This window comes from Ipomoea nil, unplaced genomic scaffold, assembly GCF_001879475.1.
Source record: "Ipomoea nil cultivar Tokyo-kokei standard unplaced genomic scaffold, Asagao_1.1 scaffold1101, whole genome shotgun sequence".
Classification (NCBI taxonomy): domain Eukaryota; kingdom Viridiplantae; phylum Streptophyta; class Magnoliopsida; order Solanales; family Convolvulaceae; genus Ipomoea; species Ipomoea nil.
In genome coordinates, this window is record NW_017617529.1 from 689,443 (window position 1) to 795,994 (window position 106,552).

The following is a 106,552-nucleotide window of genomic DNA, read 5'->3' on the forward strand; positions in this document are numbered from 1 at the left end:
TATGCGCTTGTGGCCGCAGGGTCGGCAGTCTTCGTCGACGATGACGCCGACGGGGTCGAATCGGACAGTCCTCTTCACCCCATTGTTCATCCTCGGAGTTTTGTTGAGACACGACCGCGACGCCGCCGACGACGAGGTGGACGGCTGCGGCGGCGGCGGCTTGGGGTCTTCCGGCGAGGGTTTAACGGCGGGTTTGGGCTTCCCGTTGGCGAACAGAGAGTTGAGGAAGTTGGTGAGGCGAGCCCCCGGCGAGATGGGCTGTTTCATCTTCTTCAGATTCGCGTACATCTTCACGGCGGCGGATTTGGACTTCACCAAATTCTCGGATTTCTCGACGGTGGTTCTGACCGGTTTGGGCCGGGAGGAACTGAAACAAGAGGTTCTCATCGACGCCGACGACTTCCGGGTGGACTCCAAGAACTCCGTGTCCGACAAGGAAGACGATGAGGAGAGAACACCGGAGCTGGAATCCGAGGAACTCGAGCTAAAGAACAAAGGATCACTGTCGAAATCCGACATTAACGGCGGCAGCGGAGGTTTGGTCCCCTTTGCTTTCTCACTAACTTTCTGTTCCATCCACTTCTCTATCAAACAAGCCCTCCTAAAACTCACGACATCCTCGTCCTCGTCGACATTGTGGTCGCCTATTCTAACGTTCTTGATCGTCACTTTCGGGCAACCATGTCGGCCGCCGCCGCCGCCGCTACTCCGGTTGTTGGTGGCGCAGTTTCTTTGTCTTCTTCTGTGCACCTCAAAATCCTCCTCCTCCGCCTGTTTCTCCTCGAATCCATCAATGGAACGATAGATTTCGTCAAGGAGGGTTGTGGAAAACGAAGGGGTTCTCTGCTTTTTCTGCAACTTTTCTCTCTCCCAGCTATACATTATTTCTCTCTCAAGTCTCAAATGCTAAGAGAAGAAGAAGAAGAAATGAAAGGAGTGTGAATGAGAAAGAAGAGGAGAGAGAGATGGGGGCTATATAAAGGAGGGAGATGCGCGTGCATGCTAACTCCCTCAATTTTATCCCAATTAATTTGCCAGTTTGGCACCTGATTATTTGGCTCCCATTTTTGCCCCTCGTTCTACGCCATATTTTCATTCACTTCACTTGTTTTATTCCACCTTTAAATTTTGAATTTCAAACACTACCATTTTGTCACAGCTATAGAGTCCGGCGCAACACATAACAACTGTGCAGCATCCCGGGACCCTTCATATCCCGCAAATCAGTCTTATTCTCATACGTGTCAAACTAGTTTCGCCCTACCATAGACTCATCAGGGAAACGATAATAGCTCCCGACCAGTTGTGCCCTTTGAATCGCGTCGATCCCCTTCATAGTAAAGTCTAAGAATAGTGACAGGCTCTCCAAACTTAACCGGGTCAACATTCTGACTCGGCCAGATCTTAGTGTCTAAGGCAAAACACCCATAACGCAATTGACACTCTCTTTACCCATTTAACAAGCTAACCAGTTGGCTCATTCTTTCCTTGGGTCTTAACAAGGTCACATAACACAAATCACGCACCTAAAGTTTTAGGCCCATGCACCTTAAGTACACAAATCACGCACATTAAGCAAAGAAACAAAGCACCTTAAGAACACAAACCACGCACCTAAGGTTTTAAAAGGGTGCACCTTAAGTTTCTACAACTAACACACCTTAAGCATACAAGTAACGCACATTAAGAAGGAAAACAACTCACATTAAGAAGGAAAATTGCGCACCTAAAACTTTAGGTTGACGCACCTTAAGTTTCAACACTGACGCACCTTAAACACAAAAACCACGCACCTTAAGAAGAAAAACCACACACCTAAGCAAAAACACCTGAAAAGACCAACCCCCCCCCCCCCCCCCCACACACACACACACACACACACACACATATATATATATATATATATATATATATATATATATATATATATATATATAATGGGACTAGGGTGTGGGGGGAGGCAACTACTCCATTACCCCCTCCCCCCAGCCTCGCCCATGACTGTGATATTGTCACATTAATTTTTTTTTTTATACCATTATATCTTTAATTTGTATTTTCTTGCCATAATTAGTTATTTTTAAAAATTTTGTCATTTCTTTACCAGAGAGGGAGATAAATTACAAGTAGAGGCAAGAGGTTTGAATGATAAAATTAAATGTTAGATCTCTTTATTAACGATGAAATGACAAAAATTTAGATCAGTGACTAATTGTGACAAGCAAATAGAAATCAATGATATAATAAGAGAAAATTAAAAGAGTAAGATTAAATATTACATTGTCAGAATAATTGATGATTAAAACTGAAATTCACTTTATTTTAGTAATGCCCATTATTACAACACATTTAACATTTATCAATGTTCTCAAAAGGTTGAATCTTCAACTCTAAGAGGTAACTCAGCTAAACATAAAGGCTAGCATCTGGGATGATATAATCATGGTAACTCAGCTAAACATAAAGGCGAGACATTTACTTACTATGCACAAAGAGCTCTCTCACTTTGAGAGATCACTTTTACGCTACTCCTAATGAGACTCGATCCCGAGTCATTTTTCTCAAATTTCATCTATGTGACCAACTGATTCAATCGCACATAGCATTAAATTTTTAGGAATAAGGTCCAAATTGACCTCTGAACGTAGCCTGAAAATGCAATTAGACCACTGAACGAAAAAAAAAAGGTGCAATTAGACCACTGAACACCCCAATTGTATGCAATTTCACCTAATAGCAGGTTACCACCCATTTCATCTGGTTGCCTGCTTTTATGTTGATAATGAGTTGTTATTTTTAATAATTTTTAATAATAAATTTTAAAAATAAAAATAAAAATTAAAAAATTAAAAAAAAAAAAAAAAGAAGAGAACACCGACGGCCACCCCTTCCCTGCCCCCTCCCCCTTCGTCTCCAACCGGCGACGAAGAGCCTGTCTTCGTCTCCAACCGGAGACGAAGGAAGGGGAAAGGGTTCGGTCTCACGCCACCCCCTTCCCCCCTTCCTTCGTCTCTGCCGGAGACAAAGGAGGAGGGGGGAAGGGGGTTGCCGCCGCCGAGGTTTTTTTTTTTTTTTTTTTTTTTTAAATTTTTAAATTTTTAAAATTTTTTAAAAATTTATATTTAAAAATAATTAAAAAGTCAACTCATCATCCACGTAAGCATGTAACCCGATAAAATGGATGATAACCTGCTATAGGTAAAATTGCATACATTTAGAGTGTTCAGTGATTTATTACATTTTTTTTTTGTTCAATAACGTAATTGCATTTTTATGTTATATTTAGTGACAAATTTGGACCTTATTGCAAATTTTTATTGTTCACCTTTGCAGTAAAAATTAGTGTCAAGTGTGGAAAAGTGCAACAAATTAAATGTATAAACTGTGCATAAATTGTTTGTCTTACCAATGTCAGAAGTGTCAGCATCTTGTTTGATGAAAATAAAGCAATGCTATTACAGTCTTAACTAGAGCTGCAAGAATGTATTGAAAAAGAAAAATACTTGTTTATTCCTATTTTATACTCCCTACTTTTACTCCCTTTCATATGTTTTTGATGTAGATATTTTTCTGTGGACTCATATGATAAAAATGATAGATCTTATTTTGTTACCTCAAAGAGTATAAATAAGATAATAGAACTCATTGAAAAATGCAACCAGCCTAGTCCTTTTTTTTTTTTTTTTTAATTAAATAAATCGTATTTGATTTATGTTATATGTTCTGAAATTTTACATTGTTCAAATAAATATTTCATTTGTCTCATCTTACACATAACATTTATTATTATTTATTTATTGTTCAAATAAATCATTTCTTTTTTACTTATTTCGTAATGTTCTTCTTTATTTTTAAATTCAATTTTTATTTTTGCAATTCAATAGTTGTAGAGAGGGAAAGAAGAAAAAAGAAATGACAAAAGTGCTATTGATTTTTTTTTTTTTAGTACTATTGATTCTATTAAAAGGTAATATCTATTCTATACTTTCTCAATCTATTGCTGCCCAAAGAGAGGTTCAATCTTGTGACCTTCCCTCAAAAAAAAGCCACAGAGGTGTCATCTAAGCACAAAGTGCTTGGTAGTACTATTGGTTATTATTATTATTATTATTATTATTATTATTATTATTATTATTATTATTATACAATGACGTTTTAATCTTGATACGACTTCTTTCTTTCTCATCCCCAATAATTCTATTCCTCCCTACTAAACAATGTAATTTGAATTCTTACTTTATTCCATCTTATTCTTTTCCCATCAGATTACCATTACTTTCCTCCCTAATTCCTTCTTCCCAAGCAAACGTCATATTAATGTTGCATATTGAATGAGTTACAAAACTTTTAATAAACTATAAATTTACCCCACCACATATTTCTTGGGTAGCAAGGGAATTCACACCCACTACTTAATGAGCAGTAAATGCGCATCATTCCTATGTAATAATATGCAAACCACATATGAAAGGTAAACTATATTAAAAAAATTCCGTGCAACAAACTCAACTGAAAAGGTGTTTTAAAAAATCAAACTTGTGAAATTCACAAATCAAACCCACTACACTTCATTTTATTAAGAATACAACATGTGTATGTATAGTGTTGAAAAAATTCCCAAATATGATAAGATTGATTTGGAAAGAAAAGTTGGGGAGTTTGAAGTGATCGAATATGGATGGTGCAGATCAGAGCAGTTTTCATATTTAAATGCTAGTAAAGTATGAAGAGATGGAATGAATGTACGTCGTTGAAATTTTCTGTTCTTGAAGTTAATTCCCCCTTAAAGTTGCTAACTACAAGTAGGGTATAGTAATAAAGAAAATATTAATTGTTTAATCAGAAAATTAAAACCTAGTGTCCGTTTATAAATTCTTTAGGGTCCGTTTATAAATTCCAAAAAAAAAAAAAAAAAAAAAAATCTAGTGTTTTGTTACAAAAGAAAATGAAGTAAAAATTATTTATTTTGTTCAAAGGTAAAATGACCAAATATGACAAAAAATTATCCATTTTGGCAGACTTCTCTCTCTAAGTGATTTTATAGGCAAATTAGTCGTGGACCATCTTGTAAGGTGGATTCGGGTCCAAAAACATAATTTACATATTGAATGTACACAATTTTTTAAAAGGTAAATTGTGAATATCAGTATGCAAATTGTGTATTTTGGATCGGGGTTCACCTTACAAGGTAGACCCTGATCCATTGTATAACAATTCGATTTTATATCGGCCAGCAATTACTGTGGACCATGGTCAAAAATGACTCAGTTTCTTTAAATAAAGAAATGACAGTCGTTACAGCTTAATGGAACGCGTATTTTTTGTGTGTTAATTACTAAATGAAACTACAGTATATCTAAACTAACACTGCCTCACGTATTATTTTTATATTATTAATTGAAACTGCAATTGAATTGAACTAAAACTGTAGTTGTGTTGAAATGAAACTATAGTGTATACAAAATGAAACTGAATAACATCACATATTTGAGTGTATATTGTCCAGCGAAACTGTAGTTATATCAAAATGATACTGTAGTTGTGTTAAAATGAAACTGCAGTGTATACAAAATGAAACTGAATAACAGAGTTTCTTTTTGCGGAACGCGGCAAAACGGGTGCCGTTTCTTTTCATTAAACAAAACAACGTCGTTTTGATGCCTGGACTACAATACATTGTGGACCACGGTCCACAGTAAAATTTGCCTATATGGGCATATTGGGGTAGTATACCAAATAATGTATCTTTTATATATATATATATATATATATATATATATATATATATATATATATATATATATATATATATATATATATTGGGTTTGTTTTGTAGTATACCAAATAATGTTTTTTTTTTTAAAGAAATAATGCATCGTTAGTACTCAAATAATATACTTTCAAAAAATGAACCTTTAATGTATTAAAACTATACATTCAATATAATAAAAATGTGCATTATATCAATGATTCATCTTACAAGATATACCATGGTCTATGATATAATGATTTAGTTAACATATGTGTGATGTTGGGCCGAGACAAACAATAAAAAAGTGGGTCTCTCCCGCCCACCAATCATTATTGCATAGATCATGGTCCATACAATTGTGTGGAGCATAAATAAAAATTACAATTTTAATATACTAAGGGTACATTATTTATGTACGTAAGGTACATTTTGTGAAAATACATTTGTAATATACTAAGGGTACATTATTTTATATAATGTAAAAAAATAATATATCTTTAGTATAAAAATAATGTACTTTTAATATATTAAAAATGGACTTGATATTCATGGTCCACACAATAATTTGCCTCCGCCACAATCCAAAAGATAAAAAAAAAAAAAATTGAAATTGTTTTCTCAATTTCTTTAATTTAGAGTTATTACATTTATTAATGCACAAGTTAAATATAGGTCGGGTTAGACTGGACCAACCAATAAAAATCCCAACCCACAACTCAAAAAATTTAAAATAATTTTTTATTCAATTTTTTAAAATTAAGAGTTTTTACATTTTATCAATACTTGATTAAATATGGGTCAAACCAGTACAAGGCTAATAATAATGATCTTAATTTGACCTGCCCAGGCTGTCCTAACCCACAACCAAAATTTTTTAAAAGGTAAGTTTTCTTTTTAATTCAATTTCTTTAGTTCATAGATATTTTATTTATCAATTTATATATTAATTATTATTATAAGTGAAAAATTATTTATTTACATCTTTTTATTAAAGTTACTGTGTATCTTTATAACTATTACAAATTTTAATTTATAATTTATTTTAATATAAATGATAATAATTATTATCATCGTTAAAATAATTAATATTATATAAAGATAAATAAATTTATTTGCAATAGATTTTTTTTATTTAAAAAAAATGAATGAAACAAAAAATATACAAATTTCCAATTTTAGCCAAACAGAGAATTAAAAAATCATTTCTGAATTTCAGCCAAACACCAAAATATAAACATGTTTAAAACATATGCCGACTTCTCGAAAAATTTACAATAAAACTTTCTACTTTAAATGAAGTGAACAAATTAAAACGTATACGTCGTATACATACATATATATATCCAAGAGAAATTGTTGATAAGATAAATCCATTCGAAATTATTTTAAATAAAGTGAACATATTACACCAACATCACTAATAAACCATTGGCTCTTTTGGCCATTAGTTGTATGGTTGAAGAAAAATGGATCTTTAAAAGGAATGATTTTGTGTAAGATTGTGTCTACAATTTGTGTAAATACAATGCATGCAGTGTTGAAAAGAATAATGTTGCATTATATTATTTGGGTTTTCCTTTTTTTTTTTTTTTTTTTTTTTTTTTTTCTAATTGTTTAATAATGTTGTGGACTGATCTGATGAGGTTGTTGCAAGAATGAATTGAATTATTTTACTGTAATAAGGCTGGGATATATAATTCAGTTTGTTAGCCTCCAGACTTCCATTTAGCTGGCACAACTATAATTTATCATATTTTTTTGGAAACCACCCTAAAAGCCATTTGAAATGTCAAAATTAAATCGCCATTCCAATAAATAATGTGTAGACTAAAACACAAAACAAGTATAGATAAGCTGAATTTGTTCATATACTTTATACATACATACACACACATACATACATACACACAGATACATACATATACATATATATACACACACATACATGCATATATCAACTCTATAAAGTTCATGTTTTTTTTTTTTTTTTTTTTTTTTTTTTTTGACAAAAACTAACTTTCATTAATAAGAAGAATCGAAGCTTAGAGCTTCATACACAAAAAGAGAAGGAATGCTAGACCATTCCTTTCAGTCTGACTTGGAAATGACGCTCTTAGCAAGTAAATGAGCCACCATATTTGTAGACCATTTAACATGTAAAAAGCGTACATTGGTGAATTGATTTGTTATTTCTTTAACATCCTGAATGATCATATCAAAACTAGATCAGAATTTAGAACAGGAGTGTTAATTCCATGAAATACTTCCATTTAAATTCCCTCCAACTAACCAAACAAAGGAATTTGCGCTCCGGATAATAGGTGATCAACAACATTGATTAAAAGTCAACATCGTAAATTCATGCGCTTAATTAACAATCCAATCCCCATCAATATCAATTAAGAGGCAAATCAGTCCAAGCAAAATTAACTTTCGTCCAAATAGGTAAGCCAACAATAAAATAGGAATTTCTATATTATTAAATCCTTTCATTTAAATAATAAATTATTGCTATTATTATTAATAAATATAAGAAAATCTAATTATTTTGTTAATGTTCGATACTTTAATTTAGTGAGACAAACATGTGGTGTTGTGTTGTGCTCTGGGCGACTGTTTGCACTCATGGACAACATTGTTTGCATTGTAGAATGCCACCAAAATCGTGTGCACACAAGCACAAGCTAGATGCCACACTCACCATTACACTGTGCACACTTTAGAATTGCATTGTGCACACGTTCATACTGAAATGCGCACATAAACACCATGCACTGCTACAAGCAAATGTGCACACATATGTAATATAGTGCACACACGCCAAGTTTACAATGCACATACACATCACATAAACACAAGGTGCGCATTAGGCCACGACGAAGTGCACACATACGACGAAAATCTAGTAACTTAACAAGGAACGACAATGCAAATGTGCACCTACGGAGGCTACAGTGCACACCAGTACATCGCCTGCAATAACTACACGTAGGTCAATCACAAATTTAGACAATATTATACTCAAGTGATAGACAATTAAAAATGCAAAAATGAACTTGAGTCCATGATTGAATAAAAGAAACGTAAAAAAAGAAAAATCTAAAACAACATGAAGAAAGAACTCAACACGAAGAATAGAGTATATCAACAAGGAAATCCCTACCTACTATAAATTCATTCCCTAAAATTGTGCATAACAACCCTATAACATACTATACATATTTAAAACAAGCGTAAATAAATCAAATTACCCCTATGAAAATTACTGAAATAAAAAAAAAAAAAAATCACAGTCACACACTTCCTCTTAATGGATAGTCTAAATTTGTCCATAGTTTTTATGTGGGTTGATATTATCATATCAACGCGAATATATAAATAAATAAACACACACACATGAGATAGAGAAACTCAGTTCGTGTAAAATGTACTATTTTAATTTTCGGCGGTATTGTTTTGTTCTTTGATCTCTTTTTATTTAGAATTGCTTTTGAAATAATATATATTTAATTCATGTGTTTTATTTTGAAGGGGGTATTTTGGTTATTTAAATGATATTCATTTTCTATTCTCTTGTCCAACCATATGCAATAATATGATTCCTTCTATAACTCATGTTTATTCTCATTGTGAACCAAACAATAGAATAGTATTCTTATTCTATTCACTTTTTATTCCATTCTTGTTAGAATTTTATTTTATCTCATATTTTTATTCTTTGAACCAAACATCACGTTATAGAGTCATAACTTATAAGATTTATTTAATTGTTTTGTAATCAAAATGTCTCTTTTTTCTTTTTCTTTTTTAAAGGAAATAACTTAATTCATTAAATCAACTTGCAACAAATCCATAACAAACTTAGGAAGATTGACATGCCAATCCTCACAACCTGATAAAGAAGCGGTCTCCCTAGCAATAGCATGGACGATGCGATTCATAGATCGCTTGACAAAACATAAGCGGATATTATCTAAAAGACTAGTAGCTTCTTAATATCACTGACAACTTAATCAAATAAAGAATTAAAATATTCAGAATAAATAGCTTGAAGAACTTGTAAAGCATCCATCTCCATATCCACATTATATTCATATCAAGACCACTCCAATTAAAATATAAAATAAATATAATTCATATAAAATAAAATATTAATATTTCAAATGCACACCGTCAAATATGAATATTAAATTAATTCCAGTTAATAACTTTTTTTTTTTCTTTCTGAATATCGCAAAACTCATAATAATAAAAAATATAAAATAATGCAAAGTGAATAATCATGCAGACATTTTTAAAATATTGATTAACCTAACACATATTACCTTTTAATTAAGTTTTGTCATCAGCCAATAAAAATGTATGATCATCCTGGTCAATTCAAAGGTAATTAGGAGCCTAAAAGGGCATTTTGTTTTTAACCATTGATTTTCAAAAGAGCCTCTTTGAATTTAAAACGGTTATAAAATCTTTTAACCACTAATTTATCTCTCCATCACCTCATGTGTGATTTGTGAGTTATTACATAAAATGAGATTTATTTAGTACACACCATAGTAAGGTTTATTCAGTACACACTCACTAGGTCGCCTTCTCACCGGAGAAGGCAACCCGGTGAAAAGGCGACCAAGTGGTTGTCTTCTCCAGTTGGAAGGCAACTGGGTTGCCTTCTCGTTCATTTCCTCTACGGTCGTCGGTCACTTTATTGTCGGAAATATCACCGGAGTTGGGCAAAATGTTGACCGAAATTAGGAATAAAGTGTTTATTACTTATGCCAAAGTATTATATTTTCCAGCAAAAGTACTCCCTCGTCCCATAAAAGTATTACATTTTTCCTTATAAGTAACAAACACTACTTACCAAGACTATGTGGTCTAATGGTACAAGGGTTGGATTTTTATTTTGAAGGTTGTGAGTTCGAACCTCAGTTGAGGCGTTATTGGTTCTTTGTGTTTCAATAGGTTGAGAAAGTATATTAACAGATACAATGTCTGCATGTTATTCCGATCCGTCCCAGTGACCCTTAATTATATATGCATTTAGGAATTATTGATCATGCTAAATAATTTGAGACAAAATTCGACCTAAAAATGGAGAAACTTTTTCAAAATTTAGATGACGTATATTTCAGATTTACTGTTAATTATATTGCATTTGAGTTTGAAAAATGTTAACTTTAACTAATCAAAAATGGTTAGAAAATTGTGTCAACACACATTCGGTCAAGCCCGTCGCATGTGATTTTTTAGTGTTGTTACTTCTACTATATAGCTCTCAAACCTACACAAATACAGAATTTACCTATATACACGTCTCCAGTTAATGATTTTTGAATTTTTCTCATCACTTAAAAAAAGAGTAAGAAAATTATTTTGAATGTATCATTTAAAGAGAAAAACAAAAATTAACTTAATGGAAGTCCGCGGTAATGATGGTAAATAGATTAAGGGAGCCTATAATGAACAATTCAAATTTACATGTAAAATGTTTGTTCTAAAACCGGCAAGTAATATTGTAATGATGAAGAACAGAGCGTACGGAGTAAAAATTATGGAATTGATGTGAAAATTACTGTGTAATAATAAAATCTAATATAGAACGAAAAAGGTAATGTTGTGCATGACTTGTGATTTTGACATTTAGCTTCGAATCTCATGATTAAGGTCTTAAAAAAGTAATAACCAAGGGTCATAAAGGAAGAATGATATTTCATTTTAAAAGCATATCCTGCCAATCATTCAGCACGGGTCTAGTCTCTGTGGTTCATATTCAGTTGAGTCACCGTGATTTACATCCTCCCAAATGCTTTGTCGGGCCGGGGTGTGGGGACCCTTAAAGTTGGGGTTCAACCTTTTGGAAGAATATAATGTATAGGGAGATTATGTTTAAAGTGGACAGTTTCCTTGTGTACATCAGCATTTGACATTGTCTGTTGAGTCTTTAATTTACAAGGTAATATATGTTCTATAACAAGGGAATATAACTTATGAAAAATAATTCTTACAGATTTCAATGAGATTTTACAAAATCAACCCAAGGTGTGCGCATATGATACTTACACTTTCTTTCAAATTTGATTTGCTTCCTCCCGATAGTGCTAGGAACATTGAAACTCCAATTTCTCGAAATATAATGGATTACAATGTTATATTTAAGTACTCAAATATAAACGAAATATAAACGGTCGGTAAACTTTTAACAAAAGGAACACTTCGTAATTTTGTGTGAAATGTTGGTAAAATTTTGTTGAAGAAAAAGTAGAAAGATTTCGTATGACTAGAAAACCAGTAGTTTTGGGGTGTTTAGAAAAGTGACTCAAATACACAAGATATTTATAGGACATGTGAAATTTATTAGCACTAACGGTATTCAAAAATGAATTTAAGATCTGAAAAAATTAATCAGATTAAATATTATGTTACATAGTTAATTCTCAACATAAAACTGGAATGTGCATTCGTGCAACACCTTAGCTTTTCTAGGTTGTCAATTTTCAAAAGAACATTCGATGTGCCTTGGTCACAGAGGATTTGATTTGCGCCTGGATGCATGAGAAAGAGTCTTTATGCTATACAATTTAAACTCCTTATAAAGTTTAACTGCATAGATGAAGGAATAATATTTTACACATTATATTCAGAAAGAATTACAACGTTATTTATACACAAAGACTAGCAGAAAAATAGAGAACAGCTACAGAATAAACTCTAACTAAACATAATTATCTAAATGCTTAATACTCCACCTCAAGCTGACGGGGGACATGGGACCACGCCCAGCTTGAAACGTAAATCACCAAAGCGAGTAGAGGAAAGTGGCTTGGTAAATATATCCGCGAGCTGGTCATGTGTGGAGACAAAGTTCACCTTCAACCCCCTGGACGACACATTGTCTTGAAGAAAGTGGTAATCCACCTCGACGTGTTTGGTCCTTGCGTGAAAAACCGAGTTAACACACAGGTATGTTTCCCCCAAGTTGTCGCACCACAGGACCGGGACCGTTGGTGGATGTAAACCAAGCTCACGCAAGAGAGACTGTATCCAGGTTACTTATGCTTCAGCATCGGCAAGGGCTTTGTACTCGGCTTCCATGGAGGAGCGGGCGACGTCCGTTGCTTTCTAGAGACCCAGAAAACAAGATTGGGGCCAAGAAACACCGCGTAACCCGCAATGGACTTTCGATCAATAGAGCAGTGATAAATATATTTTACACTCTTATTTTATGTAAATCTTTTTTTTTTTATTTGCATTAATTATTTATAATTATATAATAACTATTTCTTTTTAAACTTTAATAATCAATTAGGTAAATATGTGTTTTATTAAATGCCTAGTTAATAATTTAAGTATTGTTGTTTGGTCCAATTAATAGAATTATGACAAAAACAAATGAAACATTATATTTTGTTTTCTAATTCCTACGTACAGGCGCATGCAGCAGCGAGAATTGACTTCCTCAAATTCAAGCGCTATTTCGACGGCATTGTTTACAAGAATTGCGGAAGAATTCGTCGCTAGGCGCAAAAATAGGAAATGAGTGGTAGAAAATAATTTAAAAGGTATATAAATAGTTGAAGATTCCTTTTAAAAGAAAAAGTAGAAGATTCTCTTGTTGAGGGACTCCATATTCTTCTTCCTCTAGATTATCTTAATTCTTTTTTCTTTGAAGTTGTTATTAATAGTTCTGCGTGGCTAATTTTCTCTAGCTTGATTTAGTAAATTGAAGCCACAGAATTGATTATGTTGTGAGATTATTTATTTATTTATTTTATATAATTTTTATGCATTTGAGTATTAAATATTCTTCTAAATTTATTTTAATAGTTGTATAATTTAATTGCTAGGAATGCCTACTAGTTATTTATTTGATATAATTATTTGCTATATTAGTTAATTATTTGTGCTACAAGTTATTCTAATTTCAGTAGTGACTGAGATTAATTATTGACGGCGTTAGTGATAATTGGTCTCAGGTAAAATATTTTCCTAAATTAAATGCAACTGCTTGTGCTTGTGTTATTTAGTTTGTCGGTTTTCCTAATTTCTATTGCTGCTATTAAATTAAATCTATAGCGCTTGTCTAGATTATTTATTAGTTAGGGCCTAGGGGTAATTAAACCGTGTGTGCTTTAGTTACCTACAAGGGAAAACGGGAATGAAATAATTCAACGACAAATATTCAAGTGCATATTAATTATGTTTTGAATCAATGATCAGTGCTAAATTTCGGTGTTGGATATTTACTAACCAAGGTTTTCTATTCTAAGTGCTTTCAATACTTTGTTCTTCGTCGATTTTTCTTTTATTTAATTCTTTATTCTCGTTATAATCCAAATCCCCATCATTTTCTTAAGCACAAAAATTAAACTAGTTACTCATCGTGGGAACGATCCTTACTCTCACTACTACGTGTTTAAGATTTTAATTTGGGAGCCTACGACAGCTCCCCAAGCAGCCGACCTAGTCCGAGTCGGAGAAGGCATGCACAATTGGTGATGAGGAGGGGCTGAGACGAAGGCCCATATTCCGTGTTCCCTGCACATAGCATAACACTCGTTTGAGTGCCACCCAATAATCTTGCGTTGGCCTATGCATAAACTGGCATAGGCGGTTCACTGCAAATGACAAATCCGGACGAGTAATCAGGAGATACATCAAGGACCCAACAAGACTTCTGTAAGCCGTAGGATCATCAAATAGGGATGAACCAGTAGAGGTACTAGAGGTGACAAGAGACACTGGAGTGGACATCTGCTTGCAGGATTCGATGTCGGCTTTCCGAAGTAGTTCTGTCATGTAGCGTTGTTGTGAGAGCACCAAGGCATCCTTGACATAAGAAGCTTTAATTCCTAAAAAGAACCGATGCATGAGAAGGTCACGAATACGAAAGGATGAAGATAGCTGAGTCATAACGCTGTCAATCATGTCGGGGCTGTTGCCTAGCAAAAGAATGTCATCGACATAGACCAAGACATAAGTACGGACCTGTCATGAATCAAAAATAAACAAGGAAATATCCATCGTTGATGGACGAAACCCAATTTGCAACAAAAAATCGTGCAACCATTTAAACTATGCGTGAGGTGCCTGTTTGAGTCCGTTCAATGAGCACTAATGCGAATAACCCATTTGCAGCCGATTATGTTCATGACACGTTGTGCAGGCACCAGGCGCCAAGTTTGATTTTCAAAAGGGCGTTGAATTTAGTGTCCATTGCAGCTCGTCAATGTGGAGATTTAATAGCTTGCGTGTGACAGGACGGGTCATCATCATCTACAGAAACTACCATCGTGGTTGGTTGATGACGCCTTGCATGAGGTACGCAGCTGCATGGTGTGAGTTCGAACATTTGGCCTTATGCGACGTTGTCTGCCTTTGGTGGTCGATGAGGTTGACGGTTAGAAGGACATGGAGGACGCTTTTGCTGCCCAGGAAGACGTCGGCAGACTCGACGGTTGCGCAGCTGGTGGTTGTGGCTGGAGGGATTAACTCAAGGCCGGTGGTGGCGAGGGCGCTGGTGGAGACTGAACTGGAGGTGAAAGCTGGCAGATTTGAGTACACGCCCAAGGCAGCGAAGTCTCAATTCCAGACGTAGGAGTGGAGGTTGTGTGTCGCGTGCTTTGGAAGGGGAACACTTCTTCATTAAATCATACGTGCCTCGCAATATAGATACGCACTGAGTCTTTGTCTAAGCACCAGTAACCAAGAAGGCACAAACACAAGAAGTGGAACGGTAGTCCATTTTGTGTCTGTTATACTGACGAAGGCACGGTAAGCACTCGCACCCAAACACACGTAAAAGACTGTAATTAAGAGATTTGTGAAACAATCGGGAGTAGGGACTGACATTTTGGGAAACAGCGGACGGGAGGCGTTAATTAAATGAACCGCGGACTCGAACGCTTAAGACCAATATTTCTGTGGGACATAACTTTGGGCTAGTAAAGTTAGCCCGGTTTTGACCACATGACGATGTCTACGTTCCACACGGCCATTTTGTTCGTGTGTGTGTGTGAGGGGATGATTGTCCGTGTACAATCCATGCGGCGGTGAAAACCGAGTGGAGTTTGCAGTATTCACCGCTCATATAAGATTGAATACATTTAATAGTGGTTGAAAAATAATTTTATACGTAGGCACGAAACTTAGCAAAAACAGAATATATATCAGATTTTAGGGTTGGGATTCAACCTTTTGGGAGAAGAATATATATCAGACTTGAATTTCATTGGGTAGTACCAAATAAAACGTGAAAAATCATCGACAAAAAGCACGAAATATTTATAGCCATTTACTGACGGGACTGGGGATGGGCCCCAAATGTCCGTGAAAATTAAATCAAGTGCAAACTGACTAGATTGCTCGACTCGTGTGAGTGGGAAGCGCGCAGACTTACCCATCTGACACACAGTACACAAGTTATTTAGGGAACATAAAGAACCATTGACAGGACAACTAGAAAGAACTTGACGCAAGACACGAGTGTGGGGCTGCCCAAGGAGATTATGCCACACTTTTGGACACGCTTTGGCTGAGATTAAAGCAACTGGAGAAGACATGTGAGCGAGAACATCCCTCTGTGACTGGGACCTCTAAGAAGAACCTGCTGGGTGGTACGATCCTTCACAATAAAATGAGAAGGATGAAATTCAAAATAGACATCGTTGTCACGAGTAAACTTGTGTATAGATAATAAAGACGTACGTAATTTAGGTACATGTAAGACACTATTTAGAGACAGTGACCGGGACTTGGAGGGTAAAGTTAATGAACATGTGTTTAATATGGACAGACCTGAACCATCTCCAACTCGTAGTGTTTCGTCACCAACGTATTGTTCTACATTATTTAAGGTAGCAACGTTCAATGTCGCAAGGGCATTTGCTTCAGTGTCAGGAAACCAGACATTAGAGAACGGGGTGGTGTTGAAATCCTCCTGAGGCTGTGAGATGCCATGTGGGCTTGAGGAGATGTGGCCGCATGTTGCCCTGACTGTGACGACACTAGACGTTGGTCGGTGACATCAACAAATCGTCTGTAGCACGTTAGGGCGGTGTGTCCATGTGCATCACACAACTGGCAGCGAACTCTGCTGTGGCCTCGTTGACCATGACTCCGGCCTCTATTGCTGCGACCATGGCCTCAGCCGTTACTAGGAGAAGATGGAGAGTGCTGAGCCAACATAGCCGCCGAAAAAGGGAGAAGGGGCAGTGCAGGCTCCTCCGGAAATAATTATTGGTGAGTCGACAAGAGATCAGCCACTTTCGGGATCGTTAGCGGTGTGCTCTTCGTGGTGAGGGAGGCGACGAAGCTGCGGTATTCCAGTTGAAGGCTATAGAATACATGGAGATTCGGTTCGTTGAACTCGATGGGACGTCCGGCCTAAGCAAGCTGCTCGACCAACACTTGCGCTTTGCTGAGGTACTCTGCCGGTGAGGAGTCCCCTTGCCGGAGACTCTGGAGCTGAGTGAGGAGACTGGGTGATCGCGCAAAGGATGTGGAGCCGAGAGCAGTCTCAATCGTCACCCATACTGAATGCGACGTAGAATAACCGATAGCTAGGTAGAGGACTTCTTCCGCCATTGATGAAATCAACATGCTTAGAATTGATTGGTCTTGTTGGACCCAAACAGCGTGGAACAGGTTGATGGTCGGAGCTGCGGTTGACATGGAGTCGGTGAGAAACTCCGGTGGGCAAGCATGAGTACCATCAACGTATCTATAGAGGTTTTGTCCACGTAAGAAAGGCACCAGTTGAGCTATCTAGAAGAGATAGTTTGAAAAGGAGAGTTTAATGGACACATAATGGTGGACTTGTTGGAGCATGTTGGGAGGCCGATGCTCCGGGATGGTGACGGTGGCCGTCGATCCACCGGTCGAATCGGTAGCGGGAGGGGGAAGATGAGGGTTTTGATCAGTGGCCATAGGATCGATTTGGATAATCTGATACCAAATGAAGGAATAATATTTTGCACATTATATTCAGAGAGAATTACAACGTTATTTATACACAAAGACTAGCAGAAAAATAGATAATAGCTACAAAATAAACTCTAACTAAACATAATTATCTAACTGCTTAATAGCATATATACTAGTGCAGTTGCACACCCCTTCCCAGGACAAAGGCTATTTAAAATCTTCCCAACATTAATTTTCTCAACTTAAATAGGCACATTTTGACAATCAATTTCTCATTCACCCATTATTCATTTCGAACGTATAATATATCAAATTTGTCATCTCAATTAAGAGAATTTGAATCCATGTTGACCCGATCCAAATCGGAAGTGGACCCCACTGAAAATAAAACCACAGAATTGTCACTTAAATGTCATTTAAGCCAATTTTTTCAACAGGTTGATCATACCACAAGTTAAAAATGATATCCACTCAATTCCCTACGACAACAATATGATTTATTCATAGTCATATACTTGGGCTATAGCTTGTATTATTTATTCATTATTTGGACTGTCCTTTTGGGCTGGTATATTGGGCTTTGTACGCACTCTTTTGGGCCTAGCGCCCCTACGAATAATACTACTGTACTATTTTCCTACCTCTGTTATGTATTTCCATACCCAATTTGCGATAGACCCCATCCTGACAAAATTATCATTAGCTGTCTGTGGGGAACGATATGAAGAGCACATGTTCGTAGTTTCTACCCGTTCTACCCTTTCCCTATACGTGGTCAAACCTGAGATACACCAAAATGGTCGAGTCACAAAATGAACATTCCTCGTACTCGCAAGAAGACCATAGCCGATAAGGCGGGGGTCGGACCAATTCATTAGGGTAGTTCTTCACCTGGAAGACACAAGAGGTCTATCATACATTATAGCCATAAGAGGATAAGCTACTGTCGGCAAAACCAACCAAGGTCACCCGGAGGGTGGACCTAACGTTCAACCCTTAGCCAATGTCATCAGCAGAGGGTCTACCCAACAACAAAGGGGAATGCATCTCGACTCTATCTAGTCGACAGGACCAACCAGGTCCCCGAGGGTTGGACTTAGCTTCCAACCCTTAGCTTATGAGATATCTAATGTCATCAGCAAAGGTCTACCCAGCAACAAAAAGGGAATGCAGCCCGACCCTATCTAGCCACCAACAATCAATCTGATACCCTATTGAATCCTCCCCCGACCTTACTTAGCATTCCTTAAGCTAGGAGGATGGCACCACCGAGGGAAGGAAAAAGGATCCAAGCAATGAGACTCGAAGTCATGAATGGGTCAAAATGAGGGAACTTATCAAGGAGGGAGCCCGAAATCGTTCACTAGGACGCTATCAATGAGAATATCAATCGTACCGTGACCATGAAGAGCCCGCAGGCTGGGTGAACGGTGCTAGACCAAATAACAACACCTTGGCTAGACAACCAACACAAAAATAAATGAAAATAAAAAATTGAGCGCACTAGTGGACCCACACACAACATGAGTGATCTCGACAAGAATTGAAGGTTTCACAAGATGGATAGGTGATGTTGAAGCAAACAACAATACCCAAATGAGCTCGCAAGCAAAGTACTTAGCCCGAAGAGATAATAAAATAATTTTCAACTTCATTCTATACCTTGGGCTCGCAGAGCACATTAGGTGGTCTTGGAAAAAATTGCGATTGGATTCATTGGAAGCTCAAGAAGGTAATAAAAACACTTTTTTTTTCTTATTACTCTTCACCCCTTTTCCATATTGAGTCTATAACGTAGGTAGGTGGTCTGCGTATACAACTTACCGGGCCTACAGGCAGGGTAGGAGGCCCGCGTACCGTATAGGCAGCAATGCAGCAGGGCGACCTGTACACATAGCCATGTTGAGTTTGCAGTGCTCTAGAGGCAACCCACATACGCACACCATACTAGGCCTGTAGGGTAGGGTAGGCGACTCGTGTACCGTACAGGCTACAATGCAACGGGGCGACCTATACACATAGCCATGTTGGATTTGCAGTGCTCTGAAGGCAGCCCACATGCGGACACTATACTAGGCCTGCAGGGTAGGGTAAGCGGGCCACGTATACAACATATCAAGTCTGCAGGGTAGGGTAGGCGGCCCGTGTACTGTAATGCAACGGGGTGACCTGTACACATAGCCATGTTGGGTTTGCAGTGCTCTGGAGGCAACCCACATGTGCATACCATACTGGGCCTGGTATAAATTTTGAATTCTTCATTTTAAAAAATTATTTATGAAATTTATTTTTTAATACTTCTTAGTATATAATATTTTTGATGCATTGCACAAGTTTATATTTATTAATATATTTTTATTTAATTAATTTATAATAGAGAAAGTTAACTTGCATATAATTAATTAATACAAAAGATTGTGAATTGTGATACTCACTATATATAATTACCATCGATAAGTGTAAGCTTGTTTTTGAAAATAAAGAAGCTAATTCATTAATCATAAGTTGAAACATTTATAATAAAGATCGAGGGACTGGTAAAACATTCCTTACAGTTAGACATAGAAACAACTTCTCTAGCTATGCTACAGGAAACCTGATTCACAGACTGTTTCACAAATTTGAAGGTGAAGTCATTGGAGGATCTTAAAGCTTCTATGATGTCATTAATGATCTGGTCAAACGTAACCAAGACTGACTCTTCTTGAAAAGTTTTGCACACGAGCTGGGTATCTATTTGACTATTTCCATTCTTCTACCCATTGATAATATTTCAATCGAGCTGAACTACATATCATAGTTCAGAGGAGACGCTTTTTCATTGTCATCTTCGTCACCTAGGATGAGGTTCGTATATTTTGACAACCCAAAAAATAATTTTCTAAATTCTATTTTATAAAATTCCAAAATAGCTATTTTCACTCTTTCAAAAATTTTTATTCTGAAAATGGTGTTTGAATTAAATATTTTAAATTGAGTTTTTAAATAAATTCAACATCGAGAATATTCTATTTCGAAAATCCTAAGTTTCGTGTACATTTATGTTCTAAGTTTTGACTCAAAAAGTCAATCTAAGTGAAACCGGAAAAGGAACCTGTGAAATCTAAATCAAGTGTTTTAACTAGAAACTATTTTCTTAAAATCTATTTTTGACCCCAAGTTATCCAAAATTATTTTTGAGACCTTGGTCCATTATACAAGGTGAACCATGAGTTTTTTACAAACTTTGTCTGATCTTTAAGAAGCAAGCAAAAAATACCCTTTTGCCCTCAACCAATCATTGGTGATCAACCTTGGATTTTGCACCCATATAAATAGAATAGTAACTCCATTGTTTTATCCTAATCCCATTCTTTGCCTCTCCATCCCTTGAGGTCTCTGTAGAAGGAAGAAGAACAACACAGTAAGGTTTCCAAGCTTCATTCTCATCCATTCATTCATTTTCCTTTTAGTTTTCCACTCTTTTGCCTCCAATCTCTGAGGTTTCTATCCTTAAGCTTTGTATGTATTGTTTGTTTGAGGTGTATAGGTGGTGAAGGAGGTAGTAGTTGAGTAGAGAGGAAGAAGGGGTCCACACAAGAAGAATAAGAAGCTGAGGTATAAACCATGGACTCCCAAACTAGTTTTTGACTCTGTTAAATGCTAGAAATGAGATTTAGATGTTTAGAAATGCTAGATAATATTTGTGGTTGAGCTATTGGTGTGTTGTTGATGATCTGTGATTGATTTATTGAGGTTTGGAAGTGTTAGATTGCATCTCGTTTATTCTACAGGTGAAGAAGAAAGGGTCTGGTGCACACATATGGTGCACTAGTAAGCCTAACGGGGCTAGCCAACGGTCCATGGCAAGGTCCGTTGGCTAGGACTGTGAGACCTCGGACCATGGCAACGGATCATGGCTAGATCCGTTGCCAAGGGCCGCTACTTGGCGGAGCCAAGTGGCGTGGCTTCCCAAGCTCCGCCAGGCCAAAGAAGTTTCTGGCCTGGCCCTCTGTGGCTCACCTACGTGTCGTTCGGACTGAGACTCGTGGGCCTTTGAGGCTCGGACACTCGGGCTCGTTACGATGCACTAGTAGAAGTTAGTTTCGTTGGATTTGGAGTTAGAAAGCATGTTTTACAGCTAGAAATGTGAGAATCGAATGCTCTGTTGATGTTGTTGTCTGTGAACTCTATCAGCATATGAAATTATAGCTTTTGAATATTGCTATTGATTTGAGAAGCATGTCTAAGTACTTGATAGTATTTGTTGAGAATCTTTACTAAGAATTTGATAATTTGAGCATGATCAGTGCATGATTTCCCTTATTATACAGTGAGTGAAATAGCTAACATTTGAGTATGTTTTGAGTTGAGAAGCATGATCAATACTTGTTAAGTATTTATTGAGAAGATTTGCTAAGTGTTGAGATTTTAGCATGAAGTAGTGCATTATTTCTCTTGTTTCACAGTGAATGAGATTTTAAGCATATTATTTCACAGTAAAGAGCATGTTAGTAGATTTCATTGAGCAAAGTGCATTTTTGGCTCTAAGTAAGCCTAAGATCTATTTCAAAAACCTATATATATTTTGGAAAATCATTATCTATTTGCATTGAGAAGATTGCATGATATTTGATTTCCAAATTAGAGATGTTGCATGAGAAACAAGTTGCATGAGATATATCTATATGCTATCTATTGTGAGAAAATAGTATTTTTTGGAGGACCATTAGGACTATGTCCTTTCGAAAGAAAAGAGAAAGAAAGAAAGTTTGAGAAAGGAAAGAAACGGTCAATGAGAACCGACAGATTTTATGAAGTAACGAGGTCGATATTCCCGAGTTACTAGGTTGGATACTACCCGCAGGGCTTCGAATCCCGGTTAGGGAGTGTGCACACTGACAAGTACGATACCTGATTCTACAGAGATTGAGATAAGAACCAAGAGAGTGGTTCTGTGGGCGAGATGAGTATTAGGCTTGCTAGATGCGGAGCCCGGATAGGTTCGTTCATGATTCGTGAAGTCCTACCTCGCCCACGGGTACAGAAAGAAAGCAAGAAAGTAAAGAAGAGAAAAGCGAGTCAAGAGACTCAAGAAAGTAAAGAAGAGAAAACCGAGTCATGAGACTCAAGAGAAAGAAGTGAAAAGCGAGTCTGTGTGATTCAAAAGAAACCTCCACAGAAAAAGTATTTCTTTTACTTAAGAACGAGAGAATATGTATATCTATTTAAATATAAAGCATCATGATATTTATTGTCACGTGACTTGCATGATTTGCACTTAAGTATGATGAGAAGTATAGCTTTTGATGTTGCTTGAGTTGGCATGATTGTATGATTTTACTTATTGAGTTTAAGTTATCTCGTTATCTATCAGTTTGAACATAAGAATTGCATGATGAGCTATGATTAGAGATATCTGCTTAAAGCATGAGATTTGTGTTTGAGTTGAGTACTTGAGAAAACATGTTTATATGATGAATATGTTGCAAGCATAAAGAGTTGTTTATGAGCATGATGTGAGATTGTTGATTAAGTATTGAAAGTGCTTGAGTTTATGTGAGAATGCCAAATGATTTTCAAAATCTATATCTATCGTATTTTTTACAGGGTTGAGTGGCTTTATACTTAGCATTCGTGCTAACGGGTTTATTTTCTACTTGTTTTTATAACCCCTTTCAGGTGGGCCAGTGTTTGAGCGCGCACGAGTTAGATTAGTGCGTAGATTATGAGATAGTAGAATTCTAGATTAGATTCTATCTTGAACATTGATGTTTAGATTCCGTATGATCTTTTGTTGGTGCTACGACACCGGGGATTGTTCCTAATGTATTGAAGTAGTTTTTAATGTTTTTGATGAGCTTGATTCTAGTATTTATCCCTTTTTGTAGCCTGTGCAGTCACCATGAGTGGTGATTGTGGCGGTGACACCTGTATATTTTGGTTTGGTTGGCTTTAAGTTATCTAAACCTTGTTTAATTATCTTGTTTAAGCTCGTTTATTTGGGAATTAGATTTTAGAAAAGTAGGGTGTTACATATACGCTATGAATATTTTTATCGTTTCATGCTTTATGAAAAAAGAACTCGCCAAAGAAACGAGAGGAAAACAAAAAATTATAACAGTAAACAAGGCAAAAGGGAGACTGCAGTGCGAAATGGAGAGGAAGATGGAGGGGGAGGGGTAACGACCCGTGGCGGTGGAGATGGAGGAGGGGGAGGCGGAGAAGAAATAGAGAGAGAATACGAAGTAGGCGGTGGAGATGGCAGCATGGGAAAACGAGAAGGAAGACGATGTAGGCAGAGAAAGAGAGGAGGAGCAGAGGAATCGGACGCCGCCTCCGCTTGCTTTGCGGAGGCGGCGACCGTGTGGAGGCTGAAAGATGGCCCTAGACTAGAAGCCAGAGAGAACTCTGTAAATCAGTAAATACTCCGTAATTAATACAAAAGATTCTGAATTGTGATACTCACTATATATAAGGGAATGTTGATCGAAGAACACCTCCCCTGTAAAAAATATGGACGCATTTACATCGTCTATATTGAGAAATCAAAGGTTAAGAGCTTACAATTACTAAATTTTTAAGTTTGCAATAATTATAAAATAGAGAAAATTACACTTTTTGTCTTATGACTATTGGGGTCTTGTTAATTTCAGTCCACGACTTTAAAATCTAACAATTTAGTACACTAACTATGCAATTTTTAACACATTTGGTCCACCCGACCAAATATCACCAGAAAAATGTAATCCATTTTAAATTATATAATAATGGGGACAAATTGATCATTCTAGGTTTAAAAAACCCCATCACCAGTCGAAACCGAACTTCCATCATTCACGACCACTACCAAGCCAACATCTTGGTCACCGGAAAAAAAAACCCATCAAATCATTTAAAAGAAGTTTTTGATGGCTATATTTTATTCACGACCACCACCAAGCCAATATATTTTAATATGTCTGTATATTCGCCGGAAAAAACCCATCAATGCATATTAATATATTTAAAAAACCCATCAAATGACCAAATGACGTCGGAGATAAGAACTGGCAGTAAACAACAAAGAAAATGTTTCAGCCTTCAACCTGGCAGCGTGGAATGATTACACCCGATGTTCACCCTTCTCCCGTGACCTTTATCAATAAGAAATACTGAGCACAACCATTCTCTCCACCATCACTAGATATTTGAATCTTCCTAGCGTAGAAATCGGTAGCAAATGCTTCACAGCAGATACGAAGCGTTTGTGTGTTTAGGCTTCAATGTGATCGTCCCCATTGATCGAAGAGGTGATGGTCGAAGCACAACATCCCTCGATTCTTGAAATAATATGATAACGACGTCGGGAATAAGTTTGCCACCATGAGGGCTCGTTTCGAGAAGATGATTAAGCCTGGAGATCCAAGATGGAGGAGGGAGCTTCAAGGAGGACGTTTGGTCCTGCCCTGGCGGTGGCGACGGACATCCAAATCTCTCTCTTTTTTTAACCTAGAATGACCGATTTACCCCCATTTAAAATGGATTACAACTTTCTTGCGACATTTGGTCGATAATTTGGTCGTTAGGGTACTAATGGTTAGTTTTTAAAGTCATGGACTGAAATTAACAAGATCTTAATAGTCATAGGACCAAAAGTGTAATTTTCTCTTATAAAATAAATCTCACTGTTAAACGTTTTCAATAATTATAAAATTAACTCTGAGTTTTTTTTTTTTTTACTAAAACCATTAGCAATTGATGAACACTGATGGACGGCTGAAATCAGTCTTCACCCTGATATTAACAATTCAATGGCTATCTAATATTGGATTATAACACATATAACCCGTTTGGTTGGAAGGAAATAGAATTTCACTCCCACTTGATTTCAAAGGCAAACAAATTTCTTCATTTGGTGGGAGGGAATTGCAATTTTGCGAAATTAAAAATCACATATAGACCTGGCAATTCGTGTATACGGGTTCGTTAACGGGTCGACACGATAATGACACGAACACGATAAGGCTAAACACGAACACGACACGATAAGGTTAACGGGTTCAAATTTGTAACACGTACACGAACACGATTTGTTAACGGGTTAAACGGGTTGACACGATAAATATGTTTTGTTAATAGGTTTCGAGTCGAGTCGACACGATATGACACGAAACACGTTTAAACCCACTAAACCTATTAATATATTTTTTATAAAAAAAAACTAAAATTTAAAGTTAAGTTATATATAAAAGAAATAAAACCTACAATTCAATCCATCAAACAAACTAAAAAAATATTCAATTTATAACATTAATAAAATAATAAAATCCAAAAATCATAATTAAAGAAGTCCGTGCGAGTTTTAGAATAAAATTGAACACAATAAAAATTCAAACTTCATATTGTTGAACATTAATAGTTGGTGTAGGATTTCAGCCTAATGTAGTAAATTATCATTAGTCATGTACTCATGTTCATGATATCTTTAGTAATCTCATTCATGACAATGGTTCTTAGCGGGTTCTAAACAGGTTTGTGTAAACGGGTTCGTGTAATCGGGTTAACACGATAATATTAACGGGTTAGACGGGTTCTTAATAGGTTTAACAGGTTGACCCGTTAAGACACAAAACATAACGGGTCCTTAACAGGTCAACCCGTTAACGACCCGGGACATGTTAAGGCTAAACACTAACCCGTTATTTTCGTGTCCGGTTTCGTGTCGTGTTAACGGGTCGTGTCCATAATTGCCAGGTCTAATCACATACTCCCTGATATTTTAATTCTGCATTGGTTGGGAAGAAAGAAAGATACCATTTAGCAGTGGCGGAGCCACAGTGGGGGCAGCTGCCCCCACTCACTCACCCCATATATATATATATATATATATATATATATATATATATATATATATATATATATATATATATATATATATATATATATATATATATATATATATATATATATATATATATATATATATATATATATATATATATATATATATATATATATATATATATATATATATATATATATACACCAAAGGTTAGTTTGGCTTGGATGGTAACTCATTACTTTTATGTAATATGTAATGGTCATTTAGTTTGGTTTTCGATTTTTTAAAATATCAATATGTAATTGTGGATTTTTTATTTGTAACATTGTGATTTTTTTTTCATTTTTTAATATTAATAGTGAGATGAGTGAACTTTTATTTTTGGCCTTTTTAAAATTAAAAGTGAGAATTCTAATTGAATTTTTTATTTGTAATATTGTGACTTCTTCTCTTTTTTATTTTTCTTTTTTCTTTTTTAATATTAATAGTGAGATGAATGGTTTATAATGTGTTTTCCATTCAAACTATTTTATCTAATTAATTATGTTTTATATTTTATTTTAAATATTTTTTTCTTGATGTATTTTAATTTTTCATCTCTAGTCAACAATATTTATGAATCGGCCGGTCTCTAAGTGTTTCATTTTTTTAAAAAAAATATCTTGTTAGTTCTAATTTTTTGCCCCCAATGGAGAAGATTTTTGGATCCACCCTTCCCTTGAGACGAAATATCTTGTTAGTTCTAAAAAGATACCTCGAGACAAGATTACCCACCATTCTATGAATCCCTATGATATTTTTTGGATGTAAGCATTTAAAAATCTTAATATATATTTTATTATGGTTAATTAAGTTGTGTACTTTTAATTTTATGAAATTTTTTTTGGATGTGAGCTTATGAAGCTTAACGTTGCATGGTTAAGTAAATTTATAATAAATGCATTGCATTATAATTTTGACTACTACTACAATAATAAGTATGGTCATTGTGGTCTTTATATTACATATTCCCTTTCAATTGATCAAATTGATACTAAACATTGAAAACTTTTTTTTTTTTAATGCTACTGGCTCTATTACAATGTAATATCTGTTCATATATACTTTCTCAACCTACTGAAACACAAAGAACCAATAACACCTCCACTAAAGCTCGAACTCACAAACTTCTAAATAGAAGTCCAACTCAGATACCATTAAACTACATAGTCTTGGTATATTTTTTCAAACTAAACATTAGAGAATTTAAGTTCTGTATTATTTATTTATCATGAAATTACAATTTTTTTTTAATTATAATTCTCGTATTGCAATCAAAGCTATGATATTAGTGGATAGGCAGCCGGCAGGTGCATGCATAGTCGACATACCTGCCACGTGACAACGGGAAGAAGAAGACTATTCTTCCATGCCATCACGTGCATTAAAATCCTTTAATTTCTAGGTTTATTGCAATTGATTATTCTGAGTCCCATGAACCAGGCAGGTTACATCATAAATCTGTACATGTTCCTGAAAATGAAATCTTGGAGTCTATCAATTAATTTCGTACACAACCTAATTAACAATAACTCAACAATCGTAGAATCCAGTTGACATTCTATTATATATATTTTATCTAAGTTTGAGGAAATATATTTTATCTAAGTTAATTGAATCTCATCTCATATATTATATAAATCATATAAATTTATGTTAAACACACTATATAAGCTTCTTTATATTTTAAAAAATTTTTGCAAACAAATTATATGTTATACAATTATAGTCATATCACTAATTAAGGTCATAAATGAGAGCTCAATATCTAATCTTAGAAAAACGTTACACAACCTACAACAACGGGTTACTCACAACTCACAACAACGGGTTGCAAAATCCACAATAATGGATTGCACAACTAACATAGGCAAATGCACAACCATACCACCCAAAATGCATGCTCAAATACGAGGGCTTCAATATCTTAACACAAGAACATAAGCAATCGAAATGTTTTCTCAAAAAAAGAAGAAGAAGTTCAATAAAATAGGAAACATACCTCCAATTCAATAGCAGTTACAAATTAAAAATACATAAAATGGCACTACTACCCCCGCTTAAAAAAAAAAGGCTAGGATCGGTCCACAGTTTTCACATGAGAAATGATTTTCATTTGATCATATATGTGTGGGTTGGGGGGGGGGGGGGGATGGTGTTTGAGAAAGCTTTTAAGTAGCCTTTGCAAGTTAACATTGGAAAATGATATTGATTTGCAGTAATATATATAATTACAATTCAAATTTTTAAGTAGTTTGAATTATGTCGTATATATAAATGCCCTTTTCTCAAACATAGGGATATGCATATCAAATCTCAAAAACCCACCATATGAGATGAAAACCTCCTTATGGTAAAATTATGAGGAATAAAAATCATTTTTCTAATTTAATTATCCTAACAAAAAACACAAATGCATCACATCACATGCTTGGTTTTTTGGTTTGGAAATGTTTGTTCTTGATCAGACATGAACTAGGGTTTGTGAGTGATCAATCACTTTCTGTGCACCTTCACTTGTTAGATAAAGAGCCCCATATAGCAGAAAGCTTGGCAGTTTGGTCTGTTACCTCTAGGCAACTGTGTTGTCACTTATTCCCAAAGTACTAGACAAAGAGATGATCTCAAAGATACTATGTCCAGTCAGTATATTATTTGACATATATGGTGATGATTATGAGCAGGATTATGTGCTTTTGGTTCCAAAGTATTATATCATATTTAATTGGTATGTAGTTTAATTAACCCACAAATATTTAATTTAGGGTTTGATCAAATTCTCCGTGAGGCAGTTTGGTGCTTTAATTTCTACCAATTAAATTCTTTATAAAATAACTACAACAAATTATTTACTGGAAGGGAAAATTGCATTTTGGTTCTTCAGTTATACTAGTGGTATAGACTTAATTCTTTAGTTATATGCGTGATCATCTTTAACTCTTCAGTTATGCACGAAGTGGCCGGGGATTTTAGTTCCTCGGAGACTATTTCTATCACCAATATGTTTATTTAATAAAGTGACAGATTTGGTCATGCACAAACTAAACTTGCCACTTTGCACATAAAATAAGGGTTAAAAATGGTCACACATATAACTCAGTGACTAAGTTTGTACCACGGATATAACTGGAGTTGAGGACCAAAAATGTAATGTTTTCTTACTTGAAACAACTTTTCTTTGAAAAAAAAAAACCACATTTAATCTAGATTTACTTCTAGTGAACCCAAATTTCCTAGATCATAATAACTTTTCCACATTTTAAATTGATTGAAAAATTTGAACTTTCCTAATTATATATCAAATCGATCTCTTCTAAAAAGATACTCTTGACTTGGTATCTATAGTTACACGAATAGTTTGTTGATGACTCATAATTTTGTGGTTGAGGGGAGACTCTTTAATATTCAAGTTAAGAATCTGACTGCTAAAAAAAAAAAAAAAAAAAAACCTTTATTATAAAAAAAAATTTAGTCCAAGTAAATAAACATCATTGACAACAAAAATTCATCTTTAAATGACTAAAACATTATACACGTATCTTAACATAATATTTAAACACGTATCTCATACATTATATCGATTGATATATATCTTTAATTCAATAGCTTATAGTTGTCCCATTATACATGCATGCACAGTTGCACATGTCTTTTTACTAGTATTTATTAATACTATGATGTTGGACCACTTTAATTTTATCATCAACTACATACTTACCACAGGGTCACCATCTTGCATGCTGCTTAAATTGACTATTTTTTCCCTCCTTAATTAATCTGTCTCCCTCCAAAATAACATCTCTTAAGACATAACATTGACAATTTGGTTAGAGTATTCAATGGATTGTTCTTGAAGATTCATCAGAAAGCAAATAGATGCAACAATTGAATGCCATATCGGTCTGAGTTCTAAACGATTGGAATTTCAACTTTAAACGTTTTGTCTAAAGAGTTAAAGTACGTGTCTCAACTCCTTACCGAAGATATTAATTGATGTAACATTTTTTGTTTCTTTTAATTATTTCATCTCTATTGTATTAAATAAAAGTATCACATACACTCTGGTCGAGATGGCCACTAGACAGATAGTGCAATGGAAGGAGCTCTCAAGAACCCCAATAGGGGTTAGGAAGACAATTGAGAATCATCTTTCAAGCGCTGTTTGGACAAGACATGTTAGCGTGAGACAATTTTATCGGTCCACCGCTTTCGCTTTGATACTAAAAAAAAAAAAGATAAAAAAATCACATACACATTGTAATTTTATTTTAATATGCCAATCGATTAAATTGGCGTACAAATTAAAGTATATATTTATTTTATTATAATCTTTTTTTTTCTCCCTTTTAGATCTTTACATAATCGCCATAAGATCGAATTGGGAGAAAAGGAGAAAAAATAATAATAATCTCGTGAGAGTTAGGCTCTGATGCCATGTAAGATTGGAAAATGAACTGTGTTATTATTGAGAACAATGCAGCATATAAATACTGTAAACCAGAGAAGAAGTAGAGATAAGTTACAATCACTAGCTAGTCTACATGCAAGAATACATTTAGAACAACTAATTAACACAAAACAATATTAACTACATATATGCTTAACACACTATTGGAAATTATGTAATTTTCGATCACTTGAAAGTGATCTTAAATCAAATCGAAAGCAAAAAGTAGTCAGAAATAGCTATAAAGGTTTTTCCGGACACCAAAAGTGGTCGGAACAAGGCTTTCGACTTGATTTAAGATCATTTTCAGGTGGTCGGAAATTCCATAATTTTCAGCAGTGACATATTTATTCCATATTTAGTATTTGAAGTTTAAAAAGTTTTTCTACTAATACAAAATGTCTCAAATTAATTATAATAAAGGGAGGTTTGGTCAAAATGTGGACATTTTGGATATTTATAACTAAAGTTGAAATATTTTTAAAAGTAGGGGATTAAAAATGTAATTAACCAAGATTGAGAACCAAAAGTGAATTAAGTAATTATATATAGTTGAAGGGCTAAATCCTAAAGGTGAAATAAACTCTTCTTGGATGTATAATTAACTAATGAAAAATGCTTTTTACCTTCTAATTTTTTCTCCTGATATGCCTTATAATGGGCGTTAGTTATGAATTGGCTCAGCCTACCAAATTTTAATAAAAGACTAGAATATCTAATTAAATAATGTCATACCATGAGGAAAAAAACTAGAAGGGAAAATTTTTTGAACAAGTGAATAACATTACTCCTAACTAACTACTAGTGTTTGCACACCATTAATCAATGGACATTAGGGAAATTAAATAGAATTAAAAGGGAAAAAGTGTCAAATAAATCATTGAACTTGTATGATTCATGTAATTAGACCATTAAATAAAAAAAAGTATGCAATTAAAACATTAAACATGCAAAAAATGTGCAATTATTTTTTTTTATACCTATTGTTCTAGGTTACCAAATTTAAAATATTTTTTTAAAATTTTTATTTTAATAAATTTAAATAAAATAATTAATTTAAAAAAAAAAACCACCAGGTCCCCACCTTCTCCGGTGAGAAGGCAAACAAGTTGCCTTCTCCGGTTAGAAGGCAACCTCGCCTTCTCACCGGAGAAGGCGGGGACAATTATTTTTTTTAATTATTCTAATTAAATTTATTAAATTAAAAAAATTAAAAATGTATTTTTAAATTTGGTAACAGCAACTACAGGTTAACATGTCATTTTAGGTTGAATTGTATTATTTTTGCATTGTTAGAAGATTTAATTGTAGTTTTTATTAGTTTGATGCCTAATTGTAGTTTGTTGTGTAGTTGGATGGCTAATTTGACCCCTATTCTAAAATTATTTTAAATTTATTTAAATAAAAAATTAATATTATATTATATTTGTTAAATAATTAAAGAAAAAATTCATTTTATTTTCCATGTGGCATACTAAATCAAAAGTTTACCGGCAATTTGTTACTTACCTACTAATAATGCCAATTGCACATATTTTTAATGTTAAATGGTTTAATTGCAAATTTTTTTTTTTGTTGGATGGTCTAATTGCACAAACCATACAAGTTCGATGATCTATTTGACACATTTTCCAATTAAAATGTTGTGAAAAATTATTCACGGGTAAATAGTTTTTTTTTTTTTTTTTTTTTTTTGGAAAAAAGCTTTATTACTGTCAATGACATTATGGTCTAGTGGCATGAAGTGACTCTCCCAAATGAGAGATCATGGGTTCGAGCTTTAGTGGGGACGGTATTGACTCTTTGTGCTTTAATAGGTTGAGAAAGAAGATAAAAATATGAATAGATGCTACACCCTAATAGGTAGGGATGGCAACGGAGCGGGGACGATCCATAGTCATAATGTAAAACTAGTACAAGTTTTAAAAATAAAAAAGAAAAAAATTAAAATCCATAAGTCATAATAAGCTTATTTTAAAAACTATAATTCTTCAACAATTAACATTGAACTATTTTTAATAATAAACAGTAAATTACTGACTTCCTAACCTTTGGTGTTTTAATTTTAAAATTTAATAAAACTAATAATCTAATCTAATTCCTAATCCTTAAAACAGAGTATGTATATATATATATATATATATATATATATATATATATATATATATATATATATATATATATATATTCAGGGGCGGGGCGGGGAGGGGTATCCCTGTCCCTGCCGGGAAATTTCACAAATTTTCCATCCCCGTCCCTGATCCTTGATATTTTTTTTCGTCCCCGTCCCCGTCCCCATCCCTTACGGGGACGGGGCACATTACCATCCCTAGTAACAGGGTCAATAGGCTAGTTATTTTGTAAAAAGAGTTAATTTTATTTTTGGACTTAAATTTATAGGTGTTATTTAACTTTGTCCTTTTTTTTTTCAAAACATCTCATGTTGGTTATAGTATTATTGTGGCAAAATTATTTTTGGTCATCCATCAATAAATATGTTTAAATGACATTAAATACGAGGACATTTTAGTCTTTTTATATAAAGTGAATTGACTCGCTATATTTTTATTTTTATGTGTTTTTGAAAAATCCCAAATTCACGGCTAGAGTTTCCTGTCTTCTTCAATTGCAATCCGTGCCCCCGCATGAGAGCCTCTATATATACAACCTGAGCCTCTGCAGTAGTGGAATGACACATAAATCTATGACAAAAAAAAAAATTTAATACTTAGAATTGAATAGACTGAAATGCCATAATATTTAAAGACATTTAAATAAGTCTATTGTCGGATGACCAAAAATGATCATACCACAATAATAGTAGGACCAACAAGAATTGTTCTAAGAAAAAAAAAGACTAAAAGTAGAATGTCACCTATAAATTTAATACCAAAGATGAAATTAACTCTTGTAAAAATGACATTTAACTCTTTACCCAACTCTCATTAATTTGTGTGTGTGTATATATATTGAAATTTTACTAAATACTTTTAAAAGCAAATTCAACATTTATTAGTTCTTAACCCCTACATCATTGCCATATTTAGTTCTACTCATTTAATTTTGTTTTGTTACACTAAATAAATATGACAGTACTACAATAATCGAGAATTAAACTAAAATTCACTCTATTTTTTGTTTTGTTAGACCACTAGTTATCCTATATACTTTAAACTTGTTCCATATTCATATTAATTCTCATTCAAACTGGACCAACAAAAGAAAAAATTATGATCATATTGATTTTTTTATACAGAAAAAAATTTTAACTATATTTTTTATTTTTTTTAGTCCCACCTAACTCTTTCAATTAATTATACCAAAAAGAGGCCAAATATATAAATATTATTAATGAATATTAAATTAAATGTGTGGATAATTTTCACACACGACAACTTGATTATCATGTATATTTTTTGTCCAGAGCAATAATTTCTAACAAGTTGGAACAATTACGTTATGCTAATTATTGCTAAATAATTAAAATATTAAAATGATTTTTTAAAAATTAAATAATTAAATAGTATCAGACAACGGCAATGGAGAAGCTGCTATGTACGGAGCAGATTAAGCAGGGGTACAGATGATTAGTCAGCACACGTGGCGTACAGTCCAGGGTGGCAGGGGACTTGGGGCACGTGAACAAGTGATCCTTACACGTGTCAGCATGAATGGCCCCACCCATGTCTATGCTTTATTGAGCCTCTTGCATCTTGGACAAATGGACACTATGACTGCCCTGTTCGGAGACATGCAAGCTAATGGTTACTCGACACGTGTCGAGACAAGGAAACTTTGTCGGTGACGCGAACGTAAGGGGAACATACTCGACCTAAGTGTGCTTTTGGGATGCTTACAACTTCACTTTTCACTAATCACTAGTCACCCTTTCAAATTCCTTTTATAGTGATTGTGCTCTGAAACCGTCTCACGAATAAATCAAGATAAAAATGTATTTTTACCGTCTCATTTTATGTGTCTAATTCGGTTAATGAGGCTTAACTAAAATTATTTTTAATTCAATTTTTTATAATATTAAATTTAATATTAGTATAAAAAATTTAGATGAGTGAATATGTAGGAAAGGATTCTGTATTCAATGAGTGAAAAGAGAACTTTACAAGAGATATATATACACAGAGGAGAACACATAATAAGGTACCTAAACACCAGGGTTGCAGTAGGCGCTAGGCGCTAGTCGGGTGCCCGGGCAGCGCCTAGGTGGAATCTAAGCGGACGCCAAAAAAACAGTGGTAGACTTGCAATTTGACAATTTTAATGAGGTTATTTTCAATATTCAATCAAATAACACATCCAAATAAATGAAATAATGATAATTCATAAGTCATAACACCAAAAGAATATTAAAAATTAAAAATTAAAAATACTCAAATATAAAATACTCAAATACCTCAATCATCCAAAGATTCAAAGTATCAAACTTGTCTACGGGTGTATATATGTCATATTATATATATGTATACACATACACACACACACACATATTATATATATGTATGTATATATGTATATATATACACCTAGATTGATTTTTGCAACAGTGCTCACATAATACTCTAACCACCCTTATGACTCTAACTACTCAACACTCCCCCTCAAGCTGACGTTGGACACGGGACAACGCCCAGCTTGACGCGTAAATCATTAAACCGTGAAGCAGAAAGGGCCTTGGTGAAAATGTCTGCCAGCTGATCATTTGTTGAAACAAAGTTAACCATAAGAGCACATGTGGAGACCTTGTCACGGACAAAATGATAGTCCACTTCAACATGCTTCGTCCTTGCATGAAATACGGGGTTTGCACATAGATCCGTTGCCCCTAGATTGTCGCACCAGAGAATTGGAACCGAATGCTGCTATAGGCCGAGTTCATGAAGCAAGGACTTAATCCACACAACTTCCGTAGCAACATCGACTAAAGCTTTATATTCTGCTTCGATTGAGGAGCGTGCAACAGTGCGCTGTTTCCATGAAACCCAAGATATTAAATTCGAGCCAAGAAACACTGCGAAACCCACAATTGATTTCCAATCAAGCGGGCAGCCTGCCCAATCGGAGTCTGAAAACACATGCACTACCGGGGATTGAGAAATTGACAAGTGTAACCCATGAGTGAGGGTACCTTTTACATACCGTAGTACCCGTTTGAGAGCCGCCCCAATGATCCTGAGTTGGACTATGCATAAATTGACACAGGTTATTCATCGCAAAAGATAAATCTGGGCGTGTGATTAATAAATACATCAAAGATCCAACAAGTTGGCAATATGGCATGGGATCATCCAGCAGGACTGAACCGGTTGTGGCATTTGAGGTGGTCGAAGATATTGGCGTGGCAAGAAATTTGCAATAATCCTACCAGCTTTTCAATGTAGCTCCGTCATGTAACGACGTTGAGATAACACCACAACGTCAGCACTATATATCGCTTCAATGCCCAAGAAGAATCGTGGTCTGCCAAGATCATGAATCTTGAATGTTGTCGACAACTTAGACAGTAAATCATTAATCAAAGCAGTGCCATTGCCCAACAATAAGATATCATTGACATAAACAAGAATAAAAGCACAGGATTGTCCAGAATCATATATAACTAGTGAAACATCAATTTTAGAAGGACGAAACCCAACATGTACCAAAGAAGTATGTAGCCGTTTGAACCAGGCCCGAAAGGCCTGCTTGAGTTCATACAGAGAGCACTGCAGTTTACAAACATGATCTAGATATCCCGGATTTACGTAGCCAGGCGATTGCCGCATGTAAATATCCTTCGTAATTTGGCCATTCAAGAAGGCGTTATGGACATCAAGTTGGCGCATTATCCACTGATTCAAGACTACAAAGGATAGTAGAAGCCGCACAGTGGTCGGTTTGATCACCGGACTAAATGTTTCAAAATAGTCCTTTCCTGGAACCTGGTTGAATCATTTGGCTACTAGTCGAGCTTTGTAGCATTCCACGGTGCCATCAACTTTCCTCTTAATGCAAAAAAAAAAAAAAAAAAAAAAAAAAAAAAACCATTTACACCCTATGGTGTTCATATCACGTCGGACGGGAACCAGCTGCCAGATCTGATTATGTAGTAGAGCATTGAACTCTACATCCATCGCAGCACGCCATTGTGGAAGCTTGACTGCCTGCGAATAACACGTCGGACCGTTGGATCCGTCACTTGGCGGAGCCAAGTTGCGGGGCTTCACAAGCCCCGTCACCAAGCTCCGCCAGACCAAAGTTTGTTCTAGCGGGGCCCTCTGTGGCTCAGCTATGTGTTGTTCAGACCGGGACTCGTGGGCCCTTGAGACTCAAACACTCAGGCTAGTTACAACGCGCTAGTAGAAGTTGATTTCGTTTGGTTTGGAGTTAGGAAGCATGTGTAGCAGTTGAAAGAAGTGAAGATTAAATGCTCTGTAAATTGGTTGTCTTTGAACTTGCATCAGTAAATGAAATTTATAGCATTTGAGTATTTAAATGATTTGAGAAGCATGTTTAATACTTGATGAGCATTTGTTGAGAAGATTTGCTCAGTTGTTGAGATTTTGGCATAAAATAGTGCATTTATCTATGTTCACAGTGAATGAGTTTTGTTAGCATATTTCAAAGTTAAAGCGCATTATTGGCTCTAAGTAAAGCCTAAGTTCTATTTCAAAAACCTATATCTATTTTGAAAAATCACTATCTATTTTCATTGAGAAGATTTCATGATATTTGACTTCCAAAATGTGAGAAAGAGAAGTTGTTGAGATTTATGTGCATTGCAAAGCTTGTATATGGTAAGAGTTTATTGCATGAGAAAAGAAGTTGCATGAGATATATCTATATGCTATCTATTGTGAGGAAAATAGTATTTTGGAGGACCGTTAGGACTATGTCCTTTCGGAAGAAAAGAGATAACATCGAAATAGAAATCGACAAAACAATAAAAAGATCCAGCAATTAAGATCCCCGGCAAGAAAGAAACGGTCACAGAGGGCCGAAAGATATTTTAGAAGTAACTTGGTCGATATTCCCGAGTTGCTAGGTTGGAGACTACCCGCTGGGTTTGGAATCCTGGTTAGGGGGTGTACACACTGAAAGTACGATACCTGATTCCACAGAGAAAGAAAGAAAGAAAGATTAAAGAACCACCAGTACCGGTTCTGTGGGCGAGTTGAGTACTAAGCCGGCTAGATTGCCGAGCCCGGATAGGTCCATTCACGATTTGTGAAGTTCCTACCTCCCCCACGAGTTTGAGGTTCCGTTGATACGGATGTTGCGGTTGCAAGAGTTGCACCGTTCGCTATGGCGGAGTATCTGCCTTGCATAAAGAAAAAGATTGAGAAAGAAGAGCAAAGAGAATCATGAGAAAGATTGAGAAAGAAGAAAAAAGAGAATCATGAGAAAGATTGAGAAAGAAGAGAAAAACAAGTCAAGTGACTCAATAGAAACCTCCACAGAAAATGTTCTTTATATATATATATATATATATATATATATATATATATATATATATATATATATATATATATATATATAAAGAGTGAGAGTATATCTATATATATAAAGCATCATGTCATATCCTGTTGCATGACATAGCGCGAGTTGCATTTAAAGTTTTTTGAGAAGTAAAGTCTTATTGTTGTTTAAGAGTTGGCATAATAGCACGATCTAGCTTGTTGAGTTTCAGTTATCTCTTATCTATCTGTTGGAGTTTGAGTATTATAATGAGCTATGTTTGGAGATATCTGTTTATAGCATGAGAATGTGTTTAAGTTGAGTATTTGAGGAAAGCACGTTGATATGAGTTATAGGTTGCGAGCATATAGAAGTAATTATAAAGTTATATATTCATAATTTTTGAACTTCATATTCATAATTATTGAACTCTATATTCACAATTACAGAACTCTATGTTCATAAATTTTTATTTTCATATTCCCAGTTGTTGAACTCTGTATTCACAAATCACAGAAATATATGTCCATAATTTGATAACTATACTGTTTAGAAATGATGAATCTACAGTACAGAAATTATGAATCTACAGTATAGAAATTATTAATCTACAGTATAGAAATTATGAATCTATAGTATTGAAATTATGAATCCAATTTGGTTTCACAGCATAACGATCCTTGTTGATCTATTTTAGATTCAAATATGTTCTTTTTGAAAACTAACACTAGTAACCCAATTACACATAAGACACTACCAAAAAAAAAAAAAAACGGACAAACAATGAAAAAAAAGACAATGATAAACTTATCCAAAAGCGAGTTAACAAAACTTAGAGTAATTTCTACCAAAAGTAGTATCTACTACATAATACCATACCAACTACAATAAGTATTTCGATAATTATTTTTAGAAAAGTACATACATTAATTTTAATACTAATTATAATGAACGTCTCATATATAATTTTGTATTAATATACTTCGAATTACTTATTTAAATACAAATATTGAGTATTAAATCAGCATAATGCATGTGTAAAAACTAGTTGTTATGTATATTGATGGAATATAAGGAATTGGGCCTGGGCCCAAGAGCATAGGGAAGGGGGGGGGGGGGCAGGCCCAATAGGGTTGGTGGGCGGGCCCATGGGCGTAAGCGAAGAGCGAGCAGGGCCGCATGCATGCGAGGGTGGCGGCCCGACTGAGGATACATGCATGCGGCGGCGGTTAGAGTGCTGTGCGACCGCATAGCATGCGTATGCATGCGGGATGGTGGCGGCATGCATGCGTGTACGGGGGATCGGCCGCGCAACCCGCTCGCGCGCCCGAGCAAGCAGGGAAGTAGTCGCCATCTCACGAGGCGTGGCTGAGGTGGCGTCGGACGCATGGATGGGAATGCGCGCACGACACGGGGTGTGCGCAAGGTGGGCGCGGAACGTGCGGCGTGGGCGGCACGCGTGTGGCTCGAGAAGGAAAAGTTGGCGCCGTCCACGTGGTTGGCTTGGAGGGATCCGTATCCAGTATAAATGGAGGGGGTCGTAATCCAAAGGGGACGAGGTGTGTGAAGTGGCGGGAGTGGCAAGAATTAGTGAGTGAGAGGCAAGCGATCGCAGGATCGATTCTGGATAACGGCAGTCACTGATCGACAATCAGGGCTTACGGTTGGGCTTGATAGTGGGCCGGGGAATCTGGGCTTGGTGTCTTAGCATAGTATATTCATCACAATCTTCTTCTATCCATTTTGTTCGGTTTATGGTGGACCCATTTTCATTAAAACCATCATTGGCACCGTCTGTAGGGCTCGCGACAAAGAGCCGTGTTCGCAAACCCGTTACCTTGTCATACTGTGTTATACGCCTAGTTCCCTGCGACGATCATGGGATCACAGAGTCGATTCCTGAGGGCGCCAGCCTCCGATGCGGGACAGCGGATCCCGCCCCCCAGCGAAGGTCGAGCCGCTCCTATTGGCGTCCGGCGGGCCCACTCAACTCCGCCCACGCAGAAGGTCGTCCGCGCTGATCTCGGGGCCAACAACGCAAAGCCCGTGGATCCCGAAGCCCGCGTCCCTCATCGCGGCCCGGGGCGGCGCGAGAAGCCCGTTGCCGATGCAAGCGTGGGCAACAGGAATACCGCGCCCCAGGACCAAGGATCAGAGTGGGTCTGGATAGGTGATGCAGGCAGGCATGCGTGCGACGACGAGTCCGAGGGAGAGAGTACCCACTAAGCCGTGGCAGATGCCCGACCCGCCCTACGGCCACCGGGGGGTGGGCGAAAGGCATGGAGGCTAAGGTAGCCGAGTTACTCAAATGGAAAGAAGGGGGCGGGGTACCTATCCCGAAGATTGAGGTTACCCCACCCTTCACTCGGGATCATGAGGGAGCCCATTCCCTCCACCTTCAAGCCGCCCAGCATCACACGCTTCGACGGCCGGGGTGACCCACAAGAGCACATAATGGCCTATCAGGCTACCATGATGCTAATGGGATCGTCAGAAGCCATGATGTGCAGAGCCTTCTTTTCCACCCTTATCGACCAGGCGCAGCGTTGGTTCACGAGCCCCGAAGGAAGGAGTGTGGACTCTTTCCATGACCTGGCTGTAAAGTTCATCACCCACTTTATGAGGGGAAGGAAGATCATAAAGCATTTCACTCATCTCACCACGGTGAAGCAGGGAGTTGGAGAATCGCTGACCGACTTTCTGGTCCGTTGGCGGGCGGAAGAAGCGAACGTAGAAGACATCGACGACAAATCGGGCGTGGTCATGTTCGTCGACGCCCTAAGGGCGGGGGACCTGTACAAAAGCCTGCGACGCAAAACCCCCGACACCTATGTAGCGCTGATGGCGAATGCTGACAGGTATGCCGAAGCGGAGGAGGCAAATCGTTTGAAGGGCCACGAAGAAGAAACCCCCGGTAAAAGGTCCCGACCCGCCGAGGAGCCTGTTAGGCCGGGAAAGAGGGGGACAAACCCCGCGACAGAAAGGGCCATCGGGGGGAAGGGAAAAGCAGACGCTGGTGATATGACGATGACATATAGGGCGCCTCCACTGTGGTCGCCCCGCCCGCCGATGAGGAATCTTCTAACGGCACCCCTCACGCCTATCAACGCCCGGCCCAGTGAGGTGTTAGCCTACGCCGAGCAATGTCAAATGGTTAAAGTTCCCGAGCCTCGAGCACCGGGCATCCCCGCCGAAGGCCGGGGGCGGTACTGTCGCTTCCACCGCCGATCCGGGCATAGTACGGACGAGTGTCAGGCCTGGAGGAAGGAGATAGAGGCCCTTATCCAGTCAGGCCACTTGGGTAATTTCATCGATTGGAACAAGATGTACTATGGGAACGTATGGAAGAGGGAGACAGCCGAGGTTGGCCCTGAGAGTCTCAACCCCCCGAGGGGAAGGTCAGGCGGGGGCACAAGCGACAAGGGTAAACGCCCCGTGATTAACGTAATCTTCGGCGGATGGTCAGCAGGCAAGGGGGAGGAGGAATACGTGGGGTCCGTCGAAAGAGCACCTGCAATGAAGAGACAACGCAAGGAACCAATCACTTTCACTGATACCGACCTCCCACATGGGGGAGCTTCATCCAAGGAAGCCATGGTTATCGCAATGGAGATCAACGGCACTGTAGTCAGGCGAGTACTGCTCGACACTGGGAGCAGCGTAAATGTGATGTATCACGATATCTTCGTCAAGCTGGGGTTTGCCCAAGACCAGCTGAAACCGATCAAAACTCCGCTGGCCGGATTCACCGGAGACACAGTTGAAACAGAAGGCATGATTCGACTGCCGGTGGAAATCGGCGACCCGCCGCACGCACTAAAGGCAGAAATGGACTTCGTGGTGGTCAGGATAACCTCCGCCCACAACATCATATTGGGCAGGCCAGGGTTGGTTGAGATAGGGGGGATCTTATCCATGGAACATTTGTGCTTGAAGTTCCACACCCCCCGCGGGGTAGGGATAGTGCGCGGCGATCAGCAGTCCGCGCGAGAGTGTTACGAGAAGGCCTGCCGAAACATCGATCGGCTCCCCGTTTACACGGTCGAAAAGCAGGAAGGAACAGAACCGGAAAAGATGCCCGAACCGGCAGTGGAATTAGAGGAAATACAGCTAGACCCGTCTCAACCCGGCAAGACAGTGAAAATAGGGAGAGGGCTCGAGGGCGGCTTGCGGGAGGAGATCGTCCAAGTCCTCAGGCGATACGCGGGCGTATTTGCGTGGGGACCGGAGGATATGCCAGGCGTGGATCGATCGGTGATTACGCACCGCCTGGCAGTGGACCCCACACATCTACCCGTCAAGCAGAAGCGCTGCCACCTATCCGCTGAGCGGAGGGCGTTCATGAAAAAAGAAGTAGACACGTTGTTAGCTATAGGGCACATCCGGGAAACCATGTATCCCGAGTGGTTATCCAACGTAGTGTTGGCACCAAAACCGCCTACGTGGCGGATGTGCGTCGACTATACGGATTTGAGCAAAGCTTGCCCCCAGGATCCCTTCCCGTTGCCCCGTACAGATCAGCTAGTGGATGAAACAGCTGGATGCGAACTGCTGAGTTTCATAGATGCGTTCAAGGGATACCACCAGATCTTCATGGCAGAAGAAAATGAGGAGAAAATCGCATTCGTCACCCCGGATGGAATATACTGCTACAAGGTAATGGCCTTCGGTCTAAAAAACTCGGGGGCCACGTTCACACGAATGGTGGCAGAGGTCTTCAAAGGCCTGTTAGGAGACATTATGGAGGCCTACGTCGACGACATGCTCGTTAAGATCAAGAAGGCCGAATCTCATCCACAGTATCTGACGCGGTGTTTCGAGGTCATGGAGCAACATCACCTCTGCCTTAACCCGAAGAAGTGTGCATTCGCCGTGAAAGGGGGAAAGTTCCTGGGTTTCATGGTGACTCACAGGGGGATAGAAGTTAATCCGGAAAAAGCAAAGAGCATCCTCGACATGCTACCCCCCAGGTCCATAAAGGATATTCAGTGCCTGAACGGTAAGTTGGCGGCCTTGAGTCGCTTCATGTCCAAGCTGGCGGAACGATCACTGCCTTTCTTCCAAGTCATGAAGAGGAGGGATGGATTCGCATGGAACAACGACTGTCAGGAGGCATTCGATCACTTTAAAGCTTACTTGGCCTCCGCGCCTGTCCTCTCGAAATCAGATTGTGGGGAGGTTCTGTACGTCTACCTCGGGGTGGCCCCGGCAGCCGTCGGCTCGGTGCTCCTACGAGAAAACAACGGAGTCCAGAGACCTGTCTATTACGTGAGCAGGGCCTTGCATGATGCGGAATTGCGATATACCCCCCTCGAGAAAACCATATACGCATTAATACGCATGACCCGGAAGTTGGTGTACTACTTCCAAGCCCACCCCGTAATGGTATTGACGAACCAGCCGCTGGGCTCGGTGATGAGAAATCCGATCTCCTCAGGAAGAATGATGAAATGGGCTATTGAGCTGACCCAGTACGACATCGAGTACAGACCTCGGGTGGCCATAAAGGGGCAAGCATTGGCCGACTTCATAGTGCAATGCACAGCCCAGGAAAACGGAGTAGAGGGCCAGGCCACCACCGAACCCGAATGGGAGATGTATACGGACGGGGCTTCCAGCCGGAAGGGTTGCGGAGGCGGCATGGTTCTAATATCCCCCGAGGGGTTCAAAGCGTACCGAGCGTTCCGTTTCAACTTCCAGCTATCTAACAACGACGCAGAGTACGAAGCTCTAATCGGGGGGCTACGGTTGGCCCGAATCATCCCGGCCCGACGCATTAAAATCAGATCGGACTCCCGCCTGGTAGTGGGACAGGTAAATGGCGTCTTCGAGACCAAAGAGAACAGGATGTGGCAGTATAAAGAGGTGGTGAAGCAGTTACTAGCAGTGCTGGAGCGATGGGAGTTACAGCAAATCCCGAGAGCGGAGAATGGGGAAGCCGACCTACTGTCATGCTTAACACAAGGAGTCGAGGATCACCTCGAATACATATCACGGATCGCCCAAATCACAGACATAGATAGCCCAAGTATAGAGAGAGATGAGATCCTCACTATCTCACCCGCCCAAGACGAGTGGATACGCGAAATGATATTGTACAAAACCGAAAGCGTCGCTCTGGGGGACCCCGCACGGGCGCTGAAGGTAGCATTGATGGCCCCCACCTACCAAATCCACGAAAATAAATTTTTCAAACGATCTTTCGGAGGACCACTGCTGCGATGCCTCACGAAAGCTGAATCCGAGCGAGTGATGTCAGAACTCCATGAAGGTATGTGCGCCGCGCACCAAGGCGCTAACACGCTCGCACGAAAAGTGATCTTACAAGAATACTACTGGCCGAGGGTTAGGACCGACTGTTTGGAATACGTAAAAAGGTGCGAAACCTGCCAACATTTTGCGATCTTGCCCGGCCGTCCCGCGTCGTATTATACCCCGGTTACTTCGGCCATCCCGTTTGCGAGGTGGGGCATCGATCTGTTGGGCCCATTCCCAAAGGGCGTCGGTGGCCTGAGATTCGTAATGGTGGCTGTAGATTATTTCACCAAGTGGGTGGAAGCAGAAGCCCTGGCATCAATCACCGAACACCAATGCCGCAAGTTTGTCTGGAAGAATATATTCACAAGGTTCGGGTTACCGTTGCAAATCGTGTCGGATAATGGAAAACAGTTCGATAGTGCGGGTTTTGGACAGTTTTGCGCATAATACGGGGTTGAACACGCCAAAGTGGCGGTGGCGTATCCGCAGGCGAATGGGCAGGTAGAAAACACGAACAGAACCATCCTGGACGGCCTAAGAAAAAAGGTCAGCGCAACAGGGGTAACTTGGCACGAAGAACTGCCGTCGGTACTGTGGGCTTATCGGAGAACACCACGGAGGGCAACCGGGGAAACGCCATTCGCCCTTGCATACGGTTGCGAAGCACGGTTACCCGTAGAAGGGCGCATACAGTCCGAAAGAATGCTACAATTCGAGCATGACCAAAACGACGACGACAGGAGGGTGGAGCTGAATTTGTTAGAAGAAAGGCGAGAACATGCGCGTAAGCACATGGCAGAATACCAACGAGTTGTCAAGCGAGACCATGATGTCCGTGCGCGCCCAAGGCATTTCCAAACTGGGGACCTAGTGCTCTGACGCAGGGAGGCCAGCAAACCTTTGCAAGGAGGTAAACTGGCCAAAAATTGGGAAGGACCCTACAAGATAGCCGCCCTCGTGCGGGAGGGTACATATAAGCTGGAGACTATCCAAGGCTATCTGATAGATCGGCTATGGAATGCGCATCACCTGAAGTGTTTTTTCCAATGATCCAGGCTACGAGGATGGACACGAATAATCTTCTAAGGTGCCCCTTAGAACCTACACATTACATACTTCGCTTTTAAAGTTTACCTGCATTTTCATTCTGCTAGCGCACACGCGCGTCCACACCTGGTCCTGCAGAACTAAGTACGTAACCAGCGTGACACCCCCCCCCCCCCCCCCCCCCAAAAAAAAAAAAAAAAAAAAAGGTATAGTGTGTGGTGCCAGCATGAGGCAGCAGGCGGCCCCCACACTAGTATGCCATCCACGATGAGCATACATCCACCTGGGCCTGCTAGGAAAGGTACGCAGCCCAGCGTGCAAGCCATAAAAAAAAAAAAAAAAAAAAAAAAAAAAAAAGGGCTACCACGGGAAAACGTGGCACAGTCCCACAAAAAACCCGTATCTAATTTTTCAGGCAATAACAGCAGAGGAGCACACAACGCAAGCATGAAAAACAAAAGAACTATATTATTCTGGAGGATAATGTCAAAAACGAGAACAGGATAATGTCAAAAACGAGAACAGGATAATATCAGAAATGGAGACAAAAAAAAAAAAAGAGAAATGCAGCAAGTGACCGAGACAAGCCCTCGGCTCACTCGCGCGGCGGGGAGGGTGAATAAGGCGTGGACGGGGCGAATGTTGCGGTGACGGGCGGTGCGAGAGGTTGGAGCGGTGGGAGCCGCGGTTGATTGAGGCATAGTGGCAGCGGTGGTCGAAGGGGGTGCTATAGAAGGATTAAGCGGTAATGTCGACGGTGGGTTGAGCACAGTCTCGGGGAAAGGCGTAGTAGAATCGATATCCATAATAAAAATAGCGAGAGGTAGTATAGTTCTTGGCGAGGAAGGTGGCGCAGAAGGGGGGTGGTTGCGCGTAAAGGGGGGTGGACGCGGTATTCTAGTTATGGAGGGGGGTTTAAATACATGAGTTCTGATTGTCATTTGTCTCTTTCCTTTTCAGACTAGGATTCTATCAAGGTTTTCTTCCTTTTCAGATTAGGACTCTACTTCTTTAGAATCATTTATTAATTATTAAAAGAAGTGGGGGACTTATGATGGAATATAAGGAATTGGGCCTGGGTCCAAGAGCATAGGGGGGGGGGGGGGGGGGGGGGGGGGGGGGGGGGGGGGGGGGGGGGGGGGGGGAAAGCCCAAGAGGGTTGGTGGGCGAGCCCATGGGTGTAAGCGAAGAGCGAGCAGGGCCGCATGCATGCGAGGGTGGCGGCCCGACTGCGGATGCATGCAGGCGGCGGCGGCGGTTAGAGTGCTGTGCGACCGCATAGCATGCGCATGCATGCGGGATGGTGGCGGCATGCATGCGTGTACGAGGGATCGACCGCGCAACCCGCTCGCGCGCCCGGGCGTGCAGGGAAGTAGGCCATCTCACGAGGCGTGGCTGAGGTGGCGTCGGACGCATGGACGGGAATGCGCGCACGACACGGGGTGTGCGCAAGGTGGGCACGGAACGTGCGGCGTGGCCGGCACACGTGTGGCTCGAGAAGGAAAAGTTGGCGCCGTCCACGTGGTTGGCTTGGAGGGATCCGTATCCAGTATAAAAGGAGGGGGTCATAATCCAAAGGGGACGAGGTGTGTGAAGTGGCGGGAGTGGTAAGAATTAGTGAGTGAGAGGCAAGCGATCGTAGGATCGATTTTGGATAACGGCAATCACTGATGGATAGTTATGTTGTGCATGGTGCATACGGATGCCAAAACGACGTCGTTTTATTAAAAAACGCACGTCCCCCCTTTTAAAAAAAATTCAGGTTCGATTCCCAGCAACAACATTATATTGTTCATTCATTCTGGAATTTTAGTTCATAGATTATGGAATTATAGTTCAATGATTATGGAATTATAGTTCATCGATTATGGAATTGTAGTTCATCGATTCTGAAATTTTAGTTTATAGATTATGGAATTTTAGTTCATTCATTCTTGAATTTTTAGTTCATAGATTAGATTATGGAATTATAGTTCATCGATTATGGAATTATAGTTCATCGATTATGGAATTTTAGTTCATATGTTGTTGCTGGGAATCGAACCTGATTTTTTTTTTAAGGGAAGACGCGCGTTTTATTAAAACGACGTCGTTTTTGCATCCGTATGCACCATGCATAGTGCATACGGATGCACAGCATAATTTGCCCAATCGACAATCAGGGCTTACGTTTGGGCTTGATAGTGGGCCAGGGAATCTGAGCCTGGTGTCTTAGCATAGTATATTCATCACAATCTTCTTTTATCCATTTTGTTCGGTTTATGGTGGACCCGTTTTCATTAATACCATCATATATAAATTTCAAAGGTTTAGGAAGTTGAAAGCAGTCAAGTTCCCTTTTCCAAGTGTTCCTTCTGCATATGCCCTATGTAACTTTAATATTAATAATAATAATTTAACACAGTGCAACAGTATACATATATATAGCTATGTAGGCAACTTTTGTAGGCATAAGCTAGAAGTTTTTAAAAATATATTTTGTGGATTTGAGGGTTTAGAATGAAAGTGAAAGTGAAATGTGAGAAAAAATAAAATAAAGTGGAAGTCAGATCCCGAGACCAGAAAAAGAGGACAGACGAAGGGAATGGATACGATCAAAGTGGAACTGAGATGAATAGATTTATAGATGATCATTCATTGTTTTTTTTTTTTTTTCTTTTTTCTTTTTCTTTTTCTTTATCTTCCCAGGTAGGATCAAAGGCATGCAGCTCTTTCCTCCCAAAAGCCCATTCTACTGATCATCACCTTCTTCTACCATTCCCTGACACCAAATTCTTCTTCTTCTTTAAAGCTTAGCTTCACGTGCACCTCTGTCAGAGTGGGTCCCACTTCCCCCCTGTCATCACGTGCCCTCCATATCCCCCTTCTTCCCTTCACATTTCTTCTTCATCAACACATGTCTCATTAAATGCTGAATGTCGTCTCCATCCTCAAATGCTTCAGATTCAGTCGGACATTATGGATATGTGGAAAATGACCCCCCACCCCACCCCACCCCATTACTTTGTTCAGTCTTGTATGCATATGAAGACTAAAATTTAATTGGTAAATTAATTGTGCAACTCGCAATTTACCTCAACAATCAAGAGTTATTACAGGGACCATGGTCCGTTTACACAACTGTATGGATGATCACAGTCTAAAAAGGACATCGTTTTACTCAATTTTTTTTACACAACCCACTACAACATACATTTTTATAACTCATACTGTACATTATTCTAAAGCATAATGCATATTATCCTTACCCCAGAAATTTCATTATTCTAACATATAATGTACATTATTTATAATTCATAAAATTCAACAACGTCGTTTTAGACCGTAGTCCACAACTGTGTAGACGGTCCACATAATAATTTACCCTCTGCAGTGACTCCAGGGACGTGGTCCTGTGGGCTTAGAATTAGTCCAACAAAAGTTGGATCACCTAAGTTTAAAAAAAAAAAAAAAAACACATCATTTTCAAACCTTAATGGCTTAATGACCAGATTACCAAGAGTTTCGGTTGTCCATACATGCCAAACCGACGGTTTTGAGAGGCTCAATACAACTTGAAAAATAAAATTCATTATTATCAGCAGATACAATGATAGGATCTCCGGGTGAAGAATAAACAATATTCTTCTGCAGCAGATATAGCTATTCTGGACTTACATTATTCTAATGGGAGAATTTTATAGACAGTAATCCAAAGGATTAATACTAAGAGCTTCACCGCCAAATATCTTGCACAAAACTTTCCTACATTTTGCATAATTGAGGATTATACCAACCAAGCATGCTTCACTGAGAATTCAATCTCTGGACATCTACCAACTGGTAAAGATCACCTCGCCTTTGCTTCTCCAATGGCAGATTTGTCCTGTATATATGTATGTATGTATAGCCCACATATCAGCAAATGGAAGAGGTTCAGAAAGTACGCAACAACGCACAAAATCACAAAGGAAAGGGTATGCTGCATGCAATGCAACACAAAATCACCTCCTAAGTTCAATTTGGGAATAGTCAATCTCCGAGATGATTATTGCCTCATCATGCTCGGTGGTAGCCAGTATTTCCCCAAACTGCCAATCAATTTCACACAATTAATTAATTATAAATGATAATTATACACTCTAAAGTTCTTGGACGAGCCTTAAAAAACTATGGTTTACTAATTGTAGAAGGAAAAGATCAAATCCCTTCTTTTTCTCTTCTTTATTCTCATCTTGTGGAGAGACTACTTGGCTACTTGCAGAATGCAGTAAGCATACAATAGCAACTAACCAACAGATCAAATGACCTTTCAAGAAAATAACACAGGATCGAACCCCGATGGTGAGGAGCATTGATTCTTTGGGCTGAGAAGATCGAGAAAGTATAGAACAGATACTACTTTGTAAAGAAACATGAGTGTTTCAAAAAAGAAAAAAAAAAAACATAAAAAGGAATCAACTTACTGGTCCAACAAGTGTGGAATGGCCCCAAGCCACATATCCTGCACCAGCATCTCGAGCAGGTGAACATGTTGCTACAAACAGCTGCAAAAGATAATCATAAACATGTTGTCTATATATGTTATGCCTCATAAGTGCAGTCACATATATGTATAAATATATCTTTCCCATTTATGCATTGAGTTGGAGATTTGTTTTTTGCGTTCTCCAATCAAGACACAACAGCCATTTCACATCAAATTTTCCCATCAATAGTTTTGCTTTTTCAATTTGAGGCCAGCCTCATTATTCCAACCAGATAATTAATGGGATGGAGGGAATTCAGATCAAGTTTATCTTAGATGGTAAAATGAAGACACATAAAAATGTATATGAGATACCTGATTATCTACAGCCCTGCAATAGGAATTAAAAAAACAGTCAGCAAGAAAATATATGTAATACCACCGAGTAGAGGGGTTGTATGAATGGCATAAAACAACTAACAGCACAATATATTATGCGTTGCAAAACAAAGGACTTGGCAATGTGCAATAGTACAATTGCAATTAAGAAGTGAACATCTTTAAATGAAAAATGTCATATTTACCTTGCTCTCTGCAGTAACTCCCAGTGGAGTGGTCCAGTAGTCATGTTAAACGCACCAGGATAGCAGATCAAGTGAACACCTGATGATCAAATGTCACTCTCAGTTGGTTGGCAAGATAAAAGAAGATAATGCAACAAAAAAAAAATTAGCACCAACCACTAATTGTCAACCAGACTACCAGAGTATTGCATTCAAGTTATATTAGGATGTAAAGTCAGAAATTTAAAGAGGAAAGGTGAAATTGGAGAAGACAGGCCAATAAATATATTTGCAGTAAATGAAGTTTGCTTGTTAGAATATTTATTATACAGGGGAAGTAAGACAAGCACCAGCATGTTATTGGACAAACTTATGCAGAAAGTATGAACAAAGCATTTAAATGGTATTATGATAAACTTATGTGGAAAAATATTAAAAGTTTTGATATATATATATATATATATATATATATATATATATATATATATATATAACAAGAGAAGTCCGTTGGTCATGGTATCAGAACATTTATCTCAAAAACAAACAAATAAATAAATAAAAAGTTCACAAAATGATGAACTAGCTTTCTAAAACAAAATGAAAGGCAGTTAGAATGATTAGCTATCACAAGGAGTTGGACTGTAAAAGTTAATATTTTCTTGTTTTGGGTGAGTAGACCTACAGAAATTAAACACCACCCAGTGTGTAACAAACAACCTGTTAATACTTCCTGCTAATATGAAACATTAAGGCCAATGGTAAAGGCATACACCATCCAATGACACTATGGATCAAGTTTATTCTTCTTTTTCTGTGTAACTCAATGCTACTAATTTTTTCCAGATAAAAAGAAGCAGTGGGCAATCTGTTAAGAGGTGTGTTGAGAATAACATATCGATATGCATGAAGCATAGAGTATTCTAACTAAAACAAAGTAATAAATACAGTTATATGATTATCAAAGTGGAAAAGCATAAATATATGTGATATTACTAGAAACTATATGTTTGGTTATTAATAAAGCAAGTATGAGCAGAATGGCTTTAAAGGAAAAAAGAACTGACCTCTTGATGCATATAACGTAGCTAACTCCTGAAAGCGAATATCATAACAAATGCCTATACCAATTCGTCCAACCTCTACAAAATATAATAATGAGAATTAAATAAAATTATCTTTCATACCTAAGGAGAATCTTTTTGGAGTAATAACTAATAACAAGTTCAAATCTATAACTAAATAATAAAGTATGAGAATTACCAGTGTCCACAACGGTAGGAGTCTGCCCGGCAGTGAGGGTCTTAGATTCCATAAAAGTTATTTTACCAGGAATATCAATATCAAAGAGGTGTATCTGTGAAGGAGAGATGTGTTAGTTAGAATTTTGATTCAATCAAGTTTCACACAGTCCAAACACAGTTAAAGATAAAATACAAAGTTTGTTAAGGAGAGGAAAAGAGACTGAACTTACTAAGTCGAAACACAATAATTTGAAAACAATTTAAATTTTTATACCAACAGAATCCCCCAGCATAGGAAGAAGAAAAGGAAAGGAGAAACTTAGAAAGACATCAATAACCTCAATTATAACCATGCTGAGGATTGTAGAATTAGCGTGTACAGAGTCATTGATGACTCAACCTGATCAGTCATTCAGAACAGAATTGAGAGGTACTTATGCTCACATATTCAGATAAATGTACAGTATTATTATCACTTAAGAACCACAGATTAATGGACAGAAAATTACCTTTCTATGTTTTGCTTTCAACTTTCCTTCACTGTCAAAGACACAGCATGTGTTATATAACTTATCCCCACTTCGTTCTGGAATTGAACCACCTATAATGGTGACCTTTAGAAGACGAGCAACTTCAGAAAGCATGGCCGTTGAAGGAGATGCTTCAGTACCAGCATCGATGTCCTCAGCATAAATTGGGAAACTATCATTTGAATATGGACTATTCCATATTTCCTATCAAAAGCAAATAACTTAATACAGACACAAATTCTCAATCAAGTCTTTTTTTTTTTAAATGTATTTTGTCAATTTCTTTTATCTTTTTAAGCCAGGATTTTTGTGACTATCACTGTAAACCAGGCTACCAAAATCAGTTACACTGTTGCACTTTAATGACCCTAAATTTTATGTTGCCATGTATAATGTACTTATTACCTAACAACCCAAACCAGAAATGTAGTTGCTGCAAAGTAATTTTAATTTTCAACACTGAATTTTGTATCACAACATACACAGTAATGAAAAGAATGGTGGAATGAAGGCAAGGCCTTTGCAATCTGTGGACAAAGGGCATTTTATTTTGAGAAAGTAATCTAAACAGTCGCACGATAAGGGTTGAACAATTAAGTAAAAGTGGGAAAAGCAGAAAAGTGGTAGAAATTCAATTCAAAATGTAATATTTAGACAACTTTCAAACTTTTCAATGGTCTATGAACATAAAAAACTATTTGGAAAAATACAATTATGTCTATTTTCTTTTCTACCATCTTTCATTCTGCAAATCTGTTAACTAAACAAGTTCTACTAATGAAAATGATCATCATCTATCAGAATCATAAAAATGAATATTAAGACAATTAAAAATAAAAATTAAAAAAAAAAAAAAAAAAAAAAAAAAAAAAAAAAAAACTCACAGGCAAAACTATGAGCTTAGCTCCCTTTTCAGCAGCCTCCTCAATAGCGGTTCTAGCATGAGCAATGTTTCTTTCCTTATCCGCCGTTACAGACAATTGGCACAGACCAATCTTAAACTGCTCACCAGATACAGATTAACAATAAATAAATTCATTCATTCACAATAAAAATTTATAGTAAAAAAAAAAATTGCAATTCACAATTGAGAGAGGGACCTTAGTGACGGGAGGAGTGGGCAACTGGATAGCAGGAGGAACCCTAGCCTGTTCCGGTTTGAAAGAGGCGGCCATGGATGAAGCTGAAGCAGAAACAGCGAGGGTTATACCTATACGCGCAGGGCTGTGGAGCTTCGAGAATAGGCTGTTGTGAACACTGGTTGTAATAACTTTATAGAGTAGAAACGATGGATGACGTTGCAACAGCAATGGCGTAAATCTTACGGTGGCGCGCGGCACACAGGATCGTATGGAAGCTAGATTCACGGATGAAGACAAGAAGAAGAACCCCAAATTTGCTCTCATTTCTCACTTCATTTTCTCGCCACTGCCGCTGCAAAGCCAAAGGTATCCCAGGCTTCCAACTACCAACAAGCCTATACGTCCCGTGCCTCTCAAGACGACGTCGTTTTGGAATGCGCGGTAGGAAGTTGACATAATTATGTATATTTGTTTATATAATTATGTATATTTTTTATTATGTATATTTTTTATACAATTATGTACATCCGAATCAGGAAATTTTTGTGTATTATGTTAAGAGTTGATGTGTATTATGTTAAAAGTTTATGTTTATTATGTATTATGTTAGATTATGTGTATTATCTTTTAAAAAAGAGTGTGTATTTTGTTATATAATTATGTACATTCATGTATACAATTATGTGTATTCCAGGGTTGCAAAACTCTCGCCTAGGCACCGAGTAATCGGCGCCTAGGCGCTAAGCGCCCCTAGGCCGTGGCGATTTCCCGCCTAGGAGACTGGCCGCCTAGGCGCCCGCCTAGCGCCTAATTCGACCGCCTAGCGCCTAACTCGGCCGATTACACCGAGTTAACTCGTCAATTTCTGTCGAGTTAGCCGAATTAACCCGGCCAACTCGATCTTGCTAATTTTTTTCATTTATATATACCGCCCGACTAGCGCCTAGCGCCTATTGCAACCATGGTGTATTCTAGTATAACATTATGTACATTTTTGAACATGAGATTTTTTTTAAGGAAAATTAACTGCCAAACACTGGGTAGCGAAATTTCAAAAAAAAAAAATAAAAATAAAAACGACGTCGTTTTGCATCTGAGCGCACAATGCAACGCACGCCGTAGTGCAGGACATAAATTGCCGTCTATCTATCTATCTATCTTCTATCTACTATAAGAGCCAATACATACTCATCAACAAAAATAAGAGTCAATAAAGTGATAAAATACTCATCAACAAAAATAAGTCAATGAAGTGAAGTGATAAAATTAGGCCTATATCAGTAACTAAAAAGAATGTCAGTTCGCCAAGACCTTGTGGTTTAATGACATCTGTGTTGAATTTCCATATGTGAGGTTGTGAGTTCGAGCCTCAGTGAAGGCGTTATTGGCTCATTGTGCTTTATAGTCGTTATTATTTGATAAAATGACTCATTGTGCTTTATAGTCGTTATTATTTGATAAAATGACTTGTTCAGATTATTTTGATTTTAGTTTTTCTTTTTATAATTTTCCTTCTTTACCCTTTATTATATTATTTTCTCCCTTAAATAACTAGGTATTCCGTTTTTTAAAACAAAAATCAAGGGTAGATTTATAAAGGAACTGAAATAAAATCAGGATGAACAGAATCTCAGTATAGATTGTTAACTTGAGAATAGGTTGTTGTACCTAACGAATAAGCTAGAGAATTAGAATAATGACATATAAAATGATAGAGCAAATACTAAACAAAAACATAAGGTTCCTACATTCACTATTAATGATGCCAATATAAGACCTAAGATTAGCTAAAGAAAACGCCATGTTGTGGCAAAGATTGGAGTAGTCTGAATAGATGCACGTCGTAGACAAGCCTCAATCCTTTAGTCAAGTTAGAGCTTCTTTGCATGTCATGGTTTCAGCCAACGGTGGAGAAGAGCAATTCTGAAGAGGACCATTTGCTGCAACCATAAACCCACCTATCGGCAAGAGAAGGATATCACCAAAGGAGGCTTTGCCCGTCCATTGATTGAAGCATGCGTCCATGAAGCAAGTGGCTCCAGTCTATTAGGAACACTTTGTGTTAGATTTTAATGGATACCAAACTTAGGAGTTTAGACCCCCTAATCTTTCTATTTCCTAGACTTAGGATAAGTCAGCTCAACATCATCGGCAACCAAGGATCACCCCAAACAAAAGTGTTAGCCCCGTCACCAACCCTACGTCTCACTCCATTGCAAATCAGCCCATGGGCAGCCATAATACTCTTACAGAAACTAGGGCAGTTACCAAGAGTGTCATCAATAAAATAAGTCTTAGGGAAATACCTTGCCTTATAAACCTGTGCGGCTAAAGATTGTGGCTCGGTGAGAAAACAACAATCTTGCTTACCCAACATTCAAATTAAAAGCATGCAATTCCTTGAACCCCAAGCCACCAAATTTCTTAGGAACACACAAACGGTTCCAAGCCAACCAATGAATCCCTTTGCCATTGGAACCACCTAAACCCCACCAATAGCGATTCATAATGCGCTCCAGTGCCAAACATAAAGAATCTAGAAGCAAAAACACACTCATAGAAAATGTAGGCATTGCCTGAGCTACACTTTTGAGAAGAATTTCCTTACCTGCCTTCGTGAGTAACTTCTTATTCCAGGCACCAATTCTCTACTTAATCTTTTCCTCAATGTAAGAGAAAACAATTTGTTTATTCCTTCCTATGAAGGAAGGCAAACCTAAGTACTTACCAAAATTGTCCACCTTAGCCACACCAAGAAGGCCTGCAACAAGATCATGTGTGTCCTCTATGGTATTTCTACTAAAGCAGATGTTGGATTTATGGAAGTTAACTGCTTGGCCAGACAGACTTTCATATGTGTGAAGGCAATGCTTAATCACTTCGGCTTCTTGAACATTGGCTTTGAAAAATTGTAGGTTGTCATCTGCAAAAAAACAAATGTGAGATAGAAGGAGCACCTCTAGCTACCCTACAACCATGAATGGAGTTTATCCTCCGAGCTTGCTGCAATAACAGGGAAAGTCCCTCAGTACAAATAATAAAAAGATAGGGTGAAAGTGGATCCCCTCGTCTCAGTCCACGCGTGGAAATCACCTGGCCCCCACTGCTGCCATTAATCAGAATATTATAAGAAACAGTAGTAACATACTTCATTACCAAATTCACTCATTCCTGACTAAAAGCCCAATGCCACCATCATATTTCTCAAAAAAAAAAAAAAAAAAAAAAAAAAGTCACTACATTCTATCATAAGCTTTAGTCATGTCCAACTTCAAAGCCTCACACCCTACCTTACCCAGATGTTTCCTATTCAAATAATGCCATATCTCTCATGCGATAAGAATATTATCTGTAATGAGCCTGTTAAGAACAAACGCACTCTGCGACTCAGAAATCACATCACACAACAAAGGTTTCATCCTATTTGCAATCATCTTAGTCATAATCTTATACACCACGTTACACAGAGCTATTGGTCTTAGATCAAACACCACTTCATGATCCTTTTTCTTAGGGATTAGCACAATATTAGTATCATTGAGTCCATCAGGCCGTGATCCCGAGTTCAGACAATCCAAAACAAACCTCGTTACATCTTCACCTACCACATCCTAAAGTGCTGATAAAACTCCAGATTCATCCCATTAGGACTAGGAGCTTTATCAAGAAACATAAAAGAAAAGAGTTGCGTTGATCTCCTCCTTCTTAAAAGGGGATCCAAGCATACTATTTTGGCTTTGAGATAGACGGGGTGAAATAGATGAAAAAAAATCGGTACCAGTATCAGTAGGCACGCTAGCATCGAAAATATCCTCATAATAATTGGGTTAACAAATTCCCCTTCAACCCAATTTCCCACACAGTCCCTGAGCTGTAAAAGTTTTTTTTTTTTTTCGTTTACGGGCAGAGGCATACCTGTGTGATAAAAGTGTGTGTTGGCATCAGCACCCTACAGCCAATGCTACTTAGCACGTTGCTTCCAAAAGGCATCCTCCTGAGCCTCAAGACAAGACAACTCCGTCTCTAACCTGCGAAATTCAGACAAAGAAAAGGGATCAGTGTGCCCACGCCACTTCATCAGCTCTCTACGCAGGCTCCCAATTCTTTTGCCAAACTTATGAAGCTGATCCTTTCCCCAACTCATCAGTCTATCACCACAGCCCCGTACACAATCCATCAGACCATTATCCCGCCCTTCAGACCAAGCATTCTCTAAAATACCACGACACTCCTCATCCAAAAACCATGCCATCTTAAAACAAAACTTACGACTACCTCTACCGCATCGGCTCCCTAACTCTTAAATGTCAAGGAAAATAGCTAAGTGATCCGATGTTCTAGTGAGGATATTCAGTACATTTGCAACTTCTTCCTACACCACTCTCCATTAGCTACCACTCTATCCAATCTCTCCTCCATCCAAGCCTCCATGTCTCTACCCTTTCCCAAGTGAAAGGATACCCCCCTCAGTCAGGACTTGCAACAAGCCACAGTCATCTAAAGCTTCTCCAAACCCACGAAGGAGGCCCTCAGGTTGTGGAATAGGCCCCGGTTTCTCATGCTTATATACAAGATCATTAAAATCCCCTATAACCATCCATGGTAGCGAAGAACGAGGACCGAGGTTCCTAATTAGTTCCCACAAGTCCCCAAGTCTTCTACGCTCTAGGAAGCTATAAAAGTAAGTCATCCTCTATGGAAGGTAGCCAGAGATGTTTACCACTACATTCACATGATTTTTAGAGAAGCTTAAAAGACTAGTTTATTATTCCTCCTCCATAATAGTGCAAACCACCGCTTAATCATGTCATATCATTCTATCAACATAAACCAAACCTTCAAAACCAATCTTAACCCTTAACCGCTCTACATGTTCCCTTCCTACTTTAGTTTCTATTAGAAAGACGAAATCTGGCATCTTACTAGACATAAAGTCCACCACTTCACAAACTGTACGTGGATTGTGTCAGATATGAAGAGTCTATGTATGTGAAGAGTCATAGGTATATGAAGAGTCATAGGGATGTGAAGAGGCATGATAACAGTAGCCTAGCATGTATATATATGGCAGTGTGGTTGTGTAGTTAAAATGGAGAAGTAAGATAAATATATAGAGTTTTATTTCTTAACATGGTATCAGAGCCCGGTGGGCATTGATCGACGCAAGGAGACGACGCCACCGGAGGAAGTAGAGCAGTCAACGGAGCCTCCACGCGCCGCCGCTTACCGGAGCTCCGGTGACCACGCGCCGGCGCGTGAGGCCTTTCCTGGTGACCTTTCTGGCAGAAATTTGTCTCCCTCGTCTCGTCTTGATGAGCCCGTTCCATCATGGTGTCATTGGTGCTTGTCTTCATCACTTTCGCGACTTCGTCTCTCTCTCACTTTCGACGCAGCAGAAGCAATGGTTGGCGATGCTGTAGTACCACCAGCAGCGGCAACCGGCGGTGACCAACAGCAAAGATAGCGGCGACGAGCAAGGGTGGCCAGCGAGGCTTCCCAGCAGTGGTTGGTGATGGCCGGCGGCGGCTGGGGTTGTGAATGGTGAAGTGACGGTGTTGTTAATGTTGAAATGTTGAGGATGAAGGATGAAGCTGATAAGAGAATAATTGGCCAGTATGCTTTTAGGTTATTTGTGTCGTTTGCTTTATTTTGTGGGCTTATTATTAAGTTTAGTTTATATATTCTTTGGGCTATGGGTCATAGGATTAGTCTCATATTTCGGTATGAGTTGAGTCAGTGCAGCTTGTTCAATGTGTATCAATCTGGGGTGCTGCAGTGATGGGCAGCACGGGTGCCAGGAGGGATGCGGACCTGGCATATGCCATGGCAGTTATGGGAGGCCGATGGCTGAAGAAGAATTGGTTCGGGATGAACCAATTTGTGAGTATGCACCAGGAAAACACTGGAGTTGGGCAGCGCTAATAATAGTTTGTGGTAGGGCTGGGCAAATCGGTTCGGATTACCCGAACCGAACCGAACCGGTTCGGTTTGGTTTGGTTTCTACCCGAAAGACCGATCGGTCCTAGTTTAGGTGAAACCGATCGGTTCGGTTCGGTTAAAAACCGAACCGATAACCCGATCGGTTTTCTGTTTTTTTTTTTTTAATATATTAATAGATATATATTATATTAAATGTTTAAGGTGAGGTTTAAACCCTTACTCATTTGATTATAAACTAAGAGCTTTACCCACTAAACTATACCCACATTCATGTCTATATTCACATTTGTATGCTAATAACGGTATACATTTTTCATTAAATATTGCACACTTCAAATATAATGAATAAAATTATCCGTACTACATTCTTGTTAGACTAAAATACCATTATACCGTTATTACACCGTTGCTATTTAATTCTAAAGTTTCATAATTCTATCATTATTATCACACACACACACACACACACACACACACACACACACACACACACACACACACACACACACACACACACACACACATATATATATATATATATATATATATATATATATATATATATATATATATATATAATTAACTATGATACCTGTTTCCTATTCTTTAATTATCATTTTATTAAAATCATTATATAATTACTTTAATTGTTGATTATATTTTAATTAAATTTTTATGTATATAAATATTATAACAATTAATAATTTTAACTCCTCAAGTCCTCAAATCCCAACTCCAAGTTGTAAGTCCAAACATTTGGTGTTTTAGTAATTTTTATTTTTCAAATATTAACTATAGATGAATGATTTTTCATTTTGTCATCAACAAAACACTTCAAGTGGCACTTCAAGTGAGTCAACTGAACAACCGGTCAGGCAACAAAAGAAACGTTCAAATAGTAAACTTTCACCTAAACCGAACCGAATACCGAACCGAAACTGAAACCGAACCGAACCGAACTTTTCAAACCGAAACCGAACTCTATTTTAAACCGAATGGTTTAATTTTTTTAAAACCGAAAAACCGAAACCGAAACCGAAACCGAAAAAAACCGAACTGAAACTCGAAGTGCCCAGCCCTAGTTTGTGGTGTGAAAGGCAGGAGCACTGCAGTGTTAGGCAGTGTTGATAACGGTGTGGGGTGTGAGTGGCAGGTGCGCTGTGGTGTTTGGCCTGATTTTGGCTTCGTGGAAGCTTTGTTGGTGCAACAAGTTGAGTTGTGGACTGATTTGGCACAGCGTGGTTTGAAGATTGTTCAAGTGGTTCGAGACATGAGTGTTGGTCTCGAAGGTTATAACTTTAGATGTGAAGTCCTATGGCTCATGTGATATGTATGTAACAAGTTGGGCATGATTCTGTGCTCCAACTTGAGGGGGAGTGTTAGATATGAAGAGTCTATGTATGTGAAGAATCATAGGTATATGAAGAGTCATAGGGATGTGAAGAGGCATGATAACAGTAGCCTAGCATGTATATATATGGCAGTGTGGTTGTGTAGTTAAAATGGAGAAGTAAGAGAAATATATAGAGTTTTATTTCTTAACAGATTGCACAAGCCACGACTGTTCCAACTCAAGGTACTCATTGCGTCGAGCAGGTCTAGGAGCTAGAACTCGCAAAAACAAGTTTTTTTTTAGACATCGGACATCGCTACATCACTCCCACTCAGCCCACTGCCGAACTCAGCCGCGACTCCCTCCAACTCATGGCGTCATTTAAGCACAAGACTGTCTGTGAAGAATACCCAACTAAACAAGATGGGAATGTAATTTTTTGTACGCTCCCCCTAAATCGGATTGAATAGACTGAATTTTGCATGAAAAAGAATGTTCTACCATCACACGAAAATGCTCAAAAATAGCATACATATCGGACTTTTGACGCATAGGAAAGAACCAAGTAAAACGCGAAAAATCATCCACAAAAATTACGAAATAACGAGAACAATTGTTAGATAGCAAAGACGCAGGGCCCCAAAATCAATATATAATAATTCAAGAACACAAGAGCTAGAAGAACTAACACGAGAAAGAGAAAAACGAGACGACTTCCTCAATTGACATGTTAAACATACTGACTCACTAACACTAGACGAAGTAGTTGGACAAGAATTCCAAATATGACCCAGGACGCAACGATGGGGATGACCCAATCGGTTGTGCCAAACTGAAGGAGAAGCGTGAGTAGACAACAACAAGCAAATAGAGACCCCCTGAACTGCTCTCTTTAAACAGAACCTCCTTGGTAATGAGATCCTTCACAAAAAAAGCAAGTGGGGTGAAACTCAAAGAAAACGCGATTGTCAGTTGCAAATCGCTAGACACAACAAAGAGACAAATAACTCAGGAACAATCAAGACATCAGACAATTTAAAAGAATGAGACGAAGTGGAAAAAGATGCATGACCAACACTATTAATAGGCAAACCTAAATTGTTTCCAACACGCAACATGTCAGAACCTGTATATTCAGCAGGAGTAGACAACAAGGTGGAGTCTGGCGTAGCATAATTTGTAGCACCAGTGTCCGGGAGCCAGTTTTGAGACCTTATGGAAGAAGAATCCTCACTAGAATAAACCATATGAGCCTAAGGTCCAAAATTGGTAGAATATCTCTAGTGACAAGAAACAACAGTATGCCCATGACCACTACAAATCTGACATCGCGGTGTGTACGAACGAGAGTTACGACCTCGACCACAGCCACCTCGCTGCCAACGGCCACGACCTCCACGTGCAGCACCACCACAGCCAGACCTGCATCCACCACGTTGTACCACCATAGCTGCAGGAACTACCGAGGGACCAGCCAAGACACCTCTAACGCCATAATCATCTCCGCAGATAAACTCATTGGCAACCAAAAAGTTAGATAGCTCAGTCAGTGTCACCAGTTCGCCCTTTGCCGTCAAGGTCGCTACGAGAGGTCAGAACTCCGGACGAAACCCCCTGAATATATATAGGTTTTGATCATCTATATTAACAGGACGACCGGCCAAGGTTAAATCTTCTACCAAAACCTGTGCACAACCGAGATAATCCGCAACAGATTCATCGCCCTGACGGAGACCTTGAAGCTGACCGAGCAACCGGAGCGTACAAGCATGTGTCGTCGAGCCAAGAGCTTGTTCAATGGAGAACCAAACCTGGCAAGAGGTAGTCTTGTTGACGGCGAGGTACCTCGCCTCTTCTGAAAGTGAGGAAATCAGCATGGATAAAATAGTTTGGTCTTGCTAGAACCAAGCAGCCACGGAGAGAGTTGCAGAAGCCACCAACGCCGGAGAGGAGGTTGTAGAGGTCGCCACCGGCGACGGATCAGGGACGGTAGCAGACGAGCACAAAATGGTTCAATCAACAAAGCCTAACAAATTTTGGCATCTCAAGAATGGAACTAATTGAGTTCATCAGAACAAATTGTTACAAGCCGTTAATTTGATTGAAATAAAATGATGAGCTCTGGATAAGAGTTATTAGAAATCACAGGCAGCGAAACAACGGCAAATAGTCCGCTCAGAAAATACTCCGGCAGAATTGTCATTGTCACCGGCCATAAAAAAAATCTAGCGACTAATACCAGATGAGAACATGTTTCTAAATATTATTAAAAATAGGAACGTGCAAAACATATATACATCAAATAAAATGATGAGCACGGGATAAAGAGTTATTAGAAATCACACACACCGAAACAACGACATCAGAAACAGTCCGCTCAGAAGAAATTTCGGCAGAACTGTCATTGTCACCCGCCATAAGAAAAATCTAGCGACTGATACCAGATGAGAAACAGGTTTCTAAATATTATTGAGAATAGAAACGTACAAAACATATATACAAGACTAGAGTCCTATACTGAATATACAAGCCTAGAGTCCTACAGCAAACATAATACAAAGCAGTAGTAGATTCCTAATAATACCAACAAAGCATGCTTCACTGAGAATTCAATCTCCGGACATCTACCAACTGGTAAAGAATAATACAAACCAAGCATGGTTCACTGAGAATTCAATCTCTGGACATCTACCAACTGGTAAAGATCACCTCGCCTTTGCTTCTCCAATGGCAGATTTCTCCTGTATGTATGTATGTATAGCCCACATATCAGCAAATGGAAGAGGTTCAGAAAGTACGCAACAACACACAAAATCACAAAGGAAAGGGTATGTTGCATGCAACACAAAATCACCTCCTAAGTTCAATTTGTGAATAGTCAATCTCCGAGATGATTATTGCCTCATCATGCTCGGTGGTAGCCAGTATTTCCCCAAACTGCCAATCAATTTCACACAATTAATTAATTAATTAATTAATAATAAATGATAATTATACACTCTAATCCCTATAATGATAATTGTAGAAGGAAAGGATCAAATCCCTTCTTTATTCTCATCTTGTGGAGAGACTACATGGCTACTTGCGGAATGCAGTAAGCATACAATAGCTACTAACCAACAGATCAAAATGACCTTTCAAGAAAATAACACAAAAGGAATCAACTTACTGGTTCAACAAGTGTGGAATGGCCCCAAGCCACATATCCTGCACCAGCATCTCGAGCAGGTGAACATGTTGCTACAAACAGCTGCAAAAGATAATCATAAACGTATTGTCTATATGTGTTATGCCTCATAAGTGTAGTCATATATATGTATAAATATATCTTTCCCATTTATGCAGAGAGTTGAACATTTGTTTCTTGGGTTCTCCAATCAAGAGCCATTTTACATCAAATTTTCCCATGATGGTAAAATGAAGACGCATAAAAATGTTTATGAGATACCTGATTATCTACAGCCCTGCAATAGGAATTAAAAAAACAGTCAGCAAGAAAATATATGTAATACCACTGAGTAAAGGGGTTGTATGAATGGCATAAAACAACTAACAGCACAATAGATTATGCATTGCGAAACAAAGGTCTTGGCAATATGCAATAGTACAATTGCAATTAAGAGGGGAACATCTTGAAATGAAAAATGTCATATTTACCTTGCTCTCTGCAGTAACTCCCAGTGGAGTGGTCCAGAGGTCATGTTAAACGCACCAGGATAGCAGATCAAGTGAACACCTGATGATCAAATGTCACCCTTAGTTGGTTGGCAAGAAAAAAGAAGATAATGCACGAAAAAAAAAATAATAATAATAAATAAATAAAATAAAAAACACCAACCACTTATTGTCAACCAGAGTATTGTATTCAAGTTATATTGGGATGAAAAGTCAGAAAATTTAAGAGAAAAGGAGAAATTGGAGAAGACGGGCCAATAAATATATTTGCAGTAAAAGAAGTTTGCTTGTTAGAATATTTATTATACGGGAAGTAAGACAAAAGCAGTAGCATGTTATTGGACAAACTTATGCAAGAAAGTATGAACAGAGCACTTAAATGGTATTATGATAAACTTATGTGGAAAAATATAAGAAGTTTTCATACATATATATATATATATATATATATATATATATATATATATATATATATATATATATATATATATATATATATATATATATATTATAATAATAATAATAATAATAATAATAATAATAATAACAAGAGAAGTCCGTTGGTCATGGTATCAGAACATATATCTCAAAAACAAAAAATAAATAAATAAAAAGTTCACAGAATGATGAACTAGCTTTCTAAAACATAATGAAAGGCAGTTCGAATGATTAGCTATCACAAGGAGTTGAACTCTAAAAGTTAATATATTCTTGTTTTGGGTGAGTAGACCTACAGAAATTAAACACAGTGCAGTGTGTAACAAACAACCTGTTAATACTTCCTGCTAATATGAAACATTAAGGCCAATGGTAGAGGCATAGGAATATATGTGATATTACTAGAAACTATATGTTTGGTTATTAATAAAGCAAGTATGAGCATAATGGCTTTAAAGGAAAAGAACTGACCTCTTGCTGCATATAACATAGGTAGCTCCTGAAAGCACATATCATGACAAATGCCTATACCAATTCGTCCAACCTCTGCAAAATAGAATAATGAGAATTAAATAAAATTATCTTTCATACCTAAGGAGAATCTTTTTTGAGTAATAACAAGTTCAAATCTATAACTAAATAATGAAGTATGAGAATTACCTGTGTCCAAAATGGTAGGAATCTGCCCGGCAGTGAGGGTCTTAGATTCCATAAAAGTTATTTTACCAGGAATATCAATATCAAAGAGGTGTATCTGTAAACGAGAGATGTATTAGTTAGAATTTTGATTCAATCAAGTTTCACACAGTCCAAACTCCAAACACAGTTAAAGATAAATACAAACTTTGTTAAGGAGAGGAAAAGAGACGGAACTTACTAAGTCAAAACACAATAATTTGAAAATAATTTAAACTTCTATACCAACAGCATCCCCCAGCATAGGAAGAAGAAAAGGAAAGGAGAAACTTAGAAAGACATCAGTAACCTCAATGATAACCATGCTGAGGATTGTAGAATTAGAGTGTACAGGGTCATTGATGACTCAACCTGATCAATCATTTGGAACAGAATTGAGAGGTAATTGTGATCACATATTCAGATAAATGTACAGTATTATCACTTAAGAGCTTGTGATGGAAACACTTCCAGTGAGTCACTAATCATTACAGATGAATGGACAGAAAATTACCTTTCTGTGTTTTGCTTTCAACTTTCCTTCAGTGTCAAAGACACAGCATGTGTTATATAACTTATCCCCACTTCGTTCTGTAATTGAACCACCTATAATGGTGACCTTTAGAAGACGAGCAACTTCAGAAAGCATGGCCGTTGAAGGAGATGCTTCAGGACCAGCATCGATGTCCTCAGCATAAATTGGGAAGCTATCATTCGAATATGGACTATTCCAAATTTCCTAGCAAAAGCAAATAACTAAATACAGACACAAATTCTCAATCAAGTCTTCTTCTTCTTCTTTTTTTGGTGTTTATGTATTTTTTCAATTTCTTGTATCGTTTTAAGCCAGGACTTTTGTGACTATCGCTGCAAACAAGGCTACCAAAATCAGTTACACTGATGCGCTTTAATGACCCTAAATTTTTTGTTGTCATGTATAATGTATTTATTACCTAACAACCCAAACCAGAAATGTAATTGCTGCAAAGTAATTTTATTTTTCAACACTGAATTTTGTATCACAACACAACAGTAATTAAAAGAATGGTAGAATGAGGGCAAGGCCTTTGCAATCTGTGGACAAAGGGCATTTTATTTTGAGAAAGTAATCTAAACAGACGCACGATAAGGGTTGAACAATTAAGTAAAAGAGGGAAAAGCAGAAAAGTGGTAGAAATTCAATTCAAAATGTAATATTTAGACAACTTTCAAACTTTTCAATGGTCTATGAACCATAAAAAACTATATGAAAAAATACATTGGCCCTGTTTGGTAACATAGTTAGCTTATCAACAAATTTTTTGCTTGTTTAACCACTATTAGCAGTTTATAACTTGGTTAAACAATCAATATAAGTGTTTGATTAATTAACTTTTTGTAATAGCTTATTGCTCCAAAACACTAAAATTCAAAAAACTGCTCAAAGGAGCTTTTTCAATTAGCTTTTTGAGAAAGTCATTTTGCATATAATCAGCTATCAGCTAAAAGCTAATTTACCAAACATCTTTCTACAATCGGCTAATGATATCAACTAGTCAAACTCACTACCCAGCTAATAGCTATTTACCAAACACTCCCAATGTCTATTTTCTTTTCTACCATCTTTCATCCTGCAAATCTGTTAACTAAACAAGTTCTAATAATGAAAATGATCATCATCTATCACAATCATAAAAATGAATAACAAGACAATTGAAAAAAAAAAAAAAAAAAAAAAAAATCTCACAGGCAAAACTATGAGCTTAGCTCCCCTTTCAGCAGCTTCCTCAATAGCGGTTCTAGCATGAGCAATGTTTCTTTCCTTATCCGCCGTTACAGACAATTGGCACAGACCAATCTTAAACTGCTCACCGGATACAGATTAACAATAAATAAATTCATTCATTCACAATAATAATTTTAAAAAAAAAAAAAATTGCAATTCACAATTGAGAGAGGGACCTTAGTGACGGGAGGAGTGGGCAACTGGATAGCAGGAGGAACCCTAGCCTGTTCCGGTGTGAAAGAGGCGGCCATGGATGAAGCTGAAGCTGAAGCTGAAGCAGAAGCAGTGAGGGTTATACCTATACGCGCAGGGTTGTGGAGCTTCGAGAGTAGGCTGTTGTGAACACTGGTTGTAACTTTATGGAGTAGAAAAGATCGATGACGTCGCAACAGCAATGGCGTAAATCTTACGGTGGCGCGCGGCGCACAGGATAGTATGGAAGCTAGATTCACGGATGAAGACAAGAACCCCAAATTTGCTCTCATTTCTCACTTCATTTTCTCGCCACAGCCGCCGCAAAGCCGAAGGTATCCCAGGCTTCCATTCCTTCCAAGTTCCAACCACCAACAGGCCTATACGCTGTCGTATCACCATTTTGCTCTTCTACTTTGTCCTATTTTATATTACTAGTATTTGTCCCGTGTGATGCACGAAAAATATGTTATAAAAAGGTTTATTCATATATCAATTTTTTGTTATTTAATAATTATCACTCGCGCTATGCACGGGAAAAAATTATGTTATTATAAAAAAATAATAAAAAAAATATTTTAAATTACTTAATATAATAATATTTTTGAGCTTTCATTGGTCAAATATTTATTATTTTTATAGAATACAAAATTACAATTAAAATTAAAATTAAAATTTTGTATGGTTAATATAATCTCTAATTATGTACATATTCAAATAAACTTATAGAGAGAATTTACATAATTACATTGATTTATTCTTAATTATATTTAGAAAGCAAATTTCAAATTTTGTATGAGTAAATTTAAACTCTAATTGAACATATTTTTCTTATATGATTATATAATATATTCTCTATGCACGTGTCATTCCGTAAACCCAAATGTCATTCTATTAGTCCAAGACCACTTTTTGTGGAGATAATTCAAATGTATTTTTTTTCTTTTAAAAGTCCTAAGTTTAGAAATCCAGAAAAACATTAAAACTCATACGATATATACATTTATATATATTTAAATTTTTATTTATGGCTCAAATGATTTTTTTATTTATTCTGAAGTCCAATAATTGACCCACGGCTCCCAACATTTGCTTTCTTCATCCATTCTCGCTTCTGCCATTTCTTTGAAGCATTTGAGAGTGAGAAAAATTATATGTAGAGGCTTGCATTAATTGCACTGTTTCAGATATCGAATAAGCTTTCATCAAAAATTTAATTAATATTGTAATCCCAAGAAGCACCATAAATAACAAAAGCATATCAAATAAACTTTCATTGTAAAGCTAGAGATTTAATTGATAATGCATCGTTTCATATTTTCTATTAATCGGGAATCGGAATCCTTAATCCTAATATCATAACATTTAATAACTCCATTAATTCAATAAATGTAATCCTTTGTTATGGGCGAGAAAAAAATAGCTATTTTATTTTTCAAATGTTGTGTTTTTTTTTTTTTTTTATAGTAAAGGATGTTGTGGCTATTTTATATTTATAGCTAGTAATAATAATAATGTTGGTAATTAATTGTAACATTAATTTTAACTATATGGTTTGGGAAGAAACATTAATTGTAACATTAATTACTTCCCAAACCATATAGCTTTATTATAGTTTAGATTGGAATAAGGGTCGAATAAGCCACTGAATTGTACACCAAGTTGCAATTAGGCCATCGAACTTAAGAAAAGTACAATTAGGTCCCTAGACTACACAAATTCATGCAATTAGGTCTAAAATGACCTGTTTACCTAATACTTTGCTGACGTGGAGGTTGCGGATTTTAAAAATAATTTTTAAAATAATTTTAAACAAAAAAATTAATTTAAAAAAAAAAAAAAAACAGAACGGCCGTTCTGGTTTTTTTTTTTTTTTTTTTTTTTTTTTTGGTTTAAAATTAGTTTAAAAATTATTTTTAAAATCTGCAACTTACATGGCAGGTAAACAGGTCATTTTAGATCTAATTGCATAAATTTGTATAGTTTAGGGACCTAATTGCATCTTTTTTTAATTCGATGGCCTAATTATAGTTTGGTGTGCAGTTCAGTGACTTATTTGATCCTTATTCTTATATTATTTATTGAAAAAAAATAAAATATACCTTCAACTATTGATGAAACAACATTGAAACTTTTAAAGCCTCAATTAAACATGCAAAATTAGTAAAATTGTTCATTTAGACCCTATTTGTCATTTTTTTTTTCAATTAACCTTGCATTGGGTCACTTGCAACCACATCATATTTAAATTGTACATTTAGGGTCCGTTTGGAAAGCAGGAAAATGACTTATGGAAAATGAGTCATTTTTCAGAAAACATTTTCCATTTCGTGTGTTTGGCAGCACGACAGAAAACAGTCTTTGTGTGTTTGGTTCATTTTCGAAAAATGAGATAAAATTATATAATTAACCATTTTATATAATTAGTTATTTTATTTAAAATAAAAAATTATAATAAAATTTATTTTTTAAAAGCAAATAATATTAATTATTAAAAAAAAAAACGGTTCCGGCGAGGGAAACCAGAGAGAATGACTTCTCTTTGGTTTCCCAGACTTTTCTCTGGTTTCTTCTGGCGAAACCAGAGAGAAGGTTCCGGCGAGGGAAACCAAAGAGAAGTTCTCTCTGGTTTCCCTCGCCGGAAGGAACCAGAGAGAACTGTTTTTTGTTTCCCTTCCCCTTCCTCACTGTTTTTTGTTTGTTTGTTTTTTTTTTTTTTTTTTTTAAGATTTCCGGCGGAAACCAGTGGTCTGGTTTCTGCCGGAAACCACAGCTTTGGTTTCAGGCGGAAACCAGAACACTGGTTTCCGCCGGAAACATTATTGGTCATTGGCGGAAAATGACTTCCGCCAAAATTTGGCGGAAGTCATTTTCCGCCAAATTGGCTTGGTTTTCTCCAGTCAACGGAAAATGTTTTTCGTTGACTGGGTTTTCCAAGCCTTGCCAAACATGGGAAACCCGGAAAATGACTTTCATTTTCCGGGTTTCCAAACACAACCTTAGCATTATATTCCTATTAAATATTATTTTTATAATATTTTATTTTATATTCTTCAACATTAGTTCCTTCTGTCCCTATTGTCGTCACCACCTTGTCATCACCACTCAATCGTTGTTGGGGACAACATTGTGCCAACAGTTGCATTGCCTTCTTCCATCAAAGAAGGCCATAGTCTTCTTTGATTGGAGAAGGCAATGTGGCGATCATCTTATTCAGATTTGGAGAAGGCAAGATGGCAAGTTGGACAATGATATCGTACAATTGTCAGATAAAAAATGACATGTAAGCAAAAGTTTGCTACATCATCATTTTAAAGGTTATTGGTAAAGTTTAGATAGACGATTTTACTTAGTTTAAGCGTTTATTAGTTGTAATTTTTTAAAATTTGAGGGTTTAATTTAATTATTATTTAATCAATAATTGGATAACATATTACACTCTTTTCCAAAATTTATTTGTTAAAAAAATCAAAGAATATACACCTGAAAGGTCTTCGTCTCCTGCCACGGAGACGAAGAAATCGTCTCCGGCCGTTATGTTTTTTTATTTAGTTATTTTAAATTTTTTGTTTAAACTTATTTTTAAAATTCACAACCTCCACGTCAGCAAAGTATTAGGTAAACGGGTCATTTTAGATCTAATTGCATAAATTTGTGTAATTTTAGGGACCCAATTATATATTTTTTTAAATTCGATAACCTAATTATAACTTGGTATGCAGTTTAGTGACATATTTGACCCTTATTCCTTTCTATTTTTAGCTTTACAAGCTCTAAGTTGCTTTGAGCCCTTTCTTCTTCAAATATTCACTATTACATTGCATTCGATCCATTCAAATAAAGTTGAAATCCAACCAATTATCTCATGTTAGGGCCATAGCGTTCTAATAATCTAAGCCATTCTTGGATCTAAAACCCAACACATGTCAAAATAATACTAGCCCCCACACAATTATTTACTAATAAAATGGTAATTCAAACTTTTCAAAAGCAACTCCAAGATTGTGATCAAGGGTAAAGGTCATGACAACATCCCATAAGAAGTGGGGCACAAAAATACATTAACCTAGTTGGTTTATAATCAACTAAATAAATGGAGTCATAAAAAAAATGGAATCACAAGCTTATGATAAAAATGAACTGTTTCCGTAAAAACTTATAGTATATATATATGAATATTAGATTGATGTTTTTTTTTTTCAAATAAAACTCAAATTTTATTCACACATATATACGCTAGACTGTTAGAGTGATGCTACACACGTACTCCTCCAAAAATTTCTTTCTTAATTTTTCATTCTTATGTGATACTCAATAAATATAAGTCACATAATGAGAGAAAACATTAAGAAAACTTTAGGGCGGAGGGAATATCATTTTCCTTTATGGGGTGTTTGATTTGATGGAAAAAAAATTCCAAAGAAATTTTTTTTTTTTTTTTTAATTTGACCGTTTGGTTCACTGAAAAAAAAAAAGATTCTTTAGTTATGAGAGCCAGTTTTTCAAGAGGGTTGAAATTTTATTTTCCATACAAATTGAAAACAAAAAGTGAACCGACATGATTATGTTACCCTTATGATTCATTCTTAATTTTATTATCATTATTATATTGTAGAAGCTATATGTCTTAATACTCATTATATTCCTTACAATTTCAAATGCAACCAAACAATGAAATAATCAATATTCCTTGTAATTTATTTTCTGCCAACTAAACAATGGAATAAATCTTTCTAGTAATTGTTTTTCCATGAAATTTCAATTCCTTTTCCTCTCAAATATTTTTCGCGAACCAAACAGACCATTACATTATTATTATTATTATTATTATTATTATTATTATTATTTATCTTTGTTTTCATCATGTGAGTTAAACTAACATACAACGCAACGCAAAAATAATTTGGTTCCCAAACACGGCTTAATGCTAAAACTCAAATTTAAACTCGAATACTTTGATTGAACTAACGGTTATTAACCGCCGCCTTCTTCCCGCCTCATTCATCACTTTGTTTCCATTTCCAAACTCTCATAATTTCATTCAGTCTGACGCTGATTAACCCTGGCCTGCCCTCCGCCGTCTCGATCTGCCGCCAACTCAGCTTAGTCTTCTCGCCCCAACGGGGCCGGAAAAATGGCAGACCCTTCCACCACTCTTGGCTCTGCCTTTTTCCCCTGCTACGATCACCACAAACACCACCCTTTTGATCCCCATCATCATCATTTGCCCTTCGATCAATCCGGTGAAATCCCCTCCTTCTTCTCCCCGCAATCTGATTTCGATTTTCCATTCGACGGTGGCGATTACGCCGCCGAAGATAATATTGCATACCCCTCCCATCCCCTAGTGGATCCTGCTGTTCTTTCTTCTACAACGTTTGGAGAAGTTAAGGATGTTCCACAAGTCTGGTCGGAGGACGTGGAAAATCCTACGCCGATCTCCGCTTGGCCGCCGGCAATGGCATCTATATGTAATAATTCTTGTCAAGTTCTCCGAGAAATCACTCATACCAATGGTGCGTGTACTGGAATGAAGTTCTTGAATTTGTTAAGTTTCTGCAGAATCTCATTTTGTATTTTGTGATCGATCGCTTTGTTAGGTTTGTATATGCTGAGGCTTGAGATTCATGGAGGCCTCGGGATGATCGCTCATGCAGTACTAGAGAAATGCTGTTTGGATTTTTTGTCTCAAAATCCCGAGTACCAGACCTTTGAGTAAGGAGATTATTGATCCTAAATTTGTAACTTAAATGAGTTCTTAATGTTTTGAGTTCCAGTTTTTCCCAGGAAAGCATGAGTGCAGTGAAGCAATTCTTAGTTGGGTATTTTGAGGATCGCAAACAGGAGGGATACGTTGTGCTTGAAGATCCACTCTGGGAATTCTATGAAGCTTTGAGTGTTGGTCATGGAGGGGGTGAAGATATGGACATTGACAACTTCTTCCAACTTCCCCCTACTACACATTCAGGTGTCTATACTTTTTCTTCTCAATTTGTAAACCCAATCAATTGTCTGTTGATTAATCTTAAACCTCCAAAATTCCTGTCCAAGGACACTAGAGAAGGTAAACCCAATCAATTGTCAATTGACTAATCCTAAACCTCCAAAATTCCTAGCCGAGGACACTAGAGAAGATAAAGCCAATCAGTTGTTAATTGACTAATCCTGAATCTCCAAAACTCCTGCCTAAGGGCGCAGGAGGAAGTAAACCCAATCAGTTGTCAATTGACTAATCATGAACCTCCAAAACTTCCAATTTATATTTACATCTCTGATTTGATTTGATGAACCTCCAAAACTTCTGCCCAAGGGCGCAGGAGGAAGTAAACCCAATCAGTTGTCAATTGACTAATCCTAAACCTCCAAAACTCTAGAGGAGATAAACTCAATCAAAACTATTAGTTTCCATCCTTGCCTAAACTCCTGGCCAAGGGCACTGGAGGAGGTAATCCCAATCAGTTGTCAATTTTAATTCCCATCTATATACTCTGTGCATAAGGAGTCTTCATCACCTCTAATTAGGTTTTTTGAGTTTGGGTCTCCCAATAACCCCCGTATCTTAAGTGGGAATCAAACCAAGCCCACCTTGCTCTGCTAAAACAAGATTTCTAAGATGACTCTTGGACTATTCAACTCAGCCCCATAGGGCTTCTTCTCAATTCTTGTTGACCAAACTCCATTATATTAGAGAAAGGTATTTGCATTGCAGCCAAAGTGATAGATGCCCGTGCATTATATATATTCTTGACAAACTAAACTAAACAGGGAATAATCATAATGAAAAGAATGAAGAAGCAGAAGTTAAAGCCCAGAAGATCCCCCTCTCAGCTCAGAGGGAAAGAACAGGGAAGCTGAGACTCAAAGACTTCGCAGGGTACCTTCATCTGCCCATAGAGGAAGCGGCGAGAAGAATGAACATATGCCCAACAGTTATGAAGAAGATTTGCAGGAGAGATGGGCTGTTGCGATGGCCTTACAGGAAGATAAGGAGCATTCACAGAAAAATCTCCAACAGATCAAAGAGCTTATCTGCAGGGAACGTCGACGCCCAAGAAAGGGAGCGAGCCCGCGCAGATATCCTCGAACTTCAACAAGAACTCGCCAGGATTTCTGAAGCTTTCTTTGATTGAATCATTTCTTTATGTTTTTTAAAAGTATTGTTTTTGGCGGCAAAATCGATTGTCATTTACATAAATAAAAAACAAAAAGGAAAAAGGGGGAATTCATTTTTTAATTAGTAGTTTGAAATTAACAAAAATAACAATATTATACGGAGTATATATGTTATTTTTGTAGCAATACTCTCGGGAGGGTGGGTGATTGTGACTTGACTGAGAGTCCGAGACTCAGTTAGAGCAATGACAACAGTGATTTGTGCTAAGTTTTTGAGAAGATTTTGGATGGAGTGGAAGAGAGAGAATGAGAAGATAGGATGCCCTGCAAAAACCTGATTTTTGTTTGTGGAGTGGGCCAACTTAATTTTGAGTTATCCATGTTTAAAATTGTATAATATATATATTTACAGAGTCCATTCAAAGTGTGTTAATATTTATTTGATCGTATACTTGTGCAATATATTGTTAGGTGCCGATAGCAATGTAAAATAAATAAATAAATAAATAAATAAATATTTGGACTATTATATATTTGAATGTAACGATACTATTGAGATTGATGTCGATCAATAATACTGTATTACACGATCAAATGGACAAAAAATGCCGTTCAATGTAATAAATCAAAGAAGAAAATCTAGTAAATAAACTCTTGAATATTAGTTTAATTTGGGTACATATACTATGCATGACAAAAGGCTAATAAAGATTTTTTTACCACATACATTTGTACATTATATTGTTTGATTATTGTAGAATAAAAATTGATCTAGAAATAAATAAATAAAAATCATGTGGCATGACGACGAAAATGTAAATTATTGTTGGATTATGTTGGAGATTTATATAGTAATGGAGATTAATGTTTCAGATGAACGACCATGAGTCGAGCGAAACACTCTTTCCTTAAAACCTTATTTGCTACCTCTCACAAGTGCTAAGAGCGTTGTAGCCTAGGTTTCCCAAGATAAAACGTACTATGGTTCAACGTTTGAGCACCCAAAGGAATGAACCCGACGAATTAGAGCAAAGTAAGAACACAATTGGCGAGAAAGGAATAGAAGCAGAATTTGAAAAATATGATTTCATTATGTTAAAAATTCGCTGCTCTACCACTCCTTATATAGGGTTATAGGAGTTCAATAGCCTTCAATGCATGAGATTTAAACTGATATAAAAACAAGTTTGTAACATCTGAAACAGTAGGCCACTACCTGAGATTAAATTAGAAATTCAAAATTGGAAACTGATCTAGCTCCTGAAATATAGAACATTCTTGATCCTTCTTCTTTTTTTTTTTTCTCGGTAAATGCGACTTTTTGATGATGAGGCTCCATCTTCCAATCTTTCCTTGATGCATTAATTGAGTAACTGATGAATTTAATCTTAGAACAGTGAGAAAAATTACTGGCTGCAGGCCGAGCCGACATAATTCGGCCCATCAGTTCGGTATGCAAGGCCGAACTCATCAGGCTAGTGCTCAAAATGACTACTCATATGCGAAATTTCCAACATGCATACTATTCTCTTTCTACTATTTTAGCAATACTTGCATGTTCACAAGCATTCTCTAATTATTTATATATTTAAGGGAAAATGATTAAATACACCCTCAAACTTTATACAAGAAGTTAATTAGATATCTGAAATTTTAAAAGTTGCAATTAAGCACATCAATATGTAAATTTACTGCATTGAAGCATAAAAATTAGAAAGTGACCTATAATAGTAGGTCGCTAGGGTTCCGATGATGTTTCGACAACCTCCAGGAAAAAAAAAATCGGCGATTGATGATCAACGAATAATCATTAGTTTTCCCCTGAAGGTTGCCAACTAAATTGACACGTTGATGTGCTTAAATGCTTAATTACAACTTTTAAAAGTTCAGAGGTCTAATTCACTTCTCGTATAATGTTCGGGTGTACTACACATTTTCCCTATATTTAATTTAATTTGTTTTGCCTATATTACTTATTTAGTCTTTAAATACAGAACTAATTCAACGAAAGGAATTCAACCAAAGGAATTCAAGTTTCACCAAATAGGGTTATAGATTTGAGGGGAATCCAAGATTCACCAAGGCGTAGAAAATAACATTTGTCCAAATCAATAGTTAAAAAAAAATCAAAATATCACAATACTTATAAGATAAAAAGAAAAAAAAAAGAATTTTAAAAGTTGAAACTTGAAAGTATCCGGCATCAAACCAGAAATTAGAAATCGATTACCAGTAAAAATTTACTATAATTTGAAATTTTATTGCGATTCAACTAAGGGTGTGTTTGAAAATTCGAAAAATGATTTATGAAAATCATTTTCGGGGGTTTCTGGTGTTTGGCTAGATAGGAAAATGAAAAGTTAAAGGAAAATCAACTATGATCAATGAAAAATAATATCATTTTTCTAGAAAATGACTTTCCTTTTTTTTTTGGGGGGGGGGGGGGGGGGGGGGGGGGGGTGAAGTCATTTTCCAGAAGGCTTCTTTGGTCGACAATCACTGCCTCTGGTTTCTGGTCGGGCACCAGAGAGAACGGTAAAAACCAGATAGTTTTGTACTCTATGGTTTTCGTCATTTTTTTGTTTTGTTTTGTTTTTTTTTTTTTAAATAATATTATTTGATTTAAACAAATAAATATTATTATTTATAATATTATTATAAATTTTTTATATTTTAAACAAAATAATTAATGATATAAAATGTTTAATTATACAATTTTACATTATTTTTCAGAAAATGAATCAAACGCATAAAGACAGTTTTATGCTGTGCAGCCAAACACGAGAAAGAAAAATATTTTATGAAAAATTATCAATTTTTCAGAAAATATTTTCATGCATTCCAAACGAGCTCTCCCAAATGGGAGCTCACAAGTTCGAACTTCAGTGAGGTCATTGACTCTTTGTGCTTAAGTAAGTTGAGAAAATATGTATAGACAAATAATACATTATAACATAGTTAATAGTACTAAAAAGAGAAAATTTCAATTTTGGTCATACGACTATAGTGGCTTTATTAATTTCAGCACCTAACTTTCAAAAGTGTCAATTTAGTACATTGAGTATGTAATTTTTGTCAATTTTGGTCACTCGGGCCAAATTGCCGGCCAAATTTGGCCAAAAAGTTTTAATCCAACATTTAGTCTAAAATCTGAGGGGTAAAATGGTCTTTTCTATCCTTTCTCCTAATTGGTGTTGACCGTAGAATCTCTCCAGACGGTAATGGTTCAAGTTCTCACCGTAAAGCCACGCCCGGTGGGTGGAGTTTCCGGTCACGCTATTCACCACCGACACGATCACCGTGCTCAGATAGTACCCCATGGCCAGCGACCTCATGCTCACCGGCGCCTCGGAGAAGAAGAACTCCATTAACCCGGTGAGCGTGAATAGATCCACCGATCCAGACTTCCCGACGGTTCTTGCCCAGATTCGACGACGTCTTTGGTGGTAAATGTGTCTGAATTGAACCTGGTCAACAACTTCATTCGGTCAACACCAATTAGGAGAAAGGATGGAAAAGATCATTTTGCCCCTCAAATTTTAGACTAAATATTGGATTAAAATTTTCCGGCCAAATTTGGCCGGAGTGACCAAAATTGACAAAAATTACATACTCAAGGTACTAAATTGACACTTTTGAAAGTTAGATGCTGAAATTAGCAAAGCCCTTATAGTCATGTGACCAAAATTAAAATTTTCTCTACTAAAAAAAGAGTAATTCTACGTGAATTCTTAAATCCTACCCCCATTTTTTACTCTATAAAGGGCATAATAATTTAGTAGGGACTAGGCAGTCATGATGTTTATTATTTTTTTGTTTTTTTTTTTTCAATAAAAAAGTTAGAAGTGTTTTTTGAGAGATTTTCCTTTAAAAAAAAAAAAAAAAAACCCAAAACGGGCCGTCACAGACGCGACCCGGTCACAGCCTGGTCCGCACGCTCACCTTCTTCCGGCCGGACCAGTCAACTTTCACCCCCTTATTAACGGCAAACGAACTAACCAAATCTATTAATATGCAAATAAATTGCAAAAAATAAAATAAAATTGTTTCAGTTGTTTTCAGACCATCGCCGTCGGCCGCCGTATCCTATATGGCAATTTGGTCTGTTCTAAACAAAAAATAATTAAATTTTGATATTTATCACTTTAGGCAGTTCAATATTGCTAATTTTTAAAATTGAAATTCATTAATTATATAATATATACATAAATACAAAAATGGTAATCAAATTATTGTGTAAAACCTCCATGCTCTGTACCGCCGGCAGAGCCGTCTCTTCTCATTCTAGTCGTTCATTCTTCACCCTTCGAACGCCTAAACTACCCTTCAGAGCTCAAGGTTGATTTTGCTTTATTTATTTTATAGAACATTGAGTTTTCGGTTCTAATTTGGGTAAATCTTTTCTGGGTTTTTCTTGTTTCAGGGAGATTGAAGAAGGGTAGAATTGGGACTTACCTGAGTACGCGGTGTTCATCGATGAGTTCGTCGGCGGCGTCGTTGCCGGAGAAACAGGCGGAACAAGTGGACAGGATATTGGCGGGGAGAAATGATGATCATGGAGGGGTGATTGTTGAGATGACGAGTGAACCCATGGATCCTTCTCTCTTCGTTACTTTGCTTCGGGCCTCAATTTCTCAATGGAGACAGCAGGTAATCATTATCCCTTTCATTTTCATTTCTAGGAATTTTTTTATTTTTTTATTTTTTAATTTTATTGTTGTGTGGGTGGTTTTTTTTTGTTGATGTAGAAAATTTTCTGTAGTTTTATTGCTTTATTAATGGAATTAGTGGCTAAAGTTAGCCTCTTTTACATCTATTATTCCTTTACTCTTAGTCTTAGTCAAGGGCTAGTATGGGCACTTTGCTTGGCCTTTCTGTAGAATTGGTATATATTCTATGGGAGAAAGAGAGAAATTTATGAGTTTTAACCTGTGTACTTTAAAATTGAAGTGCAAATTCCACTCGGGGCCTCGGTATAGTTCAGATAGAGTTCTGGAGTTGAGATAGAGCTAAAGAATGAAGATTGCGATATTTAGTTGGTATTGCCTTGGGGAAATGATTAATTGGAAATTATAACTGAATTTGAGTTGTGATGAAAGTTTTCATGACGTGGGAGCTTTGTTTCCAAGTCATCCTTTTTTGTAAACAATTTTAAATAGTTGAAATTATGATATCTGGATTTTAAAGACAGTTGTCTCAGTTCTTGAATCTTATAACAAATATTTCTACAATATTTTCCTATTTTCAGCATCTGAATTGTGCTTTTTTCCCCTATTTCAGCATCTGAATTGTGCTTTAAGCGGGTCATTTTTGTTTTATTCGAACATAAGTTGATATGTCTGCAGGGTAAGAGAGGTGTTTGGATCAAGTTGCCTATTGAGCTTGCTAACCTTGTTGAACCTGCAGTAAAGGTAGCTTTGCACTTTTCTTTCCATGTATTCTGGAAAAGTTGTCTTTTTTTTTTTTTTTTTTTTTTGGGTAGTTTTAGCAATTTCTGCTATTTTGCAGGAAGGGTTCTATTACCATCATGCTGAACCAAATTACTTGATGCTCGTGCATTGGCTTCCTACAACTGCAAGCACTATTCCGGCGAATGCCACCCACAGAGTTGGTATTGGTGCATTTGTTATGAATGAAAAGAATGAGGTAATAGGTTAAATTAGTGTCTCCTTTTTCTTTTAATACAAGACAAGATTTCAAGGTATTATTATTTTTCTTCTATCTCGAAACTATGGGTGAATATAGTGTTTTAAGGAATCTAGCTAGTTTCTCAAAATCTTTCCTAACCAGAGTGATTACGATGTCCTTTTTTATCCAAATGACAATTTATTATTTGAAGGTTATACTTGTTTGCTTAGGATGCATGCTTGATTTCATAGTCCAATACTCCAAGTATTTTTGTTTCTGAAGTTTTGCTGTCTTACAGAAGTTACTCTAATTGTCTTTCTATCCTGTATTTAAATCATCCAATGAAGTACGTAATTATCAACCAAGTTAGACTGCACCCTTTGCCCTAGCTTAGGGTCACGCACGTTTATTGCAAGTATCATAAGAGTTAAATTCGAATCTAGCATAAGTAAAACAAAAGAAAGAAAGGATGAAAGAAAAAAAACTCTATAAATTGTCTTGAATCCTAGATCCTATTGCTTTTCTCTTGGTGTGAACTCCAAACCTGGCTCTCTTCTTCCTTCCATCCATTTTCCCCCGTTTACTTCTCGGTGGTTCCTTCTCTTTGTTTTTGGTTTTGGTATCTGTTAAGAGTCTTACATTGATAAAATAAGAGAAAATATATTGGTTTAAAAGGCCATGGGTTAGACTAGCTAATTGGTTGGATTCAATCTTTTAGTATGGTTTGGCCTATCTGCATTATAGCCTAGCTTAGTTTCTAACATGGTATCAGAACATGTTCGGTTGAGTGACCGTAGCCCAATCTTAGTTTCTAACAGTATCCATTTGTTTTTGCGATCTTCTATCTAGATACTGGTTGTCAAGGAAAAGAGTGGAAAATTCCGTGGAACTGGTCTTTGGAAGTTCCCTACAGGAGTTGTTGATGAGGTATGTGAAATTGGGTAGTTGTACACTTTTTAAGGGGAGCTAAAATGGAAAAAAAAAAAAAAAAAAAAAAAGAGGACAGCTTGAGCTGGTATAAAAGGGAAAATGTAAAGCTGGGTCGTTGGCATTGAAGTTTTCTGTTTCTTTATTCCCAGGGTGAAGATATATGTAATGCAGCTGTCCGAGAAGTAAAAGAAGAGACCGGGGTGAGTAATTAGTCCGAAGCGCATTCTTTTAATAATCTTGGTCAATTACAAATTTAACGTTACATCTGACCTAACTTTTATATTCAATATTGTGTTTCTTGCTTCAGATAGACGCAAAATTTGTGGAGATACTAGCTTTCAGGTATCTGTTTACCTTCATGCCGATCCTCATTTTATCACATTCTTAACACCGGGCTGTTCATATAGTCACAAGTTAGGGTGTGTTTGGTTCATGGGGTTAGACACAATGAATGTGAATGAAAGTCAGACACATTGTTTGAATGTTTGGTTTGGTTGACAACTTTTTTAAACACAGGTATAGGATTTGATTACCTCTATAATTAAAAAACTCATTACCTAATTAAAATCAGGTATCATTCCATTAATTCAGCCTTGTCCATCCTCATTTCATCGCCTCCTCACTACATAGGATTAGTGCTTTTAGATTTTTGTTTTGATTTTTTGTTCATATTTTTAAAACCTTTATTCCAATTATAGGGTCATGTATAATCAAATAACAATATTGGTAATCATTCCACTTCCAACCTACTACCAAACATGCAAAATACTTTCACCAAAACTCATTCCAATTATCAAGTATTTGATTCCAATTCCGATTCCGATTCCTTGTACTAACTAAACACAAGTCAATTTTGGAACTTGCAAATTCTCCATTCCTTAAAAATATATATTTTTCTTTCAAATTTCAGACAGAGTCACAAGTCGTTTTTTGAGAAGTCAGATCTATTCTTTGTGTGCATGCTGCAACCACTATCCTTCAATATTAGAATTCAGGAACAAGAGATAGAGGCAGCCCAGGTATGTCTAAAATAAAATGTTCTTTCTGGTTAATCAGTTGTCAAGTTATTCATGTCTAATGTGCTCATTGAATTCAGTTTCTTTGGCTAGATTTAGTCCTCGACTAGGATTGAATCTGGCAATGTGGTCAAATTAAAATGGTAGGATACTAGGATTAAATGCGAAAATATCACCATTGTCTATGACAATTATCTGAAGTAACCCTTTCAGATTGTTAATTATCTTGCATTTATAAAGTAATAGGAAAAATGGCCAAATAGGCCACTGAACCAGATACCAAAGCCCAATTGAGCCACTGAACCAGATACCAAAGCCCAATTGAGCCACTGATTCAAAAATGAGTTAAATTAAACCACTCAACATTCACTGATTCACATGGTTGGCGTGGTGGTTCAGCACCTCGTCCCTTAAGCATGAGGTTGGGGGTTCGATCCCCACCCATGTGAATGGAGCAAACCATTTGGCCAGTCCCCTACCACTTAGTGCCCTGACAGTAGGGACGGGGATTAGTCTTCTGGCTACTGGCTGGAGGGATACCTTTGGGCATTCAGAAGTCATCCAATTTTACCATATAACTGGTTGTTCCAGGTTCATGCAGCTAATTCTTGAGTGGTTCATGAAAAGTTAATTTTTGGGGGTAACCTTAGTCAAGATGGCAAGAGATCCACGCTTGTAACTACAAGGTCACAAGTTCGAATCCTTGTCCCCTTGGTTTGAGGCGGTTAGCTAGGGTCACAAGGCGGGATTTACTCATGCTCAAAAGGGTTGTGGGGTTCCCCTCGTTATCCAAGAAAGTATTTCTACATCATATGCCAACAACTCTTATTTAACTTGCATGAACCTAAAACAATCGGTTATATGGAAAAAATTGGATGACTTTTGAATGTTGAGTGGTTTAACTGAACTTTTTTTTTTTTTTTGATTCAGTGGCTCAATTGGGCTTTGGTCTCTGATTCAGTGGCCTATTTGGCCCTTTTTTCTAAGTAATATATTGTATCGTATAGTCGTATTATCGAGAAAAAAGAAGGTTGGTGTGAGTGGACTTAAGAATTGTTCCATAATGCAGTGGATTCCATATGAAGAATATGCATCTCAGCCATTCATCCAAAAACATGAGCTGCTCAAGTACATTGCTAATATATGCTCAGCAAAGATACAGGGCAAGTATTCTGGGTTCTCGGCTGTCTCCACAGTAACCGGATTTTCTCAGAAGGAAAGCTACTTGTACTTGAACAAGGAGCCCCATGGTGACTTTCCATGGGAAGTTTTGAGTTAAGTCATTTTTTTGGTAACAAAAGAACATATGGAGGAATGATTTTATTAGGGTTTTCTTATCCCTATTTTTTGAAGAATGGTTTATTTACTGAATTAATATTTGATATACTATCTGTGTATAAGAGCATCCCCAATAGTTGTAGTTTTTGAGGAGTTTTTGCAAGTGTGATTAGGAAAGAGAAGATTGGAGGGAAGAGAGAAAGGAAAAAAAAAAAAAGCAAAACAAAGCTGAAAAAAGAGAGGAGAAAAGCGTCATTAACGTGCCCAGCGGGCTCGTGACAACCTGTTTTTCTTGGTGGGTCTTACAATTCTGATAAAAACCAATGCTTTGTAGGGATTTTTTTTTTTTTTTTTTTTTTTAAACTTTCTCCTCACCCTCTCTCCTCCACATAAATCTTGTTCTGTCAAAATCTACATCAAAAACTTCTATTGGGGAGGATTGCCTAACAACAAATAAATAATATATTCTTTAATTAAATGTATTTATTTAACGAACAAACTTAATGTCACCTGGGTATTTTTCATGAATGTTGACCAGTTTATTTTGGAGGTGAATTAGTTGTGTTTTCTTCTGTATTTTCAGTTTTTATTAGTCAAAAATATAAAATAGTGGGAAATGTGTTGTAAATGTATGCATGTTAAGTTTCAATAAAATTCTTCTTTTCTTTCTTCATTTTCTCTCTCAAAGTTCTTCATCCCTCTTTGATTCTCTGCTACTCCACATGTTCTTCTATTATTCCTGTTTTTTTGAATTTCTAAATCTTCTTTCTGTTCTTAGCTCAATATTTGAGAATTGTTAAATCTATTCTGGTGCTTTTCATAAATGAGTCTTAGGTTTCTCATTCATTACTCTGGTTTTTAAGAGGAGAGAGGGAGGTGATATATATATATATATATATATATATATATATATATATATATATATATATATAATTTTCATATATTGTCCGGATATACGATTATTGATTAAGTTACTGCAGAGCTTACGAAAGAATTTTACGTATTTAAAAATCTGAAGTTACTCACTTGATGAATTTGTCATAAAAGTAACCTGAGAAATTTGATATCTTCTTGTATTTCAAAAGTTATGGTTTGATTACTACGGAGTATTATGTTTAGTAAGGGAAATCAGAAACTTTTAGGATGACATGTTTTACATGCTTGAAGACAATGATTAATGTTTTCTTGTTTGTACTGAGTCACAGGTTCCTTATACGAGACTCCGGTTATTAACAAGTCATACCAATATTATTGAATTGCTTTTGAAATTGAAGAACATTAAATAGAATGCTAGGAAGTTGAAAATAATGTTGCAAAAGTGGTTTCAATATAAGAAAGGGAATAAAATGTGAATTTCCTACTTTACCCCTAAAATTTTAAATATTTTTAAAAATTTTCATCAGTTTTAACGGACGGGGATCAAATGCGCCACTTCGCTGAGGAACTAAAAATAGATACGGTCATAACTCAGGAACTGAGTCGTCACTACCATTATAACTCAGGGACCAAACTCGCCATTTTCCCTAATAAATATTAATATTTTGTTCAATACTTTCACATGATAACCTACGACATACATCTTATAACGCTTGAAACATGTAGATGAAAAACTATCATTACCAAATATCAATAGGTGCTTGTAAGATAAAAAGTTAATAGTACAACTAAGATCCCATCATATACACAACAAGGCAAATTTAAAGATTCCTACACCATAATCTCATTGCACAATGAATCCATCTATGATACCACTATTAACCCAATTGCACATGACACACTACCCATTAAAAAAAGAGGATATGTGCTGAAGATGAAGAGAATGACAATGCTTTCGAAAAGAGAATTAAGAAGAATTATAGAAATTTAAACCAAAGGTAGTATTTATTTAGATTATCGTTTTTAGACTAGCGTTATTACAAAGTTGCAAACATTTATTTTAGTGACAATATAATCAATTTCTCATATATTATCTTGCATTTTATATACTTTAAATTACCGATTTAAATAAACAAATTCAATATTTATTTACCTATACATAAACATCTCCGATATAATATTGCATTGATATAATTTAAAATATTTATTTAAAATAATCATTAGACATTATTATATTCAGGCAAAGCCCCTAAAAGAACTAGTATTATATATAAAATTGGTTATGACTCATTTTTATTATATCAAGAATTGAGTCCATTGAAAGGTTGAGACAGATAGTTATAATAGATTTTCCATACTACTACCAACCCCGCACATACCCAAGGCCCTCTCCCTATACTGTCTCCTTGTAGATGCTTTGTTATAAGGTCAAATTGTGTATTTCCCTCCCAAAACACTTCTTGTCTTTCTTCAATCTCTAATCTTTTACTCCTCAGCTCGCTTCTTTAACTGTGCGTCTCTCTCTCATCAGCATTCAGCAGTAGGGGGCAATGGAGAATTTCAATCCAAAAAGCGTGAACGAGGTTTTCTTACAATTCAAGGGTCGAAGGACGGCCTTACTCAGCGCTCTCACTAAGGGTACGTATTACTAAATCTAAAGAAACCATTATTACTTCATTTATTTCTACCACTTAATAAAGGAATGAATGGGGTTTTTCTTTATGCGTTTTTCCAGATTTTGATGAAGTTTATAGGCAGTGTGACCCAGGTAAACCTTTCTTTTTTCTCTTCTTGTGCTTCTTTGAAATAATCTTTTCTTTGAAACAGTCCAAATTAAGCCTTGATGAACAAACATTCACGTTCTTGATTATATTTTTTTAGTAATTAGGCTCTTCAGATTTGCATATATTTTGATATGCATGATAATTCCTTGAATATATATATATATATATATATATATATATAATGCATGCATGGAAATTAAGAATTGAAATGTGTTAAGTTTGGGGTTGTAATTGCAGCTCAGAATTGGAAGCTTTGCCTTATTGGACATCCGGGTGAACGATGGGAAGTGAATATTGCAGAAGAAGAAATGCATGTAGTGCTTCCTCAACCCCTTAGGGGCATTAACTTTGGTCGAGATAGAATGGACAAAAGGGAGTGGCTTACTATGCTTGCACTTCACAGTGACACATGGCTACTTCGTGTTGCATTCAATTTTAGTTCAAGATTTCGCCATGACAAGGCTGATAGGTATGTTTTTTTTTTTTTTTGATATATATATTGAAAAGGGGAAGGATTGAATGAACTAATTTGATAAATTTTCACTATTACAGGAGTCGGCTTTTCGATATGATAAATGAACTCCCTACCATTTTAGAAGTTGTGTCTGGGAAAGCTGTGGAACCACCAAAACACAACCCAAAACTGCGCAATGATGACAGCAATAAGCCAAAGGTATATATTAGATTGAGGGGTATTTGGTAAATGGTTTTTAGCTGATTGTGTTAGTAGGTTTAACTAGTTGATGATAGCATTAGCTGATCGTAGAAAAGTGTTTGGAAATTAGCTTTTAACTGTTAGCTGATTATATAAAACTGTCTTTTTTAAAAAGCTGATTGAAAAAGATACTTTGAGTAGATTTTTTAATTTTAGCATTTTGGAGCAATAAGTTGTTACAAAAAGCTAATTAATCAAACAATCATATTGATTGTTTAACCAAGTCAAACAGCTAATAGTGGTCAAATAAGTCAAAATTGACTGATAGGGCTAACTATTTTACCAAATAGGGTTGAGTGTGGGTGTAGTGCCCAATAATCGGGTTCAAATTTCAATGGGATACGATCTTAGCTTGGAAAAAGAAGCAAAGTCTAAGGCACATTTCGAGATTTATCTCTTCTCATAATAGGGGGTGAGGGGTCATTTGGTTTAGGGTTTAAATTTATATTAGTGATGAAATGTTTTTGTTTATATGTTTGTTTTGGATTTCAGAGAAAGTGGCCAACACCACCGCCAGTAAATGTGTGTGGAAAATGCAATGAGGGGTATATAGTAGGTGAGTTGTGGAAACAGTGTTTCGTATGCGAAGGCTCTTTCCATTTGATGAAATGCCTCAAATTCACCAAGGACCAGCATCGTCACCTGTTTGTATGTTCTTCATGTGCACTCCAACCAGAAATATTTACACAAAAATAGGAGAATATTATTATATTGTAGGTATTATATATATCCAATTCAAACAAGTATAGAATTTTTCAAAGATGAACAAAAATAAGGAAAAAAAAAAACGATTTTATTTGATGCCTTTCGAGTGTCCAGTTTGATTGGATATGTTTACTATGGGTCGTTATATTGTGGACCGCGGTGCACATGCACCGGGGTCAAGACGGCACCGTTTCTTTACTTAAAGAAACGGCGCGCCGTTAGTGTTAACGGAGCGCACATATTTTTTTTTTAATGTTAATTACCAACTGACACTACAGTATATCTAAATCGACACTGGCCTCACGTATTATTTTTATATTATCAAATGAAACTGCAGTTATATCAAAATGATACTGTAGTTGTGGTGAAATGAAACTGCAGTGTATATAAAACGAAACTGGATAACATTTTACATATTTGAGTGTATATTGTACAATGAAGCTGTAATTATATCAAAATGATGATGTAGTTGTGTTTTAATAAAACTATAGTGTATATAAAATAAAATTAAATAACTAACATTTTCACATATTTGAGTCTATAAATATCGAATGAAACTGTAGTTATATCGAAATGAAACTGCAGTGTATACAAAATGAAACTGAATAACAGAGTTACTTTTTGCGGAGGGGTGCGGAACGACGGGAAACGGATGCCGTTTCTTTTCATTAAACAAAACGACGTCATTTTCATTAAACCGCGGAACGATTATGCACCGCGGTGCACGATATAATTTTCCGTTTACTATTCATTGTCAAATTAACTCTTATTTTTTTTTTTTACTAAAAATGGACATATAACAAACTGAGGCCTTTCTCTTCAAGATACCCATTTGCTTAAGAAATGGATTTGAATATCCAATGTTATACTAGGTTCTATATGGTCTGCAACCATATACAGCCAGTCCATCTTTTGCATCTCATCTCTAAGATCTGCAGACTCATACTCAACTGGTAACTTGACTTGCCATTGTTCACTGGGATGCTTAAAGATATGGAAGAAAATAATATTGATTGGAAAATGAAAATACAAATCTGAAAAGTTAATTAAATCACAAGTAAAGTACTGCAGAGATAAATCGTGAGTTACTTAACTGGTCAGACCGTAGTCTTCGGCAAATTATGCTGTGCATCCGTATGCACCATACATGGTGCATACGGATGCAAAAACGACGTCGTTTTATTAAAAAAGCGCGTCTCCCCTTAAAAAAAAAAATCAGGTTCGATTCTCAGCAACAACATATGAACTAAAATTCCAGAATCGATGAACTATAATTCCAGAATCTATGAACTAAAATTCCAGAATCTAATCTATGAACTAAAAATTCCAGAATGAATGAACTAAAATTCCAGAATCTATGAACTAAAATTTCAGAATCGATGAACTACAATTCCAGAATCGATGAACTATAATTCCATAATCTATGAACTAAAATTTCATAATCTATGAACTAAAATTCCATAATGAATGAACAACATAATGCTGTTGTTGAGAATCAAACCTGATTTTTTTTTTTTTAAGGGGAGACGCGCGTTTTTAATAAAACGACGTCGTTTTTGCATCCGTATGCACCATGCATGGTGCATACGGATGCACAGCATAACTACTCGTAGTCTTCATGCACACAAAAATATTTTAAGTTTATTAATTAATTTGACCTTTGATAGAGAGAATTTGACTTTTGAGGCAGATTATGTACCTTCAGTAAAATTATGTTGTTGCAGTTAATATATTATGTATCTTTAGTTTATATATATAGATAAATAATCAGTTAATTGGTACATAATAGTTAGGTTAATTTCAGCTACATAATCTGGATTACAACCTACAATGCTCGTACTGGATCTTAGTCTACAATATAATTTGCGAAGGTGTACCGGGTTGGTCTAGTTGGAGGTGATTGAACTATTATATTGAAATATTTAATAATGGAAAAATGATAAGATTCTTGATTTTATTGGGGAAAGAAAAAAATAAATTAATAAAACACGTGGTTCACTTTTGTTAGAATGAATCAAATTAAAGTATGCTAAGTAAATTAATAGAGAGAAGAAAATGAACTAAAAAATGGAGTATGTGTATTATACCACTCTTAATGCGGAAATGATAATGTGAAATGAAATTAAGTGTAAACATTAATTAAAATATGTAATATATTTATAAATATTTTTGTAAACATCTATAAATATTAATTCTCTACTAATATCATAATTAAAATGTTGCATTAATAAATAATTAAATAATACAAAATACATTTAAAACAAGAAATTATTCAACATCCAAATATTTTTAAACTTGAATATTTTACTTAATTAAGCTGTCCACATATTCAATAGCACAATCATGGAACATATAGGGTAAAAGAAAAACAAAGATCAGAAGAACAAAGTAAACTGATTAAAGTTAGTGCTCCAAATTAGGAAAAAAAAACATAGTAGTAACTAATTGCATTTTTAGGTTACTTTCAGTGGCCAATTTGAACCTTATTCCATATTATTATATTCGTGTCATCAAATTCATATTCCAAATAATAAAGTAGATAGGGTTGCAAAATTTAAAAAAATGGTTTGAAATAGTGACGTGATAATTGGATAAGCTATTGGACCTAATTCAAAACAATTTTGGTCTACCTCAAAACAATTAAAAATAACTAACACGGTCAAATAGTAACGATTAGGAACCGAGCAGCGCATGTGAAATGGTGCACTTAATGCAGAGCCAATGCACTTATAAAACACCACATTATTAAGGAGCAACACTCATAGATAGGCAGTGCACTTATGAAGGAGAGCCCAACAATTATTATTGTAGCCGGTATACTTAGTAGCTATATATATACTATAAAAGCTAGACCCTGTAATAGGTGGGGGACACACTCAATCTTGTAGTTTGAACAATTAAGCAAATAACCATTGTTTCCGGCAATATTCTTATCGTCATTAGTGCTCTCGTTGAGAGTATGGGATCAACTCTCTCAAGCAAGCTACAACATACGTTCTTCTTTCTCATCAACAAGCTTTAAGCAATGACATGATCTGGATTAGGCAACTCCCATGGTTTCCATAGCATGCATGAACCCCAATGGCAAACGTAGTGCAAAAGCGCCCGATCGGGAAACTCACGTGATCTCTACGACCAGCTCAATAACAGCCGTGGCAGAGGGCAACATGGACCCGAAGCACTAGCTCCACCTATGGACCTCCAGGCAAGTGTACAAGCTATTCAACATGTAGTAGCGGCACTGACTCACTTGGTGGTAGGGGTGCTAAATCAATTATTGGTTCCCACTGCCGGGCTAGGAATAAGTTGAGGTGATGTCACTACGACAAGAGAGAACCCAATAGTGGGAAGCGACGCGAGTAGTAGATAGCCGACCTCACTCATGAGGAGGAGGGACAGAGGGCTCAAGCCAAGTGCGGGAGGAGGGTGTTCAACGTGGTGGGTTGACTAGATGACCCCCAGCTCCGAGTCAATCCTGGAGCAATTGGGCAAAAGGGCACATGTTTGGGAGAGGTTAGGGCCACAGCTAAGGGCCGATGGGTCATCAACCAAGGAACTAGACTAGAACCATGCTAGAGCAATGGCAGATAGGGGTGAACATTCCAAACACTCAGAGAAAGGTTGAGGATATTCAACGGACAAGTTTGTCGATCTCTATACTAAGTGTAGATAGAGAAAGAGCACCAAGTTTTGAGAAAACATTATGAAGCTAGGCCTGATCGAGCAAGCAATCTAGCTTTGTGATCAAAGTACACATCTTGCTCTCATGTGTAAATTGTTGAAAGAACAAGTTTACTAGTGAGGTCCTTCATGGACGTTAGGAGAAGAAGGGAATAGGCGAGGGATTACACACCACCCTCAAGCCACTAGAAATTAATTCTATGTTCTTAAGTTTAAGCTCTTTACTTACATTATTGGCATATTTCACTGTTAATCACTTACTAATTTTTGAAAATCAAATTAATGCTATGCACTTAAATTCTCATAACCTTGACTATCTAGTTAAGTGTTCAATGTAACCAAATTTGGTAGTGTTGAAAAGTTAACTTACCTAATCAACTTTTCAAATGTCTTTTAAACAAATTTTTAAAATTTTAAGTTTATTCACCCCCTAAACTTTTACATTTCAACCTAGACCATCATTTCGTTTGATTACTCATAGGGATTCAGAGAATGGAGGGGATAAGTACAACATAACTTTAGGAAAATATTCCCTGAATTGAAAATTTCCAAGAAAAATGTTATAGGTATTTAAGACTTTGACGATGTCATGCACTCAAAAGGCATCTATCAAATAAAGTGGTTTTTGTTCAACTTTTAAAAACTGTATACTTTTTTGGGCATACTATATATACTACAACTTCCGCATATAATTTTTTGAGTATACTAAAATATTCTCCTATATGCCAAACACTTTGTGCTCAGATGTCATGTAGTGACCTCTCCTGTGCGGGAGGTCATAAGATCAAGTCTCGGTAGAGACGTTGAATAGATACTATTATATGTAATAGAGTCGGTAGCATTCAAAAAATAATATTCTCATATATATATATAAATTTATGTGTATATACTTCAAAATTTTCCCATTTTTGTGGATGCCCCTGCGGCGAATGGTTTGAGTCCACATGAACAACATACAAATCGCTGATGACGAGGATGCTGATCCTTGTTGAATTTGAGGCATTTCATCAAATGGAAAGAGCTTTTGCATTCCAAACACTGTTTCCACAAGTCACCTACTATATACCCCTCATTGCATCTTCCACACACTACTTGTATTGCCATTTCTTTCCAATCTCTTGCCGGTGGTGTTGGCCACTTTCTCTGAAATCCAAACCAAACATACATACATATATACTCGTATTAAAACAAAAAGATTTCATCACTAATATAAATTTAAATTCTATACCTAACCCCTTATCCTGGGGATTATGAGAAAAGGTAAATCTCAAAATGTGCCTTAATGCAGAATCGGAAGGCTTTGCTTCTTTCCCAAGCTAAGATCCTTTTACCCTACCCCACACTTAATCTAATACATACCTTTAGCTTGTTGTCATCATTGCGCACTTTAGGCTTGTGTCTTGGTGGTTCAACAGCTTTCCCTGACACAACTTCTAAAATGGTAGGAAGTTCATTTATCATATTGAAAAGCCGACTCCTGTAACAGCAGATAGAGCAGTGAAAATTTATCAAATTACTTCATTCAATTCTTTCCCCTTTCAATATATCAAAAACATACCTATCAGCTTTGTCATGGCAAAATCTTGAACTAAAATTGAATGCAACACGAAGTAGCCATGTGTCACTGTGAAGTGCAAGCATAGTGAGCCACTCCCTTTTCTCCATTTTATCTCGACCAAAGTTAATGCCCCTAAGGGGTTGAGGAAGAACTTCATGCATTTCTTCTTCTGCTAAATTCACTTCCCATCGTTCACCCGGATGTCCAATAAGGCAAAGCTTCCAATTCCTTTCTGCCCAAACTTAACACATTTTAGTTGTTTCCATGCATGCATTATATATATATATATATATATATATATATATATATATATATATATATATATATATATATATATATATATTCAAGGAATTATCATATGCAAATCCGAAGAGCCTAAGTACTAAAAAATGTAATCAAGAACGTGAATCTTTATTCATCAAGACTTAATTTGGAATATTGCAAAAGAAAAGATTATTTCAAAGAAGCACAAGAAGAGAAAAAAGAAAGCTTTACCTGGGTCACACTGCCTATAAACTTCATCAAAATCTGGAAAAACGCATAAAGAACAACCCCATTCAATTCCCTTTTATTAAGTGGTAGAAAGAAATGAGGGAAGTAATAATGGTTTGTTTTGATTTAAGTAATACGTACCCTTAGTGAGAGCTGTGAGTAAGGCAGTCCTTCTACCCTTGAATTGTAAGAAAACCTGTTCCACGCTTCTTGGATTGAAAGGCTCCATTGCCCCCTACCGCTGTTTTGCCCCACTGATCTGTTTGGGTGTTTATATATAGTGTTGGTTTTATGACTTTTGAGCGGTCAAGCCAAAACTAGCGTTAGAATAACGAGAAAATATGAAAAATATAAGAGGAATATATGAACTTTGTATTGATGAATATTGCTTTGTGAATATTGAAAGTTGTCCCCTACTCCTCCCACGGATGGAGGGCCTATTTAAGAATCATAGATTGTCTCAGTCTTTGTTACATTGGGAATCATAAGACCTAATTCTATTATACAAGAAATAATGAGTCCAATTCTGATTATATTGGGAATAATAAGTCCAATCCTTAACGAACTCTTTAGTTGTTCCGATACCCAGTCCAATCCTTAACGAACTCTTTAGTTGTTCCGTATTGGGTATCCTTCTTGGACTTCCTTGATCCAGTTGCTTTCATGGGCCGATCCATATGACCTAGACCTATATATTATTCATCATTCAGTCCTCCACATTCTTGAGATTTCGAGAAAGTCGATATCTCATGAAAGTATTTTGAATTATTCTCTGGTCTAATAATAATAATAATAATAATAATAATCTATTCTATATATAATAACAAAATCCTAAAAGTTTAACTTCCCGACCAATTCCTAAAAAATCTCTCTTCCTAATAAAATATATTGATTTCTACTTTCCCATTCGTACAATAATTCTGCGTTAAAATTCTATTCTAATATCATTCAATCTATACTATATATAATAACAAAATCCTGAAATTTTAACTTCCTGCCCAATTCCTAAAAAATCTCACTTCCTAATAAAATATATTGATTTCTACTTTCCCATTCGTACAATAATTCTGCGTTAAAATTCTATTCTAATATTATAAAATAGTGCAATACAATTCTTATTCTAATCATTCAATCTATACTATACATAATAACAAAATCATGAAATTTTAACTTCCCGCCCAATTCTAAAAAAATCTCTCTTCCTAATAAAATATGTTGATTTCTACTTTCCCATTCGTACAATAATTCTGCGTTAAAATTGTATTTTAATATTATAAAATAGTGCAATACAATTCCTATTCTAATCAATCAATCTATATCTATACTATATACTATATATAATAACAAAATCCTGAAATTTTAACTTTCCGCCCATTTCTTAAAAAATCTCTCTTCCTAATAAAATATATTGATTTCTACTTTTCCATTCGTACAATAATTCTGCGTTAAAATTCTATTCTAATAGTATAAAATAATGCAATACAATTCCTAATCTAATCAATCAATCTATTATTCTATATATAATAACAAAATCCTAAAATTTTAATTTCCCGCCATTTTCTTAAAAAATCTCTCTTCCTAATAAAATATATTGATTTCTACTTTCCCATTCGTACAATAATTCTGCGTTAAAATTCTATTATAATATTATAAAATAGTGCAATACAATTCCTAATCTAATCAATCAATCTATTCTATCTATTCTATATATAATAACAAAATCCCGAAAGTTTAACTTCCCGACCAATTCCTAAAAAATCTCTCTTCCTAATAAAATATATTGATTTCTACTCCATTCGTACAATAATTCTGCGTTAAAATTCTATTCTAATATTATAAAATAGTGCAATACAATTCCTATTCTAATCAATCAATCTATATCTATACTATATATAATAACAAAATCCTGAAATTTTAACTTCCCGCCCAATTTCTAAAAAATCTCACTTCCTAATAAAATATATTGATTTCTACTTTCCCATTCGTACAATAATTCTGCGTTAAAATTCTATTCTAATATTATAAAATAGTGCAATACAATTCCTATTCTAATCAATCAATCTATACTATATATAATAACAAAATCCTGAAATTTTAACTTCTCGCCCAATTCCTAAAAAAATCTCTTCCTAATAAAATATATTGTTTTCTATTTCCCATTCGTATAATAATTCTGCGTTAAAATTCTATTTTAATATTATAATATTGTGTAATACTATTCCTATTCTAATCTATATCTATACTATATTTCAGTGTTGCATAAATCGCGCCGCTGGTCGCGGTGATGAAGGCCGGAATCGACCTCTTCAGCAGCCACCTCGCTGGGTGAACCGGCGATTAATTTTTTTTTTGTTTTAATAATTATATATCGATTTAAATATTCTTAATATATTACAATAATTCAATTCCGTGCATCGCAGGAGTGAAAATACTAGTAGTAATAATAATAATAATAATAATAATAATAATAATAATAATAATAATAATAATAATAATAATAATAATAATAATAATAATAATAATAATAATAATAATAATAATAATAATCTATACTATCTATCTATATATATATTTTTTTGAATGCTACTATCTATCTATATACTATACTATATATTAACAAAATCTTGGAATTTTAACTTCCCGCCCAATTCCTAAAAAATCTCTATTCCCAATAAAATATATTGATTTCTACTTTCCCATTCGTACAATAATTCTGGATAAAATTTCTATTCTAAAATAGTGTAATACAATTCCCTTTGTACATCTATACTTCTATCTATACTTCTATACTATATATATATATATATAATAATAATAATAACAAAATCCTGGAATTTTAACTTCCCGCCCAATTCCTAAAAAATCTCTCTTCCCAATAAAATATATTGATTTCTACTATACTTCTATACTATATATATATAATAATAACAAAATCCTGGAATTTTAACTTCCCGCCCAATTCCTAAAAAATCTCTCTTCCCAATAAAATATATTGATTTCTACTTTCCCATTCGTACAATAATTCTGGTTAAAAATTCTATTCTAAAATTTTAAAATAGTGTAATACAGTTCTTTTTGTACATCTATATCTATACTATATATAATAACAAAATCTTGGAATTTTAACTTCCTGCCCAATTCCTAAAAAATCTCTCTTCCCAATAAAATATATTGATTTCTACTTTCCCATTCGTACAATAATTCTGGATAAAATTTCTATTCTAAAATAGTGTAATACAATTCCCTTTGTACATCTATATCTATACTATATATAATAACAAAATCCTGGAATTTTAACTTCCTGCTAAATTCCTAAAAAATCTCTATTCTCAATAAAATATATTAATTTCTACTTCCCATTCGTACAATAATTCTAGGTCAAAGTTGTGATGTGTCAAAAGTTCGGCAAGGCATAACTTTTGACTCGGTTGTCCGTTTTGGACAAATGCTTTTTTGAAATCGCGTATTTTTTCGAGATCTATCCACCGCAAACAGCGGTAAGCGGTTTGGCCCACCAATTTTTTAAAAAAAGTTCTTTATTAAATAGTTTCTAAAAAAAACTATGAGAACCTTATGTTTTATTAATGAATTTTTAAAATTTTTAATTAAAAAATTGTCTCGTGCATTATTTGATAATCTCTCTTTATAATTGGTCAAATTATTTAATTATGTTAAATTAGGGAATAATTAATGATGGTACTAGAAATCTTAGAAGAATATTTAATTATTGTTATATTATTATTGTGACTCACGGAATACAATACAAGAATATTTAATTATGGTTATATTATTATTGTGTGCCTCACGGTCATTGTATGTTAACAAAACTTGAAAAGAAACTAATAATAATAATAACAATATAATAATAATATAAGTGGTAAAAATAATATTTAAAAGTAATTAAGTGTTAATAATATTAGTAAGAATATTAACGTAAGAATTATAACATAGAATAAATCGTAATAATTAATAACTATAGTCTAAGATTAAATTTGGAATTGTCAGGAAAGATAAGCGACCTCTGGTGAAATTAACTCTTTATCGATTTAAATATTCTTAATATATTACAACAATTCAATTCCGTACATCGCACGGGTGAAAATACTAGTAGTAATAATAATAATAATAATAATAATAATAATAATAATAATAATAATAATAATAATAATAATAAAAACAACAACAACAACAACAACAATAATAATAATAATAATAATAATAATAATAATAATAATAATAATAATAATGCTAAAGATATTTGTATTTCTTTGCTCGCCAAAAAGGGATTTCCCGCTTACGGATTGAACGTAGGTTACCGAAGGTCTGTAAATCTCGTACGTATGATGACTATGATCTGCTGGTCAAGTGTGGGAACTCACAAAACGACAATATCAAACAAAACAAATGCCAAGTATGATGTTTCTTAAGCCATTTTCCTTCTTGTCAGTGAAATCTTGTCAAGTCTTCAAGTATCATAGATAGTAAACTCTGTGTTTCTCAAGCTATTTTTCTCCAAGAGGTTCTCGCATGGCGCTACCTCCTTGATACAGAACAAGCACAGTTTGATGTTATTGCTAATCTAAGCGTTATACCGTGTAAGCTAAGTATCTCCACCATCCACGGGATTCTTTTTTTTTTTTTTTTTTTTTTTGAGTGAAAGAAACCGGTCGTCGTCGCTGCATCCGACCAGCCGGCACAGGGCTAGTTGGTCGATCGCAGCGACAAATCAGGGCTGCCTGCGACTGGCCAGTTCGGCCGGACGTGACAATGCCGGTCGGTCGCCGACCAGGCCATGCTTGCAGCTTGCCAGTTTGGCCAGCCATGACAATGCCGGTCGGTCGCTACGACCGACCAGGCCTTGTTTACAGCTGGCCAGAACTGGCCAGCTGTAACAACGACGTCCCTTTTTTTTTTTTTTTTTTTTTTTTTTTGGTATTTATGTTATATATATTCTGGAAAATTTCTCCCCCCCCCCCCCTCCTCCATTTTTTTATTGTTATATATGGCCAGTTGTAAGTTTAATAGTCTGACTGGTCAACAAGCGGTTCGTGTACATGCACTGGGTAACGTTTGATGCTGCGTATGCATAGTGGCTGGCTAGTTGGGATGAGCATGGTTGTTCCTACCCATGTGTATATGTGAGATAAGTCTTTTTCTCCTAAGGGGCATAATTGTGAAGGTGGAGATGGTGAGATAAGTCTTTTCTCCTAAGGGACATATTTGCTAAGGTGGAGATTTGTTCAGTTATCTTTTTCTCCTAAAGGGCATATTTGCGAAGGTGGAGATAGTCTTTTCTCCTAAAGGGCATATATGTGAAGGTGGAGATGGTGAGATAAGTCTTTTCTCCTAAAGAGCATATTCGTCAAGGTGGAGATTTGTTAAGTTATCTTTTTCTCCTAAAGAGCATATTCGCCAAGGTGGAGATTGTTGAGTTTGTCTCATATAGGGATTAGGAATATGAGTTTGTCTCATACTAGGAACAGGAGTGAAACGGGTAGACCCATTGTATAGGGATTAGATGCCTATAAATATATTGGTTGTATCCCTAAGGGGTTGTGTCATCACTATCACCATCACTATGAATATAACAATTGTTTCACTCCCGTGAATGTAGGCACTTTGCCGAACCACGTAAATCTTGTCTTTTTTACCCTTTACTGCCATTATTATGTTTCTTGTTCTTGCTTAATCTCAACAAGAAAAAATGATAAGAGTCTTGATTTATTGGGGAAAGAAAAAACTAAATTAATAAAACATGTGGTTCACTTTTGTTGGAATGAATATGTAAATAGAGAGGAGAAAATGAACTAAAAACTGGAGTATGTGTATTATGCCACTCTTATTGCGGAAATGATCATGTGAAATGAAATTAAGTGTAAACATTAAAATATGTAATATATTTATAAATATTTTTTCAAACATCTATAAGTATTAATTCTCTACTATGGTCCATAATCAGGTGAGAAACAATCTTAACCTGCGAATTGCGAATTTGTAAAGGATTGCACTGCACCTACTACATGGATGCACCGAACTCGGATACGATTGCACCGCAAGGTCCTCCAGACATGTCTGGGAGTCATAGCAGTGCAATCATGTAATAGTTGTGGTGCAATCCTTCACAAGTTCCCATTTCGCAAGTTAATATTGTTTCTCGCGTGATTAAAAATCTCTCTACTACTATCATAATTAAAATGTTGCATTAATAAATAATTAAATAATGCAAAATACATTTAAAGCAAGAAAATAAGAAATTCAACATCCAAAATATTTTAAAACTTGAATATTTTATTTTAGCTGCCCACACATTCAATAGCACAATCATGGAAACATATAGGGTAAAAAAAACACAAAGATCAGAAGAACAAAGTAATTAAACTGATTAAAGTTAGTGCTGCAAATTAGAGCAAAAAAAAACATATTAGTAACTAATAACAAAGAAGTATCAATATTATTATATTTATGTCATCAAATTCGTATTCCAATATACAGTTATAGATGGCCAAGTACACTTATAAAGGAGAGTTCAACAATTATTATTGTAACCGTTATACTTAGTAGCCATTGTCTAGTATAAAAGCTAGGCCCCTGTAATAGACGATGCTTATCCTTGTTGAGTTTGAGGCATTTCATCAAATGGAAAGGGGTTTGGCATTCCGAACACTGTTTCCACAAGTCACCTTCTATATACCTCTCATTGCATCTTCCACACACTGGCCACTTTATCTGAAATCCAAACCAAACATACATTAATATATACTCAAATTAAATCCAAACCAAAATGTGTGACTTTTTTGCAATAAAATTCGAACTCGATCGTGTATTTGTTGGCACTACAGCCACACTCACTGTACTCAATCTAATATATATATATATATACCTCTGATCTGGCTGGCTGTCATCATTGAGCTGACACAACTTCTAAGATGGTAGGGAATTCATTTATCATATTGAAAAGTCGACTCCTGTGACAGCAAATCAAATGAGATTAGAGCAGTGAAATTAAAATTACTTATTCATTCTCTTTTCAATTCGATCAGTATAACACAAATTAAAATTAAAGGTGCATGCATACCTATCAGCTTGGTCATGGCGAAATCTTGAACTAAAATAGAATGCAACACGAAATAGCCATGTGTCACTGTGACGTGCAACCATAGTGAGCCACTCCTTTTTCTCCATTGTATTTCGAGCAAAGTTAATGCCCCAATGGGGATGAGGAAGCTCTCCAATTAGTGCTTTCATTTCTTCTTCTAATTCTAAATTCACTAGTACTTCCCATTCTTCAACCAGATGTCCAATAAGGCTATGCTCACAACTCTGAGCTGCAATTACAACCCCAAACTTAACACATTTCAATTCTTTCAATTCCATGCATGCATTATATATATATATATATATATATATATATATATATATATATATATATATATATATAATATATATATATATATATATATATATATATATATTCAAGGAATTATCATATATATGCAAATCTGAAGAGCGTATATAGTCAAGAACGTGAATGTTTGTTCATCAAGAAAAGAAAAGATTATTTCAAAGAACATATATAGCAGGTATCTATATCTTGCACAAGAAGATAAAAAAGAAAGCTTTACCTGGGGTGTCACACTGCGTATAAACTTCATCAAAATCTGGAAAAACGCATAAAGAAAACCCCCATTCCTTTATTAAGTAAAAATGGTTTCTTTTGATTAAAGTAATTAAACATGCAATATGGAGCAGTACGTTACCTGTAGTGAGAGCTCTGAGTAAGGCAGTCCTTCGATTCTTGAATTGTACGAAAACTTCTTCCACGCTTCCTCGACTGATATGGACCATTGCCCCCTACCGCAGCTTTCTTGTTCTGATCTGTTTGGGTGTTTATATATAGAAACGTATAAAATACGAGAGAGAGAGACACACAGAGTTTAAAAAAAGAGATTGAATTAAAGAGAAGTGTTTTGGAAGGGAAATAGAAAATTTAACCTTATAACAGATAGAGGATCAGAGCATCTGCATGGAGATGGAGGGAGAGAGAGACTTTAATTTGAGATTATATATTTATATTGTGCGGGGTTGCCAGTGGTACGTAGGGAAATCTATTATAATTATCTTTATTGCTCAAAATTTTTTAAACGTTTTTTCTTGAAATTTTGTAAATATATTATCAAGTTTTTAAATTATGCAAGGTTTATATTTTTACTAGTATTTTGTATGCCCGATGCGCAAAAATCTATGCCCACTTAAATAACTTACAAATCCTTACTAATCAAAATTTATATAAAATCAAATTTATTTATTATAATAATTTAATATATAATGTCACAAATATTATTATAATTAAAGAATATAAGAAAATATATGATGGATGCATATGCATGGTAACAATAATAGAAAAAGATAACGAAAGTTATAATGGTAGGGATATTTTTGTCCAAAAAATTATATTGTACAACTCTAAAAGCACAATGTACAAAATGATTAGCATTACAATTATTGACATAAATGATTGATATAACTTTGATTGAGACTTATTATGTTTTTAGATTTGGAGCGACAAATTTTGCTCTGGGCAAATTATACATGTCCAAAAATAACATTCAGATTCTGTAGCTATAGTTGACACATCAGTACTTGCGGTTGATAGTTTCTGTACCTGTCTGTAGCTATCATATTTTGTGTCAACAATTATCAAGTTATTTGTTTACATGCACAGAAGCTATTCAAAATGTGTTAATTGAAAGTACACAATTTTTGTATCAGGGTCACAATGCAATATGAACCCTAGTCTATGGTATAGCAATTGTTACTATGGACCAGGGCCGGTTCTGATATAGGTATATATTTTAAAAATAAAACTATAGGTATATATAGTAATAATAGTATTTATTTTATAAAAAGAAAATTGAGCCCAAATTGCTTTAAAAACCTATATATATATATATATATATATATATATATATATATATATATATATATATATATATATAGAATTACATTCATGTAAAAATAGGTCTTAAAATACAAACGTGTGGACATTTTTGGATCGTTGAATTTTGGATATCTAAGGTTGTGATTAGTTTTTATGTTTTTGTGTGCTGTGTCCGCCTGTGTGCACTGTCGTTCATGAACTTGTGCACACTGGCCCAAATACTGTGGATTCACACATACATACTACGGATGTGTGCACACCCACATTTAGGTGTGTGCACTGTCGTCCACAGATGTGTGCACACACGCATTTATGTGTGTGCACGGTATATGTCCACATGTTTGTATTTTAAGGGTGTTTGCATGTGAATGCAACCCTATAGAGATATAAGGACAATTAGGTCAGACTATAAGCAATTAGATATCAAGTCAGTGTGATTCGAGAAGCCCTACTTCAAGTAGCAGATACAAACAATGATTCTAAAATTCAAAGTGAGGCAAGATCTTAACCTACAAATGAGCTTAGTAACTTTGAATTTTTGCTAGCCACAGTCATTTGGTTTGAAATCTTATATGCGGTTAATTTAGTTAGCAAGCAATTACAAACAAAAGATATGCTTCTTGATATTGCTATTAATCAAATTAAAGGGTTAGTTTCTTTCTTCAAGAATTATAGAGAAAATAGTTTTTCTAGTACCATGGATAGTGCAAAGGAAATTGCCAATGAATTAGAAATTGAGCCAGTGTTTCCTCAAAAGCGAAAAATTCGTAGAAAAAGACAATTTGATGAGAGTGTTGATGACACTTCATTATCACCCGAAGAATCTTTTAGGGTTCATTATTATTTATATATTGTAGATCAAGCTATTATTTCATTGACCCAGAGGTTTGAGCAATATGAAGTATATGAAGGAAATTTTGATTTTTTTGTTTAGTTCTGACAAGTTACAATTGATGATTGATATCAATTTGAAGTCTTGTTGCACTTGTTTAGAAGCAGCTCTTAAGAGAGATGATCAGTGTGATGATATTGATGGAAATGAATTGTATTTGGAGCTAAAATTGCTTAGAGAGATTTTATCAAAAGAAAAGATAGGTAAGGACACTGAGTATATTGAATTCATTGAAACAGATGGGTTGTTTTCCAAAATGCTACTATTGCATATCGAATATTATTGACTATCCCAATTACTGTTGCCTCTGCAGAAAGGAGTTTTTCGAAGTTGAAATTGTTGAAATCTTACTTACGATCAAGTATGTTGCAAGAGAGACTCAACGGATTAGCTTTAATCTCCATTGAAAATGAGCTTTCGGAAGAAGTTGATATCAAAAGTTTGGTAGATGATTTTGCGTCTAAATGTGCACGACGCGTGTCACTTTTTAAATAAAATTTTAGATGTATTTTTTATGCAATGTTTATATGTTGATACAACTTTTTGAACAGCGTAACTATTATTTATATATAGAAATTACTTATGAAAAAGGGGCCCAAATTATGATATTGTGCAGGGCCCCAATTTTTATTGGAACGGCCTTGCTATCAATCATTATTGTGTGGACCATGGTCCACACAAGTTGTATGGACCATATTTTATTTACTATTGTAAAATAATGTACATTGTATTCAGGTGATGTACATTATTTTTGTTCTGAGTGTACATTATATTGTATAATGTACATTCAGTACAAAAATAATGTACATTTAATATATTAAAAATGTACTTTTTGTTATGGTTCACATAACATTGTGTGGACCATGGTCCACACAATAATTTGCCCCCTGCTATGGACCATGGTCTATGTAGCAGCATGAATCATGAAGTATGTATCATTTTAATTATACTTAGTTTCATTTGACAATATTGCTATGTTTTTTAGTTTCATTTTCCCTCCACACTAGTTTCATTATAGCAATAGTGAAGTATAATTTTAATTCTACTATAATTTCATTTGATAATATATATTATTGCTTGAGCTCAATTTTTTTTTTTTATTTCATTTTTTCACACACTAGTTTAATTACAGTAATGTTGAAGTATTATTTTAATTGCACTTCAGGTCATATGACAATATATGTATTGTATGACTTTGGATTTTATTTTTATTTTCCACACACACAAGTTTCATTATAGTAATACTACAGTTTATTTTAATTAAACTATAGTTTTATTTGACAATATTGTGCTCCGTTGTTTTTTATTTTTAGTTTCATTTTTCCACACACACTAAGCTAGTTTCATTATACTAACACTAAAGTATCATTTTAATTCTACTATATATAGTTTCATTCGAGGATCATGGTCCACACAGCGATGTGTGGACTATGGTCTACTGTATAATTAACAAGTGATTCAAAGCAACCCCAATCAAATTTGTCGGGTTGTTAATTTGCTAACCGCAAAATCTTAAGTTTAATTCTCACTGAGAGTGGTTTATTGATCTTTTATCTGTGAGACCACTGCTTTGGGGACAAAAAACATATCAAAACTATGTCATCTGTTTATTATTTAGAAAAGATCAGATAGAGTTGTGATAGGTTACATAGAGCTGAGGTAAGGTTAACATTCAAATAACACATTCAAATAAATGAAATAATGATAATTCATAAGTCATAACATCAAAAAGATGTATTAAAAATAGAAGGATTTAAGTAATGATACATATGCGTATGTAAAGTAAATACTGAAAATAAGTGAGACAAGCAATTTATAGCGATTTGAAGGTTTGTGTAGTTCTACTCCACTCTATTTCTATCTTCGTTCAATTAATCTTACCTTTCGGTCCAATAAACTTATATGTCTTCAAGTCTTCAACTTCTCGGTCTTCAACTCTTGAACCTTTTGGTTGTAAACTATCCTTGTACCTTTTGGATTCTTGACTTTTCGAGGTTTTGACTTCGTGAGTTTACTTTGCGGCTTGAACTACTATCTAGTATATCTACTTTTACAGCACGTTTGGTTCACGGAATGAATTTTGAGGTAATAGGAATGCTATTCCAAAAGGAATGGAATAAGCAAGGAATAGAATATGAATTGTATTCTATTGTTTGGTTCGCGGAAGGAATAGACTTTATGACTTATATTACAGTGTTTGGTTGATTTAAGGAATAGAAATGAAATATGTTTTAAAAGACATAAATACCCTTATAAAAATATGTGATGGTGGCGATGGTGGTGGCGGTGGTGGTGATGGTGGTGTTGGCGATGGTGGCGGCGGTGGTGGTGATGGTGTTGGGGTGGTAGTGGTGGGGGTGGGGGTGGCAGTGGTGGGGGCGACGGTGGTGGTGGTGACGGTGACGGTTGACGGTGATGGTTGTGGCAGTGGTGGTGGGGGCGGCGACGGTTGTGGCGGTGGTGGTGCTAGTGCTGGTGCTGGGTGGTGGTTCTAGTAGCGGTGGTGGTGGTAGCGGTGGTGGTGGTAGCGGCGGCGATGGTGGTGGCAGTGGTGGTGGTGGCGGTGGTGGTGCTGGGGTGGTAGTGGTGGTGGTGGCGGTGACAGTGGTGGGGGCAGCGGTGGTGGTGGGGGCGGCGACGGCGGTGATGGTGGTGGCGGCGACGACGGTGATGGTGGTGGTGGCGACGACGGTGGTGAAATAGGATAAATTTATATATAGGATAAAAGAATTAGGTTAAAGAAAGGGGTAAAAAAGAAAATAGATTCTAAAATCTATTCCTGAGCGTTCAGTAATAGGCTAATACCAGAGGGGGCCTAGTAATAGCTATTACCTTATTTGAGGTAATAGGCTATTACCAGGAATATTATTCCCAAACAAAGGAATAGGCCTATTACTGGAATGATATGTTTGGTTCATGGAATAGGTCAGGAATGGAATAAAATTCATGGAATAGGTCAGGAATGGAATAAAATTCCTTGGAATAGACCTATTCCATCGTTTGGTTTGATCATTTTGTTAAGGGAATAACATGCATATGAATGAGCTATTACCTTCGCAAGGGGAATAGCCATTCCTAGGGGGGCCTTGGTATTAGCTATTCCCATGCCCTTGGGAATAGCTTTTATATCACAAATACCAAAAATACCATTTGCACATTATATAATATTTATATTTATTTAATAAATATAATGTATTATATAAATGTATATATTTAATTAATTATAATTTATATATATATATATATATATATATATATATATATATATATATATATATATATATATATATATATATATATATATTTAAATAGTTTATTTAAATATAAATAAATAAATAAATATAT

The 106,552-nt window shown here is 36.2% G+C and overlaps 7 protein-coding genes and 2 long non-coding RNA genes across 15 annotated transcripts in view; 4 read left to right on the plus strand and 5 right to left on the minus strand.

The window, feature by feature from the left end:
* LOC109183152 (protein BIG GRAIN 1-like A) overlaps positions 1-925 on the minus strand; it is a 1,201-nt gene extending 276 nt beyond the window's left edge. The window contains exons 1-2 of the mRNA XM_019333336.1: positions 727-925; positions 1-696 (exon numbers count right to left, since the gene is read on the minus strand). The exon at positions 1-696 is cut by the window's left edge and continues 276 nt beyond it. Of these exons, the coding sequence (XP_019188881.1) occupies positions 1-696; positions 727-882 (852 nt within the window). The 5' untranslated portion in view covers positions 883-925. The remainder of the gene's footprint in view (positions 697-726) is intronic.
* Positions 926-14,212: 13,287 nt separating this feature from the next.
* On the minus strand, positions 14,213-14,901 carry LOC109183153 (uncharacterized mitochondrial protein AtMg00810-like). Its single transcript, XM_019333338.1, has 2 exons — positions 14,878-14,901; positions 14,213-14,737 (listed from the first exon to the last, which is right to left on the minus strand). The coding sequence occupies exons 1-2, from the start codon at positions 14,899-14,901 to the stop codon at positions 14,213-14,215; spliced, it is 549 nt and encodes a 182-aa protein (XP_019188883.1).
* A 25,887-nt stretch (positions 14,902-40,788) lies between these two features.
* On the plus strand, positions 40,789-45,120 carry LOC109183154. The gene has a single exon (XM_019333339.1). The coding sequence runs from the start codon at positions 40,789-40,791 to the stop codon at positions 45,118-45,120; it is 4,332 nt and encodes a 1,443-aa protein (XP_019188884.1).
* A 4,108-nt stretch (positions 45,121-49,228) lies between these two features.
* Positions 49,229-67,982, minus strand: LOC109183173 (omega-amidase, chloroplastic-like). 5 transcript variants are annotated; one of them, XM_019333361.1, is made up of 11 exons: positions 67,586-67,982; positions 67,371-67,487; positions 66,159-66,383; positions 65,630-65,723; positions 65,441-65,515; positions 64,514-64,592; positions 64,305-64,320; positions 64,026-64,106; positions 63,711-63,793; positions 63,518-63,597; positions 49,229-49,475 (listed from the first exon to the last, which is right to left on the minus strand). In XM_019333361.1, exons 1-10 carry the CDS (start codon positions 67,892-67,894, stop codon positions 63,519-63,521), a joined length of 1,158 nt encoding a protein of 385 aa, XP_019188906.1. In that variant the 5' UTR covers positions 67,895-67,982; the 3' UTR covers positions 49,229-49,475; position 63,518. The 5 variants fall into 5 exon arrangements, with proteins under 5 accessions (XP_019188906.1, XP_019188911.1, XP_019188910.1 ...); XM_019333366.1 differs by lacking the exons at positions 63,518-63,597; positions 63,711-63,793; positions 64,026-64,106; ... (4 more) ...; positions 66,159-66,383; positions 67,371-67,487 and adding exons at positions 49,708-49,790; positions 50,166-50,246; positions 50,543-50,558; ... (4 more) ...; positions 53,386-53,502; positions 53,602-53,711 and having other exon boundaries at positions 49,229-49,585; positions 67,714-67,969; XM_019333365.1 differs by lacking the exons at positions 63,518-63,597; positions 63,711-63,793; positions 64,026-64,106; ... (4 more) ...; positions 66,159-66,383; positions 67,371-67,487 and adding exons at positions 49,708-49,790; positions 50,166-50,246; positions 50,543-50,558; ... (4 more) ...; positions 53,386-53,502; positions 53,602-53,711 and having other exon boundaries at positions 49,229-49,585; positions 67,708-67,969.
* LOC109183175 lies at positions 57,805-60,910 on the minus strand. The gene is made up of 3 exons (XR_002054504.1): positions 60,821-60,910; positions 57,849-57,854; positions 57,805-57,814 (listed from the first exon to the last, which is right to left on the minus strand). It is a non-coding gene; the product is annotated as an uncharacterized LOC109183175 (long non-coding RNA).
* A 4,753-nt stretch (positions 67,983-72,735) lies between the features above and the next one.
* On the plus strand, positions 72,736-74,731 carry LOC109183155. The gene is made up of 4 exons (XM_019333340.1): positions 72,736-73,117; positions 73,202-73,316; positions 73,379-73,665; positions 74,367-74,731. Exons 1-4 carry the CDS (start codon positions 72,736-72,738, stop codon positions 74,729-74,731), a joined length of 1,149 nt encoding a protein of 382 aa, XP_019188885.1.
* A 4,058-nt stretch (positions 74,732-78,789) lies between these two features.
* Positions 78,790-86,066, plus strand: LOC109183174 (nudix hydrolase 2-like). 3 transcript variants are annotated; one of them, XM_019333367.1, is made up of 9 exons: positions 78,790-79,052; positions 79,138-79,364; positions 80,060-80,125; positions 80,223-80,360; positions 81,192-81,269; positions 81,422-81,472; positions 81,580-81,614; positions 82,183-82,291; positions 83,319-83,747. In XM_019333367.1, the coding sequence occupies exons 1-9, from the start codon at positions 78,932-78,934 to the stop codon at positions 83,565-83,567; spliced, it is 1,074 nt and encodes a 357-aa protein (XP_019188912.1). In that variant the 5' UTR covers positions 78,790-78,931; the 3' UTR covers positions 83,568-83,747. The 3 variants fall into 3 exon arrangements, with proteins under 3 accessions (XP_019188912.1, XP_019188914.1, XP_019188913.1); XM_019333369.1 differs by lacking the exon at positions 83,319-83,747 and adding an exon at positions 85,981-86,066 and having other exon boundaries at positions 78,795-79,052; XM_019333368.1 differs by having other exon boundaries at positions 78,805-79,052; positions 83,358-83,747.
* On the plus strand, positions 85,993-88,575 carry LOC109183156 (PHD finger protein ALFIN-LIKE 9-like). Its single transcript, XM_019333341.1, has 6 exons — positions 85,993-86,084; positions 86,143-86,210; positions 86,464-86,695; positions 86,779-86,899; positions 87,434-87,493; positions 88,519-88,575. The coding sequence occupies exons 1-6, from the start codon at positions 85,993-85,995 to the stop codon at positions 88,573-88,575; spliced, it is 630 nt and encodes a 209-aa protein (XP_019188886.1).
* Positions 88,576-99,971: 11,396 nt separating this feature from the next.
* LOC109183141 lies at positions 99,972-100,569 on the minus strand. Its single transcript, XR_002054501.1, has 3 exons — positions 100,453-100,569; positions 100,258-100,342; positions 99,972-100,103 (listed from the first exon to the last, which is right to left on the minus strand). It is a non-coding gene; the product is annotated as an uncharacterized LOC109183141 (long non-coding RNA).
* Positions 100,570-106,552: the final 5,983 nt, after the last annotated feature.

Bases quoted from the DNA above. Each gene is read 5' to 3' on its own strand.
- LOC109183153 (XM_019333338.1), bottom strand. From the start codon at position 14,901: ATGAACATAATCGGCTGCAAATGG. The intron at 14,738-14,877 runs GTTATTCGCATT...GATTCATGACAG, and splicing joins ACATAATCGGCTGCAAATGG to GTCCGTACTTATGTCTTGGT.
- LOC109183156 (XM_019333341.1), top strand. From the start codon at position 85,993: ATGGAGAATTTCAATCCAAAAAGCGTGAACGAGGTTTTCTTACAATTC. The intron at 86,085-86,142 runs GTATTACTAAAT...CACTTAATAAAG, and splicing joins AGCGCTCTCACTAAGGGTAC to GAATGAATGGGGTTTTTCTT. The intron at 86,696-86,778 runs GTATGTTTTTTT...TCACTATTACAG, and splicing joins CGCCATGACAAGGCTGATAG to GAGTCGGCTTTTCGATATGA.
- LOC109183173 (XM_019333361.1), bottom strand. From the start codon at position 67,894: ATGAGAGCAAATTTGGGGTTCTTGTCTTCATCCGTGAATCTAGCTTCC. The intron at 67,488-67,585 runs GTCCCTCTCTCA...TCCGGTGAGCAG, and splicing joins CCACTCCTCCCGTCACTAAG to TTTAAGATTGGTCTGTGCCA. The intron at 63,794-64,025 runs GTAAGTTGATTC...ATTGATTGGCAG, and splicing joins ATTCCACACTTGTTGAACCA to TTTGGGGAAATACTGGCTAC.
- LOC109183155 (XM_019333340.1), top strand. From the start codon at position 72,736: ATGGCAGACCCTTCCACCACTCTTGGCTCTGCCTTTTTCCCCTGCTAC. The intron at 73,317-73,378 runs GTAAGGAGATTA...TTTGAGTTCCAG, and splicing joins CCCGAGTACCAGACCTTTGA to TTTTTCCCAGGAAAGCATGA. The intron at 73,666-74,366 runs GTAAACCCAATC...TAAACTAAACAG, and splicing joins GTCCAAGGACACTAGAGAAG to GGAATAATCATAATGAAAAG.
- LOC109183154 (XM_019333339.1), top strand. From the start codon at position 40,789: ATGAGGGAGCCCATTCCCTCCACCTTCAAGCCGCCCAGCATCACACGC.
- LOC109183174 (XM_019333367.1), top strand. From the start codon at position 78,932: ATGGTAATCAAATTATTGTGTAAAACCTCCATGCTCTGTACCGCCGGC. The intron at 80,126-80,222 runs GTAGCTTTGCAC...GCTATTTTGCAG, and splicing joins TTGTTGAACCTGCAGTAAAG to GAAGGGTTCTATTACCATCA. The intron at 81,473-81,579 runs GTGAGTAATTAG...TTCTTGCTTCAG, and splicing joins AAGTAAAAGAAGAGACCGGG to ATAGACGCAAAATTTGTGGA.